Source organism: Cibotium barometz, chromosome 6, assembly GCF_041138505.1.
Source record: "Cibotium barometz isolate CiBa-2024 chromosome 6, ASM4113850v1, whole genome shotgun sequence".
Taxonomy (NCBI): domain Eukaryota; kingdom Viridiplantae; phylum Streptophyta; class Polypodiopsida; order Cyatheales; family Cibotiaceae; genus Cibotium; species Cibotium barometz.
This window is the reverse complement of record NC_141051.1, coordinates 53,506,979-53,651,157: the sequence shown is the minus strand read 5'-3', so window position 1 is coordinate 53,651,157 and position 144,179 is coordinate 53,506,979. Positions and strand designations below refer to the sequence as shown.

General features: G+C 43.3%; 1 protein-coding gene across 1 annotated transcript; it reads left to right on the top strand.

Moving 5' to 3' along the window:
- The first annotated feature begins 39,156 nt into the window (after nucleotides 1-39,156).
- On the top strand, nucleotides 39,157-111,516 carry LOC147637868 (serine/threonine-protein kinase ATG1c-like). Its single transcript, XM_086799706.1, has 13 exons — nucleotides 39,157-39,497; nucleotides 85,208-85,325; nucleotides 106,144-106,202; nucleotides 106,288-106,352; nucleotides 106,454-106,547; nucleotides 107,555-107,635; nucleotides 107,733-107,844; nucleotides 109,126-109,183; nucleotides 109,340-109,731; nucleotides 109,810-110,159; nucleotides 110,298-110,577; nucleotides 110,677-110,747; nucleotides 110,899-111,516. The coding sequence occupies exons 1-13, from the start codon at nucleotides 39,267-39,269 to the stop codon at nucleotides 111,124-111,126; spliced, it is 2,139 nt and encodes a 712-aa protein (XP_086655832.1). The 5' UTR covers nucleotides 39,157-39,266; the 3' UTR covers nucleotides 111,127-111,516.
- The last annotated feature ends 32,663 nt before the right edge of the window (nucleotides 111,517-144,179 follow it).

Here is a 144,179-nt window from a genome sequence, read left to right as displayed (position 1 = left end):
GAACCAATGCCAACCTAACATGATGCCTCAAGCCAATTCCTCGGTTAGTGTATAAACTTATGAGATGATATGTATACTCATGGTTTGAAATATGTATACTCATGGTATGAGATGATATGTATACTCATGGTTTGAAATATGTATACTCATGGTATGAGATGATATGTATACTCATGGTTTGAAATATGTAATTTTGATTGTCATATTTAAATATGATTCATTAGGATGATGAGGAGGGCATGGACATTCGTGCACAAGTACTACATAATATACCTCATTATTTTATTATTGGGGGAAACTTGAGGAAGGAGTACAAGTGTCGTAAGGAGAACTTGGAAAGTGGAGCATGTTTAGTACATTTGAACGAGCCAGGATTTCCTCCACATGAGGTAGAGGAAGAGGATGTCATGGAGGAGATGACATCTAACTTTTTTCAAAGTGAGGGTGAGGAGGAGACACCTAACTTTCAAACTTTTGACAGAGGGGATATGTTACGCAAGGAAGCTAATATACCATTGTATGAGGGTGCAAAGTACTTAACTTTGTAGGCATGCTTGGAAATCCTAAACTTGTAGATAACATATGGATGGAGTGATAATAGTGTGAATAGCCTACTTTGATTATTAAAGAAGATGCTCCCAACAAACAATTCGATGCCCACAACAAGAAGTTATGCTCAAAAAATACTTTCCAAGCTTGGTATGGAATACACTCAAATTCATGTTGGCCATAATGATTGTGTACTATTTAGGGTGTTTTTGCTAATTTCATGCATTGTCTAGTTTGTGGAGAGAGTATCATTATTACAGGAAGGATTTATAAGGTGTAAAAAGTTTGCAAAAGGTATTGAGGTGCTTTCCTATTACACCTCACATTCAACATATGTTTATGTGTCAATCCATTGATGAGTTAATGACATGGTATGTGAACCATCATTCAACCAATGACATGATGAGGATTCCTGCCAACGCATTGGCTTAGCATCATATCGTTGAACCGATGAGATATGATGAGGATTCCTGCTGACTCACCGGCTTGGGATTGTATTGAGAGGATGAATGGTCAAAGTTTAAAGAGCCCCATAATTTATGACTTGGATTGGATATGGATGGGGTGAACCCATTTGGATTGAGGTCTACATCACGGTTCACATGGCCCATTATTGTTGTGAATTATAATATTCCTCCATGGATGTCCACCATCAAGAAGGGTCATGTGATGCTTGTGTTTCTTATGCCCGGGAAGCACAAGGTAAAGAATATGGATGTATACCTTGAGCCCTTGATTTATTAAGCACGTGAAATTATGGAGGAGAGGCATAAGGGTGCATGATGTTTCTCGTCCAATTTCATGTCGCAATGTGATGGTCAAGGGTATCTTGATGTGGACTATGCATGCTTTCTAGGCTATATGGAGTGCTTAGGTATGTCACTAAATAAATCGATTGTTATCTATGCATGCATAACTTCTTATACATCTAATGTATTATAATGTCTATTAACTTTCAACTCTTACATGCCATTTTGGTAGGTCTTATAACTGCAAGATATAATTCATGTCCAATTTATAGACCATCACTTGTACCCAAACAAGCACATGTACTAAAGAAAGTGGTGTATGATGTGAACATCATAGATTTCTTCCTCCAAACCACCCTAATTATTACTGGATAAAATTAATGTATACACTAGAATGAGGGATAATATATGCTTAAAGCTTATGCATTAAGCCTTATGCATAGAGCTTAAAGAATGCATAAAGCTTTACGCATAGAAGAGGTAAGCTCTTCTTTTCTTTTAAATGTGTTACTAATCACTTTTTTTAATTTAATGTTTTGTAGGTCTTGCACTAATCCTCTCCTTTGGCTTGACAATAAAGAGGTTAGCTCTCTTTTTCTTGTAATCATTAATGCAAGCTCTATGTTTATTGCCCCCTTGGGTGTTGGTGGGTTCAGGTTTAGCTTAGTGCATAAAGCTTATGCTTAAGCTTCATACATAATCTTATGCATAAAGCCTTATGCATAGAGCTTAATGCATGCATAAAGCTTTATGAATAAAGCATAATGCATGCTTTAAGCTTATGCAATCTTTAAGATCTATGCATAAGTTATAACTTATGCATAGAGCTTCATACATTAAGCTTAAAGCATACATAGATCTTTATGCATGTCTAATCTTGTGCATAAAGCATACATAGATCTTTATGCATGTCTAATCTTGTGCATAATTCTTTATATGCATGCTGCCTAAGCTTATACATAAAGCATTGTTAACCCATTCTTATAGTTAACAAGAGCTACTAACATTATCTTATGTCAAGGAGTCAAGGTAGATATACCAAAAGGGCATACATTCAAGGTATGAAGCAATGGTTTCCAAATCTACAACTTAGACGGGCGCCTGCGTAATGGCCCTATAGAATACTTATGGCAATTTTTGCTTCAAGAGCGTGTGTGGTCGTAAGTTAGGGTGAAGTCCCAAGTGATGTACTTCATGGATATATTATATGAGAGATGTCATTGTAATAGTATTAGGCCTCTTATGAGCCTAAAGTGCCGGTCGGTCATAGTTTAAGTGAGTGTGAACACTTATGGCCATATATATAAGTGAATATCTCTCATAATACAAGGAACTCTCCCATTGTGCAATAGAGTCTTGATCTTGTTAATCCTCTTGCTAATCTCTCTCTTGAATGCATGCTAGTGAGTGTGTGTGAGTGACTCACCCTTGTGTTGAGTAGAGGGTGTCCTTAGATACTCTCCCCTCCTCGGTGTGAATAGAGTCAAGGGAGAACCCCCCTCTTTCCTTGTAGGTGCAGCCTTTTGCCCCAAAATACACTTTAAGGAAACCTTTTCCTCCCCCCCCTCCCTAGGGGCCCTGTGGCCCCATTTTGCGGTGAATTTAGTAAGGGCTCTTTAGCTCTTAAAGGTGATTTCAATTTCCCACCTAGGAGTTTTATGCTCATAAAGTGAGTAGATGAGCTTCGATTTACAATCCGATTAAAGCTTTGCGTTTGTGGCGATGTGGGCTACGAGAAGGTGAAGAGAATGGTTCCTCCATGAAGATGCTAAAATACCACCTCAGAAAGCGTGCATCACAACGACCCTATAGGAAATGCTTCGGATGGGACCCCGTCTCTTCCCTTGGGAGTCCCACAAAACACGAAACAAATATTATGAAATATAACCATTACTTGCTCTGAGAAGTTATACTCAGATTGTATCTCCTGAAAAGGTGTGAAGGTGTAGTTCTCTGCAAAATCAATCATAGAGATGACCACACCAATAGGAAACTCTGCCAGGCATGCTCGGAATTGATGATCCTATCACTTGGCACAATGACTGTGCCATATATAGGGGTAGATCTGCTCCTTAAATGTGGCTGTGAAGTGACAACGTGGTGTATGTTTGTCCACGATCTGCAACTTCCTCGACTGTCCCACCACTCTGGAGCTGGTGTGTCACATACTTATAACGTTGCCATGGCACTATCTCTTGGTCACTTGCATCAAGATCTACCATCTGTAGATGTGCAAGTGAACCACATGATGTGCAATTGCTCTCCACACAAGGCATCCTATGGAACTAGGCATCCTCCGTGCGTGCACACGAAAGAGAATGGATGACATCACGAGGACTACGAGGCAACTCTCTATGCCCACTAAGAGAACAGAACACATCATAAAAAAGTTTGAACTCAACATGGTAGCGACAACAACATGTGTCACGCTGACGTGAGTACCTCACAAACCAAGGCTTACACCCCTCAAATGACCTTTGCCCAATTTTAAGCTCTCGATACGAAGCAACAAACTGAGAATACAACTCTGTTTGGGTCATTTCAAGAAAGCAAGCACCATGCTCAATGAACACTCCTCTTGTCACTCTCTTACGCAAAGCTTTCTTGAAAACTGGCGAGGTACAACAATTCTCCTCCCAAAAACTTTCTATCAAGGCTCTAGCGGTTTCATCTAGTAGGCGATCATGCCTAGCTACACGACCACTACTCGCCCACAAGGCACCAACTTCATTGGCATCTAAACTTTGTCGTCTAATAGACCCAACTCTAAGTGCGTGTGGTGCTATGAAAAGGATGCGAAATGTGGCACTCACCTTACCCTTCATTTGGGAGCTACTTATGGCTGCCACAATAGCCCGTCGAGCAGCCAAAGCGTCCGTAGAGTTCCTCTTCTTGTTATTTATATAGGAATGACGAACACTTTGTAGCACCACCATGCCAGCTCTCCTCTTGACCTCCAATGTCGGAAAGCGCCCTCTGCAGTTGGCCATGTTGGGCAGATCGATCAAAGCATCAAGCACACATGCCTATGATGAAGGCATGAGGTCTTTGAAATAGGAATGGAAGATTGCATGGGCACGACGATGTGCCCCTTACTTTGATAGTTCTTTCCTATCCACACGATGGGCGCCCAAAGGATGGGGAGTGGGTTCTTGTAGAAGAGAAGGGACTCAGGAAGGGTGGGTTCTTGTGGATTATCTAAACTAAGGGGTAGTGGGGGGGAAGAGGGCGGAGGGAGAGGAAGTGGAAGAGGAGGAGCAAGGCTGAGGAGCAAGGCTTGGATCATCGCCAACGGAAGGTGTTGCTCGTTGACGTGCTCTCCACTCTCTCTTTCTCTCACGAGCTACCCTTTTCTTCTCCTCCTCTTGAACTTGGTGGACAGGGGGAAGTCTAGTCCTATCACGTTTCCGACTCCTACGACTTTGAGAACCCATTCTCAAGGAAGCTAAGAGAGAAAAAATTTTGAAGGCTCAATGATGGGATAGTACTAGAGATAAGTGTGGGATAGTACTAGAGATGTGTGATTATATAGGAAAAATAGGTTATCCACTTCAAATCTCATTGGATTTCCTATCTAAGATTGATTGGATAATTAAGATAAACATAAAGATAATTAAAGATAAACTATTATCCACTTAAAAATTAATATTATTAATAATATTTATTAACAAGTCTAAATATTTATCATTACTAGATATATAAATATATCTTTTATTTTATAATTATATAACTGTATTTTTTTATAATGTATTTTTTTATAATGTATTTTTTTAAATTTTATTCAAAGGTTTATTCTACATAAAATATTTTCAAGAAATATTAAACTTAAAATTTTATTTTTTTAAATTGAATAACATGAACTTTAAAAATAATATTATTGATCTAATTCCAAAATATAATCCTTTAAAATTAGTGATTTTAAATTCTTTTATTTAATAATTTATATATATTTTATTATTTAAAATTCTATATTCTATTTCTCTAGATTACTAAATTAACTTTTTCAAAAATATGTTTTTGAAAAAAAAGGAGAGGTGGGAAGGAGGTGCCATGTGTCACATGCGTGCATGACACATGGCATTCTCTTGACATGTGGCACTATTATGGTTGATGTGGCAATTCCATGATGTGGCATGCCATGTCACCAGGTGTGAGTGGCATGCACAGGTGGCAAGAAGATGTGGCATTAATGATAACTAGGATAATGAGGTGGGGAGTCAACTAGGTTGACCATGTTGACATGGAGGGTGGAGGTGGCAAGGTGAGGTGGCAAGCTGCTTATGTGGATCCTCTCGAAGCTGATGTGGACATAAAGTGGATCCTCTCGAAGCTGATGTGGACATAAAGTGGCATGCATATATAAGATTTGTGCCTACCCAAGCCTCACACATGGAATGATATCTAAGCTTTGAAGTTTACCAAGCCTAGATTTCCAAACCTAACTAGGATTGGTTTTAGACTTGAAAAGGGGAGAGTGGACACAATATGGGAATCTTCACTTGGGAGGATTGAAAATGGACCTTCCCATACTCAAATTAAGCTAAATTTTTTAAATAAATTCATGGCAACAAGCGTATTGATCCCTATAGTTTTTAGATTGAAAGATTCAATATTTGATTTTCTATAATTAAATTACAATTGATTTAATGGGCCTCTAACAGTCATAACAAATTTTCCAAAGTAAATCTATAAAAATCCAACCGTTAGATTTGTAATTTTACCTTATACCCACATTATAATAATCTTTCTCAATCTAATCATCACTAGATCCATACAATTTGAGCATTTTAAATGGTAGATGTGGTGGGAGGACAAAATAGTATATTTTTTAAATAATTCTAATACTTTTTAAATAATATAAAAAATAGTAGAACACATTAAAAATTACTCGATAAATCAAGTTAAGCTCTATGTTATTTGTATTTGTGATATGCAAAGTGGGAACATCATATGAGCAATAATGTAAAAGTTATAGGCAATTTACTCACATTTACTGTACTTGTCTAAACCTCCGACAGGGCCTGTATACAATTTTGGTTCCCAAAGAAAAGGGGATTTGCAATTATTGGATATTCGATCAGATTATAGTTTTAGGTGCCCAACTTTGCATATGATGTTTCATTAGAAGACCTTGAAGTGAAACTCCTTGGCTAACTAGGAGAGATTGGCTATTCTTCTTGAAAAAATGCCTTTTTTTGGCTAAAGCCAAGGGTGCTCACTACATGAAACTAGATAACCTCATCTTGCAACCACCCCTCAAAAAACTTCACTTTTGATGTAGAAAATCAAACTCATTGCATTCAAATTGAACTGGCATGCGCAGTCCAGAAAGGTACCCTGTTTTGGCGCGCTTTCCAAGGCTTCAAATTGCAATGTAATGGTTCAATCAAGTGTGGATAACTTGCGTTAACACCTAAACAAGCTCAATATTGCATATCAACACCAACCAAGGTGGGTACATACCAAATTTATCAAATCCCCTTCTCGGTTTTGAGAAAAACCAGTAAAACTAGAAAAGACCAGTCGTAAAAGTGTTCTAATTTCTTTGATTCTTGTCCAAATTGAGAGACCAAGCATTAATTAGCTTAGCATTGATGTCTACTAACTCCATGTAAAAGGAATTAGACCAATTGTTTAAGTTGAGAGAGTAATTAGTCGATTAATCACCCTCTATTTCACTAATCACAATAGACAGCCTGTTTAATCAGCTCATAATCAGCTCCATAATGCATAATTGCTTCAACCAATCATATAGCAACCTCCTCAAGTATGTGTATCACACAATTGCTAAGCAAATTCTGAATTTAATCAACCAAGTAGAATTTGGCCTCCACTTTTCAAAAATTATGAGAAAACCGCTCTGTTTCTGCATATCTGCCTGCGCTGCCTGCTGTAGGGTTGATTTGAGAAGCTTATAATGATAATTGATGGTATATTTAGATGCCCAACACACCTAGGCATGTGCCCAATCCATCAATGTAGTGATTTTTACAAAAAACTAGCTTTAATTGCATCAACAATGGACCTCACTTCTTTGTTTTTGTGAGGGCTTCAAAACAGTGAATTTCCAATCATTTAAATGCATCAAACTTGCTCCAAATTCAATGTAGGGCTTGCACATGAGTTGCCAATACATTCCCATTTGCCAAATACATGATTCTTTGTCAAATTTGCAACCATTTGCCTCATACATTCACCACACTCAAGCTTCAATGAAGAGCTTCCAAAACAGAAATTTCTCTTTGCTCAAATCTGGTGTTGTTTGTGTTTTTGCACTTGCAATCCGCTCAAAGATGTTTAGTAGTCCTTACCCAGTAGGCCAAGCTCTCAGATTTGATGAAAATCGGTGTGCTCTAAGCTTCACAGCTCCAACGGCAAGCTTCACAGCTTCTTCTCCCTCTTCTCTCACTCACTCATAAACCCTAATAGAGAGCACCAGGCTCTGATACCATGATGAAAAATAGGTAGAGAAAGAGGAGACACAACACAGGAGCAAACCCTAATGTATTATTAAACCCTCACTATAGAGGGAAGCCATCTCCCTTCTCACACAATGCATAAAGCCATAATCCATAATCTACAACACACTACATGTGTTGTGTCCACCCACTACTAACCCTAGCTAATGTCCACACTCAATGACCAGCTGGACATGGTCATTTATGTCTCACACATGTTGCTACCTAACATGCCAGCACATAGTGCAACTGGCACAAACTGACATCGAGCTTGAGTCTCAACAAATGGAAATCCATGTATTCCAATGAAGTAAGAGAAAAATTGGGATGCTAAAATAATGTATATTTTATTCAAAGATTAAAGAAGGATTTTAGTTAAATTTATCTTTTTGCATAGATAAATTTAAATGATGAAAGAGGAATTCCCACCATATTGGAATTCAAATATTTTAATGAGGAAAGTGTAATTTTTAGCATATTGAAATTAATGGGTATTTTATTTAAATTCAAAGATGAATTTTAGATAAATTTATTTTATCTATGAGAAATATTTAAATGGTAAAAGAGAAATTCTTATGACATTTGGAATTCCATCATTTAGATGGGAAAAGAGAAATTCCTAGCATATTGAAATTAATGGGTATTTTATTTAAATTCAAAGATGAATTTTAGATAAATTATTTTATCTATGAGAAATAGTTAAATGGTAAAAGAGGAATTCCTATGACATTTGAAATTCCATCATTTAGATGGGAAAAGAGAAATTCCTAGCATATTGAAATTAATGGGTATTTTATTTAAATTCAAAGATGAATTTTAGATAAATTTATTTTATCTATGAGAAATACTTAAATGGTAAAAGAGGAATTCCTATGACATTTAGAATTCCATCATTTAGATGGGAAAAGAGAAATTCATAGCATATTGAATTAATGGGTATTTTATGAGAAATATAGATGATAAAAGAGAAATTTTCATACATTGGAATGCAAATAATTAAATGCAAAAAAGGGGAATTTCCATGGTAATTGAGATCCAAGAAATTAAATGGAAAGAAGAGGAATTTTTAGCATAATTCAAATTATGATTATTTTATCAAAAGTGGAAATATGGGTAGAATTGATTTCTGTAAATCCCATGAATTCTTTTATTCAAAAGAGGAATATTGAATATAATTCAATTGAGGAGTTGAGAAGGAATATAAAAATAGTCATTCAAGAAAAGGAACCTTTAATCAGGCCAAGCAATTGGTAGAAATTTAGAAAAAGTCCCATTATCGGAATCAAACTAGAAAAAGCTACTAAATGGGAATAACATGTGAAATGGATGTAATAAGATGTAAATAGGATGCGATAAGATGTGAATGGATGTTATAAGATGAAAATAGAATGTGATAAGATGTAAATGGGATGCGATAAGATGTGTATGAGATGTGCTAGGATGTGAATGGATGTGATAAGATGAAAATAAGATGTGATGTAATGAAAATGGATGTGGATGTGTATGTGAAAGAATGGATGTGGATGTGTATGTGGAAGAATGGATGTGGATGTGTATGTGAAAGAATGGATGTGGATGTGTATGTGTATGTGAAAGAATGGATGTGGATGTGTATGTGGAAGAATGGATGTGGATGTGAATGTGGAAGAATGGATGTGGATGTGAATGTGGATGTGTATGTGTATGTGGAAGAATGGATGTGGATGTGTATGTTGGAAGAATGGATGTGGATGTGTATGTGAAAGAATGGATGTGGATGTGTATGTGGAAGAATGGATGTGTATGTGTATGTGAAAGAATGGATGTGGAAAAATGGATGTGGATGTGGATGTGTATGTGGAAGAATGAATGTGGATATGTATGTGAAAGAATGGATGTGGATGTGTATGTAAAGAGATGCAATGTCAATGTTAGTGAATGGATGAGATGTAATGTGATGTGAATCAGGATGTGAATGAATGAGATGTGATGTCATGTGAATCGGATGTAAATGAATGATATGGGATAAGAATGAATGAGATGAGATGTGAAATGAATGTGATGTGATGTGATGTGATGAGATGTGGAGATGGGTAGATGCGAGTGGATGAGATCTGATGAGGATAAATTGAAGAAAGATGTGATGAGATGAAAATGATGTGATTGGATGAGAATAGGAATACATATGAATTGGATATGGATTAAGTAATGTGGACAGATGTGGAACAATGTGATGTGATGAGATGTGGAGATGGGTAGATGCGAGTGGATGAGATGTGGAGATGGGTAGATGCGAATGGATGAGATCTGATGAGGATAAATTGAAGAAAGATGTGATGAGATGAAAATGATGTGATTGGATATGGATTAAGTAATGTGGACAGATGTGGAACAATGTGATGTGATGAGATGTAGAGATGGGTAGATACGAGTGGATGAGATCTGATGAGGATAAATTGAAGAAAGATGTGATGAGATGAAAATGATGTGATTGGATGAGAATAGGAATACATATGAATTGGATATGGATTAAGTAATGTGTGGACAGATGTGGAACAATGTGAAAGACGAGAGTTCATTATAGAAACTATATTTATGACCTGTTTTTAAATGACTGTTTTATGTCAATAACACTGGGGAAGCATTTGGACTATCTTAAATATGAGGTCCTAGAGACCTAACTGATAAAGTTGCAACAGCTGACGAAGAGTCAACGGAGGACATCTTACGTAGCAAGGTCGGCCGAGGTCTTGACCAAATTAAAATGGTGAGCTTCTGGTACGGTGGATGAGGGACCAAGGAAGCGGCCTATGAGTGAAGCACTAGGTCACCTACGAAAGGATCCTAGGGGTGCTGACCATACGGTGCTCGGGCTCTGGGTCGCCGAAGATACCCACACGTGCGTCGGGGAAGATATTGGAACAAGGAGTAAGAGTTGTTTTCTGAAACCGGGCATGGGTCTGGTTGACTGACCTTGCTAGTCCTCAACCGATGAGTCCATGGCTCTTTTATATGGATATGTTGGTTCATCTTGCTGATCTTCAACGGAGATTCCATCTTGATTTTTATAAGTGAATATATTGTCGGGTACTATGAGCTAGGAACTATCAAAAAGACAGGTGGTGAGCGTTCTAGTTGCAAATGATGCCATAGGTACACTGATGAAGAAATTCTGTGAAGAGCCTTACGAACGTCGAGGTTAAGCTCTTCTTTATCAATGAGAGGATCTAGCTGACGGCCACGGTTCCCTCGCCTCATGATTCTGCCAAAAAATGATACATTATTAAATTTTTATTTTGATTTCGTCCACGAGATCCTAAGACTTAAGAGATTCGAAAAATAATTTCTTAAACAAAAAAAATGATCTTATTGGAGATCTATGACATATACCTGGTAACAAATTTTGCTTCATCAATTCATCACTTAATAACAATCACTTATACAATAGCGAATTTTTTTGGTTGAATTAGAGTTGTAGGAAAGCAGACAAAGCTTAGAGAAGAAGAAACAAGAACGCACACAACACAAAAAATATTAGATTGTGTCAATGTACAAAAGATAAGTTAGCCCTAGAATGATGGGCATATATACAAGCCAGGGGAGAAAACCTCCTAAAGAGGGAAAAAGTGCCCCGGCGGTCCTAAGTGTGTTCACACACATCACTACCTATATATATGGTAACAAATCTCCCCTGGGAGTGATGGTGTGAACGAGAGCTGGCACTCATGTATAGGGGAGTGCCATGCCCGAAGTAGATCAATCCACAAAGGGGAGCAAGCCCAAAGCTTTGCGGAAAGCTTCGAACTTCTCACAAGGAAGCGCCTTTATGAAAAGATCGACAAGATTGTCCTGTGTTGGCACATAGGCCAAGCTGATCTCTCCTGCTGAGAGTCTCTCCCTGACATAGTGATAATGCACCTCAATGTGCTTTGTGCGAGCATGAAAAACTAGGTTTCTCGCAACTACCAATGTGCTCTCACTGTCAGTGAAGATAGAGGTGGCAGACTCCTGTCCAACACCCAAGTCAGCCATAAGCCGTCTGAGCCACACACACTCAACCGTAGCTGTGAAAGCTGCCCTGTACTCAGCTTCACAACTCGAAGTGGCCACAGTAGGTTGGTTCTTGCTCAACCAAGATATGCATGAGCTACCGAGCATGAAACAAAAACCACTTGTGGACACTCGTGTGTCATAGCAACCAGCCCAATCTGAGTCCGAAAAAGCATGCAAATCTGGCAGCAACGATCCCCCCTTGGGATAAAACAACCCAAGATGTATGGTGCCACTCAAGTAGCGAAAGATGCGTTTAACTAACTTCCAATATGCTGAGACCCTGGGCTATGCATAAACCTGCTCACCTGTGAGACTGCAAACTGAATGTCCGGCCTCATAATGCATACATAGATGAGGCAACCAACAGCTGTCTGATAGAGTGTGACATCAAAGTGATCTCCAGCATCATGAAGACTCAACTTCAAACCTGTCTCCATTGGAGTAGCAATAGGCTTGCACTCTTCAAGGCCAAATCTCCGCAACAATGTCTCAATATACTTTGTTTGACACAAAGCAATACCTCCATCACACTGCTTAAACTGTATCCCCAAATAATGATGCAAATGCCCCAAATCTGACATCTCAAAAGAGGCATCCAAATCAGCCTTAAAATCAGCAATATGACTCTCATTTGGTCCTGTGAGCAGCATGTCATCGACATAGAGAGCAATGATTAGATGTACATCATCCACACGTTTAGCATACAAAGTGCTTTCTGTTGGACTATTCTGAAAACCATGTGCAGTCAAATATGCATGTATCTTTTCATACCAAGCTCGTGGAGCTTGCTTTAAACAATATAAAGCCTTTTTCAACCTGCACATTTTGTTTTCCTGCCCTCTTTGAACAAAACCACGAGGCTGCGATACATACACCTCCCACCAAGATAATAACTCCTTATCCCACTTATCATGAATCATCAAAGAGGTCCAAAATTGGGTTAAGCATGAGAAGCTAATGCTAAATGAGACATTCACATGTAAAGAGAGTGTTTGAATAAGAGTTTGAAGATAAGAGAATGGCAATGACACAAATTGCTCAATTGAGAAGGCTTCATTCATTGATTTGAAAGGGAGAGGAGGGTTCCTTTTATAGTGGAGAATCACCCTCTCTTCCATTGTTACAAATTACAACATAAAAATCTTCAACCCTTCAGCGACATAAGGGTAGATATCACTATCAATTGTCCTCTTAGGCTAAGTCTTCTATTGACTTAGCCTAAGTCATCAATTGTCCTCTTAGGCTAAGTCTTCTATTAAATTGAAGACTTTTTGACTTTGAAAGTGTGATGAGATAATAGCCAAGTCTAAGTGGCATGTAGGTGGAGATCCCACTTACACATGGTGGAATCCTCCTCTTCCATGTAGGCATTCTAGAAGAATCTTTCCCAATTATGCACCTACACCTACTCCTCCACATGCCTTCCACACTCCCCCAACTTGTAGCCTTATGGTGGTGAATACTATATTAATAATACAATTAAAATCCATGTGAGCATGAAGGCCCACTTTTCTTTTCCACATCACTAGCCTGTCTACCATGCCAAAGTATTTATCAAGCATACTTGTGGCATTTACAATGTGTGCACCCTAAATCAAGTAAAACCATTATATTTGAAGATAGAATGCTATTATCTGGGTAGCCGCCAAGCCGCCTCATCACCATGCTGTTATTCCATTGTGGGCGCCGCAATCTTCTTGGACAAGCTTCCACCTTATTACCATTCAGAAACCAGCAGAATATGTACAAAATTGAAAATGAAAGATATCAATTTTTCATGTCACAATACCAGGGTAAGCAATTCAAGCTTTTGATTGATTCAAGCAGTACTCATTCTTTTATTTCCCCACGATGTCTGTGTAATTTAGTCCTAAATTAAAAATCAAGAAAACCTATGCAAAAGGAATTGGCCACTGGAAAGATTCTTTTCACACACCTTGAGACAGACCTTATTTTGTTTAGTCTAGATGGGAATGTAACAGAGTGCCAGTTCAGAGTCCTACCTTGGGAGTCTATGACGGAATCCTTGGAATGGATTGGCTCCATAAGAATCAAGATAATATTCATTAACACAAAGGAACCATCTCTTTCCTCAACCTTCAGGGGAATAAAGTTCAAGGAATTGGAATTTTCGGATCCCTAGTGCTGCAATTAGTTAAGGCTTCTAAATTATTGAAAGGGCTCAGAAAGAGGCAAGCTGTTTATGTCATTAAGATGAATCCAGTAGACATAAAATGCAAGGCTAAAGAACCAGAGTGGTTAAGTGATTATTGTTGAAATTTGAGCATTGTGATGAGCTATGGTGGATCAAACACTAGAATCAACATCATTAACAAAGTGATTAGCAAATAATTAAGATGTAATTAGTGGGTAATTAACAAATAGATTAATGTAGGCATGGATACTTAAAAACCAGCAAATTCTCATTAGGGCAATGCCTCAATTTATAGAGTTTACATCAAGCATCAAATCCCACTGATTTCTCCATGATTCACTCCACCTCTTTTCCCTGATTCTCTCCACCTCTTCACTTTTCCCAGAATATCTCCCAGAATATCTCCACACTTCCTAAATCTTCTCATGCTACCCTTTATTCTGTCCCAGTAGATTCTTCTCACCTTTTCACAGGTTCTTTCACATTTACACATCCTCTTTTACAGCCTCTAACCAAGGGCTTGTTCCCGCACACACCCTATTCACTTGTATATTTCAACACCTCCCCTCAAGTGAATACTCCTAGTACACCTAGACCCTATACCAAGTTTGCCTCCCCTTACTTGATAGTCCGCGACTAGTGCCTAGCACACCTCCCCTCAAGTTATCTTAGCACACCTAGACCCTGTATCAAGTTTCTTTCTTACTTGACAGCCTGCGACCAGTGCCTCAAGTCCCTAAACTCCATAGTCCTTGACACACTCTCTCTCTATGTGTCCAAGGCTACTATAAGTGCCCATGACCTTGACTAAAGTGCTCACACATACATCTACCATGTGGCCTACATCATCGGTGGCTTAGAGGTGGTTTTACTTTGTTGGGGCAGGTTACATTGGGTTGTGGGGTCTCTCTCTCTCTCTCTCTCTCTCTCTCTCTCTCTCTCTCTCTCTCTCTCTCTCTGAGATTTTCACATGGCTCCTCACTCTTTGGAGCCTCACATCTTCTCTTGTCTTCAGTCTTTTTGTCGTGGCAGCTTCTCTTCTCGTGTCCGTCTCTTCTTTCAGTCTTCTTGGGGCAGCTTCTCTTCTCGTGTCCATGTCTTCCTTCAATGCTTCCTTTAGATCTTCTTGGTGTGGATCTTCCTCTTCGAAGGAGATGTTCTTCTTCTTTCATGGCTGGGGCCATGAGCTTGTCCGTCAGGTCTTCTTACTCCATGTGAGCAACATGTTTCAATGTTTTGCTGACAATTCCTTTGGGCTTTTGATGTTCATCTTGTGTCATTATGCAATGCAAACCCAAATTTATGCGGGAGATCTTACCTCTTGCCTTATTCTGGACAAGGGCAGTGTCTGTTCCCATTTTTACACTGATATAATGTGCCCAATACATAATGCGTATAGCATTCATTCTCATGCACATTCCCAAATGCAACTCTGGCTGTGAATAATCTTGATTTTGAGTGAGATTTACAGGCATTAACCAAGGGTTAAATGCAAAATGATGATTATCACAAATTTATCAGCACAATTTTTCCAAAAATTACATTAAATCAAGGGTAACCAATTTGTACGGGATGGTTAAAGTATCACACCAACTCCGAATTGCAATCTGAAGTTGTAGGGATCTGTATCAGATACTTAATGGTTAATTTGAATCCTCAATTGCACCAAAATACAGTGATTAGCACTGATTAATCATTGATTAGCAAATTAATCCACTGTTTTGTGTGCAAAAAACAGAGTATGCGGGGAGTCCAGATCTGGTGCCTTAGACTTCAAATCTTAGACTTCAAATGAGCTCAAATGCTTTCAAAGGCATCAATAGCAATGAGTCTAGTAGAGCATTAAGCCAAGAAACATAAGATTTGACCAAATATTGAAAGCTTAATCTCTGTTTTACCAAAGTCACCTGCAAATTTGATGAAGAGCTTGGATCTCATTGTAGACTTGATGAAACTGAATTCTGTCTTCACCAGCTTGTAGAGCATGCTTGAAAACCCCCGGGGCTAAGAGGAATTGAAGAGATTTGATTTGATGAAGTAGCAATGGTAGAAACTCCTCAGAAAATTGGCGCCAGCAAAAATGACGATTTCTCCTAAACGCTTCGGCAGTTTGCTGTGCTGATTTGATGAACTTGAAGGCAAGTGGGTTGGCTACCATATGCTAGAAGGGTTTAAGCTAAATGTGAGTGTGCAAGGTGAATGAGATCCTCCACTAGCTGGGAGTATAGAGATGAAGTGAAAAATAACTAAAATTTTGATTATTTCCTAATTATCTACTAATCTACGTGTATACAAAATGCCAGTCCCTGAAGCCATAGAACTTAAGGAGCAGTTAAGATAACTGTTAGAGCAGAGATTCATCAGACCCAGTGTCTCACCTTGGGGTGCGCCCGTTCTCTTTCAAAAGAAGAAAGATGGAACGTTAAGACTCTGTATTGACTACAGAGGATTAAATCAATTAACAATTAAAAATAAATATCCTATCCCTAGGATTGATGAACTTCTGGATCAGTTAAGTGGGACCCAAATGTTCACAAAGATAGATCTCAAATCTAGGTACTACTAGATCAGAATCAAGGAACAAGACATCCCGAAGATAGTAGTACCTAGATCTCAAATCTAGGTACTACTAGATCAGAATCAAGGAACAAGACATCCCGAAGACAGCATTCAATACTCACTATGGGCATTATGAGTTCACAGTCATGCTGTTTGGATTGACAAATGCCCCGGCAACTTTTAATCATCTTATGCAGGATATTCTCAGAGAATACTTGGATGATTTTGTTCTTGTCTTCTTTGATGATATCTTGTCTTCTTTGATGATTTTATTCTCGTCTTCTTTGATGATATCTTGGTATACTCATAGAATGCTACAGATCATGAAGATCATGTGTGCAAGGTCCTCCTGGAAATCCTAAGGAAACACACTCTTTACAAAAAAGAGCAAGTGTTCTTTCTCTGTTGACCAGGTGGAATACTTGGGATTCATAGAATCAAAGGATGGGATTTCTCCTAACCCCACAAAGATCCAAGCAGTCGTAGATTGGCCGAAACCCAAGACAGTAAAGGAAGTCAGAGGATTCCTAGGATTAACTGGATGGTATAGGATATTTATACCCAGGTATGCTTAGATAGCATCCCCTTTAACTAACCTTCTCAAGAAGAGTACCCTTTTTCAGTGGATTGCTATGTGTCAGAGTGCCTTTGATAAGCTGAAGACAACCTTAGTAACCAACCCTGTCCTTAAATTGCCAGATTTTACCAAACCTTTTGAGGTAGTTACTGATGCCATGGGGTTTGCCTTAGGTAGTGCTCTTATGTAGGAAGGTCATGCAGTGGCCTATGAATCCACAAAACTTAGAACACATGAGAGAAATTATGCCATCCACCAGGACTTGGAGTTACTCTAAGTAGTTTATGCTCTGAAGTTGTGGAGACATTATCGTTTGGGATAGAGGTTCACCTTGATGACAGATCATCAAAGTCTAAAGTGGATCTTCACCCAAAGGGATTTCAACATGCATCAAAGGAGATGGATGCAGACCCTGCAGGAATTTTATTTTGAAATTAAGTATCCGCCCGGGAAAGAAAATGTGGTGGCAAATGCGCTCAGCCCAGAAAAGCCTCCTTGCTTGCAATTACAATGGTGTCAAATCCATTGATCAGTGAAGCAAGGGAGAAAATCATGCAAGACAAATTCTTTGCCTCTATTGCTACTCTTCTGATGCAGGAAAGCAAGACTCCTCAGGAAATGAGTCAAGTTCTTGGGTACAAATTGGATGAAGGATGCATGTATTATAATAATCGGCTATGTATTCCCAATGATGAGGGAATAAAGGGAAGGATTCTGAGAGAAGCCCATGATAGCCTGATAGCTGGACATCCAGGGTTTATAAAAACCTGTCTATGAAGAAAAGCTTCTTCTGGCTAGGACTCAAAAAGGATGTACTTGATCATGTGCAGAAATGCTTAATGTGTCAAAGAGTCAAGGCAAAGAGAGTCAAGATGCCAAGGAAACTGCAGCCTCTAGACATTCCACAGATGAAGTGGGAATGTATCAGTATGGACTTTGTCAGTGGATTACCTTCAGTACAATCAGGTTACAACTCCATTTTTGTGGTAGTTGACAGGCTAACCAAAGTTGCCCATCTGATTCTAGTGAAAGGAACATACACTGCAGCAGTGGATGTTGCCAGATTTTTTCCTTAAAGAGATCTTCAGATTGCATGGCTTACCCAGGAGGATAGTAAGTGACAAAGATCCCAAATTCACATCGAGATTCTGGACTGCATTCTTCGAAGTAGTACGAACTTTCCTATATCTCAGCACAGCCTATCACCCTGAAACAGATGGCCAAACTGAAAGAGTGAATCAGGTAATAGAAGATATCCTTCGGTCATGCTCGGCAGGGAACCCAAGAAGTGGTTAAGCCATTTGCATCTGGTTGAATTTGCTTACAACACTTCTTATCATCAAAGCATTGGGATGAGTCCTTTCAAAGCTTTGTATGGACAAGGTTGCCTTACACCGTTAACTTGGTCTGACCCATTGATCAAAGTCAAGATGTCCAGACAAATGCTTGATGACATGGACCAGCAAATGCAATCAATCCAGAAAGATATTAAGGCAGCACCCAAGATAGGCAAAAGTAGTATGCAGATAAAAAGAGATCAGAGAGAGTTTGAAGAATCAGATATGGTCTTCATTCGAGTAGTATGACCAAAAAGAAGTTCCTTATCTTTAGGGAAGTAGAAGAAGCTCTCTCCTAGATACTGTGGACCGTATGATGGTGTTATAAAGAAAGTCGGCGATCTAGCTTATAAACTTCTTCCGCCTCCCCATCTCAAGGTACATAATGTATTCTATGTCAGTTTGCTTAAGAAATATGTACCTAGCCCGAGTCACATGCTTGATGATGAGTAATTGATTTCTCTGACTCAAGGCGAGATGGTACTCCAACCTGAGGAAATCCTTGAGGTTCAGGAGAAGATTCTCAGGAAAGGAGTCCTCAGAGAATTTTTAGTAAAGTGGAAGTTCTTCCCCCTAGAAGACACCACCTGGGAGAAAGAAGAAGAGTTGGCGAAAGATTACTCTCATTTTGCGAGATGAGGACATCTCATGTTTTTCAAGTGCGAGAGGATGTAAGATTCCTCCTCATCCTGAATAATGAATAAGCTTTACTTCAATCCCCTGTAATCATTCCCTGTTTCTAAATACAAAAAATATTGTTTTTCCTTGTTTTTACCTAAAGAGATGAAAAATTTTAGAGAGAGGTAATTCAATATTGAGATATTTTTTTAAATAAAAATTCTACAAATATCAAAAATATATTTCCCTGAAATAGAAGTTCAAAATAAATTCTCTAAGGTGCATTAGGAATCAATTAAAAACGATTTAAAAGACCTTAGCCTAAGGGTCAAGATTTTCAAAAAAAAATAGATTATGGTCCAATCAAGGTTCCTATGGGCCAATAAGATTAATCCAAGTGTTGGGATGAGATAAATCTAATGAATAAAAGAAAATACTCAAAAATGAGTAAATGCTTACATAAGATGAAGAGTTGACTGAGTACAAGGTTTATTAGTTAAAAATTAAGAGATATTACTTTAAAAATGAGATATTTTTGAGAAATGAAGAATTTTTGACACCTTAGGAAGGGGAGACCTTTGAGGTAGGTGCCTCCTTCACATGTGTGGGAGGGTTTTTAATTCAAAAATATTAAGATATTTTTATCTCTCCTCTCTCCTGGATCAAACTAGATCAAAATGGGAGCTAAACTGGTCCAAATCTTGTCCAAATTCAGCCAAACTAAACCTGGAAAATTCTAGAACTTAGTTGGACTCGGTTAGTGGCCTCCCTCGCCTATAAATAGACCCTCATTCTTTTGTATGTGAACTATGCCATGCCAGTATTACATTAAAATACTCATATTTTCTATTATCCCTTAAAAATCCTCTACTTTTGGAGAGATTGGAGCTTCTCTCTCTCTTCAACAATCCTTGGAGCTTTCTTCTCAACATACTAAACCAATTGATTGGTTGGGGGGCTTCCTTCTAAGATAAAGAAGCAAGCCAAATCTAGAGGTAAGAAGGAATTTCATGGTTTTCATTAATATTCTCAAAAGATTTCACTTCTCAACCCCTCTCAAGCTTGAGAAGTTTCAAGTTAATTGTTTTCAATGCAAATCAAGCTTTCTATAACAATTCTAATGATTAATCACAAAAAAGTTAATCTTTATGCTTAATTAGGATGCTTTTCATGTATATCTCTCTCTCCCAAAAGAATAGTCATTCCTATGACTAATTCTTTATTCAAATGGATGCTTCTCATTGATAAATTCTCAATTCAAAAATCAAACTCTATGCTAGTTTAAGCTAGATGTTAAGAAATTGGCTTTTTTATGCTTTTATGGCTAATAAAATTATAATAAACTTATGATTTAATTCCATCAATTGGATTTAAGTCTAAAGATAGTTGTTCTATCATAATTGTATTACAAAGTCTTATTCTTTCTAGAAATATTAAAAATTATCAGTAATAGTAGTGAAGCTATGGAAAAATGTTTAGAAATTAATACATAACTCATTTTTATGCATAATGTGAAAAGTGGACTTCCTACCATATTCTAGGATTGGTCATCCTATGCTAAAAGAATGATTTTCATCACATTCATGGAAAGCTAATTTTTAGTATTTATGCGTAAATAGTTAATTAGAGAAAAGAGAAATTTTTGGTATTTTTTATTTTTATGCAAAAAGAGGAATTCCCATGATAATGGAGATTCATGTAATTAAATGGAAAAAGATAAATTTTGATATATTAAAATAATAAATATTTTTATTTAAATTTTAGATAAATTTATTTTATGCATGAGAAAATTTAAATGATAAAAGAGGAATTCCCTAGACATTTAAAATTCAATCATTTAAATGGTAAAAGTGAAATTCTTGGCATAATTGAATTAATGGACATTTTTATTTAAATTTAAAGGAAAATTTTAGATAAATTTATTTTATACATGAGAAAATTTAAATGATAAAAGAGGAATTTTCATGACATTTGGGATTCAATCATTTAAATGGTAAAAGTGGAATTCTTGGTATAATTAAAATAATTCGACTCTACCTGACCATTGGCCTATGGATAATAGACTGTGGATTTCTTATGGGATGATCAGGTGCTAAGTTACCAATAATCGGATGATGTCATTCACAAAGTGTTTGCCTTGGTCACTTATCAGCTCTATATGGTAGATGAACCTATTGATGATCATCTCATAGAGGAACTTTGCGGTGGACTTGTCCATATTATCCTTAAGGGATCTGGCCTCCACCCATTTGGTACTATAGTCTATTGCCACTAGAATGTATTTGTTACTTGTAAATTGGGTTGGCGGCTTGAATGGGCCCATGAAGTTAAGGCCCCATTTCTGGAATGGTTCTAGCGAGAGGGTCGGATTGTGAGGCATGTGATTTCTATCCGGCTAGTACACATCACATTGTTTAGCCCATTTGTAGGCATCTCCAAGTACAAACAGCCACCAAAGGCCAGATTGAAGGATCTTCCTTCTGTTACTTCCCCTGCAAAGTGACCGTCGTTCGCTCATCCCCCCTGATGGGCTTCTCGGAGGATAGCTTCTTGCTCATGAGGTGGAATGCACCTTCGGAGGATTTGCCCTTCTTGTATAGTTGTCCAGATATTACCTGGAAATACTGGCTTGGGACAACTATCCGCTTTCTTTGATCTTGAGAAAGGTTGTCCTCCATCAAGCTTGTGGCCAAAAATGCCAACATTTCATCGTACCAGGTCAAAGGTATTGACATGACTGCCTCGGCTGTAAACAGCTCTGCATTGGGTAAATCATCCGCTACTTCGATCAGGGCTTCACCAGACTCGAGTCAAGACAAGTAGTCCACCACTGTATGGCTGGTTCCTAGAGTGTGCACGATGCTGAACTTCAACTCCTGAAGGATTAGCATCCACCGAGCCATCTTTCCTGCCAAGCTTTTCTTATCAACAAGATAAAGCAAGGCCGAATGATCCACATGGAATGTGAACTTGTTGCCCCCAGTAGATAGTGGCCAGTAGATAGTGGCGAAACTTGCGGCGACTGAGTAGATCATGCCGAGTGCCTCCCTATGGGTGGTGGAGTAGTTTGGCTCCACATCTGATAATCTCAGGCTGGTATGGTAGACAAGACGGAACCACTTCGTTTTGGCTTCCTTCATCAGGACACTCCTGATTGGGCACATTTGATGCATCCACAAAGACATGGAATGGCAATTTTCCACTTGGGTGCCTGGACTATAGGAGCTTCGGTTAGCATCATCTTGAGTTGCCTGAATTCAATGTCACATTCCTCCATCCACTCAAGATTGGTCTGCTTCAGCTGATTTAGTGGCATTTTAATTTGTGCCATTTGCCATTTCGGAACTGCTATGTGTGCTAGATATCGGAGCATTTGGCTATGCCATCTGACTTGCCCCAAGAACCTTCTCAGCTCCTTCACATTGGTGGTTAGGATTGGAGCTATCTGAATCGACTCCACCTTGGCCAACTCCACTGCAATGTCTTCTTGAGATACTATGTGGCCAAGGAGCATACCGCTCTTGAACCTCGGCATTTTGACAAGCACAACTCTAGGTGCGTCGATGACACTGAAGACATCGATGAAGACACGCATGACGCTTGTCAAATGCTTGGCAAAAACTGCGTGAACCATCGCTGAAATGTTGCTGGAGCATTCTTGAGCCCAAAGGTCATTACATTGGATGCGAAGGCATCCCATTCGGTGATGAAGGCCTTCTTTTCCTTATCTTTCGATGCCATTTGGACCTAATTGTAGCCACTGAAGCCATCCAAAAATGAATACATCTCATGGCTAGCTATTGTATCCAAGCAGGGAGGGAGTCTGTGAACGACAAAGGGAAGGGATCATAGATTGAAGCGGCATTAAGCTTTCTATAATCCACAGACCCTGAGCTTTTGATTCTTCTTGGGGATGATCACGATTGGAGATAGCCATGTCACCCAATCAATCGGATAAAAACGGGTCAACAAGGAGCTAGACAAAACTGCTACAAGTCGGCTTCATCTGGTATCTTTGTTGCCAGATGGGGATTGCATCCTCCCTTAGATTGATCCGATGCTAATAGAATCGAGGGTTAATGCCTTTCATCTTGGTGCAGCTCTATGCAAAAAACATCCATAAGGATGTGAGCAATACTTGAATCTCTTCTCGGAATGCAAGATCCAATTTGGCACTCTCGTTGACCCGTTTTGCATGGTTTTGGGATTCATCCGTATCTTTGTTGCCAGATGGGGATTGCATCCTCCCTCAGATTAATTTGATGCTGATAGAATCGGGGGTTAATGCCTTTCATCTTGGTGTAGCTCCATGCAAAAACATCCTTGAAGGATGTGAGCAATACCCAAATCTCTTCTCGAAATGTAGCATCCAATTTGGCACTGATTGGACAAACTTTGGGTCAGCATCTGTACCCAGATTCATCTTCCCTGACCCATTTAGATTGCTTCAAGTCCCTTTCAAAGTCTTTCTCTACCGCAATGATTTTTTGGAGACTCGGTACACTGCCATCATCAGCTAAGTCTTCATAAAAATCTTAGGCCTCATTTTAGGAAATTCCCCTTTACTCATCGGATCCTGCTCATCCTTGCCAACTACATTCTTGTGATTATGGGGGACTAGGTGGTATTTCTCCATGATATGGACCACATCAACCTCAAACAGGCTGATTAGATTTGCATTCTGCTAGAGATATTCCTCCTCTTCATCCAGGTCCAGTCCCTCCCCATGCTTACTCCGGCTACTTCTGGTCGAGAAGGATTCTCCACTTTCCTATTGGCTGGAACTAAAGCCTAACTTTCTTCTTGCCTCTCTGGTGGATGGTTATTCTATTCACATCCTAGTTCTGCTTGATCCGTGCCTGCTTGAGCCATGGTCTTCCTAGTAACATCGGGTAGGCACGTTTTATGTCCTGCATATGAAGCACCACCACTGCAATCTAGAATATGAATCTAAAGACCTCCGGTGTGAGCTCACGTATTAATTCAAGCAGCTAGACTCGGCATTGATCTACCATTTTTACCGTGAACGAGGCTGGATCTCTGCTGCTCAATTCGAGCTTTTAGCATGTCATATTCGACAAAATGTTAACTCCCAAGCCACCTTCCAACAGTACTTCTGCTATGACCAGTCCGGCCAAATTGACCTAGATCATCGAGATGATTTTATCATAGATTGGGGCTTCCTTTGGTGAACCAAGGACAAGTGTGATACACGTGCGAAAGAGTATGTCAACACGTGTGAAGGAGGATGTGGGGCCGTACTCATTAAATACATATCCATCTTCTTAATGTGCATGGCTTCCAGAGTTTGTGATGTTCTCGTCCTCTCCTCCTAGGGCATCAGGTAGCTTACCACTTGCTCTTTGAAGTTTAGCACTAATGTGAGGAGCTGTTCTACCGACATATGGATTGGCTGCTGCTTCAGATCTTCCCATAGATCATACGGCAACATTTCTCCTTCTGCGAGCCTAATTCGTCTTTCCTCCCCCTTCGGTGCCTCTGCACCTTTCTCCTACCTCGATGCCTCCGCACCTTTCTGAGGGTTTTCCTTTGTGTGTGTCGAGGACACGTCTCTTTCGTGATTTGGGGTTTGTGGGACTTGATTAATCAGCTGTATGGTGACTTTTGCATCTTGCCGATATATCGCTGAGGCCTTTCCAGCTCCTTCTGCTGTAATGCTTCTCGAGCTTGCTGCTTCTCCACCCAATCGGACACCTCCATGCAAACCTTGTGTTGCTCTTGCCAGGTGACCTTTTGCTTCCCCTACTTATCCGAGGTCGGCTCTTTCTCTACCTCCGAAGTCTCGGGTTACATGGAACTTGGATTTCCATGGCATTCACTACCGGCGGGCTTGATATTAAAACTTAGGCTTCTTCCACCTTGGCCCTATGCTTTCTCCAAATTTCATAGTCAAATTTTTCATGACCCGGGGCATGGCACTAGAAGCAAGTGAAAGCGGTCCATTGAGCACCTGCCACATCCCTGGGAGGGAAAATCCCACAAGTGGGCAGAATGGTGGCCTTTGGTTTGGATCCTATTGAGCCATCGGTGGGGCAGGTTGAATTGCCACCACCATCACTAGGCCTTGTATTACAGGTTGCTGCTCGTACCTTGGATGAGCAAGGAGATGGCATTGTAGTTGATGTGGAGTCTGTTATCAGCAATGGCATCATATAGCACTCCATTATTGTTGAGAGATGCCACACCATTCAGCTTGATTCTTGTGGAGCCAATCCATTCCAAGGATTCCATCATAGACTCCCTGATTTTTAATTTAGGACTAACTTATGCAGACATCCTGGGGAAGTAAAAGAATGAGTACTGCCTGAATCAATCAAAAGCTTGAATTGCTTACCCTGGTACTCTGTTGGAGTCTGGAGGATTGAAAATTGATGGGTATTCCCCTGATGCTCTATTGTGGCATAGATCTATCCTTTTTCTTCCTCCACTTCCTCAGCTATAGTGACGGCTCTAGTTGCTGCAGTCTGAGGTGGAACTCTCTCTTTGGTTTCCCCAATTCTGGGAGGGAGTTCGGAGACTGCTTTGCATGGAGGCTGCAGGCTGAGCTGGCACTCTGCTGGGGTTGCGGTGATTTTGGCGTGGGGGACCCTGAATGGACTAATACGAAGGAGTCTGCCTCTTAATTCTGGGACCTTAGCTTCCTTGGCCTACAGAAGGAGATGGGTAATCCTTGAGCTGGTGCCCAAACCCCTGACATCCGAAGCACCTGTTCTCACTTCGAAGCTCTTCCCTCTGCATTCTTGAAAGGGCTGGAGTTCTTGAGAAAGTACTTCTAGGGAAAGGCCTTCCTTCATTCCTGAAACTTCTTGACTCCAGATTTTGGTTGGGACCTTGGTGTCTCTGTGGAGGTGGAAGGTTGGAAGAACTTCCTCGTGTCTGGAATCTCTTGAAGGATGACGGAGCTGGCTTTGGCGGGACTTTTACGATGAAAGCTTTGGCAAAGTCCTTCGCCATTCTTATAGCTTCTGCCATGGAGACTAGTTTGGCATTCTTGACCAGTGTGTCTAAGGGTTTGTTCATTCCCCGAATGAACTTCTCTTTGTCTAGCGGTGGTGAATACTTGAGGAGAAGAGCAAATGCCTGATGATATTCTTCAATGGTTTTGTTCCCCTGGTTTAGCTCTAAAAATTCATTCATCTTGGTTTCTAAAAATCCGGGGGGACAAAATCTCTTCCTTAGATAGGCTTTAAGATCATTCCAGGACTGGGTATTCCTATCTAGATGGTTAGTGTTGCAACGGTTTGTCCATGCCACCCTAGCTGTTTCCACAATTTTCAGCCTAGCAAGAGCCATTTTGCTCCTCTCGTATCCGATGACATCAAAATATTCCTCCATTGCTTCAACCCACTTTTCCACAGCCTCACCCAAGTTCTCCTCTTCACCTTTGAAGGGTCCTGGATGGCTGAGTTCTGTGAAGAGCCTTATGAACGTCGGGGTCAAGCTCTTCTTCATCAGTGAGAGGATCTGGCTCTGACGACCACGATTCCCTTGCCTCATGATTCTGCCAAAAATGATACATTATTAAATTTTTATTTCGATTTCATCCACGAGATCCTAAGACTTAAGAGGTTCGAAAAATAATTTCTTAAACAAGATAAATGATCTTATTGGAGATCTATGACATATGCCCGGTAAAACAGATTTTGCTTCATCAATTCGTCACTTAATAACAATCACTTATACAACAGGGAATTTTTCCACAAAACATTTCTTTATTTATATAAAGGTTGCAATATGTACATAGAGCAGCTCGGCTCCAAAAGTCAAAATCTCCTCGAGAGACGTATAAGACGACGATACTCATGCCCCGATACAAATGTTCCCTTACTGCCACAAGGGAGCTACTATCTTCTCCTTAGGAATAAAGCGACTAAGGAGTCTATAGATATGGCAGGAAAGTCTGAAATTTTGAGGCATTGGGTGATATAAAATAACACCATGTATCACTTTCAGCCTCATCAGAATCATGGTCAAAGAGATATTCTACCTCAGCATCACATGCTGGTCGCAAGAGGCGTGGATATGCTGCCCTGCAAACCACTTGTGTTGCCATCTCTCCGCTAGGTCAGGGAAATATAAATCATCAAAATGGCCCGCGAGTCTCTGGCTCGGCTCGTTCGAGTTGTAGCCGGAGGAGATGAGATGCTCCAAGGCCAAAGCAGTCATGTCTTGTGACTGGGTGAGGTCGGGAACACAAGATAAGGGTGGAACTTCCATCTATAAAACCAAATTCTTTGATTAAAAATCTTCATTAATGAAGCTTAAGGAATGAAAATACAACACGTAAATGCACTTTCAGAGTTTTTATTATAAATTTCTGATAAGATTTCATTTTTCCTTATTAGCTTTCAACAAAGCTCTGATACCAATTGTGAGACCCCCGCCCCCTCCGCGGTGCCCCCTCCGAGGTCGCTGGTGGCAGAAGGAGCGTCAGCCTCTCGTGCGGGGCAGGGATCCACACTTGGGGCCTCACCCCCACGGATATCCGGATAAGAGACTAGCTCGGCAGTTCCTCTGAAACCGAGCCTGGAAAAACTTCCCTCGCCCGGAAGGCACGGGCAATTCCACCAGGAAAATCATCTAACGAGAGAATTAATCTAACGAGTCAAAGTCTTAACTATTCAAAAAACTGATCCGACTGAACCTGAAGTCACATGGTCAGATCAAAGAAGAGACATGCACTTGGTCCATAGAATCACCACTTTTTTCCTCCTTTAACGAGGCACAGCCCCGCTGATTCCTTCCCACAAAAGAAGGGTCTTCCTAGGACTTAATCTAACTAACGTAACTAGTCGTAACTTATTTGTATCACAGGAATCCCTCGATCCAGCCTACCCCAACCAGCCCATAGGTCAGCCAACCGCTCGACCACTGTATTGGTGGGATTCTTTTATAAAGATTTGGTTATGTTTTGCCCAGGTACCGGCAGGGAAAAGAGTTCCGAGGCCCCCTAGCCGGCATTTCATGCAAAAATTAAGGTAGGCATACCACATACACACCTAATATGAAATTGCCATTATAATAGAATTGGTTGTCTTTAAAACAATCCTTCAATGAAAATCAGAGTATTACTGATCATAAGCCTCCAAAGTATTGAGTCCATTATATTACAAAATATGTCATCTGGACTCTCCAAGCTGGCCAACCAACGAGATTCAATATCAAAATTTGATTCACAAAAGTCATTCTTTTTAGTCCATTCGAATCTTCCTCGATGCACGCATGGGAGTCCTCGCAACCGCGAGCCCGTGCATCACCTGGTCAGAACCCTCTAGGATCCTACTTGGGTGTTCTAGCACTTCACTCAGGGAACACTTCATCGGTCCTCGCCCATCGTATCGAAAACGCACCATTTTAACCGTACCCATGCTGGTCAAGACCTCGGCAGGCTTTGCCGCCGCGAGCGACGTCCCTCGATGACTCCCTGCCACAGCTGTTGCAAACGAGCCTCTTCTTAGTTTAAACACATACCAAATGCTTCCTCTAGCATTCTGGCGTAAAACAATCTTTTAAAAGAAAACAGAGGTTCTATGCAAGTAAAATTCCCGGTTTGAGATTGGTTCCACAAAACCCTTTTTCCTTAATCCATATTTTCATAATGAGAATCATTGATCTCTCATCAGGGTAATCTACCCATCATATTTGACTAAATTTCCAACTAGATTCTTGGTGATTTTAATCAAGGGAAAACTAGGTTAATTCAACGGTAGTCTATTCCTTGTATTAAGAACTAGAATTGGTCACGAAGTTTTTGCTTGATTCAGATCGAGAGATGGACAAGTAGTTTACTGACCGTCCCTCTCATAGTTGTGGTCTAACCAAAATCATTCGGTTTAGTTCTAACAAGGATTTTCTTCAGATAAACATCTACTGAACTTCTAACCGTAAGAAAATTCCAAGTTTATGAATTTCATTCCTTCTTAACTATAATGAACAAAATACTACAACGGATTCTCAAGAAGCTGGTAAATGAGAATTTCTTAGATTAGGATGAGAAGTTGTATTCGACACTATGGGCATTTTGCATCGCCTGTAAGGTCTCCACAGGGATGAATCTTTTCAAGTTGGTATATGGCACTGAAGCAGTGGTGCCAATGGAGTTCCTAGTGCCGAGCCTCCGGATTGCCATAGCCAAAAAACTAGGTCTTGAAGACTCCCTACAGCATCGCCTGGATTAGCTCCTCCAACTAGACGAGGATAGATTCAATAGCTTCTTCGTGACCATAGTGATCCAGAAATGGAGAAACAAGTGGGTGGACCACCATTCTCGATTTTGGATGTTCAAAGAAAAAATCAAGTCCTACTATTCCAATCACACGTGATGGATCCGCATCTGGGGGAAACTGAAGCTAAGGTGGAGCAGACCCTTCTGGATTGTAGAAAAGTTCTATGTTGGAACATTCCTACTTGGGATGCTCACAGGGGAGTGTTTTCAGAAGCCGGTGAACGACTACCACCTTTGTCCGTACAACGGGCCAATGGCATCTAACCCTTTCATTTAGGAGGTGTACCATTAATCCACTACCTAGAAATAGATGACATTAATACAAGCATGCTTCCAAGGACAATCATCACATATTCACCTTGGAAAGTCAAACGATTTCATATCCCTTGATCATGATCAGTCAATGGCTGCTACGTGGCAATCGTGATCACTCAATGGGCTACTACTTGGAAATCATGCAAAGAACAATGCACTGTTACTATTTTTAGATTATTGCATGATGTCGTTACTTTCTTCGTTTTGTCTATCTTTTTGCATGCAGTGCATCTTCTCATACAGAACCCTTGAAGCTATGACCGTGCATCTATGCCAAGCTCTTTGCAAACCATCACTATGCTTGTAACACTTGCTGCACTCTCTTCTTGCACATCACCTTCTTCTCCTATTACAGCTATGATGGGATTTGCAGATAGCGCTGATGTGCAAGGCTGGCTGGGAATCACTCGGCTTGCTGATTTTCTCAACCTACCATGGCACAAAATCTTGGTGCACCCTGAAGCTACAAAACTGGTTAGGCTACTGTGGGCGGGGGGCACAACCATCAACTTACGCGACATCGAGACTAAGTTAACATAAGATTTGGTGACCAAACACCTAAAGTTTCCCCTCAACGGCCTTACAAAAATCCCCTCGGCAGCATGAATACATGGTCCAACATTTTGGGGACCGAGTCAATGGAGAGCACAAGTTGGGAAACCACAAGAACTCCACCACCATTCTCTCCAAAAATGTTCATCGAGACCCTGTGGCTGCAAAAAAAAAATGCAGCATATCTCGACAGCAATAGAGTAGCCATAGGATGGATCCGTAAGGTAGAGAAAGGCAAAGACATCAGCTAGGCCACCCTCTGCTCTGCAAAAGGAGGCCATCCGACTATAGAAGAGCAACACCCATACCAAGACGGGACATCTGCTAACGGTGCTATTTCCGTTCAACATTAGCCCAAAGCCAAACTTGTCGTAGCAACCCGAATTCCAAAACACTCCAGAACCACAACTGCAGCCACAAACCACATAGAACCTAATCGAGGTGGTCAGTTTTTAAAGAGAGAACCGTCAGTTGAACTCTGAAATTGGACGCACCCGATCAACGGCCATGGTGTCCCCACCATCAAAGGGATCGACCCCATCCACGGCCCATGACGATCTCCTCTCCTGAAGATGGACCAGCTAGAGCAAGAGCCGATACAAAGAGCAGAATGCCAAACTAACCGCCCTAAGCAAGAAGCCTATCCAATAACTAGAGGAGCCAAGCATGAAGGAGCCGATTAACATGCAAAACCTTAACTGGCGATGGTGCCATGCTCCTGGGGAGACACATCAAGGGAAGACTCGACCATGGCCCTCCTGAAAGACCATGCGGCGGCCCTTTAGAAGAACTATGACGAGCTGCAAGATAAGATGGCAGGCATGAAGATGGCCTACAAAGACTAGTATTAACGAGCCATGGAGGACAAAGGGAAAATGCAAGCTCACATCAATGAGATCAAATCCAAGATAGCAAGGAAGAGGCCCATCACACTCGGCAGAGGAAGACCCAGGATACACACACGAGGATATCCAGTTGTCCATCGCCAGCATTAAAGAGGCTAATAATGTGACCCTCCGCGCCGAACTTGCCTCTACCTAAACGGAGCTCACTGAAGCCCAGCAAGCCGCAATCAAGCAACAGGTTAACCTCATGCAAACAATCCATCAGGGTTGTTACGACATGTAGATCCTAGCTGGTGCCATTGTTGCAGCCAAACTACCCAAACCCCGAGCCTAGAGGAGGATGGAGACCTTTCTCCTATAGCATTCCCTGAACCATCAACCCCTCTTCAACCTCGGGCCGCCCGAACAATCCAAACCCACCTACTCCTCCTAGCAACAATGATAATGAGATGGGCGGAGTCAAAGACTAGAGCCTCCAGACCTGCGGAGTCAGGAACATGCCTAAGCAAGTCGAGGTTAAGAAGTATGCTCAAAAGACAAGGGGAACCACAGGTGTGCGTAGCCAAACAAGCACCTATGGAGTCCAGGATCAAGAATGTGCCTAGGCTGAGGAGGATGCTAAAGAGCATCTAACAATGGTCCCTATCTCTAGGTGATTTGTTCCACTATACCGACATCCAGGAAGACTAAAGGTTTGGGTTGTCAAAATGGGAATCTGGCCCACTGGGTGTGCCAGGTGTTAGGGCCGGACAACCACCGAGCCGGAAGCTACTGGAATACTAGAGCCGTGGCCTAGCCCAGTGCATTTAACACTATAGTCTAGCTAGTTGATTAGGCCATTATGGATGTAAATCAGTCGTGCTCAGAGCATGACGCCATCTCTTGTACCACTCTATAACTTCACATTAAGTAGTATAAAGATGTAATCAAATTTTTTACACAAACTGCTTTTAGCTAGGTGGTGATTAATCAAAAACATCTATCATTTCCGTATATCCATCTTGTTCTATCATTATGTATATCTGTCTTTCAAGTCTTCTTTGTTTATGTTTATGTTTTCAATCAGGTAATATACACAAGTCGATTTGTCTTGCGTAAGCGTTCTGTTTCGTAATCTCTTGTAAGACGAACACATTGTTTTTTGTGTCAGTCGGTGTATGTTGTTTTTGTATCAAACTAGGGTATTGTTGTGCATAACCAGAGACACTTGGTAGGTTGATCGAGTAGTGGTCACCCAACAACACTCTCAACAATCTCTCTCCTTAAGGCAGCTCGTCAACAAAATGTGGATCCAAACTTGGTGCTGGTTGGAGACTCTGTCCTTGGTAGCTCTGCCACCCCCTATTATCAACCTCACACCACCCTCTTCTCAAAAATCCCCACCCACAATTTCCACACGAATACCCACATCTACTACCACTCATGTCTCCGCCAATCCATCTCCCACCACGGATCCCACAAAAAAATCCTACATCTGAAAAAGAAGGTGGCCCAAATTTAGCTCTACCGAGCACGAACTTCAGTTGGACATGCCTATCCTTAAGTTCCACAAATTGGATTCACCCCTACCTCATACGGTATCACTTTCCCAACTAAGGAAAAATATTTTTGGTGATGAATCCACCTCCACTTTGGAGCCAAATGACTCACTACCGGTGGAGGAAAGTGTGGCATTGTCATACGCCTTAATGGGGCATAGCCTTTCTAAGCGCCAACACCACATTCAAGGATCCATGGGAAAGGTGGCAGATTTGCAAAAACAAAATGAAGGATTACTTTAGAAGCTACATGAATCTAACAACAGAACAACCACTCTTCAACAAGAAGTTGATAAAGGAGTTGAAATGGAGAGATTTCTCAAGAAAGATCTTGATACCATGACACAAGATCATAAACAGAAGGAGGAATCGCTTTAGATCAAGATGGTTTGCTTCTTTGCATGGTAATTGAAAAGAAATACTTAAAAGATGAAATGATAAGAACTTAAAAGGTATTAAAGGACAAAGAAAAGCAGTGCTTAGAAGAAATCAAAAGGTAAGAAACTAGAACAACACTCCAACAAGCAGAGGTAAAGTATAAGAAGTTGGAAGATAGATCCCTCAAGGAAAAATAGGAAATGCAAGACTCTATAACCTACTTGATAGAGGAGAGAAACAAAATCAAAGAAATATGCAACTCATTAGAACAAGAAAACTGGGAACTCAAGAAAGGGTGGCTTGCAAAAACAGGGAACTCAAGCAAGGGTGGCCTACAGGATCGAATGAGAAAATTCAAAATAGGGAGATGGGAGATTTAGCCATTTCTGCAATTAGAGATCATGCCGCTCCTCCACTTGAATTGATCTCTAGCCCTCATGATCTCAACTCTACAACTTTCACTCATCCAACAAAAGATTGATCTTCGGAATACTGTAACATACCATCAACTTGCACGGCTGACCTAGGTGATGACTTGGTATACTCACTCGAGCTTAGTGATGGGAGTATTACATGATGATGTATACTTGGAAAATCCACAACACTTGGTGGCAACGCTTGATCTACATTCGATAGTTCTCAATTTTTGGGCATGGGCTTTACGTCTTAGGAAATCAAATGTATTCTCACATGATGAGGAGATGCACGAATTCACTGTGCCTCATGCATTGAAGGAAGCTGTGGAATTCCCTCCAAACAAACTGTAAAACATCTTAGCATGGATTTGGACTTCAGGAATCTCAGAAGCACAAGCTATATATTATTATCTTGACTTAGAACATTTGCCACTATATCCATCATTGGGTATTTAAAGGCTTCACTACATTATTACACATTATCTCCTCCATCTAATACAAAGTTATGGCTCCCAAGGACACTTCCATGACAACCATGTCAACTACCCACAAGTCTAAGAGAAAGAAAAGGTGTAATGGAGAGACGTGTAAGCTTTGGTGTTATGTGTATGTGGGAATGCGCATTAAAGGTGCATGATATTTTGTGGTGTGTGAGTGTTGACCAAAAGAGTGGAAAAGGGAGTGCCACATGGATGATGATGTGTAAAGTGGGATAAGGTTGAAAGGCCTATATCATTGTATGGTTCATTTGTGATATGCAATAGAGATCTAGTGTTGAGTGTGTAATCTCTCTCTCTCTCTCTCTCTCTCTCTCTCTCTCTCTCTCTCTCTCTCTAGTCATGGAGCTTCTTGTGTGGTATAATCCACTTTAATCTTATGCTTAATCTTGTGTCTATCACCATGATCAATCCCATATTAGAATTGTTAACATGGTATTAGAGCTAGGATGGGCTCTTGGTCATGGTGAATATTTATGTATAGTTTTCTTGGTTATGTGTTCATTTGATTATTATTTTCATTCTATTATGAAAAACTTTAGCACACTCATTGTCATTAGTATTGAATTTGGAGAGAGATTATGTTGCTGGTGATTGGAGAGATCGTGAAGCTACCTACAAAGCTAAAAAGAAGGTGCAAATTGTAGTTTTGCAACATTGAAGGTATTTTGTGATTATTTACCTCATTAATTTTTCAGTTGAGCATGAGAGAATGCTCAATGTAAAGAAGGGTTACTGATTTATGGGATGAGAAGATCCCATGGATTCTTTTCAAATGGGCGAAGACTATGAACGCACAGGCTTATCCAAATAAGGGATAAGTGGTGGGCTGAGAATGGAGCCCGTGTTTGTGCACACCAAAGAGAGGGTTGTGCTGGTTGAGTTTGCTTAAGGAATATGAGAAAGGTGTGTGGAAGCTAATGATATCTTTCATGATTAATTGCACACCAAAGAGAGGGATATGAGCAAAACTGTGTGGAAGCTAACGATAGCTTTCATGATTAATTTCACCTATGGTTTCAAAATAGAAACCTATGAGAGCACCCTTGAAGATGCATACAAAGACTGAGCATGCATGTTTGAAGCTCATGGTAGCCAAAGTGGTGGTCAAGAAACTCATGGGGGAGGTTTTGTCAAGACATTTGAAGCTACAACAGAAGGAGCTTCATCAAAGCTCAATCCTAGCAACATATTATGCAGGTCCTAGGTTGCCATGGGATTTGAGGAGAAAGCACAAGGAGGTGACATGTTAGAACACTTGCAAGATGACAAGTTTGGACAGGTGGCAAGGCAACTATGGAAAAGATTAGCCAAAGCTAGTCATTACAAAGGCAAAGGTTGTGTAGAAGCAACAGTGAGGGGGCACCAAGAGTGGGTGTAGTCATGCACATCATCAGAGATGGCTAGCATGATATTACATCGAACATGGGAAAAGAGATTGGAATGGCAAAGGAAATATATGACAAGAAGAAAACATTGATTTGTAGATCAGTAAAGCAAAGAGCTGCAGTATGGCAGCATTGGAATCGTCATTGTAGACAAGGAGAGCTCTAGTAAGCACGTGCAGAGATCGTTGTGAGGTAGGGTTTCCATTAAAGCTCAGTGATTATCTTGTAGATGAAACATGTATTAGATCGATAACAGAGAAGGAGAGTCACCAGAGAAGGCAACTAGAGCAAAGGCTTATGAAGGGCTTGGACATGGCGGGTGACGAGCTCTGTAGATGGTGAGTGCACTTGTGTTACGTGTTAAGAGAAGACGACCATGAGCATAGGTCACGGTCCATGTGCAGAAGCGCGAGACCTGCAAGTCGCCAACGAGAGCTCAAAGAAGAGTTGTAGAGGAGAAGGCTAGCAGGTGGCATTCAATACAAAAGCTGGCCATGTGCAGATGTCAGAGTGGCAGAGCTGGCAGCATGTGTTAATTTTGAAGATATAAGGGTACATTCACACACACAAAAGATGATTTATATCCTTGTTTGTATGTTTTACAGTAAAAAAGGGGAGTTTTTTGAGGGTATGTTCATATGAGGGTTCCCTGCCTGGTTTTGGCCAAAATGTGTTGAATTTTTTGTTTCACCCATGATTATGATGGTAACCGTACCCGAGTAGTTTAAAGCTCAAAACAAGAAGTTGTATTCACCCAGTGCATGAGGGTTCTCCTACCCAAGGCAAAGGTCTCAAAAGGGATGTATGGTGCTAAAGGTTCCCAGCCTCATCAAAAATAGGTGCTCAAAGTGGAGGGAGTCCTACCCGAGTTGAGACTCAAAAGTGGGTAGTGTGCATGTTCCTACCCTAGCACAATGTGATGTAACACTCCGATAGCATTGAGGGGGAGTGTAGAAAGGCGCAATGCCTATTGTCGTGTGGGTGATGGGTGAGTGAGAACACCTTGCTTAAGAGGGGGTGTTGAGAGACATGTAAGCTTTGGTGGTGTGTATGTGGGAATGCACATCAAAGGTGCATGATATTTTGTGGTGTGTGGGTGTTGACCAAAAGAGTGGAAAAGGGAGTGCCACACGGATGATGATGTGTAAAGTGGGATAAGGCTAGAAGGCCTATATCATTATATGGTTCATTTGTGAATTGCAATAGAGATCTTATGTTGAGTGTGCAATCTCTTTCTTTCTCTCTAGTCATGGAGTTTCTTGTGTGGTATAATCCACCTTAATCTTATGCTTAATCTTGTGTCTATCACCATGATCAATCCCATATTAGAATTGTTAACACTAGCAGGTCGACTCAGATGGCTGATTTTGATAGTTAATGTAGACGATTGATTTCGCCAGCCAATTCAGGAAGCTGATTCTACCTTGCTTCAATAGTAGCTGGTTCAAATAGCTAGCTCCGATAGCTGTTTCTAGCTTCGATAGCTATTTCAGACAACAGCGAATTCAGTCAATTGTTTCAGGTAGCTGACTCCGATGATTGGAAGATGACATGGATTCAGCAGGTCAGAAGATGACGTGGCATCAACAAGTCAGATGATGATGTGGCATTAGCAGGTCGGACAATGTACACACACTAGTTAGGATCATCAAGGAGGAGTCATTAGGTTATGGTTTTTGCACAAGTCATGGAGAAAGTGCATTTTTTTGAAATATTGTATATAATTAGATTGCAACATATAGCTATCTAGTTTGAGCCTCTAAGATGCCCAATGGTTTAAGGGGGGGGGGATGGTGTCCATAGTGGCCCTCAAAGGGTTTGTTGTAGGATACTTTGCTTTAAGGCCATGACTTGGGGCATATATGAGATTATCCAAGTAGAAATATTGGTCCCAAGTAGATATATTGGGGCATACATGGCTGACATGAGATTAGTCAAGTAGAAATATTTGAAAGCCTTTACTTCTTCTATTCTATATTAGGGAAACAACCAAAATCCCCTTCATTCTTTAGCATCATAGCTTATGTCAAGGAGACATACGACAATTCTTACTATAGTTACTAACCCCTATGATTTTAGGGCTAGGGTTGCGCTCACCCATTGGTTGTGTTAAGCATTGTTTTAAAAAACTATTTGATTTTTTAATAATCTCATTTGTGAAAGTCTTCTCTCTCTCTCTCTCTCTCTCTCTCTCTCTCTCTCTCTCTCAAAAAAGGTTCCAGAAGCCTACAACCAATTCAAAATTCAAAAATCTCTTTAAATGACCCCCCTCTTCTTTTTTAGTATAATTTGATGAGATTAATGTGAAGAAAAATACTTGTTTTTCCTCTTCAACTTTATGGTGAAAAAGGGGCGATGTAAGGTTCAATAAAAATAGTGGTGCTCTTATAAATTATTACCATATAAAAGGATGCTGCTGCTCTGCTGGTAGCCATGACTGGGCATAGAACGGTGGGCGACTATGTGCTGACGTAGCAGATAGGGGCGGGGTCATTCGCAGTGGTGTGGAAGGCGAAGCACAGGCACACCGGCAACGAGGTGGCCATCAAGGAGATTGCCATCTAGAAGCTCAACAAGAAGCTATCGGAGAATCTCATGTCCGAGATCCACATCCTTAAGAAGAACAACCACCCCAACATCATCCGCCTCTACGACACCATCCTGGTATGTCAATCTGAGGCAGCATGTGATTGAAGCTGATGTAGATGCTGGTGTGCTTGATCTTAGAGGCTAGGCAGACTCTATGCAATGGAGTAAACGAGGCTCTAATACCATGTAAAAATGGTGAGGACAGGAGGAAATGTGACACAACGACCAACATAGATAATTGAATGAAAGAACTGAATCAACAATGTTTATATTATTGAATCAGATGATATACATAATAATAATTCTGACTCTAATCAATGGATGGGATAATCCCCAAAACCCTAATCCTAGTACTAAGGAGGATAATCAGCTCAGATATGATAGTTCATATATAGTGGGCTCTGGCTACACTCAGTAGGTGTGGCTTTTGCTTACTATGTATACTTCAGTTTACCTAATTTACCTCGTTCATTATTTGCAACTGTATATAAGATGGGTTTTCACTTGATAGGGGTAATAGCAAACTTAAAAAGTAACCGGTCTTGATGCAACTACAAACCCATTCAAGATTGTTTGGGTGTCAACAACCCAAGGACCATGTGTCCCACAAAGATCTACCTATCTAAGCTATTTCTTAACCATTTGACCACATATAGCCTCTCTTGTCTTGCCTACACCATCATTTAAATAATCGAACGTACAATGTACACACACTAGTTAGGATCATCAAGGAGGAGTCATTAGGTTATGGTTTTTGCACAAGTCATGGAGAAAGTGCATTTTTTGAAATATTGTATATAATTAGGAGTCATTAGGTTATGGTTTTTGCACAAGTCATGGAGAAAGTGCATTTTTTGAAATATTGTATATAATTAGATTGCAACATATAGCTATCTAGTTTGAGCCTCTAAGGTGCCCAATGGTTTAGGGGGGGGGATGGTGTCCATAGTGGCCCTCAAAGGGTTTGTTGTAGGATACTTTACTTTAAGGCCATGACTTGGGGCATATATGCGATTATCCAAGTAGAAATATTGGTCCCAAGTAGATATATTGGGGCATACATGGTTGACATGAGATTAGTCAAGTAGAAATATATGAAAGCCTTTACTTCTTCTATTCTATATTACTAACCCTAGGGTTGCGCTCACCCATTGGTTGTGTTAAGCATTGTTTTAAAAAACTAATTTGATTTTTTAATAATCTCATTTGTGAAAGTCTTCTCTCTCTCTCTCTCTCTCTCTCTCTCTCTCTCAAAAAAGGTTCCTGAAGCCTACAACCAATTCAAAATTCAAAAATCTTTTTAAATGCCCCCCGCCTCCGCCCTTTTTTAGTATAATTTGATGTGAAGAAAATACTTGTTTTGCCTCTTCAACTTTACCGATGTAAGGTTCAATAAAAATAGTGGCGCTCTTATAAATTATTACCATATAAAAGGATGCTGCTGCTCTGCTGACAAAGGGAGGTAACCATGGCTGGGCATAGAACGGTGGGCGACTATGTGCTGACGCAGCAGATAGGGGCGGGGTCATTTGCAGTGGTGTGGAAGGCGAAGCACAGGCACACCGGCAACGAGGTGGCCATCAAGGAGATCGCCACCGAGAAGCTCAACAAGAAGCTCTCGGAGAATCTCATGTCCGAGATCCACATCCTTAAGAAGACCAACCACCCCAACATCATCCGCCTCTACGACACCATCCTGGTATGTCAACCTTGTTTTTCTAATCTCGTTAAAGACAGAGGAGCGCGTTAAAAATGAGAGAGATTATATGCAAATTCTAAGTGTTCCATTCTTCCTGTGCACACTAAGCCTCATCTGAACCTGACCATTGCGTTCCATCCATGAATTAACTTAATTTGCTCGCTAACCTGCTTCTATCCTTAGCATCAAATTTGCCCTATGCTTGATTGTTTTGCACCTATTTGAGACCTCATGCCTGTTGATGAATTGGTGAGGAGCTTGGTATGTCACATGCATGCGGTGCCATGGCTAATCTTCAGCATGAACATCATTAATCCTTGATCAAGTCAGCATCAGGCATCTTTATCACCATCGGCCTACAACACTGTTGGAGCCAAATTTTCCAGCAATTTGGTGGAATGATCAAGTACCTTCCTTGCAAGGCCAAGTTGATGCCACCTTGAGCAAGAAAGGAACCGTGTCCCACATCCAATCCATATGGATGGATCTCGCTGGTACAGGACTAGATGAGATGAAGCACAAGAACGTGGATTTTGTGGAATTCGGTACTCAGTGGGAACAAGTATTCGATGCCACAAGACGACGTCACTTCTTGATACACAATGGTTGGCCTTTTTTACAAAGGCCGCTTTTGTTTCTTGAAATTATTCCAAGCAACTTTTATCCATGATGCCCATGATGTCATTACTGCCGGTCATAGGGACATGAAGTCGACTTTGGAGAAGTTAAGAGCAATAGTTTTATTGGCCGAGAATGAGGTGAGACGTGTTCACACAGGAAGAAGATAGGGTTGTTACAACCATTGTCTATTCTCGAAGGACCTTTCCAAAATATATCTATGGATTTTGTGGCGAAGTTGCTTCTCAGTCTAGGTAAACGTAATACGCAGTGTTTAACGATTGTTGATCGTTTTACTAAGTTTGCTACAATGAGGCAGCTTTTGGAAGACCATTCCTGCCTTTTTTGACTAGGATGTTGTCCTCAATGCGTGAAGCTAACAGATTGACAGAATCTTACCAGGAGATTTTGGAATATGTGAAAGATAGGTTGGCTAGAGCGTAAGAAGTCTATACTTGATAGGTCAACAAGGATAGATGGGATGCGATCTTCTTAGAAGGAGAAGGTGAGAAATCATCATGGATAAAACTAATTCTTGTTGCCAAGCCATGAAGGAGATTAAGAAAGAAAATATCTCAGGATTATGAAGCAAAGGTTGAAATAGGTGGGCAAGTGATGTCCAAAGTTATCGTTTCGGAGCTTCGGACCCTTTCCCATTCTTAAGAAGATCAGTATATTAACGGGTGGGCACCCAAGTATGGACGGGCGGACGCCCAAGTGTGGACGCCCGATGACCGGCCAAGAGCCTATAAAAGGGTGGCCAAGGTTAGTTATTGAGATATAGAGAGTCTCGCGAGTTTGTGAGAGCTCTATGGTCTTGGAGCCTGGATCTAGTGCAGACGTGCACCTGCTTTATGCAACCGGCAATCTCGAGGCCCGCGAGGGCAGCTTCGTGGCGGTATGGAACGTCGCGAGGAGGAGATTGGTCGGTACGTCAACCTAGTTAGCTCAGCTCGTGGCTCGGTGGGGACAGCCAAGACTGTGGGCTCGCCCACGGTTGTCATGGTTGGGAGGTGAGTCAGGCCTGCACCCCCTTGCTTGTTGTTGTTTGCAGGATTCGAGTCTAGTACCAGGAACGATCACGAGGAGATCCGTGGGGATTTGACAGTGGTATCAGAGCATGCCTCGTGAACGAGCAAGTCGGTAGGTAGAGAAGATGAGGTCGAAGAAAGGTATGTGTTAAAAAAGCTTGCTGTTTTTCTGTGCATACTGCTATTTGCAAAAATAGTATGTGTTTTTCTTCATCAAAGAAACCCATGTTGATGGGGATGGTAGATGGTAGGGTCGTTTGCTTTGCAAAGAAGAGGAAAGATTTGTTTGTGCAGCCGCATGAACTGCAGAGAGAGAAACCAGGAAAAAGCACGTTGCTTTTGGCCTGAAGGAGAGAGAGAGCGAGAGAAAGCGAGCCAGGCTTACGTTGCAGTGTTGATCGTGAGGAGCTGCTGGTTGTCGTAAAGAGCTGTACGTGTAGGCAAAGGCGGCAGCTACAGGCGGCAAGGCGCCTAGGGCTATGTAGCCAGATGGCCAGGCCTGCGTAGCCAGGCGGCCAGGCGGCTAGGCCTGCGTAAGCAGCCCAAGCAGCGCCCAGGCCAGACCAAGCGGGCGCCCAGGCGTACGCCACCTTGGGGCCAGGCTTTCGTTTTTTTTTTTGAGTTTAATTTTTTTAAAAAAAGTTTAAAAGTCCCCTCCTCTAAGGTTTCAAGGTGTTTTTAAAAAAAATAAGAAACTAGAATATATATATATATATATATATATATATATATATATATATATATGTATATATAAAAAACACAAAAGCAAAAGCCAAAGATAGCTTTTGGAGGCTTTTAGTTTTTGTGGAATCCTTTATAAACCCCCTTAAGTGGGCTTCTTGCCACACATCTCTTAAGTTTTCAAGCTCTCAAGCTCTCAAGTTCCCTTGCACTTTCATTGTGCAAAGATTGAATTTTCTCTCCACGTACCCTCTTCACGATGTCGACCCAAGAATCAGAGTTGGAGCCCCTTGTGGAACGCGAAGGCTTGCTGGCTATGGAAGGTACCGATGCCGATCTTTTTGACGATTTTTTGTCAAAATCAGATTTCCAAGAGTTCAAAGTAGCTCTCGAAGCTTCTTCGACGGAACGTCAGGCACAAATCGCAGCCCAAATGCAAGCTTTGCAGAACTCCATCGCTCTATTGACCACTACCCTCTCTACTCTATCGGGTATGGATACCTTGGCTTCTGCTTTAGGTCCCAACATTACTCTGGAACCGTTCGGGGGCGAGCAAAAGCAGCGCACCAAGGAGATCGTGGACACGTGGCTACATAAGTTTACTTTCAGTTTCATCCATATGATGATGGAAAGAAATCTAGTTAGCAGCAGGTTTCCTATCCGTCAAAGCTTTGTGTTGGTGGAAGGAACTCAACCCTAAGCCAATGACTTGGGCACAATTCGAAGACGTCTTTAAGAAGGAATTCCTCAAGGAAGAGGACGATTATGATGTTGTTGTCCGGTTTTCAGCTTTGACCATGACCTCGCAGCACCTCACTTATGAGGTCTACCTCCAGTAGTTTCGGGACTTGCAGATGAAAGCTACAAAGATGGATCCCACTACTCTTTTGGGGTTTATCGTAGCTAGTTTACCAGACTCGTACCGATTACAGGTTAAAAATAACAAATGTAAACAATTGTCTCTTCCAAGTCGAAACCCGTTACCGAGCAGGGGAATAAGCATAAAAGAAAGTTCTCCGCAGCTATGGCTAACACGACTGAAGGAAAGTCTTCGGACCAATCTTCGAAGAATTCTAGTTCGATACCAGCGAAGAAGAAACGACTCCTTAGGGCTTTAAAGCTCAAGAAGGAAGGACGTTGTTTTATCTACGAAGAAAAAGGACACATGCGTAACGAGTGCTCAAAGCAAAAGGGTGCCAAGACAAACGCAGGACCCAAGCCAAAGACAGCTAACCAGTTGTCTTTGATAGGTACGTCAATTACTGTACTTTCTCGCCCTAGTACTTGTTTTGATTGTCTGTTCAATTCTAAAGTATTTGGCTTACATGATCTTCTCTGAGTTTATGGAGAAGTGAATGGCCATAAGATTCACATTCTTTTAGACCCTGGCAGCTCACACAACTTTGTTAACTACAAACTTGTGCAGAAATTGAGTCTTGATACGACACCCAGCGATCATACCTATGAGGTACGCTTACTTGCGAGAAGGCAAGTTTGGGATCAAAAGGTGGAGATGCTTCCAATCCAGATTCAGGACTACAAAGATACTCTGGAATGCTATGTTATGCACCTTGTAGACTTGTTATTAGGGATTGAGTGGTTTAAGACTCTTCAAGTCTAGATAGATTGGTCTAGTCATATTTTTTCTTTTAAGCATAAGGACACCCAGTATAGTATTTTAGGTGATTGTATTCATCCCTCTCAGGGATCTCTTGTAAATACAATTGATTTTGGAAATATAATGGATTCTTCTTTGTATACCGCTTTCTATTGTGTATTGATTCCACTTTCTTCCTTTCTCATCCCTTCCATGGATGTCAATGAATTAAGTGTGTTTGAAAGCAAAGAATTACAGAAGATACTTAATTTGTTTTAAGATGTATTTCCTAAGGAACTGCCATCGGGTTTAACACCTGAACGGGCAGTAGATCATCGTATTGACTTGATCCCTGGTGCTCATCCTGTCAGTATTCCACCTTACAGGATGAGCCAAGCTGAGGAAGATGAGTTGGCTAAACAACTCGAAGATTATTTGAGGATAGGCTAGATCTATCCAAGTAAATCACCTTGGGGTGCACCTGTGTTGCTTAGGAGAAAGAAGGACAATCCTTGGAGAATGTGTATAGATTACAAGAGATTGAACAAGCTGACCATTAAGAACCGTTATCCTCTCCCTAGATCAGATGACCTGATTGACCGGTTAGCAGGAGCGAAATATTTCACGAAGATAGATTTACGTACTGGCTATCACCAGATACGTATTCATGAAAGGCATGTCGAAAGAACCGCCTTTCGGACTAGGTATGGCCATTACGAGTTTCTCGTATTACCTTTTGGGTTAACCAATGCTCCAGCCACTTTCCAGCAAATGATGAACGATCTTTTTCGTGAACATTTGGGAAAATTTGTGGTGGTGTTCCTGGATGATATTTTGATATATAGCCGTACTCTTGAGGATCATGTCAGACACCTCACGATTGTCTTATCTATTTTAAGACAGAATCGACTATATGCTAAGTTAAGTAAATGTGAGTTCTTTATGACCGACATCATTTACTTGGGACACAAGATCACTAGAGATGGATTGAGCATTGACTATGACCGAGTTCAGAAGGTTCTGAACTGGCCTATACCGCGAACAGTGAAACAACTTCGTTCTTTTCTCGGTTTTGTTGGTTTTCTTCGGAAATCTGTACGGGAGTACTCTCAGCTCACACTACCGATGACCGACTTATTGAAAGGTCGTGGACGTAAGTCAAATCAGCCTATCACTTGGAATAACGATTTGGATATGGCCTTCAGACTTTTGAAAGATAAAGTCAAGGAAGCACCTATCTTAGCATTACCCGATTCTAGTCGGTCTTATGTTCTTGAAACTGATGCCAGTGACTATGCTATCGGGACTGCTCTATTTCAAGATGGTAGACCGGTTGCTTTTGAAAGTAAAAAGCTAGACGACACTCAATCTCGTTGGCCAACCCTTGAGAAGGAGCTTTATGCTGTGATTCACGCTCTCAAGGTTTGGAGACAACATTATTCATATGGCTCCAAGTTTGTGCTATTGACTGATCATTAGTCAATCAAGTATGTGTGTGATGCGGATGATTTGAGAGGAAGGAAAGCTCGTTGGGCGGAGTTAATGCAAGATTTTGATTTTGAGATCCGTTATCGGAAAGGGTCCATGAATAGTGTTGCAGATGCGCTTAGTCGTATTAGAGAGGTGAATTCTTTGTCGTTCACCGAGATTTCTACTGATTTATTTCAGTCATTGAGAGGGCTTTGCAAGACTGATAATTATTTTGGTCCATTTTGGCAGAAGATCCAGGACGGGAGCTCATTGATTGACCAAGACTCAATGACTGAGCAGTCTACCATTCAGGCTGCAGGAGGCCAGTGGATGATTCGGAATGGTTTACTATTCCGTAATGACAAAATTTGTGTACCACCGATCCCGGACATTAGGTCCAAGATTCTTAAGGAGTGTCACGACGCCCCTTCTGCTGGACACCCTGGGGTACACAGGACACTATCATTAGTGAAACACACTTTTTATTGGCCAGAGATAAAAGGGTATGTAGAAGATTATGTTCTCAAGTGTCAAATTTGTCAGGCAAATAAAGCTGAACGCTTTAGACAGGTTGGGTTGTTGCATCCTTTGCAAATCCCAGGTAATAAATGGGAAAGTATTTCTATGGATTTTATTACCGGATTGCCAAGAACACATCACGACTATGATTCTATTTGGGTTGTGGTAGATCGCTTGACAAAAATGGCTAGATTTTTACCGATCCGGAAGACTATTACAGCTACGCAATTAGTACGGCAGTTTATCGAGCAATTGTTTAGACCGTACGGGTTACCGCAGGACATAGTCAGTGATAGACTCTAAGTTTGCGACGAGTGATTTTTGGAAACTTGTTTTTGAGAAGTTGGAAACAACTTTGAATTTGAGTTCCTCTGATCATCCTCAATCTGATGGCCAGTCTGAAAGAGTGAATCAGATTTTGGAGGATATGCTTTGAGCATATGTATCCAAAAGACAGAGTTCATGGGAGGATTATCTTTCTATGTTAGAATTTGCATATAATAGTACTAAGCATACGAGTACAGGGTTTAGTCCTTTCATGCTTATGTATGGTTTTCAACCTAGATCACCTGTTACAGTAGGATTCTCAGGACTTCAGCATGATGCAGCACGTAATTTTTGCAAGATATGCAGGAAATGTTACAAGTTGCGAAGGAATCTATTAGAAGTGCTCAAGACCGAGACAGATTTTATTCTAATAGACATCGTTCACCCAGAGATTTCTTTGAAGGAACGATGGTGTATTTGCGAGTTCCGAAAGATTCCGAGACTTTACGGACAGGTCGATCTCCGAAATTATCCCCTAGATACTGTGGACCATTTCGTGTTACACAACGGATTGGTTCAGTTGCATATAAATTGGATTTATCTTCTCATGTGAAAGTTCATCTTGTATTTCATGTCAGCAGACTTAAAGAAGTACTGGGTTCGAATCCTGTAAACAAACGAACAACAAACAAGGGGGTGCAGGCCTGACTTATGTCATGTGCACAGTGTGTATCTACAGTGTGCTACACGCACGCAAGACTAGTTTCGAGGCTTGGGGAAGCTTGGAGCTAGGCAGGCTGATTGACAAGCTGAGTTAGGGATATACTAATGGGCGGGCACCCAAGTATGGACGGGCGGGCGTCCAAGTGTGGACGCCCGATGACCGGCCAAGAGCCTATAAAAGGGTGGCCAAGGTTAGTTATTGAGATATAGAGAGTCTCGCGAGTTTGTGAGAGCTCTATGGTCTTGGAGCCTGGATCTAGTGCAGACGTGTACCTGCTTTATGCAGTCGAGGCCGGCAGCAATCTGGAGGCCCGCGAGGGTAGCTTCGTGGTGGTATGGGACATCGCGAGGAGGAGATTGGTCGGTATGTCAACCTAGTTGTCACGTGCATCCCGCACTTGGATGCCACGTAGACATTTCTGTACAGAAGGTGCAGGACCTGGGATGGTGAACTGGTCCCATGTGAGCCCAGTCCGGGACGAGTCAGCCAGGGATCCATCTCAGTCGTCCGAGGTCAGGTGTGCATTGTCCTGCACATGAGTCCAAGGTCAGGTGTGCACTGTCCTGCACATGAAGCAGTGCCAGTCCGCGCTGTGAGTCTCCCTCTGGAATGATGTCAGATGTGCTGTGTATCTGGTTTGCAACTGGATGCCAGGCCTCTGTAGGCATGTAGGTTTGCATGTAGAGATGGGGCCAGCCCATAGGGCTACCCCAGTGAGAAGAACTTGCACTTGCACTTGTAGTGTGGGCATGGGGGAGGTGTAGAACCACCCCCAAGGGGCCAGGAGGGCCCAAGCTTTGCCCACCAGCCTTGGCTTGGGCTGGAAGGGCTGTCGGCCAGCCCTAGGGCTGCTGGACAGGCAGCCGACAGGGTTAGAAACCCTACCCAGCCAGTCGGCCAGGTGTGGGGGGCAGTCCCACACCCATGCGCATGGTGCCCAGCAGCCTGGAATCTGTCCAGCAGGCAGGCGTAGGCTGAACAGTATTTATCATAGTGTGAAAAGCACTTTATTAAAAAAAAGAAGAACCTAGTCGTGAGGCTGTCCTGAAGCTGGCCGACTGGAGACAAGGGGGAGTATAAATACTCCAGCCCATAATCCATGAATTCATCTGATAATTCACCAAGTGCTCCAAGCAAACAAGGGCTAGGACAGCCAAGAACATTGCTAAAGCAAAGGGGTGAAGGACTGAAGGTCAAGGGCAGGTTTTCCAGCCAAGAAAAGGTCAAGTACTTTGTATTTGTTTTCAGATTTACATCATTCTAATAAAGCAAATACACCATCCGTGGTGGGGGCCCTACAGAGGGTAATTGGGACCCAATACTGTGTCCTCTCCATCTCCCCCTTCTCTCTCTATTTTCTGCACATCGTCTTTCAGTTTTTGTGCGTTAATTCCGTCGCGAAAAGAGTACTGATTTCTGAGTTTTGAAGTACCGATCCTTCTCTGAAGCTTCCGCATATTACAGTGGTATCAGAGCTCACTTCAAGGACAAAGATTCAGCAAAGAAAACCAGAAAATTTTTTCGCTCGTGTGGTTGGTTTTTAGACGCCGGTGGACTACCCCTTTCGGAGTGACTCCTGTCCCTCGAAGGACGGTTGGTTTTTAGCCTCCGGAAGCCTCCGGAAGTCTCCCACACAGATAGTGGATGGTCAGATTGCGTTCTGGAAAGGAATTGCATTTTCCCGCTATGGCGAACTTTGGCGACGAGAGAGAACCAGAACCATGGGACCAGAGTGCACCAGGCAGCCCAGCTAGGGCACCCGGCTTGAGTGTAACAGACATGTTCCAGCAGATGATGCGAGCAATCGCAGACCAGACAACCAAGTTGGATGAGCAGAAGGCGCGGATTTTGGCTCTGGAGGAGTGTTCACGCTCTCCAGCGTCGCGTTTTCCATCTCCTCCTCCCTCTCCTTCCGTATCCCAGATACCAGATCCTCGTCACAGGGACCCTCTCGCAGGGTCACAGCCGCAGCCAAGCTCCTTGCTTGAGATGCAGATGCGCGCATTGGAGATTCGACAACGCGAAGACGACGCCATGCGACGAGTGGAACACGAGCGTTACCTCAGAGCTTTGGACGCCAGATTGACACCGGCGGCGCCCTCGAATCATTTTCCCGAGAAAATGAATTTCAGTAAGTATAATGGTAAACTCGATCCCACTACTCTTTATTCATGGTTACATCAATTTGAAGCTTACTTTGCCGCTGTTAGGAAATCAGATATTGACAAAGTGATCTTAGCCAGTTGGTACTTGGAAGGTGAGGCCATCCCTTGGTGGACTCAGTGGGCTCATGCCCACACCAGAGCAGGTATGGCAGCTTATGTGTGGGACGAGTTCGTCCGCGACCTTAAGCAATGGTTTCTACCGCCCCACTACCTTGAGCGACTCGAAGACGAGTTCAGGGGAGCGCGTCAGAACGCGCAACCAGTCCTTCAGTTTGCCAATAAAATTTCAACCTTGTGTCTGCAATTAGGCTTATCTGATACGGACAAGAAAGGGCAGTTTTTGTATGGCCTGGACACGCAAATCCAATGGGAAGTGCGTATGTTTAGGCCAGCCACCTTTGAGGACGCACTCTCGCTTGCGCAGAGTGCAGAAATGAAACACAATGGTGGCAAGCCCAAGACTTCCCAGCCGGCTTCTCCCAAGGCTAACGTCTCGGGGGGCAAAAGCCAGAACCAGACGGGGTCTTCCCCAGGACAGAGCCCGGGAGCCTCTGGCTCCAAGAACTCGAACAATGCGTCTAAGCTTACTCCAGACCAGAAAGCGGAGGCAGGCAAGACAGGTGGCAAGTTGAGTGCTGAGGAGCTTGCTCAGTACAGGAAGGAGGGTAGATGTTACTTTTGTCACACAAAAGGACATACTTTTCGGGATTGTCCGAAGAAGCCTCCAAAGGCCGCCGCTGCCTCCACAGCTTCCGTGGTGAGCACAGCTCCCACACAGACCCCAGCGGCTACCCCTAATTCTTCAACCCCCGGTGTTTCAGTTGGAGCAATTATTAGCCGGGAGCTCGAAGATAAGCAGAAGGGCGCCCATGACCAGGAGTATGAGCGCAACGAATTGCTCAAGTCCTTTGGCTACATAGGTGGCCAGAGAGTCGTTGTCTTGTTTGACAGCGGCAGCACGGAGGATGTGATCACGGAAGAGGCCGCTAGGCGTGCCCGTTTCGAGCTGACTCCGGTGGACAAACAAGTTGAGGGTTTTAGCACAGGTATGACAACGAGCGTCAAGTATGAAGCTCTAGGTGCTAAGTTAGTAATTCAGGGCATAGAGTTTGTGCGTGACTTTATGGTTGCCCCTCTTGTAGGAGCAGACATAATTTTGGGTATCCAGTGGTTTCACAAGTTCCTTCCTGATGTCAAGTGGAACAAGCACACGTTCCAGATTGATCGGAATGTGTCAAACACCCCGGTGACCATTAAGTGTGAGCCAGGTATTCCAAACTTTCCGCTCATAAGCCACTTTGCAGGCTAAGCGAGCAGTCAGGAAAGGCGCACAGTGTGCGATGATTTACATCCAGACAGCCCAGACGGTGGCCAGTGCTTCCGAGAAGTACTCGGTTCTCCATGAAAAGTTCCAGAAGATTTTTCTTCGGGACAGTCTCCCTCCCCAGCTCCCCCCGTCCAGACCGGAGGATCACAGGATTGACCTAATCCCAGGCTCGGAACCCCCGAGCAAGTTTCCGTATCGCCTTTCTAAGGCAATGGAATCGGAGTTGGACCGCCAACTCCAAGAATTGTTGCAAGCTGGCTTCATCCGCCCCAGCGTGTCGCCATTTGCAGCACCGATCTTATTTGTCAAGAAGAAAGATGGGTCTTCTCGGTTGTGTGTCGATTATCTTGCACTCAACAAGCTGACTATCAAGAGCAGATTCCCGATGCCTCGAATTGACTATATTCTCGAGAGGCTGAATGGAGCTAAGGTGTTCTCCAAACTGGATTTAAAGAGTGGGTACCACCAGGTTCGGATTGTAGAGGGGGACATCCCCAAGACAGCTTTCCGTACAGAACGGGCCCACTATGAATTTGTGGTCATGCCATTTGGTTTGACGAACGCCCCAGCTACATTTAACCGCATGATGATGCGTATTTTCCGGGAGTTGATTGGAGTGTGTGTGTTCATATTTTTGGACGACATACTCATATTTTCAGCTACAGTGGAGCAGCATGACATTGATGTGGAGAAAGTCCTTAAGTTGCTGGAAAGCAACGAGCTCTATGTCAATGAAAAGAAGTCAGAATTTTATCTGTTCCAGGTATATTACTTGGGATATATAATCAGTGCCGAAGGCATTCGACTTGATCCGGCTAAAGTGGCCGAGATTGTTAACTGGGAAGTACCTCAGACCGCTTATGACATTAGATCATTTGTGGGTATATGCCAGGCATATTCCACCCACATTGACAAGTTTTCTGATCTCTCGGCAGCCCTCACCGATCTGCTAAAGGGAGTGAAAACCAGGAGGCAAAAGATTCGAATGACTCCACGAGCGTTGGAGGCATTCCAGAACCTCAAGGTGGCTTTGTCTGAAGCGCCTTGTTTAGCCCTTGCCTCGTGGGACGAACCATTTCAAGTGATCACCGATGCGAGTAACATCGCAATTGGAGGTGTATTGCAACAGAATGGTCATCTAGTAGCTTACATGTCTCGTAAGTTACTGCCCGTCGAAAAGAACTACTCAGTCTATGATCGTGAACTCCTAGCAGTCATACAGGCCTTGAAACATTGGAAACATTTCCTGTATGGCCGTGACTTCGAGGTCCGCACTGACCATCAGGCATTGCGCTGGATTCAGACGATGCCAAGTGCACAGTGGAGTGATCGACAACACCGCTGGAGTCAGATATTCCAGCAGTTTGGTGGCATGATTGAGTACCTTCCAGGAAAGGCCAATCCAGTGGCCGATGCTTTGAGCAGGAAGGGACAAGTATCTGCGATTCAGACCACTAGATTTGACCTTGTTGGTACAGGACTAGAAGACATGAAGCACACGTACGCGGATTCCGAGGAATTCGGTACACAGTGGGAACAGGCATTGGATGCCACAGGACCATGCCATTTTCTGATACGCGATGGTTGGCTTTTCTACAAAGGCCGACTATGTGTCATGAAATCATTCCGAGCAGCCCTTCTCCATGATGCCCATGACGCCATTACAGGTGGTCATAGGGGCATGAATTCGACTCTGGAGAAATTAGAACGGCGATACTATTGGCCAAAGATGAGGCGTGATGTGTTTACATATGTACAACACTGTGACATTTGTCAAAAGGTGAAAGCTCCTCGTGGAAAGAAGATAGGGTTGTTACAGCCTTTGCCAATTCCTGAGGGTCCTTTCCAGGACATTTCGATGGACTTTGTCACGAATCTGCCTCCCAGTCCGAGTAAGCGTAATACACAGTGTTTAACTATTGTTGACAGGTTCAGCAAATTTGTTATGCTTATTCCTTGCAGGGCCAATGTGACTGCCGAGGATGTTGCCCAGCTATTCATTCAGCATTGGTACCCGATTGGTGGGATTCCTAGGACCATAGTGTTAGACCGAGATGCCAAGTTTACCAGTCATTTTTGGAGGGCATTGTTTGATAATTTTGGTACTAAGTTGAATTTTTCCAGTGCATTCCACCCACAGACAGATGGCCAGACAGAGATATACAACCAGTTGGCCTTTGATGTGCTGAAGTGTTATGTCCACGATTAGCAAGGTAAGTGGGAATCGTTTTTGCCTTTAGTTCAAGCTGTTTTGAATGACTCTTTTTCTTCAGCTATTGGCAGGACTCCATATGAGGCAGCGTTTGGAAGGCCTTTCCAGTCGTTGTTAACCAGGAATTCGTCTTCAGTACCGGAGGCGAACAGAGTGACGGAGTCTTACCAGGAGATCCTAGAGTCCGTTAAAGACAGATTGGCTAAAGCGCAAGAGGCCTACACTCGACAGGCCAATAAAGACCGAAGGGACATGAAGTTTTCGGAAGGGGATTGGGTGTATCTTCGGATTATGAAGCAAAGATTGAAGCAGGTGGGCAAGCGATGCCCAAAGTTGTCTTTCAGGAGCTTCGGACCATTTCCCATCCGGAAAAAGATTAATGAGGTGTCTATGCAGTTAAAGCTACCTCCGAGTTGGACTATGCACGATGTATTTCATGTCAGTTGGTTAAAGCCATATGCAGGTCCACCCCCTTCAGAGGTCAAAGACGAAGCGGAACCAGACATCATTGATGAAGCAGAAGTAATGGTTCCAGAATAGATCCTTACGCACCGTTTCAAGCATGGCTCAGGCCGAAGACTACGACAGTTTCTCACGAAGTTTCAGGACCGAGGAACTCATGAAGCGGTATGGCTCGACAAAGAAATTTTCGAAGACTATCCGGCATTATTGACGGATTATTTGGAGGCTATGCAGCTTCCGTCAAGTTAAGCAGAAGGGGATGTCACGTGCATCCCGCACTTGGATGCCACGTAGACATTTCTGTACAGAAGGTGCAGGACCTGGGATGGTGAACTGGTCCCATGTGAGCCCAGTCCGGGACGAGTCAGCCAGGGATCCATCTCAGTCGTCCGAGGTCAGGTGTGCATTGTCCTGCACATGAGTCCAAGGTCAGGTGTGCACTGTCCTGCACATAAAGCAGTGCCAGTCCGTGCTGTGAGTCTCCCTTTGGAATGATGTCAGATGTGCAGTGTATCTGGTTTGCAACTGGATGCCAGGCCTCTGTAGGCATGTAGGTTTGCATGTAGAGATGGGGCCAGCCCGTAGGGCTACCCCAGTGAGAAGAACTTGCACTTGCACTTGTAGTGTGGGCATGGGGGAGGTGTAGAACCACCCCCAAGGGGCCAGGAGGGCCCAAGCTTTGCCCACCAGCCTTGGCTTGGGCTGGAAGGGCTGTCGGCCAGCCCTAGGGCTGCTGGACAGGCAGCCGACAGGGTTAGAAACCCTACCCAGCCAGTCGGCCAGGTGTGGGGGGCAGTCCCACACCCATGCGCATGGTGCCCAGCAGCCTGGAATCTGTCCAGCAGGCAGGCGTAGGCTGAACAGTATTTATCATAGTGTGAAAAGCACTTTATTAAAAAAAAGAAGAACCTAGTCGTGAGGCTGTCCTGAAGCTGGCCGACTGGAGACAAGGGGGAGTATAGATACTCCAGCCCATAATCCATGAATTCATCTGATAATTCACCAAGTGCTCCAAGCAAACAAGGGCCAGGACAGCCAAGAACATTGCTAAAGCAAAGGGGTGAAGGACTGAAGGTCAAGGGCAGGTTTTCCAGCCAAGAAAAGGTCAAGTACTTTGTATTTGTTTTCAGATTTACATCATTCTAATAAAGCAAATACACCATCCGTGGTGGGGGCCCTACAGAGGGTAATTGGGACCCAATACTGTGTCCTCTCCATCTCCCCCTTCTCTCTCTATTTTCTGCACATCGTCTTTCAGTTTTTGTGCGTTAATTCCGTCGCGAAAAGAGTGCTGATTTTTGAGTTTTGAAGTACCGATCCTTCTCCGAAGCTTCCGCATATTACACTAGTTAGCTCAGCTCGTGGCTCGGTGGGGACAGCCAAGACTTTGGGCTCGCCCACGGCTGTCATGGTTGGGACGTGAGTCAGGCCTGCACCCCCTTGCTCGTTTGTTTGTTTGTTTGCAGGATTCGAGTCTAGCACCAGGAACGATCATGAGGAGATCCGTGGGGATTTGACACACATCCTATGGTGGGCATTTTGAACCAGGTGGCCAGCAACCAGCAGCCTGATTGGCCACATGTGAAAAGGCACCTGCCTTTATGGTGCTAATTCAAGTCGTGGGACAAAAGGAACAGGCCAGACAGCCTTTTATGCAAACCGACCAGCCTCTTTTGGACATCTATAAGCATAGGCTTGGAATAGGTTAAATCATCTCATTATTTAAAAAGTGCTGAAGACTCCAAGGGCCTAGACAGCCAAGGGGAGCCTAAAGCAAAGGTGAACTTGAAGGTCAAGAATTAGGTCATCTTTAGGCTGCAGATTTACAGCCAAGGAAGATCTCCAAGAAAGTTAGTCTTTTTATCATTCAATAAAGCAAATACAACAGTCCTTGGTGGGGCGAGGGTATTTGGGAACCAATCGGGTGTACTAGTCTTTGTTTTTCTTCTCTCTCTCTCTCTCTCTCTCTCTCTCTCTCTCTCTCGCACTCTTATCTCCGCTACATTCTGCAATTGTCAAGAACCAAGGTTCTTAATATTCCTTATCAAAGTATAATCCTATTTGTAAGCTTCCGCATAATAGCCACACCTCTTTTGGTGTTCTTGGGAGGCGAGGCGGCCATGGGTTTTCTACAACACTTCTAAGAGACAGAGAGAGAGAAAAAATGAAAGATATATTAAGCGTCTACTAAAGACCCAATGGGCCTATGAGACCAAAGTGAGACAATATTGTCCATGGCATATCTCATCATGGAACATAAAATAAAACAAAACAAAGCAAAATTATCTCACTGGAGCGATACAAAAATTTCCATGGAAATCTATCTCATCATGGAATACAAGGAACATGAAACATGAAACATGAGAGGAGGATCAACCCCCAATAGATGGTATATCACTTTCCAATATATCAAGCATGGGGCTAATGAATATGGCCGAGAGGTCTCCCTCAGCTACATCATGTGGAAAGGTAGATCGATGGTGGTGGAGCATGTCTTGGATTTAGAGCTGATGAGTGGATCGTTGTTGTTGTCCGGGGGGCCATGGGCATTGGGCACGCTGGAGTGCACATGCTTGGTCCAAGGTAACTCCTCTCGGGCGAGGTAGGTCCAGTTTGGAAGAAGCTAGTGGCAGCTCTAGTCCAAGAAGCCAATGATCCTGGAAAGTGGGCCAAACCCATCATGAAACATACAATGAAACCTCGTGCGGATCTCATAGTATACTGGGCAATGACATATGTAATGCTCCTCTGTCTCAACCTGTGTGGGGCATAATTGGCAGATCCTCTCCTCCCTGGGTCTGGACTCTCCGTATAAGCTCCCCTACTTTGAAGACGAGCCCAACTCTCCTAGTCTCCACTATGAGGTGGTGGGATGAAACCGTATCTGGCCAATAGCAATTTGCATGACTTGGGACAGGTGAACACTTAGGTAGCCCCCTACTGGATGAATCCGTCTTCAGTGAGCTTGAGGAAGTGATCTATGTAGAAGTGCATCTTTGGTGGAAGCTCTGAAGGTGTGATCCATGTGCAATGGGTGTAGAGGCTGAGAAGATCTGACCGGATAACCCATTTGGTGTCCTCATGAGAGAGCTAGAGAAAAGGGGAGTCCAAATTGTATTGAAGGGGAGCGCATATCTTGAGAACCAAGTGGAAACTCGTGCATACCATACTCCAGGGTGGCCCTCGAGTGCTGACTCAAGGACTCCAGGGCAAGCCTCGGGTACCTGTGGGGATCCATCTCACTAATGCGATGGATGTATGTGTGTGGAAGAGTGCATCCAGTACCATGAGGAGTGGAACAAACTTTGCCTGGATAATCTCGTTTGGACTGATGGTTTGTTGCGGATCATAGTGGAGAACATCATGACCTGGAGCCTCTCAACACACCACCAATCCTCATCAGAATCTGGCCCTAGAAAGCTGCTTCGTACATCAAGGCTGGTGTGACGTGGGTGTTAAAAAGCCAACCCTTTGCCCTGGGCTCTTGGAAATGTGCTTGGAAGCACTGCCGCTCAAGTAAGCTCAAGGCTGCATATCCCCATGTCACTCGAGCATGTGCTGTAGGAACCATGGTGTGAGAGAAGAAGAAGAAGAAGAATATTGTATTATCGTCCACTGGGGCCAAATATGACCCATGGGACCAACAAACTAGTACAAGAGAGAGAGAAAAAAGTCTCCTTCTGTTACTATGAAGGCTAAAACTAGCAAGCTAGTGTGGCATAATGTGACTCAAGCTCCACTCTATGTTTGAAGAGTCGAGTGATGAATGCCCCCAAAACAGTGGGTGTGGCTGTAAGCAATACTAGTGGCAACTGTGTGTGTCCTTCAAGGAGTTTGCTGAAACTGCCTCGAATATGTGTATATCGAGGACAAACCATGACTATATGTTCTTCTGTCTCCATGGCCTTCCATGTCACAAAATTTGCAGATGCTTTCCTTCCTTGGCGCCATGCTCCTCTTTCAATCTCAAGCTTGTGTGATCTTGTCCGAAGACATGCTATATTCCTGCGTGCATGGGTGGCATTGGTGTGCTTATGTATGCTTGAGTGTGGTCCTCTCCTTGTGTGTAGAATGACCAAAAATCAGGATTAAAGGCATCACAATAGTATTCAAATTTAGCCTGTTTCTCAGCTGATTGCCACTTGTTACGGAGTGTCTCTAGGAGGGTGTGATGGAAAACCTCCATATCCATATTTTCATGTGGCAGTTCTAGGTATTTGTCTACCTTCCATCGTTTGAACCAGCCTTGCAATCTTGCATCCATTTGGAAGATAGCATCTTACTTTTATGATTCTTTTGCGGCCTCTTGCTTGTCTCCCAAGCCTTCTTGGGTAATTTATCATCATTCATAGGTTTGATCTTGATTATGTATCAGAAAACTGTGACATTCAATCGGTTGATAGCCTGTCTCTAGGAGTAGTATTGAGAGAGAGAAAGAAAGAAAGATATATTAAGCGTCTACTAAAGACCCCCAATGGGCCTATGAGACCAAAGTGGTACGATAATGTCCATGGCATACCTCATCATGGAATGGAAAATAAAACAGAATGAAAACATAAATATAGCTATCTCACTGGGGTGATACAAAACTGTCCATGGAAACTCGTCATGGAAAACTAAGAACATAAAAACATGGGAGCAACATCAGCTCCGAGTAGATGGTATACCACTCTCCAAAATGTCAAGCATGGGGTTGACGAGTATGGCCGAGAGGTCTCCCTCAGCTATGTCGCGTGGAATGGTAGCACGATGGCGGTGGAGCATGTCCTGGATCTGGAGCTGATGAGGTGATCGTGGCCGACCGGGGGGGGGGGGGGGGGGGCGAGGGCGTCGGGCACGCTGGAGTGCAGAGGCTCAGTCCGAGGTAACTCCTCTCGGGCGAGGTAGGTCTAGAGCAGCTCATGGAGGGTCCACAAGATCCACTATGTCGGTTTCCTCCACCTCCTGGGTCCGGAAGAAATTGGTGATGGTTGGCTGTCGAGGGAGGGGGCGGGGTGGCTGGGGCCTGTGTCTCAAGAAGGTGTCCCTGTGTTTGCGGAGCTCAAGCAGGAAGAGGCCTAGGCAACGCTAGTCTTGGAAGTCAATGATCCTAGAGAGTGGACCGAATCCCTCACGAAATAGACAGTGAAACCTCCCGCGGATCTCATAGTATACTGGGCAGCGGCATATGTAATGCTCCTCTGTCTCAACCTTTGGGTGGCATAGTCGGCAGATCCTCTCCTCTGGGTGTCCGTACGAGCTTCTCGGCTCTGAAGATGCGCTCAGCTCTACCTGTCTCCACTCTGAGGCGGTGGGAAGAAACCCGTATCTGGGCAATCCGCATGGCATGGGACATGTGAACACTCAAGTAGCCCGATTGCTGGATGAACCCATCCTCAGTGAGTGTGAGGAAGTGGTCCCTGTAAAAGTGCATCTTCGTGGGGAGCTCCGGGGGTGTGATCCATGTGCAATGTGTGTAGAGGCTAAGAAGATTTGACCGGATAACCCGGTTGGTATCCTCGTGAGACAGCCGGAAAAAAGGGGAGTCCAAACTGTACTAAAGGGGGGGTAGGCGGTCCATGCAGAGCCCGTATACTGAGAACCAAGTGGAAACCAGTGCATACCATACTCCAGAGTGCCCCTCAAGTGCTAGCTGTTTGGAGGACTCCAGGGCAAGCCTCGGGTACTTGTGGGGATCCATGTGACTGATGCGAAGGTACGTGACTGTCTGAAAGAGTGCCTCCACTACCATCGGGGCTGCAGCAAACTCTGCCTGGATAATCTGGTGTGGGACTGATGGTTTACTGCGGATTATACGGGAGAACATCATGACCTGGGCCCTCTCAACTTGCTGCCAATCCTCATCGGATAAATCTGGCCCCCAGAAAGCTGCTCCATACATCAGGCTGGTGTGATGAGGGTGTCAAAAAGCCAGCCCGTCCTGGGCTCTTGGAAATGTGCTTGGAAGCACTGCCGCTCAAGTAAGCTCAAGGCTGCATATCCCCACGTCACTTTGGCATGTGCTGCGGGAAGCATGGTAAAGCGTGGGCCACTGAAAGTGACACCAAGGTAGACATAGGATGAGACAATCTCCACAGGATCCCCTCTATATGTGAAGCTCAATTTGGATGTGACGGGGCGGGAGGTATTGAAGACCATTACCTTGGTTTTACCAAGGTTAATAGAGAGGTCCCGCTGAGTGCAAAAGTCATGTAAGGCATCCAACTGTCTCTGAAGCCCTTCGGTTGAGTCTGAGAGGAGGACGATGTCATCTACATAAAGTAGTATGGGGATCAATATGCTTGCCAGTGTGGGACCAGCCCCGCCTAATTCATCAATGAAGCTCGAGATCTCGTTAATGTAGAGGCTGAAAAGAGTGGGTGATAGAGGGCAGCCCTGTTTCACCCCAATGGTGCTGGAAATCTCCTGTGATGTACCTCCTGGGGCTCTCACTCGTTTAGTGATGGACTCATAGAGGGCGATGATGCTCCAAACCATGTCAGATGGGACTTCGATCTCCTGTAGACGGTGTAAGAGGCGGGCTCGGGGTACAGTATCAAAAGCTTTGCGGAAATCCACAAAGCAGGAGTAAATCCTCTGGTGTCGTGCGCTACCCTCCTCGATGATGGCACGGAGGGTGAAGATGTGGTCAAGGGTAGAGTAACTCCTCCGAAAGCCAGCCTGTCCTGAGGCTCTGCATCCTTGGCTCTCTGCAAATGAATTGAGCTCCGCCTCTAGCACTGATCCATAGAGCTTGGCCAATGTGTGGCCAATCATGATCGTCCTATAGTTATTAGGATCAAGTGGATCTCCGGCTTTGAGGATGGGGCTGATGGTGTTGGTGGACTAAGAGGGTGGAAATCCTTCACAAAGGGCTCTATTGAACATGTAGGCTAGTAGGGGCGCTAGGGTATCATGGGCATGCGAGATGTACTCGGCAGTGAGTCCCTCATGATCTTGGGCTCGCCCATTGCGTAGTCTACGAATGGCCTTGAGGACCATTCCCTTTGTGAAGAAGGTGGAGGTGGTGGGGCGGGGGTCTGGTGGTGGGGGTAGGGGTGGCTGATGGGGGATATGATAGAGGGAGTGTGCATAGGAGTGCCATGTGTTTGGGCAGGTGATAGGTGTGGGAGGGCGATGTTCTCGGAGTTTCCTCCATTCCTCTTTGCAGTTCGGCCCTAAGAAAAGTCAGTATAACTCATCCTCTTTCCGAGCATAGAACTCCTGTTTCTTACGTCGGGTGAGCCGTTGAGAAATCCGTTGCGCGTGGCGCTTCGTGATTTGCCCAATCTGTACCTCATGCTTAAGACGGGAGCGTGTGGCCCGACATTAGTCATCATACCAACAATTCTGGGGCATGGAACCGCAAGGTGGCTTGGCAGTAGACCACCGCGTGCATATGAAAGAAGCTGTGGCTGATGTGTGGAGTATGGTGGTGAGTTGTGTTGTGAGGGTGGATAGGGGGACAGTAGGTTCCACATCCTGGAGTTGGCGGTAGATGTGGTTGGAGTAAACAAGGTCAAGCTCGTGATCAAAGAGGACCTGAGTGTAATGTGAGATGAGGGGAGGTAGTGGAGGGACGGGTGGTGTGCACGTAAGAGTGAAAGAGAGGTAGGCATGGTCAGCTTCAAAAGGGGGTGGTGGAATGGAGAAGTCGGGGATAAGGTGTGCCAAAGCCGGAGATCCCATAAGGTAGTCCACAGTGCTAGTACCTCTTTGTTGAAATTAGGGCATTGTGATGAGTTATGGTGGATCAAACACTAGAATCAACATCATTAACAAAGTGATTAGTAATAAATAATTAAGACGTAATTAGTGGGTAATTAACAAATAGATTAATGTAGGCATGGATACTCAAAAACCAGCAAATTCTCATTAGGGCAATGCCTCAATTTATAGAGTTTACATCCAAGCATCTAATTCCACTGATTTCTCCTTGATTCACTCCACCTCTTTTCCATGATTCTCTTCACCTCTTCACTTTTCCCAGAATATCTCCCAGAATATCTCCACACTTCCCAGAATATCTCCACACTTCCTAAATCTTCTCATGCTACCCTTTATTCTCTCCCAGTAGATTCTTCTCACCTTTTCACAGGTTCTTTCACATTTACTCATTCTCTTTTACAACCTCTAACCAAGGGCTTGTTCCCGCACACACCCTATTCACTTGTATATTTCAACACCTCCCCTCAAGTGAATACTCTCTAGTACACCTAGACCCTATACTAAGTTTCCCTCCTTACTTGATAGTCCGCGACTAGTGTCTACACACCTCCCCTCAAGTTAACTTAGCACACCTGGACCCTGTACCAAGTTTCTCTCTTACTTGATAGCCCGCGACCAGTGCCTCAAGTCCCTAAACTCCATAGTCCTTGACACTCTCTCTCTCAATGTGTCCAAGGCTACTATAAGTGCCCGCGACCTTGACTAAAGTGCTCACACATACATCTATCTACCACGTGGCCTACATCATCGGTGGCTCAGAGGTGGTTTTACTTTGTTGGGGCAGGTTACATTGGGTTGTGGGGTCTCTCTCTCTCTCTCTCAGAAAAGATGATCCGACTCCACTTCCTTTGGAGCCTCCATGAAGTTTGCCGATGTCGTTCCTTCTCCACTGGGTTTGCTGTAGCAGTCTCTTGCCATGTGTCCTGGCTTTTCACATTTGTGGCAAGTGAAGGTCCTTCCTCCTACTCTGCCTCTTCCTCGTCCTTGTCCTCGTCCTCGAGAGAATCCTCCTCGGGTGAAGAATGCTTTTTCTTCTCCTGCTGTTGAGTCGAGTCATTTCTTCTCTTTGCCTCTGCTCTCTTGCTCTAGTAGAGCTGCTTCTATCTCGTGTAGCTTCAATTCAGGTACATTCTTTAGTGTTGCTACAATGTTTTCATATTCTCCTTTGTCCACACTCTTCAGAAGTACAGCTAGTGCCTCATCATCTTCTACCTTTTTGCCAATAGTTGCCAGTTGTTGCTTAATGCTTTTATATCTATTCAAGTGTGTGATTAAAGGTTCACTTTCCTTCATGTCCAGAAACAGGCCCAGTCAAGGATGGTTCTACCAACATAAACGAATCCAAAAGAACCCATCAAGAGAAACAACCAAAAAAGGCAGATGTCAAAGCAAACAAGCAAAGCACTGTCAAAGCTACATGGAAAGTGCTAGAACCTGCCAAAATAAAGGCCAAAACAAGCAAAACGGACCACAAGCACAATCAAAAGCAAGTGACAACCATGAACAACAAGCCACCACCCAACAAACAGGTTGAAGCGGTCAAGAGTGTGGCTACAACACAAAAGATGCTACTTGACATTCAAAATGGCAATAAGGTCAAGGTACGCTGCTTTACACTATTGTGTTGAAATCCCTGAGTAGGAGGACTTCTCCCAGTTGTAAGAACTCCATGATATCCTCATATAATGGTAAGTACGGTGACTGGCCATGCTGTGTGGCGTAAGGGGAGTGGCGTGGTGCAGAATAACACATAGCAATGTGGATGACTTTGTCATTGCTAAGCTGTAGCCGCACCCAAAGATATCGTGCATCCTCGTCCTTCCGGACGATGTTGAGAATCTGTCGGAGATGGGATCTAAAAAGGACAGCTACCCCCCAAAGCCACGTACTCCTCTTGATGTGCGGGTCTCGCCTCGAAAAGCTGATTCCCACTTATACCCGGCTATGTATGGTAAGCCCCTCTCAGGGCTCTGATGAGTCTCTGTAAAAAAAAATGACATCCCTGCCTGTGAGAATCTCGCTCAAGCCTCCTGGATTCGACCACAGCATGCCATTGCAGTTCCATACTGCCAATCCCAGGTGTTTGGTCTCATAGACCCCGCGTCCCGATTTGGGACGGCGCTCAGTGATAATGACTCTACCATCCCTGTAGATAGCCCACTTGCTTGCTCTGCGGGCCTCATGAACAGTCACCATCGCCTCACGCCGGTGTGCCACCTGTGCTGGAGTGAGATCATCTCCCATGTACACCTGTGTGCCCTTGAGGGCAGCCTGCCTGTCTAAGAAGGCCTGTCTGCTGGTGGCATCAGGGAATCTAATGATGAGGGGTCGCTCTCGTGTCATATCCTTTCTTGCCCTCCATGTGTCTGCAAAGGGGGGGGGGCAATCCCGTCCACTCCTAGCATCTGGCAAAGTGTCATGGCATCCTCCTTTGGGGAAGCCCCCTCTTGTAGCCCCCGTACTCGCACATGGAGGGCCCTATCCTTCCTGCGTTTCTCCTTCTCGAGAGTCTCATGTATGATGCTCTGCGGGGGTTTGTGCTTCTTCACCACCTCCACCCAATCTTTCTTCGTGGGCTGCAGTTTTTCTTGCAGCTTATCACTCGCAGCTTTCAACTGCTCCAAGCTTCCGGTACAGTGGATGAGGGACCAAGGAAGCGGCCTATGAGTGAACTGCTAGGTGACCTGCAAAGGATCCTAGAGGGTGCTGACCATACGGTGCTCAGACTCTGGGTCACCAAAGATACCCACACGTACGTCGGGGAAGATATTGGAACAAGGAGTTAGAGTTAATTTCTGAATTCGGGCATGGATCTCGTTGATTGACCGTGCTGGTCCTCAACGGATGAGTCCATGGCTCTTTTATATGGATCTGTTGGTTGATCTTGCTGATCGTCAACGGAGACTCCATTTTTGTTAAAGTGAATACTTGCCGGTTACTATGAGCAAAGGCCCTAACTGGACAGGGGGTGAGCGTTCTGGTTGTTGCCAAAATGATGCCATAGGTACACCGATGAAGGAATGTTTGAAAATAAGGATTCAACTGGATAATTAGAGGATTATGATCAGTTACACTATGGTCTCATTAAATGATTGTTTTAAAGATTGTTGAATCTGTGAAAAAGGCAATTTTATATTGGGTGTGTAAGTGGTGTGACTAGTTTTAAGTTTGCATGAATATCGAGCTAGGGGGCTTGGGAACTCTTTTCCCTGGTACCCGGGATAACCTAGCCAAATTCTTAATTGGATCCCATCACTACACAGTCCTTAAACCCTCCTGAATATTCAGTTCCCCTTCCTCCACTGTGTGGTCCTTGACCGTAGCCTTTAGGGCTTCCATTTCTGCCCGGAGTTCCCCTATCATTGGGGTAGCTTCTGGCATTCCTGTTTGTTGCCGCTCGGTCTCTTTCAACATCTGAATCACCTCTTCCTGGTGGTTCACTTAGGCTGTCAGTTCTTGAATCCTGTTGTTCTTTCCTTGTATCTCCTTGCGGAGGCCTTCCAACTGTTTTTCATGCTGGTTCAGGACCCTGTCTAGCACCTTCTTTTGTTCGCCCAGTAATTTCTTGGTGTTGTCCTCCACTGTCTTGATGTATGCCTCCATCTCCTGTAGGTTCATTGTATTATTTCCCCTAGTTGCTGCCTTGGGGGCCTGAGCAAGGGCAGGTGCGAGAAGGGAGAGGCAAGGGTGCCTGTGTATAGCGCGAGCAGCTCAGCACAGCAGCGCTGCCAGCACGGGTGCGCAGTGTAAGCAGGGCAGCGACGAGCGGAGCGAGGGAGACCGCCAGCGCGCAGCACGAGCAACGAAGGAACAAAGACGTCACGCCATGGACACCAGCGCGCAGCGACCACTGTGCAGCGCGCGAGAGAGAGAGAGAGAGAGAGAGAGAGAGAGAGAGAGAGAGAGAGAGAGAGAGAGAGAGAGAGAGAGAGAGAAATGAAATGAAATGAAATGTTATATTAACGTCTTCAAAAGGCCATAATGACCTATGAGACCAAAAGTTACATCATGGTGGATCTGATACAATGTCTGGATAAAAAAAAACCCAGGAAAATGAAAAATAAAGATGATACTACAGGCACCTAGAAAATGAAACTGGAAATGGAAGGTAAACAGAAACCCTTATAGGGTGTGAATATAGTGAGGGGGGGGTACGCTATGGAGGTGAGTGGAATATAGTGAGGGGACAATATCATGTGGGACGGAGGGGTACACTATGGAGGTGCCTCCATCTCATAATATGTGCCGCATCGGACGCTGGCGGATCTCCTCAATATCCTCCATGGTGAGTACTCTGACTGGACGTCTCCCATGCCGTGCTAGTATGGTCCTGATCCTCTGTTGTAGTCTCCGCCGGTGTCGAGATGGGCCTCTCATCTTGGGGCGCCTGGACCGCCCCAGCTCTATAGTCCGATCAATCAGTGTATCTCTGGTGCGGCTGTACTCTGGGGCTAGCTGCAATGCCTGCTGACCTGACTGCTCAATCTCTGGTCGAAAGAAGTCTGTAATCTGCCTCTGTAGGTGTCTCTCCCTCTCTGATCCCCTCCCTCTCAGGAGACCCTCTCTATGTCTACGCAGCTCCAGCAAGTACAATCCAAGGCATCTCTGATCCTGGTATCTCATGACTCTAAGAAAGTGGTCCAAAGCCCTCTCTGAACAGGCAGTGGAAACGGCCTCGTATCTCATAATATACTGGACAGTGACATATGTAATGTAACTCTGTCTCTGGCTCCATCTGGCACAGCTGACAAATCCTGGCCTCAGCTGGTACTCCTCTGAATCTGCCAGTCTCAATCTCTAGCTGGTGTGAGGATGTGCGCATCTGACCAATAGCACACCGTACTCCATGAGAAAGATGAGTATCCATGTAGCTGGGTCTAATCACAAACCCATCCTCCGTGAGCTGGAGAAGATGATCTCTATAGAAAGCCATCTTCGTACCAAGCTCGTGTGTCGGCTGTATCCATGTCCTCCTAGTGTCCAGCTGAGTCAAGTCCTGCCTGATAAGCCTGGTAATCTCTGCCCGTGTGAGAGAGAGGGAGGGTGCATCCAGGGAGTACTGAAATGGAGGTAGCCTGTCCATACTAAAGCCATGCAGTTGGAACCAATCTGTCATCTGTGCATACCAACATGATCCGTCTCCCTGTGATGCCAACTGTCGTGAAGACTCCAGGGCTAAGCGAGCGAGCGAGAGAGAGAGAGAGAGAGAGAGAGAGAGAGAGAGAGAGAGAGAGAGAGAGAGAGAGAGAGAAGAGAGAGAGAGAGAGAGAGAGAGAGAGAGAGAGAGAGAGAGAGAGAGAGAGAGAGAGAGAGAGAGAGAGAGAGAGAGAGAGAGAGAGAGAGAGAGAGAGAGAGAGAGAGAGAGAGAGAGAGAGAGAGAGAGAGAGAGAGAGAGAGAGAGAGAGAGAGAGAGAGAGAGAGAGAGAGATGAAAATGAAATGAAATGTTATATTAACGTCTTCAAAAAGCCATAATGACCTATGAGACCAAAAAGTTACATCATGGTGGATCTGATACAATGTCTGGATAAAAAACCAGAAAATGAAAAAGTAAAGATGATACTACTAGCACCTAGAAAATGAAACTGGAACTGGAAGGTAAACAGAAACCCTTATAGGGTGTGAATATAGTGAAGGGGGGAAGGGGGGGGGTACGCTATGGAGGTGAGGGGATACAATATCACGGGGTACACTATGGAGGTGCCTCCATCTCATAATATGTGCCGCATCGGATGGGCGGATCTCCTCAATATCCTCTGTGGTCAGCACCCTGGCTGGGTGTCCCGCATGTCTCGCAAGAATAATCTGAATCCGCCGCTGCAACCTCCGTCTATGCTGGGATGCCCTCCTCCGTAGTCGTGGGCATCTGGACCACCCAAGCTCAATCGCACGATCAATCAGTGTACCGCTGGTGTGGGCGGTATCCTTGTCCTGCTGCTGCTGTGGTCCATCTGGCGCAGTGATGGCTGGACTAAAGAAGTCTGTAATGTGCCTCTGAGTCTGGCTCTCTGTGCGCCCAAGCAGGCTATCTCTATATCTCCGCAGCTCAAGCAAGAACAATCCCAAACACCTCTGGTCCTGGTACCCCATGACTCTGGAAAGTGGTCCAAAACCCTCTTTGAATAAACAGTGGAAACGACCACATATCTCATAGTATGTAGTACAATGGCATATATAATGCAGCTCTGTCTCTGGCTCCCCATGGCATACTTGACATATCGTGGCCTCAGCTGGTATACCTCTGTATCGGCCAATCTCAATCTCAAGCTGGTGTGAGGATGTGCGAATCTGACCAATAGCACATTGTACTGCATGAGACAAGTGTACATCCATGTAATTTGGTGTGATCACAAAACCATCTGCTGTGAGCTGAAGAAAATGCTCTCTGTAGAAAGCCATCTTCGTGCCCAGCTCCTCAGTCGACTATATCCATGTCCTCCTAATGTCCAGCTGAACTAAATCCCGACGGATGAGTCTGGTAATCTCTGTCCGTGTGAGAGTGAGAGAGGGTGCCTCCAGAGATTACTGGAAGGGAGGCAATCTGTCCATGCTAAAACCATGTGCTTGGAACCAAGATGTCATCTGTCCATACCAACAAGCCGTGCTTCCCTGTAAAGCTAACTGCCGGGAGGACTCAAGGGCGAGGCGTGCATATCTGTCTCAGGGGAGATCCCACAAGCCATGTATGTAGGAGACTGATCTCGTAAGAGCCTCAATCACCAGAGGGGCAGCCGCCAGCTCTGCTCGAATAATCTCATGAGGTACCAAGGCCTTGGCTCTAATAATCCTAGCAATCATAGATACCAAAGGCCTTTCCATACCTCTCCCACCTGCCTGCCGCTGTGATGGCCCACTGAAGGTTCCCATATCTAAACTCCATAAAGCATAGCTGATGTCACTAGAGTGTCACAAAGTTTCGTTCGAGGTTCCTGAAACTGAACTTGCGAACACATCCTCTCCAAACCACCCAGGGCTGCATGTGCTCTAGTCAATCTAGTCTCTTCTCATCGAAAACACTGGCCCACTGAATACTACCCCAAGATATGTATATGCATCTGTATACTCCACAATCTCCTGCCCATATGTAAATGTGGGAGCTGATCGCCTAACCCACTATGGCGTGGTGTTAAACACCATAACCTTGGTTTTTGCCAAGGCTGCATGTGTTCTAGTCAATCTAGTCTTTGCTGCTCTCCTCATCGAAAACACTGGCCCACTAAATACTACCCCAAGATATGTATATGCATCTGTATACTCCACAATCTCCTGCCCATATGTAAATGTGGGAGCTGATCGCCTAACCCACTGTGGCGTGGTGTTAAACACCATAACCTTGGTTTTGCCAAGGTTGACATACAATCCACTATCATGTGCAAACTCATGTAAAGCATCCAGATGACGCTGCATACCCTCAGGGGAGTCAGAGATCAACACAATATCATCAGCATATAACAATAGTGGGATCCATGTACCTGCTAGTTGGGCTCCTCTGTCCCCCAATCTCTCAATGTAGTCAGAAGCCTCATCCACATACATACCAAAACAATGAAGGAGATAACGGGCAACCTTGCTTCACTCCTATAGTGGAGTGAACCAAAGTAGAGACCCCCTCTGGGGTGCGTACCTGTCCTGCAGGCTGCAACTGATCTATATAAAGCCATAATCCCCCATATGAGCTCTGTGGGTACCCCCATCTCCTGTAATTGCCTCATCAATCTGGCTCTGGGCACTGTATCAAATGCTTTGCGGAAGTCCACAAAGCAACAATAAATCCGTCGCCCATGCGACCTGCCCTCCTCAATAATGGCCCGCAGAGTCAAGATGTGGTCAAGAGTAGAGAAACCTCTCGTGAACCCTGCCTGTCCCTCTGCTCGAATGCCCTCTCTCTCTGCCCATCTACTCAACTGCTGCTCAAGAATGGATGCATACAATCGTGCTAGTGTGTGACCTGTTGGAAATAAGTGCACACTAGGTGTACTATTTCTAGTCTAGTTTCACTTAAGTCTTTGTGTCTTGAGTCTAGTGCCATGTGGCATCTCTACATTTATCCCATAAGTCAGTCTACTCAATCTTGTACTCCTCACCTATATATTGTAGGTGTCACATAATGAAAGCATCAATCTTGTGTCTTGTCTACACTCATCTCAAGGTAACTCTTTGTCTTTCATTTAGTTCTTTTTTTCATTTCTAGTTTTGCTCTTGTTTTCATATTTCCTTCATGGTATCAGAGCAGACTGCTCTTGTCCTGTGTTGCCCACCATCTCCCTAAGCTGCGCTCAGCTGTTTTGGATACGCTGCGCTCATCTCCCTAAGCTGCGCTCAGCTGTTCAGTTGCCGTCTGGCCACTTTCTTGCTGCCGACCTGTTTTCCAGCAGCTGCTACGGAAGCCTGTACGTGTTCAGGCTCATACACAGCTCCTAGCCGACCTGTTTTTGATGTTGCAGCCGACTGCTACAGCTGTCTATCTCTACAACAGTCTGCTCACGCCCTCATTACAGCTGCCGCCGCCGCCCCCTACAACAATCATGAGTATATCACACATCTCTTCACAATCTTGAGTTCGCATTTCCCCCCTTCAGGCCGCCTAACTATTCAGTTCTGCCATCACTTCTTCTTGAAAAGTCTAAGGTACTGTGCATTGTCTCCTTTTTGTTCATGCTCATATCTGAAAATTGCTGGTTCCTCATACCTCGATAGGCTGTCACATGCTATGGCCTTGACAAGTGGTGAGAGAGCCGGCTTCTAAAAACATTTTGGATCTCTTCTTTCATTCATTTCTGCAATCTTGTAAGGGAATAGACACTGCCCTTGCATTTTAGCAAGAGGTAAGACCTTCCCACATGGCCTCTTCTACTCATTCTCTCATGTCTATCGACAAATTCAACGGGTCCAACTTTCATACTTGGCAAATCAAAATCAAGTGCCATCTTATGAAAGAAAGTCTTTGGGACGTTGTTCATCCTGCTGCTCCCGAAGATTCCGACATTGAGCAAGTTATCACTTATGCTCCCACTGCCAAGAATGACAAAGCCTATGCTATCATTTTGCTCGGTCTTGGAGATGATTACATTCATCACATTTCCGACATTCAGTCTGCTTCTCGAGCATGGATCACTTTGGATACCCTTTTTGGACCCCGCTCTAAAAACTCTAAGATTGCACTTATGATCTCATTCTTTGATCTATATATGCAGGAGGGAGCTACTATAGCCTCTCATGTCAATTATTTTCGCAGTCTTATGGTTCAGCTTGCATCAGTGAAGTCCCCCATCTCCGAAGATATTGCTATTGCTGTGCTTCTCAAAAGCCTACCTGACACCTATGCTACTCTTGTTACTACCTTCAAGTATCACAATAATCCTACTCTTGAAGGTATCATCAATGCTCTCCAAGAAGAGGAAAGAACAAAACAACAAAGGGTAACTGACACTGCATTTTTAGCAAAGAAAGGAGGTTCTAAGGTAAGAAAGCCTTGCACCCATTGTGGAAAAACTAATCATATGGAGAAGGACTGCTTCAAGGCCCATCCATGCACCATTTGTGGCCGTGATAATCACCGGGAGAAGGACTGCTATTCTAAAACCTCTACATCAGCCCCTGCATCTACCTCAGCCCATGTTGCTGCAGCATCTACATCAGCAGATCTTGCTGTTCATTCCTATGATGAGGAGTGGGCTTTCTGATTACTTCACCTTTCTTGTCTACCACTTTGACCACCAATGATGTAGGTCAAGGGGTTCTATGTCTTACTCATTCTGCTTTAGGACCTCTCTCTTGTCCCTACTTGAGAGGCAGAGATTGCCCTTGAGGAGGGATGTCTTCAAGGTCCATCTGTTTGTCTACAGTCAGTTCTACAGTCAGTCTTCTGTCTATCTAGTCTTGTCCGTCTATCTATCTGTTGTCTGTCTATCTGTCTATCAATCTGACTGTGTCTTGTTTTAGATCCATCTTGTCCCTACCCTTGTGGACCCATATGAGGATATCACTTGAGGAGGGGTGTCTCAGGATCTTTTTGTCTCTCATGTCTAGTCTCTCAGTCTATCAGTCTTTATGTCTATCTTCTAGTCTTGTCTTTTTTTGTCTTCCTCCTAGTGTCCACTTAAGGAGGGTGTTGGAAATAAGTGCACACTAGGTGTACTATTTCTAGTCTAGTTTCACTTAAGTCTTTGTGTCTTGAGTCTAGTGCCATGTGGCATCTCTACATTTATCCCATAAGTCAGTCTACTCAATCTTGTACTTCTCACCTATATATTGTAGGTGTCACATCAATGAAAGCATCAATCTTGTGTCTTGTCTACACTCATCTCAAGGTAACTCTTTGTCTTTCATTTAGTTCTTTTTTTCATTTCTAGTTTTGCTCTTGTTTTCATATTTCCTTCATGACCAATCATAATAGTGCGATAATTCCCTGGCTCCATAGGGTCCCTTGACTTGAAGATAGGCACGATGGTGGACATACTCCAAGTCTCGGGTAAGCCTTCACACATAGCACGATTGAACATCACTGCTAGAAGCTCTGCCAGCATGTCTCTCGCATGAATAAAGTGCTCAGCGACCAATCCATCATGATCATATGCTCTCCCAGTCTTCATCCTATCAATGGCCTTCCTTACCATCTTTGCGGTAAAGAAAGTACATGTCTGTGGGCATGGTGCTGGCGGGTCAGGAAAAGGTGTCTGTCCAGGAACTGTATATAGAGATGCTGCATAACTACCCAAGACCTCTGTAGAAGTGATGGCCAAAGCAGGGGAGGACTCATGAAACAAACGGCAAGCCTCCCTCGAATCCTGGCTCAAGAACAGCTGGTATAATTCCTGCTCTAGCTGAGCAAGGTAGGCTTGGTTCTTCCTTCGCACAAGGCGCCGGAAGGCAATACGTGACTGTCGGTGAGTAGTGACTCCCAAAGCAACCTCCCGTTGCAGTCGGGCTCCTGTCTCTCTGCACTCCTCATCATACCAGCTGTTCTGGGACATACACCCAGAACGCTGTCTCTGTCCAGGCTGAGTATGTGGATATGCCTCTCTCGCTGCATCCTGTAAAGTCTCTGTCAGTATATGGGTCAGCTCCTCCAAAGGTCTCCCTAGCTCCTCTGTGTACAGACGTCTATAAATCCCATCTTTGTAGACAGCATCAGTCTCTGAAGTAAAAGTATATCGAGTGTGATCTGCCCCTCGTGTCCTCTGAGCTGTGGTAAAGTGAAAAGAGATGGTCAATGTCAACAATGCATGATCCACTACTATCCCAATGGGCCGAGATCCAACTGTGAAGAGAGAGAGAGAGAGAGAGAGAGAGAGAGAGAGAGTTGTATTAATGTCTTCAAAAGGTCGAAATGACCTATGAGACCAAAATGTTACATCATGTCCATGGAATACATCATCATGGTACTGAAAGTAAAACTAAAAGAAAATATCCGTGAAACAAAAAAAAAAACAAAGAGCCTCAAGCTCTTGCATCAACCAAGAGTATCTCACATAGGGCACTGCAACATGGTACCTGTGCGCTTTTGCCGCATAGGTCGTAGCTGGGGACTTGCCGAACACCGTATGCGAGCCACGAATGGCCACAAGCATACAACCAGGAAAGCAAGCTCAAACAGAATGCAAGGGTGTGTCACTCACCGCTCAAACCACCGCCGTGAAGGATTCTCGCGTCGCAGCTGTGAAGGAGGAGCCGCCGTCGCCGCTCTACCGCCTCGCCGCCGCCGTGCCGCTACATAGTGCTCGATCACTCTCTCACTCTCTCTCTCTCTCACACGCAGGAGAAGGAAACCAAGGAGATAAGGCAAGAGCACTCTTGTATTCAACATATGAGAATGAGGGTTTTAGGGTTACATTTGACTCTTATAGGTGACTTGACCGTTCACACATGGGCGCCCATACATGGCCGGCCGATCCTAACCCTTACCCTACTGATATTCAAGGTGCGCCTCTCATCGGCGATCACCCAATCCCTTTATCCTTAACATATGGTGCGAATTCAAAAGATATAAAGTGTATAAATTCAAGCATGTTAGACCACAATGGATGTTGCTATGAGAACTTAGTTTAAGGGTCACATGAATGAGCTAGTGTAGCAAATTACCAGGAGTTTAAAATTATTGAAAGTAAATCAAGAGTTAGCAAGGTATCAAAGGTTAATCAAGGTTTATAACTGGCCTAAGTCAAGGAAAATAACCAAGCTTAATAAATAAACAGATGACCACACTGTGTCTACTCTAAGAACAAGTTAATACCACGAGTCTAGGGACACAAGAAACATCAGAGTTACAGGAGCCTTTTGCCTTTATTTCTTTATGCACGTGACAATTTTTAAACACAATGGCGACCTTCTTAAGGCAAAACTAACATCGATCCTAGTACCATGTTTAACACAAGGCATTATCCAGGAATCTATTAGTTCACCTTAGGCAAGGCTACCCGCTACCAACCAAGGCATCGGTCTGGAGTAGAATACTCCTCGCCTACCAAGTATCAATAAGGCGATAGGTCAACATTAGAGCACATAATAGACTTGTATTGCCATTTATTGTAGGTTTTTTTTTAATAAATATATTTATTTCTTTTGATCTTCGCTCCTGAACTGTAATGTGTTCTTGTATTCTTTCGACAAGGGGTAAAAGCTATGTCCTAGAGGTCAACACACACATGGCCAGGTGTCAAACATTAAGATGGTTTGACCCTAGACCTAAGACAATCGATTCCAAGGTTAACTAAAGACTGCATGCATTCTCAAGAATATATCCAATAAGGTTAAACTCATTAATGATTCACACTAGCACGTCAGGCAACTTCAAAAACTAAGTAGTACATTGACAATTTCCATGTGGTCATGCATTATAGTTCATGCAATTAATTGAATAGTAAAAACGAAAGAGAGTGGGTATGGAAGAATTACACCTGTATTTTGGAGATCTCCTTGATTCGATAAGAAAAATGCTTGCAATTTAATGAGATATTTATGTATGAGCGTTGCGGCTATCTCAGGACTTGAAAGCGAACCCACCTCCAACTTTTTCACCTGTACAACCAACTAATAAGCACTATACCTCGAGAGGCACATCAGTGTGAAAAATTAAAGACTCGTTTAAGGAATCCAAACTAGAAAAAACTTGAAAACACTAACCTACCTACCAGTCACCACACTACTACTGAGGATACGGTAAGAGGATGTTGTAGAGTCCTGGCTCTAGCCCTAAGGCTAAGCCTCTATCCGCATCATCCAAATAAATAAAGTCAACCTCAGTAGTCCCATGAGTTTCATCCATCCATTCATCATTGTCAGATATTTCCTTTTCATTTTCCCATCCACATAAACTCATCAAGAATGTAGTCATGCGCGGATAGTCATCTTGTGGAAAAGGAAAGCATTGGGCTATCGGGGATATGTCCTCTACGGAGTAGGGGTCAGTCATGGTCAATAGGCGAATAAGCCATTCTAATTCCTCAACATTTTTCTCTCTGGCTAGTACATCTATATGATCCCATTCAGTTTTAATTACAGGATAGCACATGTGAAATATCTGAGAAAGGTATAGATGATACCTCTCACCAAAGGTGGGAGTGGATGAAGTGTATGATGATCGTGCATCTGCCATATCTGCAAACACAGATATAGCATAAGTAGGTTTATGACAGGTCAATGTAGTTCTTGATTGTATACGGATATTTCTCCTCTTTTTGTGCTCTTGCTCTTTTTACTATTTTTTGTTTTTCTTTTCTTTGTTTTTTTTTAAATGTATGAAGCTATATATATACATCCCCTTGAATTTGGCAATTACATGGTCAGGGGAGAAGGTTAAGGAGAAAGCATTAGAATGTCGAGTGTGAGTACATGCTCTCCCTTTCCTTGGGTAGATCATATTTTTTGCAATGATGTTGCAGCCTCTTGGAACCAATTTGTCCAGCGGGTCATAGGTTGTGATGTGGGCAGATAGCTTTTTATGACCCTTGTGGCCACATCCAATTGCACAGATGTTAGTGTACGCTCCCATTGACGAATGGAGGAAATGGTTTTCGACGATACTATTACAAGGGGAGACGTAGACTCATCGGTCTTTTGTTGGGTGTTGACAAGAGTAGGTGTAGAGCATGTAGAAACTTCTATATCAGTGTGTGCCTGGCATGAGGAGCTAGAAGCTTCATGTGGCTCCCTCCTTCCTGAGCTAGGTGGTAATGATCGATATCGTTTGGGAATCCAAACTAACTCTGGAAGAAGTGGTGCGGAGCACTTTGTTACCTTTCCCTTACCACGATCTTGAATTGTCGTTGGGGTGGCAACAATTGGTTTGCAAGGTTTTACAGGTGATGTAGAGGGATTCAGCTTATGTTTGGGGACCCAAATCTGGTCATTCCCCTCGTAGTACCCTTGGGCTACTAATAATTTTTTAGGGATCCATCGTGATGTTACATTGCCCTTTCTCGGGTGACCCTGCATGTTTCCACTCTTGGCTTTGAAGCGTCAGAGGGGTGGCAAACAATCAAAGATGGTTTTGTCACTGGACTTTGTGATTTTTCATTATCTAACACATTTGAGTGGATGACTTAGGTGCGGGATTTTGAGCGGTCATACTGAGTGTTGGTTCTTGCGTTGTGACTCGTCTGGTTGCCCAATCGATATTGCACTTGGTGGCCAACATCCATTTGCGCCCTAAGTTTACAGTGTCCTCCATGGTATCAGCAGGCATAACCAAAAAGCTTTGAATTACGGTCCCCTTGTCATAGGCAACCGGAGTGTGCAGAATTCCTGAGACAGGGATTTTCTTCTTGTTGATACCTTGAACTTGGATAGCACTCTTGGATAAAGGTGGTTTTCCAAGTTGACACCACACGCCATATGATAGCAAATTGTGTTGAGCTCCTGTATCCAATAATGCATTATACAGCACCTCCCCGTAAGGACTCTGTAACTCAATTGGGTATCTTAGAGGTGGGTCAGATTCCAGTGAATCCTCGTCTGCCTCCTCGAAAAATGCTTGTGTAATCCCCAAGTTGGCTTCTCGTTGGTGCCTAGCACGCTGTTGACGTTCTTTGGCTTCAATTCTTGCTTGTATCTTTTTAAGCTCAGCTTGTTCTTTAGCTGCCTTCTTTTGATGGATTGCATGTAACTCCTCTTGGCACAGGGGGTCATAGTACCTTTTGAATTTACTCCCATTAAGGAATCCAATGGTTTCAACTCCGTCGAGAGTCTCCACTCGGATGGTACCTTGCAGGGTAATTTCACATACTCTATACGGTTCCTTACCAGCATATTTGAGCTTCTTCTTTTCGTTACGCACTCCATACATCATTGCCAACCCTTCTCGCTCCGTAGTGGTGTAGTTCATCTCAGCATCGTTCAACTGGCGACTTGCAAAGCTAATGGGGTAGTCTAGCTTGTGTTCTCCAGGTTGAGTTAACACACACCCAATAGCAAAGTTTGATGCATCAATATGCACATGGAAGAGTAAATCCCAGTTTGGCATTCTCAAGATTGGAGCACTCGCCAAGGCCTTCTTTAATAGCTCATAGGCACGGTCACATTCTTCGGTCCAAATAAACTCGATGAGAAGCTTATACAATGGTCGAGCTATCTCGGCGAAGAATAGAATAAATCTTCGATAATAACCAACGTGGCCCATAAAGCGTTGGACTCTCTTATAGTTGGTGGGTGGGGGTAATTCCAGAATGACCTTGATTTTACTCTCGTTAGTGGAAATCCCATTTTTGGACACTATATGCCCTAAGATAACTCCGTGTTTAACCCAGAATTGGCATTTGAAAGGATTCAATGAGATGCGATATAATCTACACCTTTCAAATATTTTTCGTAAACACATCAAGCGCTCGTCCCAAGAGGAATGAACACAAAGATCATCTAAGAAAGCTTCACAGAAGTCCCTTAGATATTCCTTAAAGGCCGTGTTTATCAATCGTTGGAATGTTGCAGGTGCATTGGTTAAGCCAAAAGCCATGACGCGAAAGGCAAACACTCCAAACTCCGTGATAAATGCTGTTTTAGCTTGGTCCTCGACTGCAATTGTGATCTGATTGTAACCCGAGTACCCATCTAAAAAGCTATATGCCTCCTTGCCTGCCACTCTTTCAAGCACATGTTCAGAATATGGCAAGGGGTAATGATCCCTTCTGGTGGCTGCATTAACCTTTTTGAGATCAACGCACACTCTGAGTTTCCCATTCTTCTTTGGTACGATGACTATCGGAGAAACCCATTCTGATTGCTCAATAGGGTATATGAATCCACATTTTACAAGCTTTTCAATTTCCTCTTGTACAATCTTTGTGTACTTACGATTCATTGGGTAGGGACGTTGCTGGACTGGTTTAGCAGTGCTAATCATTGGAATTGTGTGTTGCACCACCGAGGGTGGAACACCCTTCATATCATGATATGTCCAAGCAAATATGTCCTTGAATTCTTTAAGTCCAAGCAAATATGTCCTTGTGTCCGAGGGTGGAACACCCTTCTTAAGTGCAGCTTCCTCTGACTGGGTGAGGTCTTGAGCAATAAAAACTGGTTTAGACTCCTCACCCGGATCTGCTAAGTCTATCTCCTTAACTACCGCAGGGCCATCGTAGACATCGCTACTCCCATTGGTAGGCGTTCGTTGGGCTTTTGTGTAGACCACTTTACGTTCCCCTGTGGTAAATGATTTGAAATGCTCGGGTGCGGGGTGTAAGTCTACTGGTTCTTGTTGTGCCAGGCTTTTTTCTTTCAATTCCGCCTCCTTTTGTTGCTGAGCTAACTCTTGGTTTTGCCGCCTTCTTGCAGTACGACTTAGTTTTGGCTTCTCTTCGATTTCTAATTGGGCGACGTCATGAGGTTGCGGAATACACCACATGACACTTTGGAGGTATTGTCTCCAATTATCCGCTAACTTCTGATGAGCGTCAATAGCTCCTACATAACTAAGCCATTCTGCAGTGGATCTCTCCTTGTTTATTGCAGTGCGTACATTAGCTCGATAGCGTTGGCGCTTGTCTCGTTTTCTTCTTACCAAGTTTTTGATTTTTGTTTCTGTCAGATTCGAACTCACTTGGTCGATTTTCACTTGTGTCCCCCTCACTTTCGGATGAGCTGCAGGAGGTCATCGTCCTAGGCCTTGAGCACATTGCTTCCACATTTGGGTGAATATTTGATTCATCCCCCCCATCAGGCTTAGGGTCAGTTTCTTCTTGAGATTCAGACGACTCAGAGTTACATTGGTCAGAGTCTTCGCTACTTTCAGTGTCAGTGGAGTCTGCTGCTTTCTCGCCATCAGGAGTCAAGTGCATAACACCTATCATGTTTATTGGCACTAACGGTGGCATATCTTGCCCCTCAGGTGTTACCCAACTTGTGCCTCTGTTTCCCCATGTGTCTATGGTTGCCGCTAAGTGTACCCAATCCACGTTATCCGACTCAGTCATACCCGGTAGGACATCCATATAAGGAGAATCTTTTCCATCATCAGTCTCTTTTTTGCATGTATAGCAATACCTTAATGGAGCGGAGTGAATAGTGGTATCCGATCGATTATCAATGATAACCTTGCTTCCTAAGGGATGTGCACGACCATTCTCAAGATCAACTCGAATGACAGAGTCCTGGAATTGTAGGTAGACATGGTTTTTCGACCAATCATGCACCATTTGTGCTTCCCTCATGAAAGGACGTCCTAAGATCATTTGATATGACATAGGATGCTTGGAGAAATCCATTACAATGAAGGTATGTTTTACCTTGTATCCCAGGACCTTGATCTTAAGGTCCCTTAACATTCCAATAGGTTTAGCTATGGTTCCATTTGCCATCTTAACCACTATGTTTGTGACTTTGAGGTGAGGTCTTCCCATAGATTCCCAACAGTTTTTAGTCACAATGCTCACGTCAGCACCACCATCAAGGATTCCCTTTAGAGTTAATCCCTTGGTAGTAATGGGGAGGGTTGCATTAGATTCGTCACCTTCAAAGTACTGTCCCAACTTGTTAACAGGTATTTCAACGACCGAGTCTTCATCTAGGTTGGGTTGTAGATCCCAATGTTCCTCTTCATCTTGAAGCGTGTCGGGTCTATCCATATTTGCAAATTGTGGTAGCTCCGTCTTTAGTTCTCCATTGAGAAATGCCCGAAGAGCTAAGAATAGCTCAGGATCTCCATATAATTTGGATATGATCGTGGTTCTGATTTCAGAGGACATGAAATCCATTAGCTTAGACACATTCAACGGTACTTTTCGAGACATCGCCCCTTGACTAGGGACTGGTGAAGATGGAATCACTTCCTCTTCGATGGGGTCAGGCATTCCCTCACTAAACATTCTTTCAAGCAAAAAGGGTGTTTGCCCACTTCCTGATATCCTATCCTCACTTTCTTTTCGAATGATACTAGGTATAGCTAACGGTTTATGGTTCCTGTGAGGCTGAACTTGCGTAGGAAACATCGTGTCTGGAATTTTGATTTTTCTCGGGTTTGGCTCCAGTTCTCTTTGTGTTTCTTCCACCAAACCCCTTAAAGTGTTGCACTCGTTCAATCTTCTCAACTGGGTTTGGGTAAGTTCCAATATTTTTCTTGAGGGTTTTTGGCCCACGTGGCTTGTCTTGGGGAGTCTCAGTCAGTTTGGGTGGTCGAGAGGGCATTAACTGACTTGGTTGTGGGGCCGAGGAAGTTTCCTTCTGTTTCCCCTGATTTATGTATTCACCTGATTCTCCTTCGTTGAGCTCCCGAGTGGGGTCCTCCCCCTCCCTTAAGGTAGTGGCTTTGGTCCCCATGGTTTCTATTGAATCGGAATCATCTTCAGGATCATTCATATACACGGGGTCGTCTCCTGTCCCTATGTTAGTCTTTGAACTAGGCTTGGAGCTCGTGGCATTAAGCGATTTCTTCCGCCGTGTTTTCTTTTTCTTTGCTCGAGCAATTCATGCAGTATCCCTCTCTTCGAGAATGTAGTTTTGATTTTGAAGCATTGATCGTGTAACTACATTCGTGGGTACAAGAGGTATGGTTCCTTGTGCCTGGTTGGTGACCTCAACCAAATTCAATGGCGTAATCTTGGGTGCATTAGGATTATGTGGACATTGAGCAATCAAATGATCTATGCCACAACGATTACATGTAAGTACCGGCATTCCCGATGTGCTCCCTTGATTTGGTTGCATCTGAGTAGCGATCTTCTGTAGCCTATTAGGGCACTCCGCTACACGATGCGGTCCACCACACTCGTAGCATTGAAGAGGTGGTGTCCTCGCCAAGGTATTAAGGTTTTGCTCCCTTGTGGCGAGAGCAGTCGCTTGATATACAGGCTCGACTTGCCCGAAATGATCCTCCATGTAGTACTGGGGAATCATTTCAAACGTATCAATCCCATATGGAACAGTGGGGTCTATCTCCTCTTGATAATCCCTACACGCACTATGTGACTCACAACCCATCTGACATCTGGTTTATTGGGGTAATCCTTGGATGTGGAGGTTGTGGTCCTAGCACTGGCGGTGGTAACGGCACAGACTGGACTGCATTCGGATTCCTTGGAACTATGTGCTGTGACGGTTGCTCGACAGGTTGTGCAGGCATTAGCGCGGGTACTTGAGGTGTGTTTGACCAGGCTAGTGGTGTCTGATTTGCCAACATTCGCTTAAGTACTAGGCAATCCTTAGATTGATGGCCGTACTTACCACATGCATTGCAATTCCCATTGAATTTGACTCTGAATGTGGGACATTCACTCGTGCTATGTGGTCCTAAGCACACCGAACACCATTGTTGCTCTCTCCTTGGGTACATATGGCTATTTTGAGGAGCTCGATTACCCCTAAAGTATTCTTGGAGAGCCTTAGTAAGGTCGGTCACAGACATTTCGGATATCTTGGGCTCCTTGGCAATAGGTTTTACCGTCATTGGCTCGTGCCCAGATACTTGCGAACTAACGGATTTTGTCTCCGAAGACACCTTTTTACCTGCAATCATCAAGTTGTCTTCTAACTGGATTGCATTGGCAGTGACAGCTTCCCACGTTGTAAGACCTCTAATGACTAGGCCATTGTATATGTCCTCGTGGCGCAATCCTCGGATGAATCTATCGAGCAGTTGGTTATTATTGAAGCGCTCATCGGGAGTGCAGCGAGAATTTAGATGCTTCAATCGACTCTCACTGACTTCCCTTCCTCGCGTTCAGCTTTTTGGAGTTGAGATGCTACTCCCCAAAGCACACCCTCACGTATGTATTCTGTCAAGAACAATCTCTTGAGAGTGGGGTAGTGAGTGCGCTCTTCAACCCTTAAGGTTCGATACCAATCTCTGGCCTCAATGTGCTTCCTAACATCCTCGTTACCATTGAAGTTTTGAGTGAGCTTAGCCACTTGTACTGCCTTGCTTCTAGGTTCTCTCTCAGGCAGGCCCCGCATGTTTTCCGCAATAGATTGTCCGATCATCTGAGCAAACGCTGCGAGATCACCTAGGTGAGCAGGCATAGCTGGTGGAGTCACTTCTAGGATAGCCTGGCTGATAGGAGTTGGCGTTGGTCTGGGTATGTTGGCAAATGACGTAGGATATGATATGTGACTAGGCCTAGCTTCTCTTGGATAATGGTTATGATAAGGCGGTCGTGGAGCATATGCCATTGGCATACTAAGAGGCGTAGGAGCTACATGAGCATGAGTAGCGATAGGTACATATGGTCGATAGGCCCTAGCACGCACTGTTGTAGGTACTGTTCCACTAGGTAGCGGCGTCGTACTAACTACAGCGGTAACAGGTGTACTTTTCGTTATGCTCATTATTGGGGTAGGCATTGTGGATTCCTTAATGGAAAGTTGAGCCAAGGTTGGAAAGCTAAAGTTACTGCTCGTGGGCTCAACCTATATTGAGACTCCAGGCGAAACAACATATGAAGGGTCTATGGGACTCACCGAGGGAGTCTCCAATTGTGATAGGGTTGGTTGTTTGGCCTTGCCTGTATCCAAAAATCTCATAGGGCCAGTGGAACCTAAGTTCACTCTCCTATTTTGCCTCCAATTTGGATAATTCTATGAATAACCTCACATATCATTTGTTGTTGCTCCTTTAGATTAGTGGCGCTAGATGTAGATCGTAGGACTTCTAACCAACCTACATGGTATGTGTAGTCCGTGTATAGGTCAGTTAGAGTCTTTGTGTGTAGATCATATTCCCAATTTTCATTGAGAAATATCCCATCCAGACTTGGTGTGCCAAACGGTTCTCTTGAAGTGGACGCAATGTCACTTCTTATGGATTGGCTTCTAGGGACCTCTACTTTAGGAGGCGCGTCGTCGGAAGGTGGTAGCTCAGTAGGGCCCTCATTAAACGAAGTGGGTAGAATATCCACATGGACACTCTTTGGGAGGGTAGGGTCTACATGAGATGTGAATGGCGAATCCACTACCCCTCCTTCTTCATTTACTTCGCTTGTCGCATGTTCAGAGCGTGTAGCTCTACTAAAGGTCTCTATTAGACGACTAAACATGCTAGATCCGGGTTGTGGAGCCCAAACTGGCATGTTTTGGCTTGTCTCCTCAGGGTTCTTGGTAGGGTGCCCTTCCATGGCTGCTGAGTCAGAGGACGAGTCACTATCCACTATTCGTGGATCTTGGGTTGCACTCCCTTGGGTTCCAGCCGAAGGCCAAGATGCTAACGTGGAGGGATGGTGTGAGCCTGTGTAAACTGAAACGCTTTCTAGTGGCTCAGACTCTAGCACCCGACTAGAGCGTAGATGCATGTGACGTGGGTACCCTACGGGCGTTGGTAACTACCCTTGAAGTCCACACAAGTGGTTTCTTAGGTGTTTCACACCCCGTTTTTACTTGTTTTTGTATTGTTTTTAACCTGTTTCTAATCCCCTTATGGTCAAACCTGAACTAGGGCGTGTGATAGCTCGAAATGAGCGTATCGTTTAAAGGGTCCTAGCGTGCTTTACAGCACCGTGTTCGCCTATCCAGAGCTCCTGTGGTCCTCAAAACAGTCTGTTTTCTTGAGGGGGAAGGGGTGAAGTCCTATTTGCTTGTGGAGAAAAGGGTGAAGGCTTTATCCCACATGCTCACTTCCCTCCTTGGGAGGTGGGCTACATATAGGGCACAACTTCCTATAAGCTCTCACTTGAAAGAAAGCTATGGAGGCTCACTCTCCTATATATATATATATCAAAAGACCGAGACCGAGGCCGAGGCCGGGATCGGGGTCAATTGGAGGTTTTTCTTTTCAAAATTTTTTCTCCAAATAAAAATCTTTCCTCTCCACACGTTTGGTTTTTTCCTTTTAAAAAAAAATATTTTTTTTCCAAAATTAATTTTTCCTTTTTTTTTTGGGGGATAAGTTTTCTAGGGTTTCTTTCTAGGGTTCAGACTTTGCCGCGGCGCAGTTCGCACACAGCGCAGGTCTGGGGATTTAGAAATCCCCCCTCACACGTAGAAAACCAGAGAACAAAATGCACGCCCACACGCGGAGCGGAAAAATAACAAAAGAAACAGAAATGCAGAAGACAAATTGCAGAAACAGATTGCAGAACACAAAAACACCTCAACAACAAACACACAGTTGCCTTTCCTACAGTGTAAATTTCACTTCACGCAGCGGCCCGAGCTGCAAACTGGAGCTTGGTGCAGGGCAACTCCCCGGCAGCGGCGCCAAAAATGTGCGCTTTTGTCGCACAGGTCGTAGCTGGGGACTTGCCGAACACCGTATGCGAGCCACGAATGGCTACAAGCATACAACCAGGAAAGCAAGCTCAAACAGAATGCAAGGGTGTGTCACTCACCGCTCAAACCACCGCCGTGAAGGATTCCCGCGTCGCAGCTGTGAAGGAGGAGCCGCCGTCGCCGCTCTACCGCCTCGCCGCCGCCGTGCCGCTACACAATGCTCGATCGCTCTCTCACATTCTCTCTCTCTCTCACACGTAGGAGAAGGAAACCAAGGAGATAAGGCAAGAGCACTCTTGTATTCAGCGTATGAGAATGAGGGTTTTAGGGTTACATTTGACTCTTATAGGTGACTTGACCGTTCACACATGGGCGCCCATACATGGCCGGCCGATCCTAACCCTTACCCTGCTGATATTCAAGGTGCGCCTCTCATCGGCGATCACCCAATCCCTTTATCCTTAACATATGGTGCCGACAAGCCCGGCCCATGACTCAGAATATTTAAATTAATGACGTAAAACATAGTACGTCTCAATGTCCGTCATAGGTCAACAGTACCCAATATAGTGAGGTTGATAGGGCGGGAGAAAGTCCTGTGGTGGTGGGAAATGATGAGAGAGAGAGATTTTTATCCTATTTTGTTGTTGTGTGATGGTTGCAAGGGGGGGGGGGGTGTGGGGAGAGTGTTGTGGGGGGCAAAAAGGGAAAAATACGAAGGAAAAAAATTCACATTTTCTCGAAATCAGAGTCGATTTGGAGATAATTTTTTTTGAAACGAGGTGTCGGCACAAGCACAAACAGGGTGTGGGCGCCTCAGGTGAGATTGGGGGGGGGGGGTGGAGGGGGACATTGTGTGTAGCCGATGTGCAGCAACGTCAAGGGAAATGGTGAAAAGGTTGGGGGCATGTGGGCAGAGGCTGGGCATAGGATGGGGAAGGCCTAGGCACCTACGCAAACCGGTAGCTAGGTGCTGCATGGGATTGTGCGTGGGCACCTAGGCAAAGCCCAGTGGGTAGGCAGGTGTTGCAGGCGATGGTGAGAGAAAGAAAGAAATAAAGTTATATTAAACGTCTTCAAAAGACCCAATGGGTCTATGAGACGAAAAGTGATACAATAGTGTCCATGTAATCTCATCATGGTACAAAATAAAACAAAGACTAGAGCTACGAGATGGGAATGTCAAATCTGAGCCATATGATCATCATCATCATCATACAGCCTATGGAGCTAAGACCCCGGTAGGAGGAGGGGGCCATCAAGGATATCAAGCATGGGTGCAGCTTGTAGAAAGTTCTGCAGATCCTTTGGGCGTGGGAAGGTGGCTATGTGCCTCTCCAAGATCTCAAGCTGGGGCTGATGTCTGTGTTGCTGGTGAGGTCCAAGGAGTCTGTGATGTCGGGCTCGCTGAAGTGTGGTGGCTTGATCAAGGGTCATACCAAAGTGGGGTCTAGCGGTGAGAGAGAGAGAGAGAGTTATATTAACGTCTACGGAAGACCCCAAGGGCCTATGAGACCAAAAGTAATACAATGGTACCATGTATATACTGAGCCATGGAAAACTGAAAGAAAAAGTAAAATGAAAACATCTGACAGTACATGTGATCAACAGATGATCCTCTGTAGAGTGAGATATGCTGTGATAAGCTAATGACGATACCCGCCTCGGCCAAGGCCCAGAACCGATTTGATGGAGAGAGAGAGAGAGAGAGAGAGAGAGAGAGAGAGAGAGAGAGAGAGAGATTAATGTCGTGACCAGATCTTAGAATGATTTTAAGAGTCGTCCTTAATATTAAGGAATGCATTTTTTAAAATGAATTCATTAGAGTGTATGGCTATTGTTTGCAGACCCCGGTTTGGTTCTTGTGTCCAGCATTTACAGTGCATATGCACACTTATCCTTGTGAAAAGGATTTTCTTATAGTTATATGATGTCTTTATTCTGTGTCCATGGATGTTGAGGGCTCGTAACTGATACTGGCAATTGCTTAGGCATTGCCAGTCATATGCTTGAAAATATGAAGGTTTGGTTTACTTTTAGAGCTTGCATAGTAAGTGTCCATATTACTTGGCTTCTTACATGAACCAAATTTTGAAATCGCGTGTCTAAACTAGGAAAATATATAAAGTTCATCTAGGGCTGCCTACTTCTCTGACTAAAGGTTTTGGCTTAAATAACACTCAAGTGTTCAAGTTTAGTCTCTGTAAGATTTTCTTTAATCGGTGCATTCTTCTGTCCTCTATATCAACACAGAGTATTATTTTGATTTCTTTGTTCAACTTTTTATCTTATGCCATGCATGTAGGCATCAAATCGGATTTATCTTGTTCTAGAGTTTTGTGCTGGAGGTGATTTAGCTGCTTACATCCAACTGCATGGAAGAGTCTCGGAGACGATTGCGAGACACTTCATGCGTCAATTAGGTACAGTGCTACTTATCTTGCATGTTAATTTACTGTTTGAGGCTCGTTCACTTTTAGCTCTACTATCAGATGCATTATCTAGTTGCTTACATTTTTTTTGTGTGACAAATTGTCGTTTCTGGTATAGACCTTCATCCCAATCAAGCTTATGCCTTGTCATTTACAAAATGAACCTGCAGGCTAAATTTATCACTTGCATCAGGCCCAAATATCAGAAGGCATCAGATGCACGTGTCATGTCTATTGAGTTAGTGTTTAGAAGCACTATAAATTCAGAGCAATACATTTTTGGTTGACCAACGCACTATGCACTACTGGCTTATGATGAGAGTTATCATATCAATTATTTGCATGTGCTTGTTTGTTTCTGGTCCATGTTATGGTTTCATAAGTAGCATCTAGAGACGGTGTCCGAGATTTTGAAGGAGAGAGAGTTCTATTTCAACACATAGAAATCCTCAAATTTTCAAGTGTTTTATGTGGGGTGCATCATTGGTATGAAAGAGAACATTATACCCAATCAAGTTCAGGGATATAGCTGAATGGTTAGTTCATACGGATAGTTGAGAGCTCCTCAGGAAAACCAGGAGCATGTGAATAAGAAATAGCCACCTGAGATGCCTTTATGGAACCACGTGAAGGGTGTGAAGACAAGGGGAGGAAAGATTTAGGTACCAGGCATAGGAGGGATAGTGTTGAAACAGGACGGCATCCATTTTTCTTGAGCAAATTAGTATAAATTTGTTACAAATCTGCCAAAGAACATTTAGGTACGAGGCATAGGAGGGATTGTTATGTGCACACATATGGACGTGGCTGATCCAAAGCTAATCCCTGCCTTGCAGAAGATAAGCATTAGGTTTAGGGAACTAGCCAGGCTCGGCAATGCTAAGTGCTGAAAGTGTTCCAAAAGAAGTGCATAGGTCTAAGGAGAGTAACTCAGCATATGTCCAGAAGCTGGTTGGTGTCAGGCAAACCCAAGGGAAGAGTTTCATGAGAGTCGGTAGCGATTTGGTGCTGCCAAGGAAGGCTCTTATGGAGCAACTCCAAGGGATGATGATCATCCAAGGGGTGGAGCCATGGGTGCCATGATCCGTTTCAAGAAGAAGGATTCATGTTTGTGTTAGGGACAGGGCAAGAAAGCAAGGGGACAAAGTGGAACAGATGCACATATCTCTACACCAGATTTAGAGTGGATTCAGAGACATACGGCAAGGTTTTCAGTGAAAAGGTTGCCAAGAAGGGAAGGATGACAAGTATGGGAGACCATATGTGGAGATAGAGGAGGATGACAGAATTATCCAAGGTCAAGGTTGGAATCCTGTCATCAAGTTAGTTGGATGGGATGTCATGTGCACACACATGGACATGGCTGATCCAAAGCTAATCCCAGATTTGCAGCAGATAAACATTAGGTTTAGGGCACTAGCCATGCTCAGACAGGCCCAGATTGGACACAGATGAAGTTGGCCAGCATCATAGCATGTGAAACAAGGGGTCCGCCAGCATTTATTGCATTTATGTGTCCTCTTTTCTTGCCGACAGCAGATCGGCCAGTTTGTGGCAATTTATGGGGCCTATATAAAGGCTCGGCAAAGGGTCATTGTAGCATCTGATCCCCACTATGGTGGAGGTCAAGAGTCAGTCTTACAAGGTCATTAGTGTTGAAACAGGACGGCATCCACTCTTTATTAGTTATTGGTTTTTTATAGTAGGCATCCTGAAGAACATTGTGCTAGACAGAGACAACGAGTTTACTTAACAATTTTGGAGACAATTGTTTGATCCATGAGGATGACCACCATAGGCATGGTCAAAGGGGGTCAGAACTGAACTCAAATACAGTTACAATGTGGTAGTGTAGTCATCCACAATCAGATGGTCAGATAGGAATATTCTATCAGCTAGCTTTTGATCTGATGCACATCATCAATAGTAGAAGTGGGAAGAGTCTTTTGCTGATTGTCGACCCTGCTTTTAATGGCTTTTTCCTCCAGCCACGACTTATATACAGGAACCACAACAACGACAAGCATGGGGTTTTCAAGAACAATGCATATGGAAACTAAACTGAGATCACATAGAATTTTGCGCTGGAAGCCTGGAACAGATCAAGTCTGGCTCGTTCAGGATGTTGCCACATCTGCGCCTGACTTGTTGCTTAAACACCATCTTTCTTTCTCCTAAAATGCGTTTGCAACTTAAAACTTCAATCTTTTGAAACAGTTTTTATTGAATCAATCATTTCAATCATTTTCTACCTGACTGAGGGTTTAAACCAAGTGATTCTAAGTCTAAAGTGTTTACTCTTCCAATCATAGTTTTTTCATATGGTAACCATACGGCATTCGCATATGAGTCTGAACGTATGAAATAAGTATGGTTCAAACCTTGGAGAAATTCCATACGTGGGATTTCATACTTGATTCTTAAATTAAAGGGTAGACATGCCATTTTCAAAGAAGTGAACCATGAGAGACTTAAAATATGTGAAAGCCATGATAGATTGTAACTTGGTTGGACACAATGCTAATCAATACACTTAAATACACTAAGATTTGATGGACACATGCTCAGTACAAGAAGTAATTTGCTGAATTGACAAGAGACACACAATGAGCCGGAACAGCCGGCCCCTCCCTCAAATAAAGTATATTGTTCTTGGGAGAATCAAGTACATAGTGTCATGGGCATTTCTGACTAGATTTCCATACCAATGCATATGAATAAAGTATTGCAAAACAAGTGCTTGTCGATGTAGACTTGCAACTCACACTACCCTCTCAAGTGCCCATGTTTCCTACCATTTGCTCTCTATTGTTCTACCAACACATGGTGGTAACAATCTGCAAGAGAGCTCGTAGGACGAGAGAACAGTACATAGGGTATGTGATCTTGCAATCCGGTTCCTCCCTCCTGCTACTTGCTTCCATATTTAAGCATAAAAGCTTACCAATTGCAAGTAGAGTCGATGACAGTGAAAGTCTTTGTGATGGAAGTCCTTGGAGTGATGAGATCTTCGATTTGTCGCATTTCTTTGTGACAAAAGTCTTCAAGAGGATGAAGGGAACCCTGGGAAAGCTTCCCCTATGGTTCAACTTGAGAAAGGAGGGCTGAAATTAGGGTTCTCAGCAAAAAGACCAGAAATTACAACAATAAAAAGAGCTGTTTTGCTGAATTTCAGTCATTGGGAGTGTGTAGGAGAGTGTTTAGCACCTGGAAACACTCTTGGAAGCTTGGGAAACACCTTAGCAAGCTTGGATATGGAGTTGGGAAGGAGAAAGTGCAGAAAATACAGCCCTAATGTCCTCATGAAGGAGGCGCCTATCTCTAGAGGGGGGAGGAGAAGTGAGGTGGTGAGTTGTCCACTCTAGGTGGCAGGTAGGTGCTTTGTGGAGCAAGCTAGAGAGGACACATGGCTGGTTACTCCCTTTGTACAAAGGGGATAAGGTCTAGGCGGTGGATATTGGGTTCTGTCCACCTCGGGATATCATTGTGTGTGAACACCGAGCTGGTTATAATTTATAAGTGAGTTTTGGTTGCCCAAAACTTAATGAAGTGTGTACACACTCACTTATAAATTAGTGTTAATTCCTAAGGCTAGGTTTATGACCAATACTTACCACCTGTCACATGCCACATAACCATGTTAGTATACATTTTCACACGCACGGTTCACGGACGGGCGACTACACATTGGTTAAGCAAGCATGAAAACATCATGTAATTTCAATTGCAGGCAAGCACATAAAGATGCTATGCAATGTTGCATTAGTATGGACAATCCCCATTCATGAGACGATACCGAAATAGACGTGCTCCAGACAAGTACATGAGGTACCAGACCCAATGGAACACCAATCCACCAGGCATTTTCGAGCATGTACATAGCGGCACAAGTCCCGATGGAAAGCCAAGTTCGGCCCTACATACTTGCGAAGGAGACTCACATGAAAAGCATTGTGTATGCGCCAATGACTAGGTAATGCCAATCTGAAAGCCACTTCATTGATCTTCTCGATCACTCGAGAAGGCCCATAATACCTAGTTGCAAGCTTTAGGATATGCACCCTCTTTGCCAAGCCTCTTTGCAAGTCTTTCTTTCTCAAATTTCAGTAATACCCAATCATTCTCTTTAACATCCAATTGCCTTCTATGCTTGTCGGTAGCCTTTTTATGCTTGTCTTGTGACCTTGCAATGGCTGTCCGCACACGAGCAAAAACAATATCCAAGTCTCTTACATACTCATCAGCTCTTGCAAATATCTCATCCTTTGTGCGAAGGATGGGTGGCAAAACCACCTTACCATAAACAATCTCAAATGGGGCCTTTCTCGTAGATGTATGCACCGTATTGTTGTATGCAAATTTCTCAAGCGGTAAGTACTTCTCCCAAGAAGACTTCTGATCAACATGCATAAATGGAGACACCTCCAAAAGACTTTCCAAAACTTTTGTACATATGCATTCACTGTTTTCTCCTCATTTTGCTTCACCCAATTCCACTTCATTGTTATCTCATTCAATGCATTGGGAGGCAAGAATTGAGCATAGAATCTCTCCTTGAACTCTTCCCATGATCTAACATTCAACCGGCAATGGCATTTGACATACATTTTGACCACTGCCATAAACATTGTGTCCTTTACGGGCTACATAAGGTATTCTTGCATGGCGTGAAGTCGCCGATTGTTTTCCTCCCATAGCATGGAGATTCATCCTCTTAGACATAAGTTCTTGTTTGGGCACCTGTGGGGATTCCAAGACATGTGGGATGGTTGCCTTTTTTGCATAGGCATCCTCGGTACGAGCCAAGTATGCACGTGCTACATCACTTAGTTGCATGTGCAACTCTTGAGCAATCATTGCCATTGCATGATCCATATAAGATTCAGCTTTCTTGGCTTTCAAACGGTCATGTACCAATGGATCCTTGCGGTGGTAGAGATTCAATTCTTCTTGTTGTGCATGGAGAAGAGCTTGCATACGAGTAAGTTCAGCCCTCAAGACTATAGACTCCTCTTCCTGCATCTTCTCTTTGCCACGGGACGGCTGTCCCACATATTCATGTTCTCTATTGTGCACCACATGAGTTTGTTCATCTTGTTGTAAAGCATTGGAGGCATGCAATTCGTTGTCCCCGCCTCTTGTGTTAGCATCTCCAACATTCACTATATGGCTATCCATAATGTTCTAAGTGTACAGATAGCTAGTGTTCATGGTGATCGTCTCTCACGATAGAAGTGAGAGAACTGTATGCACTGATACCAATGTAACTTGGTTGAACACAATGCTAATCAATACACTTAAATACACTAAGATTTGATGGACACATGCTCAATACAAGAAGTAATTTGCTGAATTGACAAGAGACACACAATGAGCCAGAATGGCTGGCCCCTTCCTCAAATAAAGTATATTGATCTTGGGAGAATCAAGTACATAGTGTCATGGGCATTTCTGACCAGATTTCCATACCAATGCATATGAATAAAGTATTGCAAACAAGTGGTTGTCGATGTAGACTTGCAACTCTTACTATCCTCTCAAGTGCCCATGTTTCCTGCTATTTGCTCTCTATTGTTCCACCAACTGTAACATGCGGAAGCTTCGGGGGAGATCGGTAACTTCAATGCTCAGAAATCAACACGCTTTTCGCGACGGAATTAACGCATAAATTGAACGAAAATGTGCAAAAAATAGAGAGAGGGAGAGGGAGAGAGGAGAGGACACAATATTGGGTCCCAAATACCCTCTGTAGGGTCCCCACCACGGATGGTGTATTTGCTTTATTAGAATGATGTAAATCTGAAAGAAAAATACATGAAAACTTGACCTTTCTTGGCTTAGAAATCTCTGCCCTTGACCTGCAGTCCTTCACCCCTTTGCGTTAGCACTCCTTGGCTGTCGTGGCCCTTAATTGCCTTAGCACTTGGTGAATTATGAGATGACTCAATGGGGTTGTGGGCTCACTATTTAAACAGTAGTCGGCCAGCACTAATCCAGGTGGCCAGCATAGTTTCTGCGCACGACTGCAAAATCAGCATTAAATGCTGAATAAATCACATAAAAAGCTGCGCATCATTTCATGGCTGGCTGGGCATCGGGCGCATGATTCACCACAGATCTGGCACTGAATCCCCTCTATGTTTTGAGGGCTGGGCAGCCTGTGTGGGCTGCCCCACACTTGCCCTACAGCCATCATAATGCTAGATGTGCTGTCGACTGCCCTCGCATGCCCTTAGGGCTATCCTACAGCCTCTCCATGGCTGGTGGGTTCAGCCAGGGCCTTCCTAGCCCTCATGGGGTGGTTTTACACTATCCCCATGTCCGCACAAAGACTCGGGGTAGCCCTATGGGCTGGCCCCTTTTCCTAAAAGCAAACCCTAACTACGTACACAATGATCTGGCATCCAGTACCATACCAGATACACAGAATCACTGACATCATTCCAGAGGGAGACTCACAGCGCGGACTAGCACTATTTCATGTGCAGGACAGTGCACACCTGACCTTGGACTCATGTGCAGGACAATGCACCCCTGACCTCGGACGACTGAGATGGATCCCTGGCTGATTCGTCCCGGACTGGGCTCACATGGGACCAGTTTACCATCCCAGGTCCTGCACCTTCTGTACAGATATCATAGTTGTTTCTCGTACCGGTACGAATGGGTTCGTACTGTACGGTTCGTACGATACGATATCGTACGGTACGAGTTTATATATATATATATATATATATATCCAAAATTTTTTTCCTTGAAAAAAAAAAATCCAAATGCTTAAAAAAAATATAGAAATGCTGCGTAACGAAGATCCCAAATGCTGGCAATACTTCGCAACTTTCGTGTCCACTCAGTATTCCATATGGGGTTGTTGAGAGACCTAAAAAATTTGGCGAGGTAGATTGGTAGTGTACACTTGATTGGTAGGATGAGAGAATCTTGCTACATCACTTGGAGATCCTTGGTATAGGTAGGCTAGACAGTTAGATTCTCAAGTTATGTACGAGGGAGAAGATTTGGACATTGCCATTTTGATCTAGAGAGGAGTCCCTAAACATATCACCCTAGATACATTGCTCGTATTTGTGCAAGGACGGTCCCTTAGTCATAAATGCTACATTGGGAGACCTTTGGTATTGCATTACCCATCCAGGTTCTTTTTTGGAGACATTCGGGAGATCCAACTGGGAGAGATACATATCCATGTTCTGGTTCCTCAAGCACTGTAGACTCCTCCCCTCCCAACCTTTCCTCACATTCAAGCTTGAAGCTCCATAGGTTGTAAGTGTAAAAAATAAAAACCGTATTTTATTGTACGGTATCCGAAAATTTCATATCGTACCAAAAATTTCCGTATGGTATCGTATTTTCGTACCGTGACAACTATGACAGATATGTCTACGTGGCATCCAAGTGCGGGATGCACGTGACATCCCCTTCTGCTTAACTTGATGGAAGCTGCATAGTCTCCAAATAATCCATTAACAACTTCAGATGGTCTTCGAAATACTCTTTGTCAAGCCATATCGCTTCACGGGTCCCTCGGTCCTGAAACTTCGTGAGGAACTGTCGTTGTCTTCGACCTGAGCCATGCTTGAAACGGTGTAGAAGGATGTGTTCTGGAACCATAACTTTTGCTTCATCAATAATATCTGGTTTCGCCTCGTCTTTGACTTCTGAAGGGATTGGGCCTGCATATGGCTTTAACCAACTGACGTGAAACACATCGTGCATAGTCCAACTCGGAGGTGCCTTTAGTTCAAGCTGTTTTGAATGATTCTTTTTCTTCAGCTATTGGCAGGATTCCATATGAGGCAGCATTTGGAAGACCTTTCCAGTCATTGTTGACTAGGACCTCATCTTCAGTACCTAAAGTGAAGAGAGTGACAGAGTCTTACCAGGAGATTTTAGAGTTAGTAAAAGACAGATTGACTAAAGCGCAAGAGACCTACACTCTTCAGCAAGGTAAGTGGAAATCTTATTTGCCTTTAGTTCAAGCTGTTTTGAATGATTCTTTTTCTTCAGCTATTGGCAGGATTCCATATGAGGCAGCATTTGGAAGACCTTTCCGGTCATTGTTGACCAGGACCTCATCTTCAGTACCTAAATCGAACAGAGTGACAGAGTCTTACCAGGAGATTTTAGAGTTAGTAAAAGACAGATTGACTAAAGCGCAAGAGACCTACACTCGACAGGCCAATAAAGACAGAAGGGATATGAAGTTTTCGGAAGGGGATTGGGTTTATCTTCGGATTATGAAGCAAAGGTTGAAGTAGCCGGACAAGCGATGCCCAAAGTTGTCTTTCAAGAGCTTCGGACCTTTTCCCATCCAGAAGAAGATTAATGAGATGTCTATGCAGTTAAAGCTAAGATTTCCACTTACCTTGCTGATCGTGGACATAACACTTCAGCACATCAAAGGTCAATTGGTTGTATATCTCTGTATGGCCGTCCGTCTGTGGGTGGAATGCACTGGAAAAATTCAATTTAGTACCAAAGTTATCAAATAATGCCCTCCAAAAATGACTGGTAAACTTGGCATCTCGGTTTGACACTATGGTCCTAGGAATCTCGCCAATCGGGTACCAATGCCGAATGAATAACTGGGCAACATCCTCGGGGGTCATATTGGCCCTGATAGGAATAAGCATAACAAATTTGCTAAATCTATCAATAATAGTTAAGCATTGCGTATTACGCTTACTCGGACTGGGAGGCAGATTCGTGACAAAGTCCATTGAAATATCTTGGAAAGGACCCTCAGGAATTGGCAAGGGCTGTTAACAACCCTATCTTCTTTCCACGAGGAGCTTTCACCTTTTGATAAATATCACAGCGTTGTACATATGTAAACACATCCCGCCTCATCTTTGGCCAATAATATTGCCATTTCAATTTCTCCAAAGTCGAATTCATGCCCCTATGACCACCAGTAATGGCGTCATGGGCATCATGGAGAAGAACTGCCCTGAACGACTTCATGACACATAGTTTGCCTTTGTAGAAAAGCCAACCATCGCGTATCAGAAAGTGGCATGGTCCTGTGGCATCCAATGCCTGTTCACACTGTGTATCGAATTCCTGGGAATCGGCGTACGTGTGCTTCGTGTCATCTAGTCCTGTACCAACGAGATCGAGTTTAGTGGTCTGAATCGAAGTCACTTGTCCCTTCCTGCTCAAAGCATCGGCCACTGGATTGGCCTTTCTTGGAAGGTACTCAATTATATCACCGAATTGTTGAAATATCTGGCTCCTGCGGTGTTGTCGATCACTCCACTGTGCACTTGGCATTGTCTGAATCCAGCGTAATGCTTGATGGTCAGTGCGAACCTCAAAGTCACGGCCATACAAAAAATGTTTCCAATGTTTCAAGGCATGTATAAATGCCAGGAGTTCACGATCATAGACTGAGTAATTTTCCTCTGCGGGCAGTAACTTACGAGACATGTAAGCTACTGGATGACCATTCTGTTGTAACACACCTCCAATTGCGATGTTACTCGCATCGGTGATGACCTGGAATGGCTCGTCCCACGAGGCAAGTGCTAAACAAGGCGCTGATAAAGCCACCTTGAGGTTCTTGAATGCCTCTAACGCTCGTGGAGGCATTTGAATCTTTTGCCTTCTTGTCTTCACACCCTTTAGCAGATTGGTGAGATCCGTCAAGAGATCAGAAAACTTATCTATGTGGGTGGAGCATGCGTGACATATACCCACAAAGGATCTGATGTCATAGGCTGTCTGAGGTATTTCCCAATCGACAATCTCGGCCACTTTAGCCGGATCAAGTCGAATGCCTTCTGCACTAATTATGTATCCCAAGTAATGTACCTGGAATAAATAAAATTCCGACTTCTTTTCATTGACGTAGAGCTCGTTGCTCTCCAATAACTTATCAATGTCATGCTGCTCAACTGTACCTGAAAATACCAGTATGTCGTCCAGAAATATGAACACACACTTTCCAATCAAATCCCGGAAAACACGCATCATCATGCGGTTAAATGTAGCTGGGGCGTTCGTCAAGCCAAATGGCATGACCGAAAGATCTGCTCCTGCGAGCTCCGCCTCCTCCCCCTCCTGTTGCTTCTCACCGTCGCGCCCCCCCCCTCCCCCCCCTCCCCCCCCCCGCGCCTGTCCCCCGCCTTCTCCTCTGTCCTCTCCCCCGTCTCCTTCCTCGCATCCTTCCTCGCCATCTCTCCCCCGCCTTCTTCCTCGCATCCTCCCCCGCCTCCTTCCTCGCATCCTCCCCCGCCATCCCCCCCCCCCCCCCCCCCCCCCCCCCCCCCGCCTTCTCCTCCTCCGCCTCCTTCCTCGTTTCCTCCCCCCGCCATTTCTCCTTCCTCGCTTCCTTCCCCCGCCATCTCTTCCCCCACCATCTCTACCCCCCCGCCTTCTCCTCCGCCTCGCTTCTCTCCCCCGCCATCTCTACCCCCCCCGCCTTCTCCCTCTCCTCCCCTTCCGTCTCGCCCCTCCCCCCACCGCTAGCTCCCCCGCCTCAGCTCCCCCCCTCCCCCCCCCCCCCCCCCCCCGCTCCCCCCCGCTATCCTTTAACCTTCCGCCTCTCCGTTTCCTCGTAGGGCTGTGTCCCTCCCGTTGGTGACCCCGGTTTCTGGCCTTTTCCCTCTGGAGGACTCCATGGAAGCCGCTCCGACTACCCCTGCCGATTCCGGTCTCCGTCTGGAGTTCACAGCTGCAGATCATCAGTTGTTTGTTTCCACAGTTTCCGCTCTTGAGGCCTCCTCCTTGGTCTGCAAGATAGTGGGTAGCCGTCCGATGCGGAGAGAGCTTCGCGACCTTCTGCAAGGCAGCCTCGTTGGCGTGCCTGCCAAGATCGTCAGCGTCGATTTTTTGGGACGTGGCTACTACCAGGTGGATTTCGAGTCTCCCCAGGCAGCTCAGATGGTGCTGGCTCGGAGCCCCATTGCCCTCCGCTCATCCCGGGCGTTCCTGGCGCGATGGACTCACGGTTTCGACCCCGCTTCTGACCCGCTAGCAGGCGTGACAGGTTTTCCCATCACTATCTGCTTTCCTGGACTCCGTAGGGAGTACTTGCCTCTCTTGTCATCCATTGGCAAGGCATTCGGGCAGGTGGTGGAGACGCCTCAGACAGCGGCTTCAGTGATAGCTCGGGCAGCAGGACTCCCGGCCATTCGTGTTGTGGTTCCGTCACCGGAGTCCCTCCCGAAGACGATCCTCCTCCCTTGTCTTTCTGGAGGACATCTGATACAGCACGTGGAGTATTCGGGCCTCCTCGGCCAGTGCTACACCTGTCGGGAGATGGGCCATCTCGCACGTGCCTGTCCCCGCAAGGGGGTTCATCCTTCACGCTCTGCCGCGTCTGGACCCCCTGCAGGAGACCCGAGGGGTGGCCATCCACCTCAGAGACCGGACATCCCTGGCTCGTCTCAGCAGGCGCCATCATCTGACGAGCAGGCCCTGGCGGAGGATGCCGTGCAGACCCAGGAGGCTGGCGGATGGCAGGAGGTTCGCTGGCGGAAACGCCCGGCCCGCAGGGACCGTCGCAGACGCCAGCAGGCAGCACAGGCTGGCGGACAGGCGACTCCGGCTGGCGTCCAAGCACCTACCCGCACTTATGCTCCAGTCAGGGATAGGCGGCCAACAGGTCCCACCCCGATGGACGAGGATTCAGACTCAGTGCCTGTTGAGGCCGCCGGTGGAGCCCCCCACGTGGAGACGCCGCTCCCGCCTCCCCCCGCGGGGGGCCCCGCCCCCTCCATGGAGCAGATTCCTGAGGATCCCGGGCCACACTCTGCGACCCCCGGCTCCTCTTCCCCTCACTCGGAGAGCACTCCTTCCACCCCCCCCCTCTCCCCCCCCAGCCCCCCCCTCCCGCCTCCTCCGGCGGCCCCCCCTGACACCTATCCTCTGGCAGATGCCTCTCCATCCTCTCCTTGCTCTCCCCCCTCCTCTTCGCGAGCCACCATCCCTCCCTTGGCCTCTCCAGGATACTCCGCCAGACCACCCACTGCCCTGGGGCAGCGCAGCTGGGTAGGCCAGAGTTCAGTCCAGCGGCTGTTCCACCGCCACTCCGGGCCGGTGGAGATGGCGATCCTAGCTTCGCCCGCCACAGAGTTCTTTCCAGCCTCCCCTGGGGGGCCCCCGCGAGTGATGGGGCTCCAAGTGGATTACGGTTTTTTCAGGTGCCTCCAGCTGGATGCTGGCCCGTTCGAGACACTGGTTGCGCCCTTGCGAGTTTGTGTGGTGTGCCATCCCTCTCGTTCTCCTTCAGTGGTGAGCAGCATGGTGGCCTTCTCCTTTCCTCCAAGTGTTGCCCCAGACACAGCATGGGATTGCAACTCTGTAGAGGAAGTTTTGCGTGATCAGATACTGGAGTTTTCTCACCACTTCAGTGACTTGGGGCTCACGGACCTATTGCAGACCCGACTACACTCAGCCCGCATGAGCTTGTTTGGTATAGGAGATTGGCGGGCGGATCCGGTCCACACCTCAGTTGAGGCGGTGCTACTGATTCTCCTCCATGCCGCCCCGAGGGTGCAGCCTACCTTTAGATACATATATGCAGAGGATTGGTCTCACGCCTATGCCCTGGACAGGGCGAAGGCGGAGTGGGGCTGGACACAGAGACAGGTCACCCTCTTTTTGGAGAGACTCCGCACCCGGACAGACAGTGACTATTCTCCCTCCAAGCCGGCGCCCAAGACTCACAGAGTGGAGGGCAGATCATCCGGGCCGGCTGAGAGGGGTGAGCCAGTGGTGGCTGCTTCACTTGCCATAGCTCATCCATGAGGATCCTCTCATGGAACATCCAGGGTCTCGGTGGACATCGCTGCTACATTGGTCGGGGCAGACTTCGCCAGGAGATCCAGAGGGCTCTCGTTGGAGGACCCATAGATATCCTTTTCATCCAGGAACACCACCTTTCTGTCGGGCGTACCCGCACCTGCGGGAAGATCTTGCCAGGCAGGAGTCACACTTTTTGGTCACCGGCATATGGCTCCTAGGGGAACCAGGGTGGAGTATGCATCTCAGTCAGCGAGCAGCTTCTATCCGAGGTTGTGGATTCTGGCACTCTGGTCCAGGGTCGAGCGCAGTGGATCATCCTTCGGGTTGGGGAAGACCGCATTGGCTTCCTCAACTTCTACGCCCCTAATGGGGCGACCGGGAGAGCCGAGTTCTGGAGCACCATTAGGCAGTCCCTCCCCATGGCAGACCATTGGTGCCTAGGGGGGGATTGCAACATGCTGGAGGATGCAGAGGACAGGATGGGGGGCAGCCAGGAGACCATTCATGGGCCGGAGCTCGCTGCCTGGGAGGAACTAGTGCTGCAGGTGAGAGGCCAGGATCCGTGGACTCTCTCGGAGTTTGGCAGGTTGCAGGGGAGTTTATCTTTCTCGCGCTCGGATAGACGGGCCACAGGAGTTAACCTTTCCCGCATCGACAGGTTTTACATTGATGAGTGGGCTTGTGATAGAGGTGGCATTGTGGGCATACTTGCAGGCTCCTCGTTTTCAGACCACTTTCCAGTGCTTCTCCAGATCGAGGACCCTACGAGAGGAGAGTGAGGCTAGAGCGTCCGGATTCCAGATTGTCTCATAGAGGAGCCCGAGATTGCGACCAGAGTTGAGCAGGTCTGGCAGGAGCTGCAGTTCAGGAGAGGATCGGCAGCCAGCGATCTTGCCAGGGGTTTGCAGGAGATCAGTGGGATGCTCAGACAGGCTGCCCTGGACCGTCTGGAGGCCTTCAGAGAGCAGGAGAGGAGCCTGCGGAGGAGTCTAGCTTCCCTTCAGAGACTCCAGGAGAGGGATCCTACGGGCCCTTGGATTTCAGAGCAGATGGAGTCAGCTCGCACAGAGATCAGATCCATCGAGGAGAGGAGGGTGGAGTTCCGATTCCATGCTCGGGCTTCTTTTTGGACACAGGCTGGAGACAGAGTGACTCGAGATTTCTTTGAGGCGACAGGGCCTCGCTTCAGACGAGAGGGTCTCAGGCGTCTTCGGCAGGCTGATGGCCAGGTAGTGGTGGATCCCCCCAGGGTTCGGGCGATAGCCACAGATTTTTACAGGGATCTGCTCTCTGCTGAGCCAGCAGATGACAGGGTGAGAGAGGCTCGGGAGGCAGTCTGGAGCTTCACGAGACCGGTTGTGCCGGCCCATTTGCAGCACTCCCTTCTCTCCCCCTTCTCGGATACGGAACTGGAGGAGGCTCTTCAGGCACTTCCTCGGGGCAAATGCCCAGGAGAGGACGGTCTCTCAGTGGCTTTCTTCCAGAGGTACTGGGGTCTCTTGCATAGGGGTTTCAGATTGGCATTCCAGGAGATTATGGAGTCGGGAGACATGTCGGACAGCATGGCAGAGGGGTTGATTCACTTGATCCCCAAAGAGGGAGGAGACAGACTGGAGATTAGACAGTGGAGACCGATCACCTTGCTAGGCACGGCCTACAAGGTCCTAGCTAAGGCGATCAGCAGGCGGCTTCAGCCTCACCTTCCGGACATCATCCACTCCACGCAGACAGGCTTCATCCAGGATAGGAGCATCCTGGATAACATCTTCTCTTTCTGGGAGGCTACGGCTTTGGCTAGATTTCGGCAGGAGGATCTGGCAGCGCTCCTTCTCGACTTCGAGAAGGCCTATGATCGGGTGGACTGGGCCTTCTTGGAAGGCACTATGGAGAGGATGGGCTTCCCCCCTCAGTGGATCCGTGGGGTCTCTGCACTCTACACATCGGCTCATAGCCAGGTGCTGATACAGGGCGTGCGCGGAGAGGGCCGTCACTCTTCCAGACTCCCCCGGGCACCGATGAGGAGCGCCTGAGGCAGCCATTGATCTGGAACCCCTTGATCCGACTTCCCAGTGGTCATATGGTTGGATCGCGGTCTCACGTGTCGTGGGGCCCGTTGAGCTCCGGTTCAGCCTAGTCCCTAGACGACTGGATATGTTTTCAGCAGCTGCCTCTAGAGGCTCAGGAGAGGAGACTCAGCGGGATGAGGGGCAGAGAGTTGATGAGGCAGGACATTGAGGCGGCCATCCCTCGGGAGTGGCGGACCCCAGTACAGGACCCTCCACCTCCACAGTGGATGGGCGTCTTTACTCGGCATGAGATTCTTCTAGCGGTCTGCGGGGGCTCAGCAGAGAGAGTCGCCCCACTCACTTTCGAGGTGGGAGAGGGTGGCCAGCTTCAGAGGACACGACTAGATTTGGATGAGCTCCAGGGTTGTATTTTTCAGAGGGTGCGGGTGGTCGGCTTTCATCAGAGACAGTGGCATGTAGACCCCTCACCGGCCTCGATAGGGGAGGACTTTTCTTGGAGATTATGGGCTTGGGACAGCAGGCCTCTTATTCGCCTTCAGTGGGATCCAGGTGAGTGGTTTTGGCGAGATCCCTACTCGGCTCCCACCAGCCCAGGCATCCCCTTTTTTCAGTACATAGCGAGGCTGGGGCGGCGGATCCAGAGGCACAGGATAGCGGGCACCCCGGCGGCGGCCGAGCATTGGCGGCGACAGGGGCTCTCCCATGCCTTCCTTAGGAACTTCTGGCAGCGCCTTTGGGCCAGCTTCCGGTCCCGGAAGGTGATGCTTTTTCTCTGGCTTACAGTGCATAGAGGACTGGCTGTGGGGGCCTGGCTAGCTTTTGGCAGACACCCAGCGTCCTGCCCTCGGTGCGGCCATGCACAGGAGTCGCAGCGGCACTTCTTATGGGATTGCCCACAGGCACAGCAGGTCTGGCAGCGCGCTCTCAGGATGGTTTTTGCAGGCTCGCCAGGTGAGATGATGGTGACGTGGGGTGCGGTGGCTTGGGCCACGGACAGCGGCCCGGCCCTTGGATACGAGGACGTCCCTGGCAGTGTGACCATCCAAGTCTCTGACAGGGCGATGTGGTGGTGGTTCCGACGCCAGACTTCTCTTCAGCAGTCTTCCAGGAGGGGGACGGGCACAGATGGGAGATGATCAGCAGCATGACGGCTTGGCACATATGGAGAGCCCGATGCAGGGAGGCCATTGACCGCCAGGCGACTCCACCGGCGGAGGTCATACAGGCCCTCTGGGTGGACATCATTCACACCTTGAGAGGACACTGGGAGAAACTTCAGGGCGACTCGGATCGCATGAGAGGTCGCCGCAAGGCTTTCCTCCGCACTTGGCGGCCTGGCCCTTTCCTCATCGCGAGGGGCGAGGATGTCACTTGGCAGTATAGGCCTCCAGTTTGGCTCTTCTCACCTCCCACATGTACTACTAGGTAGCCCCCCCCCAGAGAGCGGCCAGCCACGGGGGTGGAGCTCAGGTGCTCACTGTGTTTATTATCCCTCCTTGTGAGGTGAGCTTTGTAGCCTTATGGCGTTTTCTCATTAACTAATAGAAGGATCGTTTTTCCAAAAAAAAAAAAAGAAGCCAAATGGCATGACCACAAATTTATAGTGGGCCCGTTCCGTATGGAAAGCTGTCTTGGGGATGTCTCTCTCCACAATCCTCACCTGGTGGTGCCCACTCTTTAAATCAAGTTTCGAGAATACCTTTGCTTCATTCAACCTCTCGAGAATATAATCTATTCAAGGCATCGGGAATCTACTCTTGATAGTCAGCTTATTGAGTGCACGATAATCGACACACAAACGGGAAGACCCATCTTCTTGACAAATAAGATCGGGGCTGCAAATGCACGCTGGGGCGGATGAAGCGAGAATTGCAACAATTCTTGGAGTTGGCGTTCCAACTCCGATTCGCTAGCCTTGGAAAGGTGATATGGAAACTTGCTCGGGGGTTCTGAGCCTGGGAGGAGGTCAATCTTGTGGTCCTCCGGTCTGGATGGGGGGAGCTGGGGAGGGAGACTGTCCCGAAGAAAAATCTTCTGGAACTTTTCATGAAGAGTCGAGTACTTCTCGGAAGCACTGGTCACCGTCTGGGCTGTCTGGATATAAATCATTGCACACTGTGCGCCTTTCCTGACTGCTCGCTTAGCCTGTAAGTGGCTTATGAGCGGAAAGTTCGGAATTCGTGGCTCACACTTAATAGTCACTGGGGCGTTTGACACATTCCGATTGATCTGGAACGTGTGCTTGTCCCACTTGACATCAAAAAGAAACTTGTGAAACCACTGAATGCCCAAAATTATGTCTGCTCCTACAAGAGGGGCAACCATAAAATCACGCACAAATTCTATGCCCTGAATAACTAACTTAGCACCTAGAGCTTCATACTTGATGCTCGTCGTCATGCTTGTGCTAAAACCCTCAACCTGTTTGTCCACCGAAGTCAGGTCGAAACGGGCACGCCTAGCGGCCTGTTCCGTGACCACATCCTCCGTGCTGCCGCTGTCAAACAAGACAACGACTATCTGGCCACCTATGTAGCCAAAGGACTTGAGCAATTCGTTGCGCTTATACTCCTGGTCATGGGCGTTCTTCTGCTTATCTTCAAGCTCCCGGCTAATAATTGCTCCAACTGAAGCATCGGGGTTTGAAGAACTAGGGGCAGCCACTGGGGCTTGTGTGGGAGCTGTGCTCACCACGGAAGCTGTGGAGGCAGTGGCGGCGGGCTTTGGAGTCTTCTTAGGACACTCCCGAGAAGTATGTCCTTTTGTATGACAAAAGAAACATCTACCCTCCTTCTTGTACTGGGAAAGCTCCTTAGCACTCAACTTGCCACCTGTCTTGCCTGCCTCCACTTTTTGGTCTGGAGTAAGCTTAGACGCATTGTTTGAGTTCTTGGAGCTAGAGGTTGCCGGGCTCTGTCTTGGTGAAGACCCCGCCTGGTTTTGGCCTTTTTCCCCCGAGGCGGTAGCTTTGGGAGAAGCCGGCTAGGAAGTCTTGGGCTTGCTCCATTATGCTTCATTTCTGCACTCTGCGCAAGCAAGAGTGCGTCTTCGAAGGTGGTTGGCCTAAACATACGCACCTCCCACTAGATTTGCGTGTCAAGGCCATACAAAAACTGCCCTTTCTTGTCCGAATCAGATAAGCCGAATTGCAAACATAAAGTCGAAATTCTATTGGCAAACTGAAGGAGTGGTTGCGCATTCTGACGCGCTCCCCTGAACTCGTCTTCGAGTCGCTCAAGGTAGTGGGGCGGTAGAAACCGCTGCCTAAGGTCGTGGACAAACTCGTCCCACACATAAGCTGCCATACCTAATCTGGTGTGGGCATGAGCTCACTGAGTCCACCAAGGAATGGCCTCACCTTCCAAGTACCAACTAGCTAAGATCACTCTATCAGTATCTAGTATCTGTCTTTCTAACTACGGCAAGGTAAACTTCAAACTGATGCAACCATGAATAAAGAGTTGTGGGGTCGAGTTTACCATTATACTTACTAAAGTTCATTTTCTCGGGAAAATGATTCGAGGGCGCCGCCGGTCTCAATTTGGCGTCCAAGGCTGCTAGGTAACGCTCGTGTTCCACGCGTCCAATGGCTTCGTCTTCATGTTGTCGGATCGGGGTAGCCCTATGGGTTGGCCCCTTTTCCTAAAAGAAAACCCTAACTACCTACACAATGATCTGGCATCCAGTACCATACCAGATACACAGAATCATTGACATCATTCCAGAGGGAGACTCTCAGCGCGGACTGGCACTGTTTCATGTGCAGGTTAGTGCACACCTGACCTTGGACTCATGTGCAGGACAATGCACACCTGACCTCGGATGACTGGGATGGATCCTTGGCTGACTTGTCTTGGACTGGGCTCACATGGGACGAGTTTACCATCCCAGGTCCTGCACCTTCTGTACAGATATGTCTACGTGGCATCCAAGTGCGGGATGCACGTGACACCAACACATGGTAGTAACAATCTGCAAGAGAGCACATAGGGCGAGAGAACACTACACAGGGTATGTGATCTTGTAATCCAGTTCCTCCCTCCTACTACTTGCTTCCATATTTAAGCATAAAAGCTTACCAATTGCAAGTAGAGTCGATGACAGCGAAGTCTTCGCGATGGAAGTCCTTGGAGTGATGAGATCTTCGATTTGTCGCATTTCTTCGCAACAAAAGTCTTCAAGAGGATGAAGGGAACCTTGGGAAAGCTTCCCCTATGGTTCAACTTGAGAAAGGAGGGCTGAAATTAGGGTTTTCAGCAAAAAGACAAGAAATTACAGCAATAAAGAGAGCTGTTTTGTTGAATTTCAGTCATTGGGAGTGTGTAAGAGAGTGATTAGCACTTGGAAACACTCTTGGAAGGTTGGGAAACACCTTAGCAAGCTTGGATATGGAGTTGGGAAGAAGAAAGTGCAGAAAATACAGTCCTAATGCCCTCATGAAGGAGGCACCTACCTCTAGAGAGGAGGATTGAGGTGGTGAGTTGTCCACTCTAGGTGGCACGCAGGTGCTTTGTGGAGCAAGCTAGAGAGGACACATGGCTAGTTACTCTCTTTGTACAAAGGGGATAAGGTCTGGGCAGTGGACATTGGGTTGTCCACCGCGGGATATCAATGTGTGTGAACACCGAGCTGGTCATAATTTATAAGTGAGTTTTGGTTACCCAAAACTTAATGAAGTGTGTACACACTCACTTATAAATTAGTGTTAACTCCTAAGGCTAGGTTTATGACCAATACTTACCACTTGTCACATGCCACATAACCATGTCAGCAGACAGTTGCACACGCACGGTTCACGGGCGAGCGTCCCCTCACCCGGAACTACACATTGGTCAAGCAAGCATGATAATAGCATGCAATTTCAGTTGCAAGCAAGCACATAAAGATGCTATGCAATGCAGCATTGGTATGGACAATCCCCGTTAATGAGATGATACCAAAATAGACGTGCTCCAGGCAAGTACACGAGGTATTGGACCCGATGGAACACCAATCCACCAGGCATTTCCGGGCATTTACACGGAGGCACAAGTCCCAACGGAAAGCCAAGTCCACAGTATCACATGAGTGGCATCAATCCCCGGCATATACAACTACCATGGACACCAATCCAATGTACATACATGATGAGAAAGCACGGGTTGACCAATTGGGTGGCCAAATGGTGACATAGATGGTCTATCATGGTTTTCACAAATTGACCGTGTTTCATCCGTCATGACTTTCACACATTGACAATTAATCTCTGTCTAGAAAAGATGCAAAACATTTTCTTTTTTGACTCGATTATCAAAAGTTTTTCCATACGTGAGCATACGCATACGGGTATGGAAATATGGAATATTTTCCATACGAGCATGAAAAAAACTATGCTTCCAATCTTGAGTGGTAGAACCCAAGAAACTAGCCATACTTTGATAATAAATATCTATAGCTCACTGGTAAAAGATGTAGTGGTGATCTATACACTCACATTAGTATTGAAGGAGTTCTACTGAGTGGTAGGAGGCTTCAGACTCTTAAGCTCTCCGACAAAGAACATAAAACTTAGAAAGGCTTGTTGGGAGAGAAAGAAGGTAGAAATGCGATAAAAAAAATATAAGATTGTTGTTGAGAAAAGATGGTATGCAAAAACATATGGATATGCATAGTAGTCAGCTATGGAGTCTTAAAACACAGATATCACATGCCACGCTTTTAGGCATCCAAGTCAGCTTTGAAAGTAAGTAGGCTGTACATGGGATTTGATAAGGATTTATGTGAAGTAGCCACCAGAAATTAGAACTGGCAATTCAGTATTCGATCTCGATCTAAAGGCTTTGTATTGGCATGATCATGTACACGTTTGCTTTGGTGTGTCTTCATTACGCATGGTCCTAATGGGAAGCCTAATGGGTTATCTTTTTGCCTTGTGACTTGAAGCTAGACAAACATGCCTTTAAAATAAAAATAAAAAATCAATAATATTGTTTTTGGATCTTTTCCATGCTGATACCTCTTTTTTTGTTGCCTAGGTGCTGGTCTACAAGTATTGCGAGCAAACAATCTGATACACAGGGATTTAAAGCCTCAGGTTGATAATGCTCTTCCTGCATGGAACCTGGATTTCTCTATGTTCAAACACTCTAACACAGCCTCTGTTGCATGGATTACTGTAGAATCTTCTTTTATCTACAAGTGACAGTAACGCGGTGCTTAAAATAGCAGATTTTGGCTTTGCAAGGTGAAGGAGAAACCTTTAATTTTCCCTGTTTGCAGTGCTTGTATTGTAGCGGTGTGCAATTTTCCCAATCAGATAGAGATGATGAAGTCAACTTTTTGCAGGTCTTTACAGCCACAAGGGATGGCTGAGACACTTTGTGGATCTCCTTTGTACATGGCACCTGAGATTTTGCAGTCTAAAAAATATGATGCGAAGGTAAGACAAACCTACTTTGTATCCAAATTTGGCTTGAAGCCTAGCTCCTTCCAAAAGTCTGTGTATGTGCCCTGACTACTAGGGAATAGTTAGGGTTTAGCATAGCATTGGGCCAGGTCCCAAAGGTGGGTGTGGGCATTGGGCTTCACGAATTAGCTGAAGGTATGAAATGATGCTAGCAAGCCTACGGCATTTCTGAATGAACCTATGACCTGCTGATGCATCCTTTTGATCATATTTGTAACACACAAAGCAATGCGGGTGCTAGGAATGGAAGATGGGATGGTCCCTCGTGTAAGGGTAATAAACCATTTACAACCTTGGCTTAAGTCTGTGCCAAGACAATTAAAAAACATCCAAAAGCATTACCTAATACTGAGGAACGCTTAGCCAGTGTTGAAGATATCATGTTTGGATTGGCTTTCTTGTGCCAAGCACACCGTGAGTGGCTATATGGGGCTTACGCACTTGCACTGCTAATGGTTCATCATGTATCGTGCTTGGGTGCCCATGATTCCTAGCTGTCTGATAGCTCTTGGTCTTAACACAAGCTATAGAATCTAACGAAAAGGCCTGTGTACAGCTTGCTACATCTAGCACTTTTCTGTTGGCTTAGAACTTTGTGTGCAGTTTGGCTGTACTATGGTGTGCAGAGTGTCCATACAATTCACATTGCTGCTTGTCTGTACATGGCTGCTGCGGTTCTCGTTCCTACAGTCCTGCAGTGCACAGAGCACTTATGACACGTTCTAACTCATGCAGTGTGCTTTTATGTGATGATTGTGGAATTGCTAAAGCTGAAAGATTAGGTTCTTTTATTTACTAGAGTGATGAAGTGGATGGATAATTCTCTAGGACAGCCAACCCTGTTACAGAGACCGTGGTAATACATCAGTAAACATGAAAGCTTAGCAACACCCAAATAAGAGAAAAGCGGAAAGCCCTGTGTGCAAATGCGGAGATGTGAGGGAGAGGGAGATTCTAATAAGTATGCTTTTCTTTTGCAGGCTGATTTATGGAGTGTTGGAACTATATTGTATCAATTGGTGACTGGACAACCACCCTTCTTGGGGCAAAGCCCATTTCAGGTGCTTCTCAAGTAATATATTGATTTTTGTTTGTAGAGCTCTCATTTGTGTTTGTATTGCTTTCTCTGAGCATGCAGTACTCTCACTATTTGTGCAGCTACTCCAAAACATTCAGAAGTCAAATGACCTTCAATTTCCGACACCCATATCAGCAGAGCTGCATCCGGAGTGCATTGACCTTTGTCGCAAGCTTTTGAGAAAGGACCCAGGTTTTCATCTATCCTCATTTATCATCCATTTATTGTTCATTTGGAAAGAACTGCGGTGTTACATTGGTGAACCACCGTGTGAGAAACTGTGAAGACCATGGAGATGTTTACGTTGGAAATCTATGTTCCACTCTCATATGTAATGTCCAGGCACTGACGAGCTCATGTATGGCTCTCATCACAAGGAGTAGCTATGCGTGAGCAGCCCAGATGGTTAGTGTTTCTGTGCCCATAGGGGATGGTGGCCTAGGAGGCAATACAGTGTAGAGATGGCTCAGATAGATTTGACAGAGTGCCAAATAGGCTACATACTTAAGTGGGTGATTATCTCCCTAACGGTCTACACATGAGGTTGGTAGACTTTACTCTTGGATACGCCATCGTGAGGTTGCAGCGTCCAAACAGACACCTAGATGGTTCTACATGGGCTCTGAAGTTGCGGGAGGACTATAGGTTATTTATGACTAGCATCATTGGCTGCTGGACACGAACGGTCAAATCGACCTAGTCTGCACATGCCTCACAATGACAGCTGAGGGCTGCTTGGACCGACGGGGGTTCACAACTTCACACAGACCTTACACAGTCACACTCTAACCCATTTACTCACCCTTTATTTGCCTTGTTGTCTCTAGCTTCTTTTGGCATACAACCTCCCCTCTCAACACTTCCGAGTTAGCCATTGAAGCTTCCTCCATAGAATCACATTGGTTTGGGGCTTAGCCAGCTATTGGATCACCTCAAGGAGACAATATTGTTCTCCATTTTTGTTATCGTTGTGCAATTTAAATTTAAATTTTTGTTATGTGAAAGATCCTACTGCTTGTGAGCGTTTCTTGCACATATTACACCCTTCCAGCTGAAGCCCATGGCTCTGTTGGAATGAGTTATGCATGTATACATTGTACATGAAACCCTTCATTGTAGTCCCAGTTTGGTGCTTACTCTTGTATATATTGAAGCCCATGGCTCTGTTGGAATGAGTTATGCATGTATACATTGTACATGAAACCCTTTATATTTCTATGGATGAGTATCCTTGACAGGAGAAGTTACACGTTTAGCTATCTAGTTTGGCCTCTAGCTAGCTATTGGCATACAAGCACCAGTCTTTCATACTTCAAATGCACTCATGCACACTCCAATATCGAAGCAATTCTTTAGCCTTCCAGCAGTAGCTTGATTCTATGCCAACAATGCCTGATGGCATTTCGTTTGTTTTTTTGTGGTTTTTTCTTTAGGAGTATTTAATAACAAGGTGTTTATTTGTGTGCTTTGTAGTGGAACGCCTATCCTTCGAGGAGTTCTTCAATCACAGCTTTATTGCTCAGCCAATCAGGTGATTCTTTCAACCATGATTTTGTTTTGATGGTCTCTAGATTGGGATAAGCGGCGGCCATTTCTATAAGGGTGACAAGAGATAACAGGTGTGCACATCATTCCTTGTTACATATTAGCTCAAAAAACTGAGACTTCAAAGTTTCTTTGTGAGCAGACGTGAACCTACTCATCCCACTTTGGAAGGAAAACTGCCCCCTTTTGGTGGGACCAAGTCCTTTCAAGATGAACCGATGCCCTTTCTGCTTGATGAAGGTCCTCAGTTCATTTCAGCCTCCCCTACTAGCACTATTATCACTACACAACAAGTCTCTCCTTTTAGCTTCTTGCAAAGTTCTGGGGAGAGAGTTTCTGCAAAAAGTTCTTCTGGAAAGAAGGATACCTTTCTCAAGGAAAAAGGTGGCAGTAGCCGCATGACAGGCTGGGATGCACACACAAATATCCACTTTTTGGACACAAATTTAAAAATAAGCAAGCCTATAGCCATTGAATGTGCATCACTAGGACCAGAGTGCGAACAAGGCAGCTTTCAAACAATCCATTCAAAAGGTATTTTCAATGCTACATGTCCCTGCATTATTTCTTGCTACTCATGACTCACTGCGATCAAATTGTTTCCCATTTCAGGGGCTATAATGGACTCAATGGAATTCCTTGAGAAAGAGTACGTTCTTGTTAGTGTACCTGTTACGTCAACAGACGCAATCTCTCTATCAGCAAGTGATCAATCTACCTGCATAGGACACCAATCACCATGCAAAAATCCTCACAAAATTTCTGTGGGGAATCCACCATTTCCTAAGCCTGCTTCCTTAGGAGTTGTAGGTAGCAGTCATGGCCCTGAGACTTCTCATGGTTCATTGGAGTCTGTTGATGTAGCTGCAGCAGCAGCAGCAGCGTCGTCGGTTCATCTTCTCACAAGGTTACACGCATTGCAAAAGTTTGCAGAGACTATTGCAGATTTGGCAAAAGAGAAGGCAAGACTCTCAATTCTGAATCTTTTGCAGTTTTTGGGGCCCATTTCTATAAGAAACAAGTAACTTGGTTAATGATCTCTGATTTCATGGAACAATGGAGGTGTTAAACTGTTACCAATAATACTTTATTATGTGCAGTATCATGCAGGGCAATATTTAGAAGCCTTCTCAACACAGTTGGTGTGTTTAGCAGTATGGAAGGAAGCATTGATTTTTCTTCGCAAAGGGGCTGATGGTTCCTCAGGGTGTGGCCCACATGTAAGAGGCGAGGGTGAGGGTAGCAAGTTATCTTTGCCCTTCTTAGACGCGCCGGATGATAAATGTGGGGCAGAAGCAGTGTGTTCCCGTATAGAACAAAATTTTTTCTTAGCAGTAGAGCAAGCTGAAGAATTTGCCCCTCATTTGTATTCTTTAGATGGTATGCATATGTAACTGTGACATCAAAAGCATTTTTCTCTAATCAATCTAATGGATGTCTCTGTCCTCACTAACTTTTGGTGTGGTGTTCAATTGATAGGGAATACAGAAATTCCTGATGCTATGGAGATCATATTTCAAGCTGCTCTGACAACAGGAAGAAATGCAGGTGTAAGTGGATGCAGATGAAGGCTGGAGCCTTCTAACTGTCATGAAAAACAGTCATAATTGATACATATTAGTGTTCCAGTAGTAGGATGGAGTTGGTTTTCCCTGAAGACAATGTGAGCAGTTCACTTTTTTTTTCCCTTCTAAATTTCAGGTTGATGAGCTCATGGGAAATTTGGCAAATGCAGCGATGGCTTATACCAAAGCAGCAACCTTGTTGTATTTTCTCCTCGTTGAAGCTGCATCTTTGCCTGTGACTCCACCCCTGGTTCTAGGCCATTTGGATAAGCAACGCCTTCGCAACTACATTGACATGCTTGCAGCAAGGCAAAGCCTGTGTGCTGCTCAAACTATGAATCTTCATCAATACCAGGAAGGCTGAGGCTCAGTTGGCAGAGTCGGTTTAGTGCTTGGAAGATTGATGCTTAAACCATCGTTTGACATCTTGACAACAATGAGACACAATTTGCCTTCGTTAAAACATACACAATGAAGTTCGACGGATGTGCCTTGTTACATTTTGCAGGTGGTTTAGAGACCATAAATTTTCTGTAAAAAAAAGGATTGCAGCCCTTGTTGTAATTAACATACTATACTGTACATAGAAAGAGGCCACTGTTTCAGAACTTCAATGTCGTTTACATAATAGTTTTCCGAGACTCAAACAAGGTAATAGTCTGTATCTCCTAATAGTACATGGTTAAATGAACTGTTGTGTTGCATTTATTGAGACTCAAACAAGGTAATAGTTTTCTACTCACCCCTAATTGCATCAGTCTTATGTGATTCATTGAAGGTGGTAAGGGTTGGCACTGATAACACTTCTACACAATTGTGTCTTAGGGCATGGCGAGCTGATTGAAGGGTTCTTACAGTGTCATCCTCATGTAAGTAATGAGAGTAATCAAAGGCCTAGTCTTATTCAAGCCTGAGGAGTGTGTTAATTAAAACTTGGAACTAGTATTAACCTAGAATAAATGTCTTTGAAGCCTTTACATTTTTTCATCTGCCTTCCTCAAGCCTAACTTTATTTTTGAGCCATGGCATTTGGCTTCTTCCTCTAAACCTAAGTCTTTCTTTTGAACTCATCAAATCCTCAATCTAGATGCAGCAGTAGGGACTTATTCATGAAGCTTATCTGAGTAACCTTAGCACCTGTTACTTTCTTCGATTTTCATCTCATTATATGTAACTACAATTTGATTGGGTGGCATAGGTGAGATGGGATTTTTTGAAAGTAAAGGCAATGACTTGTCATCCATGATCAAGGATAAAACTTTAATTTAGCAAAGTATTTGGCAATAACTTATGGCAATCTTGTGTCCTTCAAGACGTATGCATTTGAGTGAAGAATATAGTGAAAGTGAGTACAACAAAGAGAGCTTAAAATAATGGCATTTCAGCTCGATAGACCACTTGTGGCAACTTGTGTTTTCCATGGTGATTGCTTGCTCATCACCTTCATGTGGGCCTTCGTCTTCCTTGGCAAAAACTTCATAATAAACAACAATTTGACAAACAAAGAGGAGGGGGTGGCATTCATTCCATCATTCAATTACGGGTGGTAAGCGCTCTTTAGTTTTGTAGCAACAAGGCAATAACTTCAAGTTCTTCAATCATTGTTAGGATTACAAGCCTCACTTTTTGGATCCTCGTCATTACACTCTCTACATCCTAGCTTTACCTCCCCTACATATCATTGCCCCCCATTCACACCCCTCATCCAAATAGCTGTGTCTACCATTTTGCAAAAGTTTGATTTTTTTTCCCAAGATTGACTTTGAAACCTTAAGCAAAAATGGGGCAAAAATGTCATTAATAATATAATTTTCTCTAAAAAAAAAAGCTAGCCTTTTAACCTCCTCTATACATTCACCCTAAGCCAACTGCACACTTTGATCTTAATTGTAGATTGCACGTGTGGAGCACGGAAGGACAATTATAGAAATTTCTTTTTTGCAATCCGGAGGGATGATCGAGTTTGTAGCTAGCAAGGAAAATGCAAAGTTGATCAACATACCTATAAGAGTATTGACTACATAGCAAAGACAAATAATAATGAGAGATTGACATAGCTTTCAAAGATGAAGGGAAGAAAAATGTGGACCCTTGAGTTGATGGGTCATTATATTGCACAGACCTCATGACAGCAGCACATGCTCCCTTTAGAAACATGGCAGGCCTTATGTCTTATGTTAGAGATGGGAAAGAAGGTTGCCTTAAATATTGGCATGCTAAGGATATGGTTTAGGTGCATTGCATGCGGCTTTTGATTTTTCAAAAAATAGCAGTAATTGGATGAAGGTATGAAAAAAATGCTTGTTGAAAATTGACACACTTTTATAAGAATTCTCTTAGGTAAAACTACATGGACACTTTTTTAAGTTTTTACCATCATAATCACCACTCTTCATATTGCCTCAATTTTCTATTTTAAAAAAAATGTGGCACCAAAAACTTACCTTTTATATTTATCTAGGATTTTGGGGTAATGTCATTGATGTTGACTCCATATTCTCGATCACATCAATTTTCTATTTAAAAAAAATGCCACCAAAACTTACCAATAGGTGGGCTTGGTGGGGACAACTTTGGAGAACCTATTGGGTAGGTTTCCCCAATCGTGAAAACCTACTAGGCAAATTTGACCATACATCAACTTAATTTTTCTCTTAATTGAAATGCCTTAGAATAGAGAATTCCTTTGGCACACCACATGGAACTATACCACTTCTCTTTTTGGTAATCAAATAATTTGAGGAGGGGAGGCTAACCCATCTGTGTGGACTCAAAGCACACTCACTCACAACATTTGGCCATGATCTTATGCAGATTTCTATAGATGAGTGATTGTTTTGGAAATATATTGGTATTAATAATGCAGCGTTAGATTCACAATGTATACTACCAAGCTCCACCTTTGTAGTTTATGACAACATCATCACATCTCCTACCAATTGCCTTAAATCATAACCATCATTTTGTAATAGTAATCCAATATTATTTTGAAGTTGTGTCTAGTTCTTATTTTTTAAGACACAAATGTGTGATTTCTTACCTTAACATTAATGTAATAAATATTCTTTATCAAGATCTTAGGTGCATTTCTACATACATTGGTTTGACTCCTTAAAAAAAAAAATGTTACATTCCAAGTTTTCACTTATTTTAGCTAGGTAATTAACTAACATTAGTTTGTGTGTATCTTCCCTTGGAGAAAATTTGATTTTGACTTGGCATGTTATCAAACATGGAAAATGTTTGTTTCAAGCTCTTAGTAGGTGAATTCCTTTGGACCTTAAGCTTGTATTCATTGAACCAACATACGAAGCTTCTTACGTTATGATATTGGGGACGTATTAGTAAGGAAAGGGAGCAAGGAGAAAGTAGGGGAGAGAGAGAGAGAGAGAGAGGGGAGGGGATTATCCATGTTTCAGCTCTAGCATTTAATTGTTTGTTTTTTAGGCCACAAGTCATCAAATCTATATCAAATTTGTTCTCTCGCCTATTTTTTTAAAATAGAAATCTAATGAAAATAATAATAGATGCATGAGTAATTCTATCATTAGATCATAACCATTCAAATAGAGATTAATCAAATTGCATCCACAATTCGGATCCTTGATATAATGCCAATCCCATGAATAGAGAATAAAGAGAAAGTGTAATTATTTAAATTCACTTTTACTCTTTTTTTTTGTATGTGCTTTTTCTTTCTTGCATGTTTTCTTCTTCTCCTTGTGCATGTGAGTGGGGGATTGGACCTATCTATTGAAAGTTATTTTGCTTGCTTGATTGCTTACTTCATCTCCTTCTCTAGTATTTCTTAAGAGAGAGGTACACAATATAAAGGTGAAGTGGAGCGTTATATAACTTTATTTCCTCCCTATTATCACCTCTTAATTGGAGTGAAAATGTCAAAGGAAGTAATTAAGTCCCTAGCTTTCCACCACACGCATAGTTGTGACATTTATGACTATTAATAAGTCTCTTAATGACCCTTGCATTTCTTTCTTTCATTTGAAATCTTTTATTAGTCAAAAGAAATTATTCACAAGAAATATTTTTTTGAAGTGTGCACACATCAGTGGTTTCCCAGATGGTAGAGAAGGTCTCAAAACCCATTTTCCATCACTATCAAATCATGCGTTTTTTTAAAAGAAAATCTAAAAATGACAATTTTTATAGTTCTTTTTCAAATTTGCTACAAAAAGAATCTTGAAACAAGTTCTATGGGAGAGTTATAGTATTTTTAGAGTACTACAACTTTGCTCCCTTGACCCTGTCAAAATTCTTGCATCAAGTAGCTCTCAGATGGTGGTTTGAAAGTGATTAAGGCCAAAACAATGGAAATCATCTTGGTCTGCTTAAGGAAAGATTTAGCACATTGTTTATGGGCTTAGCCAGTAAGCTATAAAATACTCAATCACTATCTCAAGCATACGCCCTAGTTTAAGCTCAAGCTTGTTTCAATCGCTTCCACTCCAACACCAAGTTGGGGTGCTCTTTTAATTTCTTGGGGAGGTTAGCATAGTCAATGAGTTTTTTCTCTTTGTTCTCAAGAACTAGCTTAAGCGGGAGATCTTTGCATCTTTAGAGCTTTTGTTCGAACCACTTTCTACAATCATGAAATCATCATCCTTCATGGCTGATTATGCATCGTGTGCTCTATTATTCTTTTTGGATCTTTTGTTTTGTTCCTTTAGCCTTTTCTAGGGATAGCTTAGCCTTTGAATCTTCTAGCTTCTTAGCTGGTTGTCTTAAATTTGAAGCTCAGGATTTTTGGTTATTAATAGCCTTAAAAGTTTCCTTAGATGCTGGTTCCCTTGTCTTGGCTTAGAGCCTTATTATATAACATTAAGAGGGATTGTATAGATTAGTCCTCCCTGCATGCTTAACTAGTTAAGGCTCATCAAGGTGGTTAATGCTTCTACCCTTGGCACAATTGTCACTCTATTGGGACAATCCTTTTAAGCATGTTGAATCCACATTTGTAACATGTGCTACCACAACTAACATTGAGGTTTGGCACCGGGCTCAAAATGCTTGGAGCACTTGGGGGACTTGGTGCAACAGTCTTATGAGGACATTCCATAAAATAATGTGGGTATTTGTATCAATAAAAGCATTGAAGTGGTGACCCAAAAAACCATATGTGCCATATTGTTGAGGTGGTGTGGTTGCTGTTACACTATAGCTTCAAGCAAGGAGGCATAATCTATGGTTGGAGCCTATTTTGGGTGCCCATATGGATCATACAACTGATATGGATCTTGTTATAAGACTCATAGCTCTCCTATTTGAGGTTCTTGACTATTAAACACGACTAAATAGTAATAAATAGTTCTAAATAGTATTAATTAGTACTTTTTGATAGTATTAATTAACTACAGGATGATGTACCTATGTGAAAGCAGGAAGATGTACCTCTGTAAGCTCCAAGAAATGGGTGGGATGCTCTTCATACTGTTTTGGGCTAAGCCTATGCTTACAAACATCCTTCTTATTTGGAGACACCTAGTGTTTTCTTCTTAGTGAATCAATCTTATTGTATTGAGAAAGAATATTAAACAGTGGCAAAGGAAGATGCCAAATCAAACATCAAATACATGTGCCCAACTTTAGAGAAATGAAATGAAATGTTATATTAACGTCTTCAAAAGGCCAAACTGACCTATGAGACCAAAGTTACAACCATGTGACATCTGATACACTATCTGGAAAAGAAAAGAAAGGACTAAAGGTAAGTATCTAGCCCTACAATACATCAGCAGAAGGGAGCATCTGGAAGCAGCAACAACTAGGGAGAGTGGGAAGCTAATGCTACTAGTCAAAATGGGGTGCATGATTACATGGATACATGAATACATGAATATGGGGGAGTATAAAAGTGACATTGAGTACACTAGTATATAGCTGGAGTGGTAATCATCCTAGGAGCTCTAGCATGGGTCTCTGTCGGATGGCCTGGATATCTGCCATAGTGAGATGTCTGGTTGCACGAGCCCGATGCCTCGCAATGATGCTCTGAATCCTCCGGTGTAGGCACCGTCTCTGATGTAAGGATCCGCGAACCCTCGGGCGTCTGGATCTGCCCAACTGGATAGCTCTCTCAACTAGAGTCCCACGGGGTGCTCACTGTTGGGCTGTCGGCTGTGTGTCCTCCCGGGTAGTCCCTCTAAAGAAGTCAGTAATCTGTCTCTGTGTGGACTCCCTGCTGCCAGTCGGGCGTCTGCTCCTTATAATGGAATCTCTGAGCCTGCGGATCTCCAGGAGATAAAAACCCAAGCATCGCTGATCACAATAGTCCATGACTCTAGCCAGTGGTCCAAATCCCTCTCTGAAAAGGCAATGGTAGCACCCTCGAATCTCATAATATGCTGTGTAGCGACAGATGTAGTGCTCCTTCGTCTCTGGCTCTATCCAACAAATTTGACATATCCTGTCCCCTGGAGGTATGCCTCTAAATCTGCTTGTCTCTATCTCTAACTGATGTGAAGAGGTGCGGATTTGCCCAATGGCGCACCTCAATCCATGAGACAAATGGGTATCCATGTAGCTCGGTCTAGGTATAAAGCCATCCTCAGTGGTGCGGAGAAGATGGTCTCTATAGAAAGCCATCTTTGTCCCTAACTTCTGTGAGGGCTCTAGCCATGTCCTCCTAGTCTCCAACTGAATGAGGTTCTGTCTGATGACTGTACTAATCTCACAAAGTGTCAAGGTGAGAGAGGGTGCCTCTAGAGAGTACTACTGTCTAAGCCATCTTCGTCCCTAACTTCTGTGAGGGCTCTAGCCATGTCCTCCTAGTCTCCAACTGAATGAGGTTCTGTCTGATGACTGTACTAATCTCACAAAGTGTCAAGGTGAGAGGGTGCCTCTAGAGAGTACTACTGTACTAATCTCACAAAGTGTCAAGGTGAGAGAGGGTGCCTCTAGAGAGACTACTACTGTCTAAGCTGAACCCGTGGAGCTCAAAAACCAGGATGCTATCTGTGCATACCAACATGAAGTGTCTCCCTCCATGGCTAGCTAATGAGAGGACTCTAAAGCAAGTCGTGCATACCAGTGTCGGGGAAGCTCCTAGGTGCTATGAATGAAGGACACTGATCTGGCAAGAGCCTCGACGACTAGATCGGTGGTGCTCCCATCTCAGCTCGGATAATCTCATGGGGTACCGAGGCCTTAGCCCGAATCATCCTAGAGATCATGGACACAAGTGGTGTCTCCATCGATCTCCATCCATCGTATGTGCGTCCATCGTATGTGCATCCTAGATCGATTGTGACGATCTAGGCTAGGTCCCCAGATCTGTACTCCATATAGCATAGCCGATGTGACCAACGTGTCAAAAAGCCACAGCTTAGTGCATGGCTCCTGAAACTGTACCTTTGAGCACATCCTCTCTAGACCTCCTAGTGCTGCATATCCTCTAGTCAATCTGGCCTCTGCTGCCCCCCCTCATGGAAAATGTGGGCCCGGTGAACACCACTCCAAGATATGTGTATGAGTCAACATACTCCACTGCCTCCTGCCCATATGTGAAAATAGGCGCTGATGATCTCCAGACCCACTGAGCTGTAGTGTTAAACAACATAACCTTGGTCTTACCAAGGTTAACTGAGAGCCCACTGTCATGTGCATAAGCATGTAAAGTATCCAAGTGCCTCTGCATACCCTCTGGTGGGTGGTGAGTCTGATAATATCATCAGCATATAAGAGCAGAGGTATCCAAGTGCCAGCCAACTGGGCTCCTCTGTCCCCTCGTGTCCCAATATAATCAGAGAGGCTCATCAATGTATAGTCCAAATAGAGTCGGAGAGAGCGGGTAGCCCTGTTTCACCCCGGGAGAGACCCTCTGAAGTCCGCACCTGCCCAACTACTGTCTCATAAAGTGCCATAATACCCCAAATGAGCTCACATGGAACCCCCAAGTCTTGCAGCCTGCGCACCAGTCTAGCTCTAGGCACTGTGGCCTTGCGAAAATCCACAAAGCCACAGTAGATCCTCCTCCCATGTGCTCTTCCCTCCTCAATGATAGCCCTGAGGGTAAAGATATGATCCAAAGTAGAGAATCTCCTTCCTGAAACCGGCCCGTCCCTGAGCTCGGACCCCTTGTCTCTCTCCCCATCTGCTCAACTCATGCTCAAGAGTAGAGGCATATAGCTTGACGAGCAAGTGACCAATCATAATGGTGCGGTAGTTAGTCGTCCGGAAGGCTAGCTCTCATGTTTAATAGAGCCATGTGTGAGGGGTTTCCTAGGACTTGGAGTACTTCCATGATTGTGCCGGTACTCAAGTCTGGAGATCCTAAACCCTAAACCCTAAAGAGAGAGAGAGAGAGAGAGAGAGAGAGAGAGAGAGAGAGAGTTATATTAGACGCCTTTAAAAGATCCAGTGGGTCTATGAGGCCAAAAGTGATACAAACTAGTCCATGTAATCTCATCATGGTACAAAAGAAAACAAAGACTAGAGCTGTGAGCTAGGAATGTCAATTCCAAGCCATATGATACAAGAAGGACCATCATCATCATACAACCTATGGAGACTTCAGGGGGAGGGGGGAATCAAGGATATCCAACATGGGGTTAGCTTGTAGAAGTCTCTGTAGAGCTCCAGGGCATGTGAAGGTGTGTCTATGCCTCTTCAAGATCTCCTCAAGCTGGGGCTAATGTTTATGTTACTTGCAAGGTTTAGGGAGTCTGAGGCATCGGGATTGCTATAGTGCCATGGACCAGTCTAGAGTCACACAAGAGTGGGGTCTAGAAGGGGGGTTGTGCACTCAAAAATTTGCGGCTCGATAAGGCTGTCGGTATGTCATCCATGGCTAGTGGGGAATCCTCTCATGGTTGGAAGAATTGAGTGATTGTCTCCTAGGGCCAAGGTGGATGTCTACCGTGCGGTATCGACTCCCGAATCAGTGAGTCTTTGTGGCGATGAAGCTTTAATAGAAAGAGGCCCAGGCACCGGTTGATCTAGGTAATCCATGATCATGGATGCGGTTGATCTAGGTAATCCATGATCTTGGATAAGGGTCCAAACCCCTCTCTAAAGAGACAGTGTAACCTCCCTTGAATCTCAAAATATGGGCAAGGGTCCAAACCCCTCTCTAAAGAGACAGTGTGACCTCCCTTGAATCTTATAATATGGGCAAGGGTCCAAACCCCTCTCTAAAGAGACAATGTAACCTCCCTTGAATCTTATAATATGGGCAAGGGTCCAAACCCCTCTCTAAAGAGACAATGTAACCTCCCTTGAATCTCATAATATGCGATGCACTTGCATATGAAGTGCTCCTCTAACTTGACCTCCTGCTAGCATGCTATGCATATCCTCTCCTCTCACAAGGTATGTGCATGGCTCTCCTTGTCGCTATCATCATCAAGAGGTGTGATGACACCTGTAAAACTGGCCCATTGCAATCTACATGGCATCTTGGGGGGTTCACCTAAAAATTTGTAAGTGTAGCATGTGAGTTCATCAAGAGGGGTATATTAATTCAAAAAAGTTACAAAATTACATTTACAACAAGAGGGGTTTTTTAAATCAATTTTGGAAAAAAACCATAAGTTTAAGAAAAAGGGGTCATTTTATTCATAAAAGTATGTAAGTGTAAGGGGTTTTTTGAATGCACGTGATACATAAAATTTCTTAGAGGTGAACCCCTTGAGCATGGCATGTGCCATGTATAGGTCAAGATATCTAGCCCTCAATATGAAACCATCCTTTGTAAGCCTCATTAAAGTATCCATGTAGTACTTCCACCGTTTGTGTGAGAGTGGGTCATGTGTTGTGATCCAGGTATCTTGTATGTATAGTCCCAATATATCATATTTGATCACTCGGTTCTTGTCATCCTGAGATAGCTTGATGAATGGGAAGCCTGGGTCATAGTTGAGTGGGCTGCCCATCTAGGTGAAACTCAGTCAAGATGTGAAAAGAGGGGATGAGTTCAAGATCATAACCTTGGTTTTCCCAAGGTTTACTATGAGATCCTACTATGCACAAAAGTCCTATACTGTGCCTAGATGCCTTTGGAGAGCCTTTGGAGAATCTGTAATAAGCACAATGTCATTAGCATAAAGTAGTTTGGAAACAAGGATGCATGCTAGTGATACACCTCCTCCCCCTCCTCTATTAATGAAGGCTGAAATCTCATTGATGTAGACGACAAAGAGAGTGGGAGACAGTGGGCATCCTTGCTTAACTCCAATGCTGCTCCAATGGTAGTGGATAGTTCCTTTGATAATCCTCTTGGGAATCTCACCCGCCCTATGACCGACTCATATAATGCCATGATCCTTGATGGTAGCCCCAAATTCTAGAGTCTTTGCAGTAGTCTCACTCGAGGCACCATATCAAATGCTTTGCAAAAATCCATAAATCAATAGTAAACATGTCGGTGTCATGCTTTGGCCTCTTTCGGAGGGTGAAGATGTGATCCAAGTAGAGAGTGACCTGCGGAAGCCTGCCTGCCCCTTGATGCTTTGTACCCATGTCTCTCTGCTAGTGTGTTGAGCTCAATCTCAAGTATTGACGCATAAAGTTTGGCAACTGTGTGGCTAATCATAATAGTCATGTAATTGTTGGGGTAAATGGGATCCCCGATTTTATGGATGGGTGTGATGATATGGTCTCTTCAGGTGGGTGTGAAGCCTTTCGAAAGAGCTTGATTGAACATATGGGCCAAGAGGCGTGCTAGAGTCTCCTCCGCATGGCATATGTGATTTTATAATAGGCCGTGGTGGTCGTGTGATCTACCATTTTTGAGTCTCCATATGGATCGAGCTACCATGTTGGGTGTGAAGAAGGTGGATGTGATGGGACATGGATGTGATGGTGGTGGGATGGGGGGTTGATTTGGTACTTTGTATAGAGATCATGCATATGTGTGTTATATGGATGGAGTTGAGATGGGTGTGGGTGGGCATTTCACTCGGGGTTTCTTCTAGCCCTTTAGTACAGTTCACACCTTTGAAAGATTGGTGTATAAGTCCTTGTATTGGCCCTTAACATGTGCATGTTTCTTACATCTGGTTGTGTATTGGTTAATCCTTTGAGCATCTTGCTCTTGGATTTAGCCAGTTATAAGTCCTTGTATTGGCCCTTAACATGTGCATGTTTCTTACATCTAGTTGTGTATTGGTTAATCCTTTGAGCATCTTGCTCTTGGATTTAGCCAGTTATAACCTCAGGTAGGAGATGCTCATGTGATATGTGGAATTCCTCGTTATACCAATCATTTTGGGGCATGGTGCCAATGGGGGGTATGATGGTAAATGAGCTAGTGTGGATGGAATTGTGGCTATGGCAGAGGTGTGTAAGATTGTGGTGAGCTGAGAGGTGAGGTCAACTAGTGGGATATTGGAGACTATATATGTTAGATGTCGATAGAGATGGTCCGATTAAGTTGAGTCCCCATCATGGTGGAGGTGAATCTGGGTGTAGTGGGAGATGTGTAGTGGGTGGGAATGGTGAAGGTATGTATGGATGTGGCTAAAGTTCGAGATCCCATATAAGGTAATCCACAATACTCAAGCCTCTACAATGTAGGAAGCATGTGAGGGCTCTGGAAGAAGGCCAACAAGATATCCCATTGAATATGGCTAAGACATCTGTGGTCCCCCAACATGAGGAACTCTCTCCGTGATGCTGTAATGTCCCCTCTATCCCATGATGCTCGAGGAATGCCAATCTCCTTTGAGTCTATCTCCTACATGGTCTGCTTCTCTTGGTCATATATAGATGCCAGCTAAGTCTTAGTGTTGAAGTCCCCTAAAAGGAGAACTACCCCCAAGTGTGAGAATTCAATGATGTCTACATGGAGGGGATAAAACTGCTCTGCCTCCTCTAGAATAGCTTGAGGACATCTTAGGTGGGAAGTAACATCCTTCAATGTGTATACATCTCTCCAGTGTGATGTGTAACCTCACCCACATAAAGTGTGACTATGTGTCCTTGTGGACTATGGTGATTATGGGAATAGTACCACCACTCTGCCAGACCCACAACCCCACCACATGTGTGTGTCTTCTCTTGGTATGAGGATGCAAAAAAGTAACCTAGTTGAGAATTTACCTCCAATTTCTAACAATCTAGATTTATATGAAGCCTGCATGATGGGTAAGCAACACCAAAAACCCTTTCCACAAAAGGCCAGTTTTAGGGCTATTGATCCTCTTTAACTCATACACATTGATCTTTGTGGAAAGATAAGTACTATTCCATAGAGATCAGCTCAGACATGTTGATCTCTATGGAAAGATGCTTCTCGAGGTTCGTCCTATTTCATATGGAGATGGATTTTGAAGATGAATAATAAGAGCATGATGTGCAATAAAAGAGTAATCCATTTTCTAAGTGCTACATGCAAGTTTTAGCTGGAGCAAAATGTATGACCATCAATGATGCACCTCAAGATGTTAGGTTAGAGGAGAAAAACAAGGCGTCTCCTTGAATTTCTCTCTCATGATAGAGATCAAGATTCAGGAGTTTACCACCTTTGTTGAAGCACAAGGGGATCAAAAGTGGATGGAAGCCATGTAAGAATAATGTCCATCCTAAAAAACCACACTTGGGACCTTATAGATTGTCCTCCAAGATGCAAGGTAATTGGCGATAAGCAAGTTTACAAGGAAAAATATAGATCTAATGGTACTTTGAGACCAATTAAAGTTTTTGACTTTGAGAAAACTTTTGCTCCTACATCCAAGTTAACCACAAATTTTAGGACATTTTTGCTCCTACATCTAGGTTAACCGTAATTTGCATCATTCTTGCATTGGCAGCATAGGGTGGTGGCCTATGATCAAGATTCAGGAGTTTACCACCTTTGTTGAAGCACAAGGGGATCAAAAGTGGATGGAAGCCATGTAAGAATAATGTCCATCCTAAAAAACCACACTTGGGACCTTATAGATTGTCCTCCAAGATGCAAGGTAATTGGCGATAAGCAAGTTTACAAGGAAAAATATAGATCTAATGGTTCTTTGAGACCAATTAAAGTTTTTGACTTTGAGAAATCTTTTGCTCCTACATCCAAGTTAACCACAAATTTTAGGACATTTTTGCTCCTACATCTAGGTTAACCATAATTTGCATCATTCTTGCATTGGCAACATAGGGTGGTGGCCTATTTTTTGAATGGATGTAAAATATACTTTCCTCAATAGGAACCTCAGGAAGGAGGTATATGTGGGTCAACCACTAGGGTTTGTGGTTTTCCCAATTTTGAAAAAGCAAAGTTTGTTGGTTATGGAAGGCACTCTAAGGGCTGAAACACACCCCATGAGCGAGGTACCAGTTGATTGACTTTGTGAATGTTAGTCTCTTACATGGAATTTTAGACATAAATTTATGTCTTTTGTGAGTAGGGAAAGTATGTAGTCATTGTTCTCTATGTAGATGACCTCATCTTGACAAGGTCACCAAAACAAGATCTCACAAACACAGTTATGCTTAGTGAAAAGTTTGAGAAGACCAAGATATTAGCATTATTGATTGAGATCTAGTAAGGACTAGATAACATTTTCATTTTTAACAAAAATATGCAGGTGAGATACTGAAGGTATTTTGCATGACTGAATGCAAGGCACTTGGTATCCCAATAGAGGTTAATCTCAAGCTATCTATAATGAGAGTGTAACATAGAGATGTTGCTTACTAATCCAAGAAATGTATTTGAAACCCAAATAGAAACATTACCCTATTTATCGAGTTCCTGGTGTCTAAATCACCTACCCAATCCGAGTGACAAAAGCACTGAGGGTCTTGGCTGCATTGATGATGCCATACTCTTGTAAGTATCTTGGATGTATCGTAACACCCACGTACTTGCTTTCCAATAATTCTATCAAGGCTTATTGGAGAGTGTTTCTGCGAGATGGATAGCTTGACATCAAGGCTTGTTGGAGAGTGTCTCGGTGAGATGGATAGCTTGACATCAACCGCTATTAATGCTTAGAATATTTCTTTTAGATGCACAATTGGTGGGAATTACTCTTTTGGAATAACCTAAAAACAAACTTTCTTTTCCACAAAATTCTGGAAAATTTTGCCATAACCTCCTTTGTATGGCGGACCATTTCTCATTGTTATCATTTTTTATTTAACTTAAATTAACCCAAATTAGATTTATAGAACTCTAATCTACACTTTCTAAATTCAAGAGAGTAAACACTAAGAAGAGTTGAATTAATCCCTTAGTTAATCTTTCTAGGATTGAGAAAGGTTGGAATGTAAAGAAGAGAAGGGGGTGGCCTTTTTATCAAAGGCATAGCATTTGAATTTAATTCAAACATTTGCAAAGCATAAAAATTAAGAAAACCATAGATTTTTCATTAAACAAGTAAGAAAATTAGCTTACATGGAGCTTGTAAGCTCTCCTTTGGCTTGAGGGATTGAGGGTTCTACTCTTGTTTGAAGCAAGAATGGCCACCAATTCACTTTGGAGAGCATTAGGCCAAAAACAATTGAATTATTAAGAAATTCAATGTAGATGGCTCAGGACAGGAGTAGAGTAATAGTGCATAAACACCATTAAGATTTTACAAACGGGGAGGCTTCTATTTATAGGAAAAAGTGAGCCTCAAACCAAGCAAATTGATTCTAGAATTTTCTAGATCAGTTTGGTCTATTTTTGACCATTTTTGGGTCAGTTCAGCTTACTTTTTGGATCTAGTTTTGGAAACAGGAGAGAGGAGAGATAAAAATATATTATTTTATTGATTAATAATGGGGAGTAATGATGAGAAAAAAGCACCTACTTCATGAGGGGAGATCCCCACTCTGAGGTGTCAAAATCTAATTTTTTAATTATTTTCTTTGTCCTTAGTCCACTCTTTATCTTATGTGAGCATTTACTCATTTTTTGGGGGGGGGGGTTTCATTTATTCTTCAATTTATCTCCTCCCTACATTTGGATTAATCTTATTGGTCCATAGGAACCTTAATCCAAAGTTTTTAGAAAATCTTGACCCTTAGGCTAAGGTCTTTTGTGCACATTGTAAATTATTTCTAATGCACCTTAGGAATTTCTTTTAAAACTTTTGTTTCGGGGGAAATTTATTTTAATAAGAAGGGATTTTTTTTCCATCCAAAGATATCTAAAAATTAAATTATCTCTCTCTAGAATATTTTCTCTCTCTAGGCCAAAACAGGTAGAAACAAGATCTTTTATTATTCTAAAAAGGGGATTGATTATAGGGGAAGAAACTGGACATCTTGAGGGGCTCAGGAGGAATCTTACATCCTCTCCCCCTTGAAAAATGTAAGATGTCCTCATCTCACAAAGTGGGGGTAATCCCGCATCAGTTCGGCTTCTTTCTCCCAGGTGGCGTCCTTAAAACGATAGAACTTCCATTTGATCAATAATTCTCTCAGAATTCTGTTCTTGAGAACCTTCTCTCGAACATCAAGGATTTCTTCAGGTTGGAGTAAGAGTTCATCATTAAGCACATGATTTTGGCTCGATACATACTTCTTAAGTAGGCTGACATGAAATACATTATGTACTTTGAGATGAGGAGGCAGAAGAAGTTCATAGGCTAAGTCACCTACTTTCTTTGTAATCATATATGGCCCACAATATCTGGGGGATAACTTCTTGTACTTCCCAAGAGATAGAGAACTTCTTTTGGGGCATACTCAAACGAAGACCATATCTACTTCTTCAAATTCTCTGTTTGACCTTGTCTTATCTGCATATTGCTTCTGTCTATCCTGGTGGGCAACTTTTATATCCTTGTGGATTGACTGCATTTGCTGCTCCATGTCGTCAAACAAGCATTTGTCTAGACATCTCGACCCTAATCAGTGGGTTGGACCAAGTTAATGGTGTTAGGCAGTCTTGTCTATACAGAGCTTTGAAAGGGCTCATCTTGATACTTCGGTGATAAGAAGCATTGTAGGCAAATTCGACTAGGTGAAGATAGCTTAGCCACTTCTTGGGTTCCCTGCCACCACAGCATGACCAAAGTATATCTTTGATTACTTGGTTCACCCTTTTTGCTTGACCATCCGTCTCGGGGTGGTAATCTGTGCTGAGATCCAAGAAAGTTCCTACTGCTTCAGAATGCAATCCAAAATCTTGATGTGAATTTTGGATCTCGATCACTTACTATTCTTCTAGGTAGGCCATGCAATTTGAAGATTTTCTTGAGGAACACTCTGGCCACATCCACTACAGTGTAGGTTTCTTTTACTAGAATCAGATGGGCAACTTTGGTTAGTTTGTCAACTACCACGAAGATGGAGTTGTAACCTGATTGCACTGAAGGTAGTCCAGTAATAAAATCCATACTAATACATTCCCACTTCATCTGGGGGATTTCCAATGGATGTAACTTCCCAGGCATTTTTACTCTTTCGGCTTTGACTTTCTGAGATATCAGGCATTGACGTACATGATTAAGTACATCCTTTTTTAGGCCAGGCCAAAAGAAGCTTTTCTTTACAGACATGTAGATCTTGATAAACCTGGATATCCTGCTATAAGGCGATCATGGGCTTCATTCAGAATTTGACCCTTAGTTCCCTCATCATTGTTTGGGAATGCATAGCCTGCATTTATAATGCATAATTCCTTCATCCAGACTGTACCCTTGTACTCGGTTCAACTCTTGAGGAGTTTTGGTTTCCTGCATAAGTAGGGTAGCAATAGGACCAAAGAATCTATCCTGCATGATCTTCTCTCTTGCTTCATTAATCAATGGATTTGACAATTGTGATTGCAAGCAAGGAGGCTTTTCTGCTGAGGGCATCTGCTACCACATTTTCATTGCTTGGGCGGTACTTGTTTTCAGAATCAAATTCTTGTAGGGTATGTATTTACCTTCTTTGGCGCATGTTGAGATCCTTCTAAGTGAAGATCCACTTTAACGGCCCTCGTCCATCATACCGGAAGCGCTCCATTTTTCAACCATACTGAGGCTGGTCAAGACCTGGCTTTGCCGCGTGAGAGCTGTTCTTTGAACACTCTTCGGCAGCTGTTGCAACGAAACTTTCCTTAGAAAAACATATACCAAATGCTCCCTCCACCAGCATTTTGGCGTAAGACAGTCCTTTAAGAAAATAGCGTTTCTATGCAAGTTTTTAGTTTGATTTTCTTTTATATACAATGAGTATTTCTTGAATGAGTATCCCCAAGACTTCTTGATCTGAATTCAAAATTTCATACCAAAATTCCTCGATTTTTATAACCTTGATCCATAGATCAATTCGAAGGACCTTAAACTTAGTTTCAGATTTAGCGGGAGTTGAGTGTATTTTTCTAAACTGGGCACAATTTCTTTCCTCGGAACTGACGAAAGAGTTTGGTCTTGGTCATCTTTTGATTCAAGGTTCGAGTCGGATAAGATTTTTCCTGAACTATCTTTCTCGAAAAGGTTAGATAATTCAGTTACTATTTTATTGAATTTTTTTCTTTGAATATTCACTTAGCTGATCTCTAAGCTAGTTACGAATTCCAATGAGGAATCATTTATCTGAATATTTTGATCTCGATAGATTTGGTGAATTTTATTTTTACAATCCGTGTGAATATAAAACGATAGAAATTTCTCTCTTAGAGTATTTAATTATTCATTTATCAAATACTCATAGAGTTTAGACATAGAATTTAAGAAAATTTTAATTTTGATATAAAAATTGTTTATGCATCTATTTATGCATAAAAATCAACTTCAATGGGAATAACACTTTTATTAAAAAAAATCCTTTTATGCATCTATTTATGCATAAAATCAATTTTAATAGGAATAACACTTTTAAAATAAAAAGAATTTCTTTATACATCTATTTATGCATAAAAATCAATTTTTAAAAGAATAACGCTTTTATAAAAAAACTTTCTTTTATGCATCTTTTTATGCATAAAAATCAATTTTAATAAGAATAACACTTTTGTAATAAGAAAAATTTCTTTATGTATCTTTCTATACATAAAAATCAATTTTAATAAGAACAACACTTTTGTAATAAAGAAATTTCCTTTATGCATCTTTCTATGCAAAAAAATAAATTTTCATAAGAATAACACTTTTGTAATAAAAAAATCTTTCTATGCATAAAAATTAAATTTTATTTAGAATAACACTTTTGTAATAAAAAAATTTTCTTTATGCATCTTTCTATGCATAATTGTTTTTAATAATAATAACACTTTTATAATAAAAAATTTCCATTATGCATCTTTCTCTGCATAGAAATTAAAATAAAAAAATAACACTTTTGTAATAAAAAAATTTCTTTATGCATCTTTCTATGCATAATCAATTTTAATAATTAATATCAGTGATATCCATGCATATGCATAGGTGAATATGTACATGGAGTAATTAGAATATTTCTTTTAGCACAATTGGTGGGAATTACTCTTTTGGAATAATATTAAAACAAACTTTCTTTTCCACAAAATTCTAGAAAATTTTGCCATAACCTCCTTTGTATGGCTGACCATTTCTCATTTTTATCATTCTTTATTTACTTAAATTAATCCAAATTATATTTATAGAACTCTAATCTACATAATTTTATATATTCAAGAGAGTAAACAATAAGAAGAGTTTAATTAATCCCTTAGTTAATCTATCTAGGATTGAGAAAGGTTGGAATGTAAAGAAGAGCATTTGAATTTAATTCAAACATTTGCAAAGCATAAAAATTAAGAAAACCATAAATTTTTCATTAAACAAGTAAGAAAAATAGCTTACATGGAGCTTGAATCTCTCCTTTGGCTTGAGGAAAATAGCTTACATGGAGCTTGTAATCTCTCCTTTGGCTTGAGGGATCGAGGGTTCTACTCTTGTTTTTGAAGCAAGAGTGGCTACCAATTCACTTTGGAGAGGATTAGGCAAAAAACAATTGAATTATTAAGAAATTCAATGTAGATGGCTCAGGACAGGAGTAGAGTAACAGTGCATAAACACCATTAAGCTTTTTCAAAGGGGGAGGGTCAGTTCAGCTTACTTTTTGGATCTAGTTTTGAAACAAGAGAGAAGAAAATATCTTATTTTATTGATGAAGAATTGGGGGTAATGATGAGAAAAAGGCACCTACTTCATGAGGGGAGATAGCCACTGTGAGGTGTCAAAATTCAGTTTTTTTATTGTTTACTTTGGTCCGTAGTCCACTCTTCATCTTATGTGAACATTTACTCATTTTGGGGGGGGGGTTCTTTTATTCTTCAATTTATCTCCTCCCTAGATTTGGATTAATCTTATTGGTCCATAGGAACCTTAATCCAAAATTTTCAGAAAATCTTGATCCTTAGGCTAAGGTCTTTTGTGCACATTATAATTTATTTCTAATGCACCTTAGGAATTTCTTTCTAAACTTCTATTTCGAGGGAAATTTATTTTAATAAGAAGGGATATTTTTCCATCCAAAGATATCTAAAAATTAAATTATCTCTCTCTAGAATATTTTCTCTCTCTAGACCAAAATAGGTAGAAACAATATCTTTTATTATTCTAAAAAGGGAATTGATTACAAGAAAAGAAACTGGACATCTTGAGGGGCTCGGGAGGAATCTTACATTCTCTCCCACTTGAAAAACGCGAGATGTCCTCATCTCATAAACTGGGGGTAATCCCGCATCAGTTCGGCTTCTTTCTCCCAGGTGGTGTCTTCAAAAGGATAGAACTTCTATTTGACCAATAATTCTCTCAGAATTTTGTTCTTGAGAACCTTCTCTCAAACATCAAGGATTTCTTCAGGTTGGAGTTCCATCCGCCCTTGGATTGAAGAAGTTAAGAGTTCACCATTAAGCACATGATTCGGGCTCGGTACATACTTCTTAAGTAGGCTGACATGAAATACATTATGTACTTTGAGATGAGGTGGCAGAAGAAGTTTATAGGCTAAGTCACCTACTTTCTTTATAATCAGATATGGCCCACAGTATCTGGGGGATAACTTCTTATACTTCCCAAGAGATAGAGAACTTCTTTTGGGACATACTCGAACGAAGACCATATCTGCTTCTTTGAATTTTCCGTCTGACCTCTTCTTATCTGCATACTAATTTTGTCTATCCTGGGTAGCTTTTATATCCTTACAAATTGATTGCATTTGCTGCTCCATGTCATCAAGCATCTTTCTGGACATCTTGACCCTAATCAATGGGTTGGACCAAGTTAATGGTAGGCAGTCTTGTCCATATAGAGCTTTGAAAGGTCTTATCTCGATACTTCGGTGATAAGAAGCATTGTAGGCGAATTGGACTAGGTGCAGATAGCTTAGCCACTTCTTGGGTTCCCTTCCACAGCATGACTGAAGTATATCTTCGATTACTTGGCTCACCATCCGTCTCGGGGTGGTAAGCTGTGCTAAGATCTAAGAAAGTTCCTACTGCTTCGAAGAATGCAGTCTAGAATCTTGACGTGAATTTTGGATCTCGATCACTTACTATTCTCTTGGGTAGGCCATGCAATCTGAAGATTTCCTTGAGCAACACTCTGGCCACATCCACTGTAGTGTAGGTTTCTTTTACTGGAATCAGATTGGCAACTTTGGTTAGTCTGTCAGCTACCACAAAGATGGAGTTGTAACCTGATTGCACTGAAGGTAGTTCAGTAATAAAATCCGTACTGATACATTCCCACTTCATCTGGGGGGTTTCTAATGGACTAACTTCCTAGGCATTTTTACTCTCTCGGCTTTGACTTTCTGACATATCAGGCATTGACGTACATGATTAAGTACATCCTTTTTTAGGCCAGGCCAAAAGAGGCTTTTCTTTACAGACATGTAGGTCATGAAACCTCGATGTCCTGCTATAAGGCTATCATGGCCTTCATTCAAAATCTGACCCTTAGCTCCCTCATCATTGGGAATGCATAGCCTGCTTTTATAATGCATAATTCCTTCATCTAGGCTATACCCTTGAACTGGGTTCAACTCCTGAGGAGTTTTGCTTTCCTGCGTAAGGAGGGTAGCAATAGGGCCAAATAATCTATCCTGCATGATCTTCTCTCTTGCTTCATTAATCAATGGATTTGACACCACTGTGATTGCAAAAGCAAGGAGGCTTTTCTGCTGAGGGCATTTGTTACCACATTTTCTTTGCCTGGTTGGTACTTGATTTCTAAATCAAATTCCTACAGGGTCTATATCCACCTTCTTTGGTGCATGTTGAGATCCTTCTAAATGAAGATCCACTTTAAGCTTTGATGATCTGTCATCAACGTGAATCTTTGACCCAGTAGGTAATGTCTCCATAATTTTAGGGCATAGACTACTGAAAGTAGCTCTAGGTCGTGTGGTGGACAACATAATTTCTCTCATGCGTTCTTAGTTTTCGAGATTCATAGGCCACTGCATGACCTTTCTGCATGAGCGCACCTCCCAGGGCAAAACCACTGGCATAAGCTACTACCTCAAAGGGTAGAGGATCCGGCTGTCTAGCACGAGCCGTGCGCCTCATGATTCTCACAAAATGATATTTTTGTCAATTTAACTTTGTCATTAGATTTTTGACTTTAATTATTGAGATTTATTTCTTAAACAAATAAATATTCCATCATAATTCTTGAAAATAATATTCACTCTGATAATTTTATTAACCACTATTCACAATCACGAAAATAATTTGGAATCTTTTGCAAAACATTATTTATTATGAAAAGTTTTTGATAATAACATAGAGCCTCTTGGCTCTAAAAGTCACCGCCTCAATCGCATACGCATAAATACGACAAGAAATTCTAAAATTCTGGGATGAATGACTATAGAGTTGTACATAATGAACAACTCCTAGCCTTATCAAGATCATGGTTAGCGAGATATTCTGTTTAAGTCTCTGTCGTTCATTGGTATTGACGCGAGTACTTCGCCCTCTAGAGAACCACATATGTGACGTCGCTCTATTGGATCGGGAAAGTATAGATCCTCAAAGTGACGAGCGAGTCTCACTCTACTTTTTCGGGTTGTAGCGGAGTTGATGAGATTTTTGAAGGCAAAGGAGATTATATCCTGACTTTGGGGGGAGAGTCCAAGAATGCTAGACAGATTTGGGGTATCCATCTAAAAATCCAGTTCAATTTATGAGTTTTCAATTTACGAAGTTCATTTCAAACATAATCTTAACAAGTGAAAACATTATTTCCCAAATTTACTTTGAAGTTTTAGGTAATATTTGCTGTTTTTTACTTAGAAAAACATATACCAAATGCTCCCTCTAGCATTCTGGCGTAAGACAATCCTTTAAGAAAATAGGGTTTCTATGTAAGTTTTCAGTTTGATTTTCTTTTGAATACAATGAGTATTTCTTGAATCAGTATCCCCAAAACTTCTTTATCGGAATTCAGAATTTCATAACGAAATTCCTCGAATTCTATAACCTTGATCCACTCATCAATTCGAAGGGCCTCAAACTTAGTTTCAGATTTGGCGGGAGTTGAGTGTATTTTTCTAAATTTTTGAAAAATCTTGACCCTTAGGCTAAGGTCTTTTGTGCACATTATAATTTATTTCTAATGCACCTTAGGAATTTCTTTTTAAACTTCTGTTACGGGAAAATTTTATTTTAATAAGAAGGGATATTTTTCCATCCAAAGATATCTAAAAATTGAATTACCTCTCTCGAATATTTTCTCTCTAGGCCAAAACAGGTAGAAACAAGATCTTTTATTATTCTGAAAATGACATCTTGAGGGGCTCGGGAGGCATCTTACTTCCCCTCCCACTTGAAAAATGTGAGATGTCCTCATCTCGCAAACTGGGGGTAACCCTGCATCAGTTCGACTTCTTTCTCTCACGTGGCGTCTTCAAAAGGATAGAACTTCCATTTGACCAATCATTCTCTTAGAATTCGGTTCTTGAGAACCTTATCTCGAACATCAAGGATTTCTTCAAGTTGGAGTTCCATCCGCCCTTGGGTTGAAGAAGTTAAGAGTTCATCATTAAGCACATGATTCGGGCTTGGTACATACTTCTTAAGTAGGTTGACATGAAATATACTATGTACTTTGAGATGAGGAGATAGAAGAAGTTCATAGGCTAAGTCATCTACTTTCTTTGTAATCAGATATGGCCCACAATATCTGGGGGATAACTTCTTGTACTTCCCAAGAGATAGAGAACTTCTTTTGGGGTGTACTCGAATGAAGACCATATCTGCTTCTTCGAATTTTCTATATGACCTCTTCTTATCTGCATACTGCTTCTGTCTATCCTGTGGGCAGCCTTTATATCCTTGCGGATTGAGTGCATCTACTGCTCCATGTCATCAAGCATCTGTCTAGACATCTGTCTAGATACTTCAGTGTGATAAGAAGCATTGTAGGAGAATTCGACTAGGTGCAAATAGCTTAGCCACTTCTTGGGTTCCTTGCCATAGCATGATAGAAGTATATCTTCGATTACTTGGTTCACCCTTTCTGTTTGACCATCCGTCTCGGGGTGCTAAGCTGTGCTGAGATCCAAGAAAGTTCCTACTGCTTCGAAGAATGTAGTCCAGAATGTTGATGTAAATTTGGGATCTCGATCACTTACTATTCTCCTGGGTAGGCCATGCAATCTGAAGATTTCCTTGAAAAACACTCTGGCCACATCCACTGCAGTGTAGGTTTCTTTTACTGGAATCAGATGGGCAACTTTGGTTAGTCTATCAACTACCATGAAGATGGAGCTGTAACCTGATTGCACTGAAGGTAGTAGTCCAGTAATAAAATCCATACTAATACATTCCTACTTCATCTGGGGGATTTCTAATGCATGTAACTTCCCAGGCCTTTTTACTCTCTCAGCTTTGACTTTTTGACATATCAGGCAGCATTGATGTACATGATTAAGTACATCCTTTTTTAGGCCAGGCCAAAAGAAGCTTTTCTTTAGAGACATGTAGGTCTTGATGAAACCTGGATGTTCTGCTATAAGGCTATCATGGCCTTGATTTAGAATTTGACCCTTAGTTCCCTCATCATTGGGAATGCATAGCCTGCTATTATAATGCATAGTTCCTTCATCCAGGCTGTACCCTTGAACTCGGTTCAACTCCTGAGGAGTTTTGCTTTCCTCCATAAGGAGGGTAGCAATAGGGGGAAAGAATCTATCTAGCATGATCTTCTCTCTTGCTTCATTAATCAATGGATTTCAACTGTGATTTGAAAGCAAGGAGGCTTTTCTGCTGAGGGCATCTGCTACCACATTTTCATTGCCTGGGCGGTACTTGATTTCATAATCAAATTCTTGCAGGGTCTATATCCACCTTCTTTGGCACATGTTGAGATCCTTCTAAGTGAAGATCCACTTTAAGCTCTGATGATCTATCATCAAAGTGAATCTTTGACCCAGTAGTAGGTAATGTCTCCACAATTTCAGGGCATAGACTACTGAAAGTAGCTCTAGGCTGTGGTGGACAACATAATTTCTCTCATGCATTCTGAGTTTTCCGGATTCATAGGCGATTACATGACCTTCCTACATGAGCGCACCTCCAGGGTAAAACCACTGGCATCAGCTACTACATCAACGGGTAGAGGATCCCGCTGCCTAGCACGCACGGGCCGCGCGTCTCATGATTCTGACAAAATGATATTTTTGTCAATTTAACTTTGTCATTAGATTTATGACTATTTAATTATTGAGATTTATTTCTTAAACAAATAAATATTCCATCATAATTCTTGAAAATAATATTTACTCTAATAATTTTATTAACCAATATTCACAACCACGAAAACAATTTGGAATCTTTTGCAAAACATCATTTTTTATCAAAAGTTTTTGATATATACATAGAGCGTCTCGGCTCCAAAAGTCACCGCCTCAATCGCATACGCATAAAAAGGCGATACTGCAATGGAGACATGCTATGATATACACGATTCATTACTAATAAAGGTGCTATAATTCTTCTCCTAGGAATAAAGCGGCTAAGAAGTCTAAAAATACGACAAGAAATTCTAAAATTCCAAGATGAATGAATATAGAGTTGTACATAATGAACAACTCCTAGCCTTATCAAGATCATGGTTAGCGAGATATGTCTAAGTCTCTATCGGTGATTGGTATTGACGCGAATACTTCGCTCTATTGGATCGGGAAAGTATAGATCCTCAAAGTGACGAGCGAGTCTCACTGCTTTCTCGGGCTGTAGAGCAGAGTTCATGAGATTTTTTAATCATTTGGGAAATTCAACACTTTTTTCCTAATAGAAGTCAGGCGCACAGCCATTGATCTACTCATTAGAGAAATTCTTCAAGGTTTTATTTAACTACTCAAAATCTAAGCGTATTCCTATTATTTCAATTTAATTATTAAAACTCCATTGATTTCGGCCCATGGGTTAGCCACCACCCCACCACTGGAATCGGTAGAACTAGACAATTACTCACCCACCCATAATTGAATGCCTTTCTTAACTTTTACTTTCGAATACAGATATGCACACACTCCTCTTTAAACTTTAACTTATAAAATAATCCATTGACAAACAGTTATTGGTTACAGATGTCATAACTCAAAAATTTCATCTAGTCCCTTGTTACTCAAAAAATAGTATCACTCTGGACTCTCCGTGTTGAGACTGATTGAGTATTATATTTTTCTAAACTCGGCACACTTTCTTTCCTAACAACTGACGAAAGAGTTTGGTCTTGGTCATAGTCTGATTTAAGGTTCGAGTCGGATAAGATTCTTTCTGAACTATCTCCAAAAGATTAGATAATTCAGTTACTATTTTACTAAATTTCTTTCTTTGAATATTCACTTAGCTCATTTCTAAACTAGTTACGAATTCCAATGAGGAATCATTTATCTGAATATTTTGATCTCGATAGATTTCATGAATTTTCTTTTTACAATCCGTGTGAATATAAAATGATAGAAATTTCTCTCTTAGAGTATTTAATTATTCATTTATCAAATACTCATAGAATTTAAACATAGAATTTAAAAAAATTCTAATTTTAAAATAAAAATTCTTTATGCATCTATTTATGCATAAAAATCAACTTCAATGGGAATAACAGTTTTATAAAAAAAATCCTTTATGCATCTTTCTATGCATAAAAATCAAATTTAATAACAATAACACTTTTGTAATTAAAAAATTCATTTATGCATCTTTCTATGCATAAAAATTAATTTTAATAAGAATAACACTTTTGTAATAAAAAAATTTCCTTTATGCATCTTTCTATGCATAAAAATCAATTTTTATTTAGAATAACACTTTTTAATGAAAAAAATTTCCTTTATGCATAAAAATAAATTTTAATAGGAATAACACTTTTATAATAAAAAATTTTCAGTATGCATCTTTCTATGCATAGAAATTAAATTTAATAATAATTACACTTTTGTAATAAAAAAATTCCTTTATGCATCTTTCTATGCATAATCAATTTTAATAATTAATATCAGTGATATCCATGCATATTCATAGGTGAATATGTACATAGAGTAATAAGAATATTTCTTTTAGATGCACAATTGTTGGGAATTACTCTTTTGGAATAACATAAAAACAAACTTTCTTTTCCATAAAATTTTGAAAACTTTTGCCATAACCTCCTTTGTATGGCTGGCCATGTCTCATTTTTATCATTCTTTGTTTAACTTAAATTAACCCGAATTAGATTTATAGAACTCTAATCTACATATTTTTTTAAATTCAAGAGAGTAAATAATAAGAAGAGTTTAATTAATCCCTTAGTTAATCTTTCTAGAATTGAGAAAGATTGGAATGTAAAGAAGAGAAGGGGGTGGCCTTTTTATCAAAGGCATAGCATTTGAATTTAATTCAAACATTTGCAAAGCATAAAAATTAAGAAAACCATAGATTTTTCATTAAACAAGTAAGAAAATTAGCTTACATGGAGCTTGTAAGCTCTCCTTTGGCTTGAGGGATTGAGGGTTCTACTCTTGTTTTTGAAGCAAGAGTAGCCAGCAATTCACTTTGGAGAGGATTGGGCCAAGAACAATTGAATTGTTAAGAAATTCAATGTAGATGGCTCAGGACAGGAGTAGAGTAACAGTGCATGAAAACCATTAAGTTTTTACAAACGGGCAGGCTTCTATTTATAGGAAAAAGTGAGCCTCTAACGAAGCAAACTGATTCTAGAATTTTCCAGATCAGTTTGGTCAATTTTTGACCATTTTTGGGTCAGTTCAGCTTACTTTTTGGATCTAGTTTTAAAACGGGAGAGAGGAGAGATGAAAATATCTCATTTTATTGATTAAGAATTGGGGGTAATAATGAGAAAAAGGCACCTACTTCATGAGGGAAGATCCCCACTCTGAGGTGTCAAAATTCAGTTTTTTAATTGTTTTCTTTGGTCCTTAGTCTACTCTTCATCTTATGTGAGCATTTACTCATTTTGGGGGGGGGGGGGGGGGGTTATTTTATTCTTCAATTTATCTCCTCCCTACATTTGGATTAATCTTATTGGTCCATAGGAACCTTAATCCAAAATTTTCAAAAAATCTTGACCCTTAGACTAAGGTCTTTTGTGCACATTAGGAATTTCTTTTTAAACTTCTGTTTCGAGGGAAATTTATTTTAATAAGAAGGGATATTTTTTCATCCAAAGATATCTAAAAATTGATTTATCTCTCTCTAGAACATTTTCTCTCTCTAGGCCAAAGCAGGTAGAAACAAGATCTTTTATTATTTTGAGAAGAAACTAGACATCTTGAGGGGCTCGGGAGGAATCTTACATCCTCTCCCACTTGAAAAATGCGAGATGTCCTCATCTCGCAAAGTGGGGGTAATCCCGTATCAGTTCAGCTTCTTTCTCCCAGGTGGCATCTTCAAAAGGATAGAACTTCCATTTGACCAAAAATTCTCTCAGAATTTTGTTCTTGAGAACCTTCTCTCAAACATCAAGGATTTCTTCAAGTTGGAGTTCCATTAGTCCTTGATTTGAAGAAGTTAAGAGTTCATCATTAAGGACATGATTCGGGCTCGGTACATACTTCTTAAGTAGGCAGACATGAAATACACTATGTACTTTGAGATGAGGAGGCAGAAGAAGTTCAAAGGCTCAGTCATCTACTTTCTTTGTAATCAGATATGGCCCACACTATCTAGGACATAACTTCTTATAGTTCCCAAGAGATAGAGAACTTCTTTTGGGGCGTACTTGAATGAAGACCATATCTGCTTCTTCTAATTTTCTGTCTGACCTCTTCTTATCTGCATACTACTTTTGCCTATCCAAGGGCAGCTTTTATATCCTTACAGATTGACTGCATCTACTGCTCCATGTCATCAAGCATCTGTCTAGACATCTCAACCCTATGGGTCGGACCAAGTTAATGGTGTTAGGAAGTCTTGTCCATACAGAGCTTTGAAAGGGCTCATCCCGATACTTCGGTGTGATAAGAAGCATTGTAGGAAAATTTGACTAGGTGCAGATGGCTTAGCCACTTCTTGGGTTCTCTGCCACACACACACACAGCATGACTGAAGTATATCTTCCATTACTTGGTTCACCCTTTCTGTTTGACCATCCGTCTCGAGGTGGTAAGCTGTGCTGAGATCCAAGAAAGTTCCTGCTGCTTCGAAGAATGCAGTCAAGAATCTTGATGTGAATTTGGGATCTCGGTCACTTACTATTCTCCTGGGTAGGCCATGCAATCTGAACATTTCCTTGAGGAACACTCTCGCCACATCCACTACAGTGTAGGTTTATTTTAATGAAATCCGATGGGCAACTTTGGTTAGTCTGTCAACTACCATGAAGATGGAGTTGTAACCTGATTGCATTGAAGGTAGTCCAGTAATAAAATCCATACTGATACATTCCCACTTCATCTGGGGGATTTTTAATGGATGTAACTTTCCATGCATTTTTACTCTCTCGGCTTTGACTTTTTGACATATCAAGCATTGACGTACATGATTAAGTACATCCTTTTTTAGGCCAGCAAGCCAAAAGAAGCTTTTCTTTATATAGACATGTAGGTCTTGATGAAACCTGGATGTCCTGCTATAAGGCTATCATGGGTTTCATTCAGAATTTGACCCTTAGTTTTCTCATCATTGGGAATGCATAGCCTGCTATTATAATGCATAATTCCTTCATCCAGGCTCTCTCCTTGAACTCGGTTCAACTCTTGAGGAGTTTTGCTTTCCTGCTGGCTGCTGCATAAATAGGGTAGCAATAGGGCCAAAGAATCTATCCTGCATGATCTTCTCTCTTGCTTCATTAATCAATGGGTTTGACACCACTGTGAGCAAGGAGGCTTTTCTGCTGAGGGCATCTACTACCACATTTTCATTGCCTGGGCGGTACTTGATTTCATAATCAAATTCCTGCAGGGTCTGTATCCACCTTCTTTGGCGCATGCTGAGATCCTTCTAAGTGAAGATTCACTTTAAGCTCTGATGATCTATCATCAAAGTGAATCTTTGACCCAGTAGGTAATGTCTCCACAATTTCAAGGCATAGACTACTGAAAGTAGCTCTAGGTCGTCGTGGGGTGGACAACATAATTTCTCTCATGCGTTCTGAGTTTTTCGGGATTCATAGGTCACTGCATGACCTTCCTGCATGAGCGCACCTCCCAGGGCAAAACCACTGGCATCAGCTACTACCTCAATGGGTAGAGGATCCCCGACTGCCTAGCATGGGCTGCGCGTCTCATGATTCTGTCAAAATGATGTTTTTTGTCAATTTAACTTTGTCATTAGATTTATGACTATTTAATTATTGAGATTTATTTCTTAAATAAATAAATATTGAAGGAGGATGCAATCCCAATATAGTAGAGTAGGTACATGATGAGTCATAACTACATCACACCAAGCATGTCAAAGAAGATATAGATAATCTATTGAGAGTGGGATACATCTACCCACCAATAGATAAGCTATTGAGAGTGGGATACATCTACCCACCAATAGATAGAGAAGAATGACTATTACCCATAATCATTGTTCCCAAGAAGAATGGTAATCTCAAAGTTTGCATAGACTATAGAAAATTGAATGCCTCCACATTATCAGATTCATTTCCTTTACCATTCATAGATTCACTATTGGATGCTATATTAGGACATAAGATATATTCAATGCTTACAACCAAGTGTGCATGGATCCATAAGTTTGCATAGACTATAGAAAATTGAATGCCTCCACATTATCAGATTCATTTTCTTTACCATTCATAGATTCACTATTGGATGCTATATTAGGACATAAGATATATTCAATGCTTACAACCAAGTGTGCATGGATCCATAAGATATGCAAAAAATGGCCTTTGTGACTAAATGGGGGGATTTTTCCTCAAATGCAATGACCTTTGGATTGACAAATGCTCTAGCCATGTTCTAGTGGATGGTGCAAGAAATATCCTATGAGACTATTTAACCGCCTTCATGAGGGTTTCTGTAGATGACCTGAATGTATTTGGGAGAAGAGAATACCACATAAAGCACTTGATGTTGTGTATCAAAAAATGCAGAACATCCAAGACCGAGTCTCAACCTAGCTAAGTGTGCCTTCGCTCTCACAAGAAGATCCTTATTGGGACATAGAAGGCTGGAAAAAGTCAAGATCATAGTAAAACTGCAACTTCCCAAGAATACCAAGGAGTTATCCCGATTCCTGAGGCTGATCAAGTGGCTGAGTAGGTTCATGAGGCTCGTGGGAAATATGGCAACACCCCTATATAATTTGATCGGATGTAGAATATGTCTGTTTGAGAGCATGTCTAGAAGCATTCTCGAATCTAAAATGGATATAGAATATGTCTATTTTAGAGCATGTCTGAAAGCATTCTGGAATCTGAAATGGATGCTATCATTAGCACCAATTCTTTAGCAGCCAAATTCTGAGCTAGCTTTTCATGTGTTCATGATGGTTCCAAATTTGCCATAGGAAGTGCTAAAATGGATGTTGTCATTAGCACCAATTCTCCAACAGCCAAATTTTGAGCTAGTGTTCTATGTGTTCGTGGATGGTTATGACTTTGCCATATGAATTATTTTAATGCAAAAGTCATATGAAGGTCGGTTCCAACTGGTATATTATTTAAGGAAAAGACTATCAAAGCTAGAGAGGAATTACTCCACCATGGAGAAGGAATCGCTAGGAATGATCTACTAAATCAAAACATTTAGGCATTATCTATTGGGTGATGTTTTCAAATTTCATGTGGACCATAAGGAACTCTTGTATTTGGTAAATATTAAGCCAGACTTGGCACAAATGTTAGCTAGATGGATGCTATTTACTGCAAGAGTTTGAGCCCACCATTAAGCACACCCCAAGAAATAAACATGTAGTGGAAAATTTCTTGCCCATATTGGAGTTAGGAGAAACTTTAGATGGGGTGGAGGATGACTTCCCAAATGCACACATCTTCACATAGATGGAAAGCGACCAAGTTGGTATGATGAGATGCTGCAATTCCTTTCCAACTTGTATTTTTCAGAGTACATGTCAAGAGATCAGAGGAAAATGCTGACTCTATAGAGCATGGTGGTGGCTGGACAATTGTATATGGGCATAGACTAGATTTTGAGAAGGTGCGTTCTTGAGCATGAACAGTAAGCTGTGTTTATTGAAGGCCACTTTTGTAAAGAAATCATGAGAACAAAAGTGTTCCAAGTAGGAACACGTGCCAAGAGCATTGAAAGATGCCCAAAAGTTTGCAAAAGAGTGTTACATGTGCCAAAGGCTAGGGCAGCCAATTGACTCAAACAAAATGCCTCATATCCCAATAGAACCACTTAACCCATTCAAAAAATGGGTTCTGGAATTTGTAGGCCCATTCAATCCAGCAGCTTAGAGAATGACAAGTAAGTGTATACTGGTTACCATAGATTACTGCCAAAGTGGGTAGAGGTAAAAGCTTTGAAAAACTGCAAGGCATCATTAGTGGTGGCAAAGCTTCTGTGCAAAACAATCATGAGAAGATTTGGATGACCAGTTGAGAAAGTCATTGAGCCACTTCTTGAATGAAGTGATTAAGAAGCTGACAAAGCAACACATGACCATACAGAAGAAATCAACAGTCTACTACCCATAGGACAATGGACAGGTGGAATCCATGAACAAGATCCTAAAAGGAATTTCAATCAATACAACCAATGAAAATAGGATAGATTGGGACACAAAACTACATTCTACATTATGGGCATTGAGGACAACTTTACAAGAATGCAACATGACTTATGGCATTCAACATGATATATGGGTTGGAAGTAGTAGTGCCCATGGAATTCCTCACACAAAGTCTAAGAATAGCTATGGCAGGAAAGATTTTCTGCAAAAGAATTGAAAGTTCACAAAATTAAGAAACTCCTAAAATTAAATGAAAAAAGATTGTATAGTGCAAGGATAGTTGAGATTGTGCAGCAAAGAAGGAAGCTCCAAGTGGATAGGAGCACCAAATTCAAAAATTTTGAGGAAGGAGACGCAATCATGTTATTCTCTTGACCTCAACTAAAGATAGGCCCATTCAGAATTATCAGGAAAATGGAAACGGGAACCTTTAAACTTGCAAGCATGGATGGAGAAAGGTTAAAGAAATTTGTACAAGAAGAGACACAAGGAGGAAAATCTCGTCAAGAACCAAAAAGAATCAAAGGAAAAGAATCCAAATCCAGCTAAGATCAAGAATGGGAATCGGGATAGGATTCTGGAAAATAGGATTCTGGAAAGATAAAAAAGGGCAAAGCTCAAGATCTACAAATAGCAACTGTTGATGTAAATCTAATTTCAACATGTGCAAAAAGAAAATATCTAGCTAGCAATTACATGGAGGTGGCGGGAAAATTGATGGTGGTGCCCAATAATAGTGTGCATGGATGAAAAAGGAAAGCTGTCACATAAATTTTTTCCCACCACTACCCACCAACACTAATAAACAATATTTGAAAAGGAATTTTCAAAATCATGAAAACATCAGGCAATTTTGGTTGTACCAAGGGGAGGCAAGCACAATGTGACAGCCTGGGAGGCACTAGAGTTTCTCACTCAAATGCCCGCCTTGCCTGGTTTGCATGTTTCTATTATGCAAAAGTTGTATTCCCTACTCTCTATTTCATTCCGTTGTCTACCCTCTTGCTAAACTTTGTTGTGATCCCCACCTTCTCTCACCCTCCTCTAGCTATATGTTTCTTTGCATTGTAAGATTCCTCCCTCTAGCTTTTTAGGTGTAAAGGTGTAAGAACCTCCCCTTCTGTTCTTGTAATTATTCCCCTCTCTGAAATAGAAGAAAGATCTTGTTTTACCCTGTTTTGGCCTAGAGAGAGATAATCCAAAATTGAGATATCTTTGGATATAAAAATCCTCCTAGTGTCTAGATTGGATTCCCTTGAAACAGAAGTTCAAAATGAACTTTCCAATGTGCATTAGGAATTAATTGAAATTGGTATGAGGACATTAGCCTAAGGGTCCACATTTTTAGAAATTTTTGGATTATAGTCCAATTAAGGTTCCAATGGGCCAATTGGATTAATCCAAGTATTGGAATGAGA

What these genes read in the sequence shown, in the direction of transcription:
- LOC147637868 (XM_086799706.1), top strand. Translation starts at nt 39,267, where the DNA reads ATGGCTGGGCATAGAACGGTGGGCGACTATGTGCTGACGCAGCAGATA. An exon ending in GCAGATTTTGGCTTTGCAAG is followed by an intron (nt 106,353 to 106,453) that starts GTGAAGGAGAAA and finishes AACTTTTTGCAG; the next exon opens with GTCTTTACAGCCACAAGGGA. An exon ending in GCTTTTGAGAAAGGACCCAG is followed by an intron (nt 107,845 to 109,125) that starts GTTTTCATCTAT and finishes TGTGCTTTGTAG; the next exon opens with TGGAACGCCTATCCTTCGAG.